We start from the raw sequence: 144179 nt of genomic DNA on the forward strand, positions 1-144179 counted from the left end.
AGGGAGAGGAAGAGCTACTGCTGTGTTTATACTCTATGCCACTCTCTTCCCTTGGTACTCTGAGTCTCACCATACTGTATATCAGGGGAGGAGATTATATAGGGCTTACCATGGTGACTCGGGTTCTCTATCTATCTATCTTCTCCCTCAACCATGAGAAATGAAAGAATAAAGAGTGGACTTGCCTAATAAGAAATTACTTGTTTTTGTTTTCCAATGCAAAACGTTTAGCAACTGTTTGCCCTAATGAACACGAATGAGCCTGCTGATCCCCTGAGCAGCCTGTGTGTAGGAGGGAATGGATATCTGATTGAAGTCGATTTGTTTCCCCCTTTTATTTGCTCTTTTTCCCCATTAGTCTCTTATTGTATTTGAGTTGAAAGGTCAACAAAATAATGTTTGTTTGTTTGTTTTTCCATTCCAAAAATAACACTATACCAGAATTGAAGAAATTCAATGGTATTCTCGTTTGATTTCCCCTTGATACAAAATCAATAAATGGCTGTTTTGTATTATTGATGATTGTCATTCAGTTATTACTCTGTTATTATTCAATCAATGTCTGCCCCTAATCAATGTGCTATGTTAACCTATGTGTTTTGCTGCTGTTTCATTGCAATGGACATTTTAGTCAAATAATAAGTTAGTGAAGTTATTGGTAATGTCATGTACATAATAATGGGTAGCATTATTAGTTAATTTTGATCATTTAGCAGATGCTCTGATCCAGAGCGATTTGGGGTTAAGTACCTTGCTCAAGGGCACAGATTTTTCACCTAGTCGACTCGGGGATTCGAACCAGCAACCTTTCAGTTACTGGCCCAATGCTCTTAACCGCTGGGCTACCTGCCACCAGTTGCTACTATACCCCCTGTCAACTAAACATGAATAATAACTGTAGTAACAACGCTGTAGTCACATAGGAATTGCTACGTAATGGTTTTAGAATGGGAGTTAGCCTCGTTGCACCATCCTGATCCAGCCAGCTAACATAACATAAGGCGCAGTGGTCTAATGCACTGCATCTGCTAGAGGCATCACTACAGACCCTGGTTCGATTCCAGGCTGTATCACAACTGGTCGTGATTGGGAGTCCCATAGGGACGCCGTACAGTTGGCCCAGCATCGTCGGGGTAGGCTGTCATTGTAAATAAGAATTTGTTCTTTACTGACTTGACTAGTTAAATAAAGGTTACAATTTTTTAAAATCAGTTTTGCTATATGGATTAAGTGAAACTAAACCAGAGCACAGCAGTAAGCATGGTGGATTAGGATGCGGCTAGCAGGGTTGGGATCAATTCATTTAAATTCCAGTCAATTCAGAAAGTACACTGAAAAGTCCAATTCCAATTCTCTTCAATGCTTGTCAATGAGTGACATTTGTAATTGTAATTAAGATTTGCTTTTTGAATTGAAATTAATTGAGCCCAACTCTGGAGGCTAGATGGGAGTAAGTCTGAAGGGAAAGTGTAGACCTAGGTAGGGTTTTTATTTCTCAACACACCACACAGAAAGGAATAGCTAGTACCACTGGAGGGCAATGTAAGACCTCACATACTTTCACTCTTCTGCCTTATTCACCAGACAACTTGTCTTTTGACGACAGACCAATAAGCAATTAGTTGAACAATTTAATTTACTGCAATAGATGTAATTCCTATGCCGTATCATTCAATCTCAACTCTGGACCTCGAAGCCGGTTCCACTGCATTTTTCCCATTGTTCCCCTTTAATCAGGGACTGACTTAGACCTGGGACATCAGGTGTGTGCAATTTATTATCAGCAGGCCCCAGACCTCATAGGGTAAGAATTAAATACACCTGCCCTATATAGTGCACAAATGTTGACCAGGTTCCTATGGGGACACACCATGGTTTTGGTAGACTATCGTGTTGGTGGAATGTTAGATTTCCACAAGCAATGTCAATCAACTCTCTGCGATCAAGATTTAGACCTTGTGCATTAAGCTGAGAGATGGAGGCAAGCGAGTGGCTTCTCAATGTCTGAAATTAAATCCCAAATTGCATCCCATTACCTATACAGTGCAGTACTTTGGACCAGAGCCCTATTGGCCTTGGTGAAAATTAGTGCAATAGGGAATAGGGTGCCATTTGGGACAAAACCGAATAAATCAGTCTACAGTTTCAAGACGGCAGTAGTGGAGATAGTATTTAATAGCTTTGACATGAATAATGTAACTATGTTGAAGTAATGGCTGTGTTAACTTCGACCACAGCATTCTATGCTGAGCATTAATTAAACAATGTGTCACGCCCTGACCATAGAGAGCCCTCGGTTTTCTATGGTGTTTAGATCAGAGCGTGACTGTGGGGGTTATCTAGTTTATAGATTTCTAGGTTGGTGGTTTGTGTGGTTCCCAATTAGAGGCAGCTGGTAATCGTTGCCTCTAATTGGGGATCATATTTAGGTAGGCTTTTTCCCCACCAGCATTTGTGGGATATTGTTTGAGCACTACGTCGTCAAGGTCTTTGTCAAGTTTTGTAATTAAAGATGTGGAACTCAATTCACGCTGCGCCTTGGTCCGATCATTTTCAAGAACGTGACACAATGTGAATTATTTTCCAGCTGTCAAATGGCTAATCTAATCGTTTTGAAAATCAGAGTGATTTTGATGGAGAATAAATTAATCTAGGCTTCAGATGTTTTAAAGTTGTATTCCTGGTTGCAAAGTAACAGTAGACAAAGTCCGCTCTGTGTCAGTGACGTGGATTTAAGTTTTCTTTAGGACCATGCAGCCCGCAGTTAATCATTTCAACGAATGGCACCTGTTCGGTTCAAAGGGGAAATCGGGAGGCCACTGTGTTGGTGCTAGTGTATCCTTTTCGCGCTGAGTAAAACAAACTTTTAAAATGAATACCTACGTATATCTTATTTGCAATACTAAATAAAGAGCGTCGCAAAGCCGTCTCTTCAAATTTGTGAACAGGTCCCAAGGTAAGAAAGAAAGCTCTCCGGGAGACAACGCATCATTGCATCTGTCTTGTATCGTACTATGAACGGTTTTTCCCTTATGCACCAGAACGGCTACATTTGTATTGCAATAGTTATGTCACTGTATGTAATTTCCTGTGAGACACTTATACAACAAGAAACGATAGGGATAGTGGCAGCTTATGTTATTTTATCCTATGTCATACATTTAGTTATTTTGTTGTTTGTGTAAATCACAAAGGGAAAGCTTACTTTTTAAAACTAACTCAAGTCATATTTTATACGCTATAGTCAAATACTTCCTGATCATTTTGTCACAACCAATTTCCTGCTTCTAGCATCTTACAAAGAGGAGCTGGAAAAGATCTTAGATGAGGCAACGTGTTTAAAAACCACTCAAATTTACTTGAATTTGGGAATTAAATCACGTGGTGTCTATAGTATCTAGCAGTAGTATGGATGGTTCATCATTTAGGTGTCTATAGTATCACAGTGCCTTCAATAATTCTATGGTTATTTACTTTCAAAAGCCTATTTAGTATAGTAGTGTAACAATGTTGCAGTTTCATGTTCACGTGGTGTCTATAGTATCTAGCAGTAGTATGGATGGTATACATCATGTTCACGTGGTGTCTATAGTATCTAGCAGTAGTATGGATGGTTTACATCACTCCTCACCGCTGTTGCCAACTGTACTGTTTCCGGTATGTAAATGACTGGTTAACCAGATTTATGGGTGGTCTTCCTATTCTCACTGCATAGTGCTATTTGGATAATACACAATTTATATAGTGCTTTACAATAGAAACTAAATGTATACAAAGTGAGATTAAAATGGTTTACATCACTCCTCACCGCTGTTGACTAATGTCAGAAAGAAACAGAGAAGGGGTATGGCTAATGGAAGACATGAGTGAACGAGTAGGTGTTGTGTATCAGAGGAGTGTGTGTGTGTGGGGGGGGGTTAAGCTTAGGCCCTGGTGAACAGGTGAGGCTTTAAGAGGGACTGAAAGATGGTGCTGGTCTCAGTCATGGTTGGAGAAACCCTGGAAAAGGCCCTGTCACCAGAACACTGGAGCTTGGACCTGGGAAGCAGCAAGCCTGCTGTGGTGGAACAGAACTAGTTGGAGCTTATGGAGGGAGCTTGAGTTGCATTTGTCGAGATGGGAGATGAACGCGTGGATCAGGTTTTCAGCAGCAGGACAGGAAAGGGAGGACCTGACTGGCATTAATGCTGAGGTGGAAGAATGAGGTTTTGACAGTCTGTTGGGATATTGGGATATTGTAGATGAGGAAGAGTAAACGGCCCAGCACAGAGCCCTGTTACGGCCCTTCCAAACAGTGCAGTTTATATCAAAATGATAGATAACACTGAGAATAAATACACAATGAGTAACAATAACTTGGCTAAATACACAAAGTACCAGTACATAGTCGATGTGCAGTGGTATGAGTGCCCCCAACACCCAGGCCCTTCACCAGGTAGTTGAGGTAGATAAACTCAGCAAAAAAAGAAACGTCCCTTTTTCAGGACCCTGTCTTTCAAAGTTAATTAGTAAAAATCCAAATGACTTCACAGATCTTCATTGTGAAGGGTTTAAACATTGTTCCCCATGCTTGTTCAATGAACCATAAACAATTAATGAAAATGCACCTGTGGAACGGTCGTAAGACATTAACAGCTTACAATTAGGACATTGAAGATACCTTTCTACTGACTCTGAAAAACACAAAAAGAAAGATGCCCAGGGTCCCTGCTCATCTGCGTGAACTTGCCTCAGGCATGCTGCAAGGAGGCATGAGGACTGCAGATGTGGCCAGGGCAATGTTCGCACTGTGAGGCGCCCAAGACTGCGCTACAGGGAGACAGGACGGACAGCTGACCGTCCTCGCAGTGGCAGACCACGTGTAACAACATCTGCACAGGATTGGTACATCCGAATATCACACCTGCGGGACAGGACCAGGATGGCAACAACAACTGCCCGAGTTACACCAGGAATGCACAATCCCTCCATCGGTGCTCAGACTGTCCGCAATAGGCTGAGAGAGACTGGACTGAGGGCTTGTAGGCCTGCTGTAATGCACGTGCTCACCAGACATCACCGGCAGCAACGTCTATGGGCACAAACTCACCTGTCGCTGGACCAGACAGGACTGGCAAAAAGTGCTCTTCACTGACGAGTCGCGGTTTTGTCTCACCAGCGGTGATGGTCGGATTCGCGTTTATCGTTGAAGGAATGAGCGTAACACCGAGGCCTGTACTCTGGAGCGGGATCGATTTTGGAGGTGGAGGGTCCGTCATGGTCTTGGGCGGAGTGTCACAGCATCTTCGGACTGAGCTTGTTGTCATTGCAGGCAATCTCAACGCTGTACTCTGGCCTTCTTTAAGATGGGGGGTGTTTTGTAGTCTGATGCCACAGCTCCATGAGCGAGGGAGAGGTTGATGTACAGTAGGTAAGATCTGGACAGAGAGCAGGCAGGGAGGCTTCAATGAGAACTGTGGGTAGAGGATCCAGGGAGCAGGTTGTAATCTTCGATGGCATGACGAGTTTTGAGATCTAGGGAGAATCAATGGGGGGAGAATGTGGAGAGTCGGTTTCAGAGGTGACTGTTGGGAGGTTGACGGGGAGGGGCAGCAGAGGCAGATTGATCGGTCAGTGATGTTTATTTTGGTGATCTTGACAAACTAAAGGAAGGAGTTGCAGAGTTCAGTGGAGGAGAAGTGTCATCACGGGCTGAAGTAGTTTGCTTACTTATATTTGGCCTAGCATTCACTGATAGTCATACAATGATGGCTTTGCAGTACAGTATTGTTACAGTACAAATTCAGTCTATTATTTGTTAATAAAAAAGTTGTCCAAGAACTTTAACAAAATATTAACATTTTGACATCTGGATGGTTATTTGTTACGGTTTAAACATTAATGACATTTTATTGGAAGGGCAAACTTTATATTAGAAGTTGTTCTGAACACATTTTCCATACTACATGGTAGAACTAGAAAGAGTCCTCTTTCTTCACATGGCATGTAACTGACGTCCAGCATAAAAACAAGCCAAACAGACTGTTAACATTCCACATTCGAGTCAGTAGTGCTCTGTGTGGCCAATGTTGGGCACTTGAACCACGAGAGTGTATTGAATCAATGATGGAAGTAGGCTTTCCTTGAGAGGACTGGCTTAAATGAATGAGAGTTTTTAAGAGGTCCTAAGCCGTGTTCACCGAAGCCTGTCATTATTGTGATTGATACCCCCTCATAAAGCAGGATATGTTGAATAGCCTGAGTCCAATATCTGTTTGTGTGGTCTTGCCAGCTCCATTGAATGACTAATGGATTTGTCACGACAGCACAAACCAAGCCATATTCACTAGGAACGATTCAAAATCAAATGTTTTTTGTCACATGCGCTGAATACAACCGTTGTAGACCTTTAACATTTCACTGTTACTTACAAGCCGTTAAACAACAATGCAATTTTAAGAAAAATAATTGTTAAAAGTATGTACTGAAATTAACTGAAGTAAAAAAATTAAAATAAAATAGAAAAATAACAAATAATTAATGGCTAGTTGTGGAGCTGAATTTATCCAGGTGTGTTTGTCATTAGTCGTGTGTGTATGTGTTATGCGAGGCGTCATTCATTAATGTGTGTGGGAGCTGCTCAGTCAGCCGACAGGTGAAGGCCCACAAGGTGGCACGCACATCCGGGAGGGGGAAGGGAGGGTATGACCGGTGTTTACTTGGACAGGTGTGTTCTTGGCTGGAGCAGGTGAGTGCAGGCAGGTATGATTTGCGTTTAAAGTGGACACATTTGAAATACATAGTTGCAACAATAAAATGGTAAAAATGATTGAGGACAACAGACGTATTGTGGTTCTCAGGTGTTAATAAGTCCAGGGGTGTTCTCTGGCTGGAGCAGGTGTTAATAGGTCACTCTTCTTCTCACGCCGCGTGTGTGTTGTGTGTGTGGCTATTCTTCTGGGACGCCTCCTCCACCCAGGAAAGAGAAAGCGAGAGAGAGAGTAGCTATGACAGTGGATGAGTGCTATGAGAGTTGCTAGGTACACGCATAGTACAGGCTGGTTAAGAAGAGCTGACTGGTCCACATCTTTTGACATTTGGCAGGTAGTTATTATAGACATCTGTTTTTGGGGTAGAACTACATTTTAAAACGGCAATAGATTCAGCTTGTAATGAAAATATTTTTTGTTTGAGTCTATTTAAGAAAATTGCAGATATTCTTGAACATCTCTTTGCTGCCATTACTAAATAATACCTCCAGTTTTAAATGAACTATCTATTTTCTCCCCCTCTTTCCAGCGGTGGCCATTTTGCATTGACCCACCACCATGCGTCTGTTCCTGCGTCGGCGCTTGTCCCTCCTGAAGCTGGCCCTGGCTGGGGGGACTCTGTTTATGGTTGTCCTTGTCATCCTCCAGAAAGACGTGGGTATCAGCTCCAACTCTGTCCAGGACCCCTGGTTCCAAGACCTGGTGGAACGCAAGGAGAGAGTGCTGGTGATGGTCCGAGGAGCAGTCAACAACCTGGGCTTCCAGGTACCTTTATGAGTCCTTTTGGTGGGGGGGGGGCTAGAGTAGTACAGTGGGTGGGCTTTTGTTTTATTTTTCTTGCATTATATAATAAAATGAAGACAACGAATAATAACCTGGGCTTCCAGATTGGAGCTCCCCGGCCTCCACCGGTAGAGGAGCAGCAGGCCACCTCAGACCGCAACTGTCCTCCAGGTCACTACACCCAGGCAGAGTTGAAGCCAGTCCTGGAGAGGCCCCAACAGGACCCCCAGGGGCCCGGGGCAGATGGGACAGGCTATGAGAAAGACAAGATGACACCAGAGGAGGAGAAAGAGAAGGAAGATGGGATGACTGTTAACTGTTTCAACCAGTTCTCCTCCGACAGGATCTCCCTCAGCCGTAGCCTAGGAGACGACACCCGGCCACCAGAGTAAGACTCTGTCCCAATTATCTCTCCTTCTTGTTCACTTCCCTTCACTGATTTGAAAGGAAATGGCTTGTGTAAGAAATGTAGTGGAAGCTCCCATTAGCCCATGTCTCCACCAATCCAATGCTTTTAGACTGATTGTTTTTTCCTAAAAGCTTTCAAGTTATATTTCATTCACTTTGGTTTACACTACCAGTCAAAGGTTTTAGGACACCTACTCATTCAAGGGTTTGCCTTTTATTTTTTACTCTTTTCAACATTGTAGAATAATGGTAAAGACATCAAAACTATGAAATAACACACATGGAATCATGTAGTAACCCAAAAAGTGTTTAAAAAATCAACATATATTTTATATTTGAGATTCTTCAAATTGCCACCCTTTGCCTTGATGACAGCTTTGCACACTCTTGGCATTCTCTCAACCAGCTTCATGAGGTAGTCTTTTTTTTAAGTTAATTTGTGGAATTTCTTTCCTTCTTAATGCATTTGAGCCAATCAGTGGTGTTGTGACAAGTCTGAAACCAACAGGACCCTAAACAGCTTCTACCCCCAAGCCATAAGACTGCAAAGTAGTTTGTTAAATAGTTAGTCTGGGTAGCTATTGACAATCTACAATGACCCATTTTTGACAATAACTCTTTTGACTCATCCCATACGCTGCTGATACTGTTTTGTCTATCCTGTTGCCTAGTCACTTTACATAAATCTATATATCTACCTCGTACCCCTCCACATCAACTCGGCACTGGTACTCTGTATATATAGCCAAGTTATCGTTACTGATTGTGGATTTATTCCTTGTGTTATTATTTAAAACATGTTCTCTAAATTGTAAGGAAGGGCCAATAATTAAGTAGTTCACTGTTAGTCTAAATCTGTTGTTTGCGACGCATGTGACAAATGCAATTTGGTTTGATTTGACACAGTCTTGCCCTTTCTTTTCTTCCCAGGTGTGTGGAGCGTAAGTTCCGCCGCTGTCCTCCTCTCCCCACCACCAGTGTAATCATAGTGTTCCACAACGAGGCCTGGTCCACCCTGCTGCGTACCGTCTACAGTGTCCTCCACACCTCCCCTGCTGCCTTGCTCACTGAGATCATCATGGTGGACGACGCCAGCACTGCAGGTTGGAATCTTTCAGGGCTTTACTGTTGCCTAGCTACAGTCCTGTTAATGACATGGGGCAAAACTTAGGGCAGTGATAATTGATCAATTCGTATAATTTATTAGTGGACAATGCCAGCACCACAGGTGGGCATGAGGGCTCAAGAACTGGAGCCTGACACCATGGGTGGACTAAGAGTAGGAGATAGATAGGCCTTGGTTTAGAGCTTGACGCCACTTGGCCTTGGTTTAGAGCTTGACGCCACTTGGCCTTGGTTTAGAGCTTGACCCCACTAGGCCTTGGTTTAGAGCTATACGCCACTAGGCCTTGGTTTAGAGCTTGATGCCACTAGGCCTTGGTTTAGAGCTTGACGCCACTAGGCATTGGTTTAGAGCTTGATGCCACTAGGCCTTGGTTTAGAGCTTGACGCCACTAGGCCTTGGTTTAGAGCTTGACGCCACTAGGCCTTGGTTTAGAGCTTGACGCCACTAGGCCTTGCTTGACACCACTAGGCCTTGGTTTAGAGCTTGACGCCACTAGGCCTTGCTTGACACCACTAGGCCTTGGTTTAGAGCTTGACGCCACTAGGCCTGACGCCACTAGGCCTTGGTTTAGAGCGCCACTAGGCCTTGGTTTAGAGCTTGACGCCACTAGGCATTGGTTTGACACCACTAGGCCTTGGTTTAGAGCTTGACGCACACTGACACCACTAGGCCTTGGTTTAGAGCTTGACTAGGCCTTGCCACTAGGCCTTGGTTTAGAGCTTGACGCCACTAGGCCTTGCTTGACACCACAGGCCTTGGTTTAGGCCTTGGTTTAGAGCTTGACGCCACTAGGCCTTGCTTGACACCACTAGGCCTTGGTTTAGAGCTTGACGCCACTAGGCCTTGCTTGACACCACTAGGCCTTGGTTTAGAGCTTGACGCCACTAGGCCTTGCTTGACACCACTAGGCCTTGGTTTAGAGCTTGACGCCACTAGGCCTTGCTTGACACCACTAGGCCTTGGTTTAGAGCTTGAGGCCTTGGTTTAGAGCACCACTAGGCCTTGGTTTAGAGCTTGACGCCACTAGGCCTTGCTTGACACCACTAGGCCTTGGTTTGAGTTGACGCCACTAGGCCTTGCTTGACACCACTAGGCCTTGGTTTAGAGCTTGACGCCACTAGGCCTTGCTTGACACCACTAGGCCTTGGTTTAGAGCTTGACGCCACTAGGCCTTGCTTGACACCACTAGGCCTTGGTTTAGAGCTTGACGCCACTAGGCCTTGCTTGACACCACTAGGCCTTGGTTTAGAGCTTGACGCCACTAGGCCTTGCTTGACACCACTAGGCCTTGGTTTAGAGCTTGACACCACTAGGCCTTGGTTTAGAGCTTGACGCCACTAGGCCTTGGTTTAGAGCTTGACCACCACTAGGCTTGACACCACTAGGCCTTGGTTTAGAGCTTGACGCCACTAGGCCCTTGACGCCACTAGGCCTTGGTTTAGAGCTTGACGCCACTAGGCCTTGGTTTAGCCACTAGGCCTTGGTTTAGAGCACACCACTAGGCACTAGGCCTTGGTTTAGGCCTTGGTTTAGAGCTTGACACCACTAGGCCTTGGTTTAGAGCTTGACACCACTAGGCCTTGGTTTAGAGCTTGACGCCACTAGGCCTTGCTTGACACCACTGGCTCTTAGAGTAAAACATACTGCGGGTCCTGGGTCATTCATTAGGACACATCTTAGCCAAGCATTTTGCCATAGATAATTAAATTCATTCCTTGTTTCTGAGCGGTCTTTTAGTGGTCTTTTGACCAATTGGATCTGAAAAATATCTGTTGTGAAAAAATCTGATGTGATTGGTCAAAAGACCAATAAGTGGGGAAAATATTGCTGCCTGTGTAAACGCAGCCAACTATTATTATTAGACTGTTGACGTGTCAATGACTGTGATCATTTAATTCTGAAACTGAGTGTTCCCTTATGAACAGGAAGTGACATTGGCATAGCGTCAGTAACAAAGACTAAAAGAGGAGGGTTGGTTAACTACAGTATAACTGCTCCTGGACCTTGGAACCGCTTCTATCTCCTCCCGTCTGTATCAGTTCAGTTTAATCTCCCTGTTTTAACGACCGTCTTTTCTAAATATGACGATGTGGTCGCATGTGGTAACAGTCCTATGCCATCACATTTAGACAGCATGTGGTTACAGTCCTGTGCCATCACATTTAGACAGCGTGTGGTTACAGTCCTGTGCCATCACATTTAGACAGCGTGTGGTTACAGTCCTGTGCCATCACATTTAGACAGCGTGTGGTTACAGTCCTATGCCATCACATTTAGACAGCGTGTGGTTACAGTCCTATGCCATCACATTTAGACAGTGTGGTTACAGGTGCCATCACATTTAGACAGCGTGTGGTTACAGTCCTATGCCATCACATTTAGACAGCGTGTGGTTACAGTCCTATGCCATCACATTTAGACAGCGTGTGGTTACAGTCCGTGTGGTTACATGCCATCACATTTTACAGTCCTGTGCCATCACAGACGTGTGGTTACAGTCCTATGCCATCACATTTAGACAGGGTGTGGTTACAGTCCTGTGCCATCACATTTAGACAGGGTGTGGTTACAGTCCTGTGCCATCACATTTAGACAGGTGTGGTTACAGTCCATGCATTTAGACAGGGTGTGGTTACAGTCCTATGCCATCACATTTAGACAGGGTGTGGTTACAGTCCTATGCCATCACATTTAGACAGGGTGTGGTTACAGTCCTATGCCATCACATTTAGACAGCGTGTGGTTACAGTCCTATGCCATCACATTTAGACAGGGTGTGGTTACACATGCCATCACATTTAGACAGCGTGTGGTTACAGTCCTATGCCATCACATTTAGACAGGGTGTGGTTACAGTCCTATGCCATCACATTTAGACAGCGTGTGGTTACAGTCCTATGCCATCACATTTAGACAGCGTGTGGTTACAGTCCTGTGCCATCACATTTAGACAGCGTGTGGTTACAGTCCTATGCCATCACATTTAGACAGCGTGTGGTTACAGTCCTATGCCATCACATTTAGACAGCGTGTGGTTACAGTCCTATGCCATCACATTTAGACAGCGTGTGGTTACAGTCCTATGCCATCACATTTAGACAGCGTGTGGTTACAGTCCTATGCCATCACATTTAGACAGCGTGTGGTTACAGTCCTATGCCATCACATTTAGTTACAGTCCTATGCCATCACATTTAGACAGCGTGTGGTTACAGTCCTATGCCATCACATTTAGACAGCGTGTGGTTACAGTCCTATGCCATCACATATAGACAGCGTGAGGTTACAGTCCATCACATTTAGACAGCGTCCTATGCCATCACATTTGTGGTTACAGTCCTGTGCCATCACATTTAGACAGCGTGTGGTTACAGTCCTATGCCATCACATTTAGACAGCGTGTGGTTACAGTCCTATCAACACACCCCTGCTCTCTGTCAGTTCCCTAGAGATGTTGTTCTAATGCTGTGTTCATAACATCTTGTAAATACAAGTATACGACCGGGAACAATTCACTTGAATGCCCCTCTAACCCGTGGAAAATACGTCTATCATGGCTGAGCTCAGATTTCTCCCACATGCTGAACTCAGACGTCACATACAGTACTAAGGAAATTACCGGCAATAAACAACAACAAAACAGTTTAACATTATCTATTAATATGGTTTTTCAACACTATAATTTGTTTACAAGCATGATAGCTGTACTTTTAGTTTATGGTTGATGCAGCTTGCTTGCCATTTCGCCAATAGGCGATTTCAAGGAGTTCAAAGCATGTGAATGCACACAACTCGTTCCCATTTTACAAGTAGTATTTTGTGAGTTTCCCATTTTGTTATGAACACAGCATTAACCTTCTGTCCTTAACCCCCATGCTCCAGACCACCTGAAGAAAATAATTTAATATCAGGTATGTGTTTCCTTCTTCCTAACAGACCACCTAGGGACTCGGCTGGATGAGTATGTGAAACAGCTGAATATAGTGAAGGTGGTGAGACAGCGGGAGAGGAAGGGCCTGATCACAGCCAGGCTCCTGGGGGCCAGTGGGGCACTGGGACAGACACTCACATTCCTGGACGCACACTGTGAGTAGTGATGGTTGGATGAATGAATGAATGCTGGGTGGCCCATTGAGAGAGTCTCACCTTCCTGGACGCACACTGTGAGTAGTGATGGGTGGATGAATGAATTAATGAATACTGGCCCAGGGAATGGGAGGCCCAGGGACAGACACTCTCCTTTCTGGATGCACACTGTGACTAGCTACTGTATATGCAAGAGTTGGTATGGTTTCAAATCAAGCCACGACCTCCTCATCCTACCTAGGTAGAGGGGTCAAATGGAAGGATAGGTGGAGGGGGTCAACTGGAAGGATAGGTGGAGGGGGTCAAATGGAAGGACAGGTGGAGGGGGTCAAATGGAAGGATAGGTGGAGGGGGTCAAATGGAAGGACAGGTGGAGGGGGTCAAATGGAAGGACAGGTGGAGGGGGTCAAATGGAAGGACAGGTGTGGAGGGGGTCAAATGGAAGGACAGGTGTGGAGGGGGTCAAATGGAAGGACAGGTGTGGAGGGGGTCAAATGGAAGGATAGGTGTGGAGGGGGTCAAATGGAAGGATAGGTGTGGAGGGGGTCAAATGGAAGGATAGGTGTGGAGGGGGTCAAATGGAAGGATAGGTGGAGGGGGTCAAATGGAAGGATAGGTGGAGGGGGTCAAATCTGGTCCTTCTGCCCCTGAACATGCAGTTAACCCATTGTTCCTAGGCCGTCATTGAAAATAAGAATTTGTTCTTAACTGACTTGCCTAGTTAAATAAAGGTTAAAAAAAATGGAAGGATAGGTGGAGGGGGTCAAATGGTTCCAATGAGATCAATCCATTTAAAACCATGGTGCTACATCTATGTATTTTTTTAATATTTCGTACAGATGAACTACCTATAATCTAATAACTGAGTTTATAAACTACTTTTAAACCCTTTATAAATCACGTTATGTATATATTATTGTAAAGTGTTAAAGGTATGTGGTAGATTTTCTAATGTGTTAATGTTTGTACCAACAATTTTCCCCGCTGTCTGCCTGTGATATTTATATTGTGTTCTTTAAAGCAGTGTGTCTTGGTCCTGGTCCTCGGGACTCAAAGGGGTGGACATTAGAGTTGTTGCCCTCGCACCTCATACACCTGATTGAGATCATCAAATTGATGACTTGATTAGTGTAATGAAGTGTGTTAGTACTAGAACAAAAGCAGAAATGTTGGAGTCCCAAATACTAATATTGGGAAGAAGACCCAATGCAACAGTTTTTATATCAAATAATTTAGGTAACAATGAATTACCTTACTGTAAAAGATTTCAATTAAAATGGTCAAAAATAGCTTTTTAGCAAAAAAGTTGTCTGAGTGGAAGGGGGAAAACTAGCTGTTAATGGCAGAGGTTTGGAACTCTTTTTGTTATTGGTCTATTAACCAATTTACTGCAAAGTGATGTCACTATGGAAAGTTGAGACTCCCGTCCACACAAACCTTCTGATGTAAAAGGTCCTGTGTAGATGTGTGTTTTCAACCAGAAACTATCAGGAAAGAACACTGATAAAGAAGATAGTGGTTAGTGGCCTTAGGTCAGGACTTGTCGGTTTGTCTGAGTTAGATGTCCGTTGTAGATTGGGCTTCTCTTAGTAGTCAACAGTTGAAACCTGTTCTTCAGGTTACCCTGCTAGAACCTAGATGGGCAACACCATTCCACTCACGTATGCTTAGAGAGATGTCAAGTGGACTATAAATCCAGATACAAGGTGATAAAGGCATTGCATGGATATATACATATATCTCACACACACACACACACACACACACACACACACACACACACACACACACACACACACACACACACACACACACTGTGGCCAGTTTATTAGGTACACCCATCTAGTACCAGGTCAGACCCCCTAGCCTGAATACTTCGGTGCATGAAACATTGCTCAGTTGGTATCAAGGGACCTAACGTGTGCCAGGACAACATCCCCCACAGCATTCAACTACCGCCAGCAGCCTGTACCGTTGACACCGGGCAGGATGGGGTCATGAACTCATGCTGATTACACCACATCCTGACTCTGCCATCAGCGTGACGCAACAGGAACTGGGATTCTTTGGACCAGGCTATGTTTTTCCACTCCTCAGTTGTCTAGTGTTGGTGATGGCGTGCCCACTGGAGCTGCTGCTTCTTGTACTTGATAGGAGTGGAACCCAGTGTGGTCGTCTGCTGCAATAGCCCATTCATGACAAGGAACAACAAGTTGTGCATTCCGGGATGCCGTTCTGCATACCACTGTTTGTGGTCCGCTTGTTAGCTTGACCGATTCTTGCTTTTCTCCTTTGATTCAGATTCCCTCCCTCTTGCAAAGATTGCAATATTTAATGAATGAAATGTTTTTTGTTGTGTTAAAACATTTTAAAATATCACAATACACATTTAGTAATGACCGGATGTATTTTAACGCAATGTAACGCCCCTCCTCTCCCCTTCCCTCCTCTCCTCTTCCCTCCTCTTCTCTTCCCTCCTCTTCTCTTCCCTCCTCTTCTCTCCCCTCCTCTCCTCTCCTCTCTCTCCCTCCTCTTCTCTTCCCTCCTCTTCTCTCCCCTCCCCCCTCCCCCTCCTCTCCCTCCTCTCCGCTCCTCTACCCCCCTCCCTCCCCTCCTCTCCCCCTCCTCTCCCCTCCTCTCCCCTCCTCTCCCTTCCTCTCCTCTCCCTTCCTCTCCTCTCCTCTCCTCTCCTCTCCCCCTCCTCTCCCTCTCCCCCTCCTCTCCTCTCCACTCCTCTCCTCTCCCCTCCTCTCCCCTCCTCTCCTCTCCCCTCCTCTCCTCTCCCCTCCTCTCCTCTCCCCTCCTCTCCTCTCCCCTCCTCTCACCTCCCAGGTGAGTGTTTCCATGGCTGGCTGGAGCCCCTGCTTGCTCGTATCGTAGAGGAGCCCACGGCTGTGGTCAGCCCAGAAATCACCACCATCAACCTGAAAAACTTTGCCTTCAACAAGCCTGTAGCCACCTCTAAGGCCCAGAACAGAGGAAACTTTGACTGGAGCCTCACCTTCGGCTGGGAGGGCATCCCCGAGCAGGAGAGGAACAGACGCAAAGACGAGACCTACCCCGTCAAGTAAGGGCTAGGGACCCACCAAACATCATTTACATAATTTATTTAATTTACCCTTTATTTAACCCCCTGCATAGTGATGTTAATGAAAAGCTCACAATTCAGCATGTATAGTAACGTCAATATTACAGTAATAATATTGTGTAAAGTATCTCATGCTTTAAACAGCGTTAATAAAGTGGAATATATCAAATACCTAGTCTAAAACAGCCATATACATGGAGTGTACAAAACATTATGAACACCTGCTCTTTCTATGACATAGAATGACCAGGTGAAAGCTATGGTCACTTGTTAAATCCACTTCAATCGGTGTAGGTGAAAGGGACAAGACGGGTTAAATCAATATTTTTAAGCCTAGAGACAATCGAGACATGGATTGTGTATGTGTGCCATTCAGAGGGTGAATGGGCAAGACAAAAGATTTAAGTACCTTTTGAACGGGGTATTGTAGTTGGTTGTAGTTGGTGCCAGGCGCACCGGTGTGTGTCAAACACTGCAATGCTGCTGAGTTTTTCACGCTCCACAGTTTCCCCGTGCGTATCAAGAATGGCCCAGCACCCAAAAGACATCCAGCTAACTTGACACAACTGTGGGAAGAATTGGAGTCAACATGGGCCAGCATCCCTGTGGAACGCTTTCGATGCCCCCAACGAGTTGAGGCTGTTCTGAGGGCAAAAGAGGGGGAGGGTGCAACACAATATTAGGAAGGCGTTCTTAATGTTTTGTACACTCGGTGTAATAAAATATCATCTCATGTTTTGCATTGCATCGACACCATGTGTCACCTCTACGGGTCTGTTCCTTCAGAACTCCAACGTTTGCCGGTGGTCTCTTCTCCATCTCCAAGAAGTACTTTGAACACATTGGGACGTACGACGATAAGATGGAGATCTGGGGGGGTGAGAATGTGGAGATGTCCTTTAGGGTTAGTTTCCCCTCTTCTCTTTCCTCTAACAGCGTTAATGAAGTGGAATTTATCAAGAACTTTAGCAAGTCTAAAACACTGCGTTATATGTCGAGAGTTGAGTCATTATGCTTTCTCAACGACATTCTGTTTCTGTTGATTATTACCTACAGTTAATTAGTTGAATGGTGTCATGTGACCTCAACGTTGTATATGGCTCTGGTCTTAAATAATCTCCCTTGTTTCTACAAATCTCCCACCTTAATTGCACATGTTGGAGTGATTTGAAATGACATGTGCTGTAACATGTAAATGGTGTGAGCATGTATATCTGCAATGGGAATTTCCAGGTGAAGGACAAAGGAGGGCAGTCATAGGTAGTCAATCAGTCTGGTTTATTACAAGTTGCAATCAGGAGACACCACCCAGCACAGAAGCAGGAAATGGCCAAAACTGGCCTCTTGGAGACAGGCCCTTAATATCCTAATCAGACATACAGCCCCAAATGTTCTGTAAACACCAGCCCCAGATGCTTCTGGGAAGTCAAAACAGAAAGACAGTGGCTGCATTCCAAACACTTAACAGACATACCTTCTCCCCTCATCCCTCAAATTAATTAAGTGGACACTTCTGATGATGTATCATGACGTCTGATGAGTATATACTTGCATGGCGAGGGAGGAAGGAAGACATTTTAAATGGACCGCCCTTGCCCAGAAATTTGTCACTCGTTCATCCTGCGACGATTGTGTTTTCAGCTTGTAGGTGTTTTATATGTGCTACAGTCAATTCTGATTGCATGTCTACTTATATGAACTATATAATTATTAATATATACCTACTGTATGATAGCTAGCAAATGAATTAGCGTTTAGCCTGACTAGCTACTTCTAAAGAAGAAACATGTTTTATTTCTACAAGTTCCAAAAGCTAACCAAGCAAAAACATTACTTTTACGAGATGTGTTTGTGCATTAGTAGCACAATTTCTAACTTATTTACATTTGTTTTTACTTACACTTGTATGTTGACTTCATATTGACATTGAAGTTTTAAGTTTTGGCTGACTTTTCTTAGCAGATGTACAGTTATGAGGTGTTTCAGGCCCTGAAGTGAACATAATTGTACACTCGCAAACTCCATTAAAAACAAGGGCTGAGGGGCTTACTTTGTTCCCTTGCTTGACTAATCATTTGGACCGACAACAAATATGGCCACGGGGATTCCCCCAAGGGCATAAGGCGAGGGTAAGTGGACGAGGGTGTGTCTTTTATGAGTTTGAAACGCAGCCAGTGACTTTGTCAGCTGCTACAGGATCAGTGTTGTCATCAGAATGTCATCAATACAATTAGCAAATAATCGGTGTGTCCTTGGTCATTGTACCTCCAGTGACAAGGCAGGTCACTAAGTTATTCAGCTAACTGTTATCAACTTTCTGACATCACCCCCCTCCCCCAGGTGTGGCAGTGTGGGGGCCAGCTGGAGATCATTCCGTGTTCTGTGGTTGGTCACGTGTTCCGTACCAAATCCCCCCACACCTTCCCTAAAGGCACTGAGGTCATCACACGGAACCAGGTACGATTAGCCGAGGTCTGGATGGACGACTACAAACGCATCTACTACCGACGCAACAGTAACGCTGCAAAGATGGCCAAGGAGGTATGTGCTCAGTCAACTCCAAGTGTCCTACTGCTAGATATAGTTAAACACATGGCATGTTTTCAATTACTCCCAAGTTTCATAATACTATTAGATAATCTTGTTTTTCCAGATGTGGTAATGTCCCATTCGCTCGACACAAAAGGAAGATCTTAATCAAGGCTCACTGTAAGCCAACACACTACTGTGCATAATGCATGTCTGTACATACATCTGGAGCAGAGCGAAATACACTGAGTGGCTATATATGATATATGGGGTTAAAGTTACTCTCACTCATTTCAACTCCTCTGTCTGTTACAGAAAGGGTTTGGTGACATCTCAGAGCGTGTGAATCTGTGTTTTGCAGAAAGGGTTTGGTGACATCTCAGAGCGTGTGAATCTGTGTTTTGCAGAAAGGGTTTGGTGACATCTCAGAGCGTGTGAATCTGTGTTTTGCAGAAAGGGTTTGGTGACATCTCAGAGCGTGTGAATCTGTGTTTTGCAGAAAGGGTTTGGTGACACACGTGTGAATCTGTGTTTTGCAGAAAGGGTTTGTGACATCAGAGCGTGTGAATCTGTGTTTTGCAGAAAGGGTTTGGTGACACCTCAGAGCGTGTGAATCTGTGTTTTGCAGAAAGGGTTTGGTGACATCTCAGAGCGTGTGAATCTGTGTTTTGCAGAAAGGGTTTGGTGACATCTCCGAACGTGTGAATCTGAGGGAGAGCCTACATTGTAAGAACTTCACTTGGTATTTGAATAATATCTACCCCGAGATGTTCATACCAGACCTCACCCCGACCAAGTTTGGAGCGGTAAGTCTCGTTCCCAAATCCCTTCAGGTGTACACAAACACAGTCACTCACTGTAGTCGTTTTCCGTTGTGCCTTATGGACAGCAGTGCATGTTTATTCGCTGTGTTGATATTGTGTTTGTGCAGATTAAGAACTCTGGCACTCAGAGCTGTCTGGATGTAGGAGAAAACAACCAAGGAGGAAAGCCACTGATCATGTACACCTGCCACAACATGGGGGGCAATCAGGTACTGTACTGCCTCTGTGGTAGATGGTGACTCAGTATCGACTCTCATTGAATTGGATGATGTCTCTTTTGGAACAAGTAGGCTTAATGTATTCAAGGCTTAATGTACCCTTCTCATAAAGACTTTATACATTCTCTGTAAGCCTTCAGAAGGTTTTAAAAGGGACCCAGTTTTATAAGGGAAGTTCCTCAGTCTTTGTATCTCTTCTCTGTCACCCCAGTACTTTGAGTATACATCCCATAAGGAGCTGCGTCACAACATAGGGAAGCAGCTGTGTCTGCAGGCCAACCCCCAGCCAGACCAGGTTAAGATAGAGCTCTGTACACTGAAGGGCCAAGGGACCAGCGTGGCCCCACAACAGGAGTGGCTCTTTACAGAGGTAAGGAAAATGACCTGGACAATCATGCATACATGCACACTCATACACAGTGCCTTCAAAGTATTATACTAAAAGGGCACTATCATCATTTTCACAAATTCACAGTATTATTCCAATCTCATAGTGTGGAAATATATACACAGTGTCTTCAGAAAGTGTTCACACCCCTTGACTTTTCTTCTTTTTTTTTCTCCTAACGACCATTCCACAGGTGCATGTTCATTAATTGTTTATGGTTCATTGAACATGCATGGGAAACAGTGTTTAAACCATTTACAATGAATATCTGTTATTTGGATTTTTACGAAATGTCTTTGAAAGACAGGGTTCTGAAAAAGGGACGTTTCTTTTTTTGCTGAGTTTAGTAACCCAAAAAGTGTTAAGCAAATAAAAATGTTTTATATTTGAGATTCTTCAAAGTACCCACTCTTTGCCTTGGTGACAGCTTTACACACTCTTGCCATTCTCTCAACCAGCTTCACCTGGAATGCTTTTCCAACAGTCTTGAAGGAGTTCCCACATATGCTGAGCACTTGTTGGCTGCTTTTCCTTCACTATGCGGTCCAACTCATCCCAAACCATATCAATTGGGTTGAGGTCGGGTGTTTGTGGAGGCCAGGTCATCTGATGCAGCACTCCATCACTCTCCTTGGTCAAATAGCCCTCACACTGCCTGGAGGTGTGTTGGGTCATTGTCTTGTTGAAAACAAATGGTAGTCCCACTAAGCGGGATGGGATGGCGTATCGCTGCAGAATGCTGTGGTAGCCATAAAGGTTAGGTTTACCTTGAATTCTAAATAAATAACCGACATTGTCACCAGCAAAGCACCCCCACACCATCACACCACCTCCTGCTTCACGTTGGGAACCACACCTGTGGAGATCATCCGTTCACCTACTCTGCGTCTCACAAAGACATGGCGGTTGGAACCAAAAATCTCAAATTTGGTCTAATGTCCATTGCACGTGTTTCTTGGCCCAAGCAAGTCTCGTCTTGTTATTGATGTCCTTTTAGTTGTGACTTCTTTGCAGCACTTCGACCATGAAGGCCTGATTGACACAGTTTCCTCTGAACAGTTGATGTTGAGATGTGTCTGTTACTTGAACTCTGTGAAGAATTTATTTTGGCTGCAATTTCTGAGGCTGGTAACTAATGAACTTATCCTCTGCACAGAGGTAACTCTGGGTCTTCCTTTCCTGTGGCGGTCCTCATTAGAGCCAGTTTCATCATAGCGCTTATTGGTTTTTGTGACCGCACTTGAAGAAACTTTCAAAGTTCTTGAAATATTCCATAGTGACTGACCTTCATGTCTTAAAGTAATGTTGGACTGTCGTTTCTCTTTGCTTATTTGAACTGTTCTTGCCATAATATGGACTTGGTCTTTTACCAAGTAGGCCTATCTTCTGTATACCACCCCTACCTTGTCACAACACAACTGATTGGCTCAAACGCATTAAGAAGGATCTCCTGTTAATTAATGAAATGCATTCCAGGTAACAAACTCAAGAAGCTGGTTGAGAGAATGCCAAGAGTGTGCAAAGCTGTCATCACGGCAAAGGGTGGCAAGTAGCCACCCTATTTGATATTTGTTTATCACTTTTTTGGGGTTACTACATGATTCCATATGTTATTTAATAGTTTTGATGTTTTCACTATTATTCTACAATGTAGAAAATAGTCAAAGTAAAGAAGAACCCTAGAATGAGTAGGTGTGTCCAAACTTTTGACTGGTTCTGTATCTGTCCATAGCTGCAGTACATGGTCTGACTCTGTAGTGTTAACCCTCTGTCCTCTCCAGGAGAATCTCCTCCAGAACCCAGCCAGTGGAAAGTGCTTACTCCTGATAGGGAGCCAGATAGTGATGTACTACTGCAACACAGCTGATCTCAACCAGCACTGGACATTCAGTTGACCTCTCTGAACTTTAACCCCTGACCTTAACCATAACTAAAGCTTGTACTGGACCTTGACCCCTCTACCAGCCCATCCACCCATAGACTCAGGGTCAAGAAGGAAAGGCCAGTACCAGCTGAGGACAACAGGACAGGACCATATGCCGCTGAGAACACAAAATTGCTGACTTGAGAGGAATGAACTGGTAGAACATGGAGTACTGCATACCTATGTGAATGAGCTCAGGATTTAACCTCTGACTGTTTGAACTATATTTATGATGGAGATTCAGGAATGAAGGTGGTCTGGTTCCTTCTTGTGGTAGGGAGGGAACTGAACACTGCAGCCTGGGTTGTGTTCATTAGGGGAAGATATTTCGAAGCAGAGTGAAACTGTGATCTCCACTCCTACCTGAACTTGTCCAATGAGAACACAGATTTAAATTTGTTGCAAAACATTTTGCTACGGTATACCCTACTAAACATGACCCTGAACTGGCAGGCAGCGATATGCTCTACCCAGCTAATATGGTAGGATCACTGACCACTAAAATCTTAAAACCTGTCAGTTCCGCCAGCGGAACCCCTCGCCAACAGCCAATGAAATTGCAGGGCCCCAAATACGAAACAACATAAATCTCATAAATCAAATTTCTCAAACATACAAGTATTACATTTTAAAATATTACATTTTAAAGATAAAATTCTCGTTAATCCAGCCACAGTGTCTGATTTCAAAAATGCTTTACAGCGAATGCTCCACAAACGATTATGTTAGATCACCACCAAGCCACAGAATAAACACAGCCATTTTTCCAGCCAAAGAGAGGAGTCACAAAAAGCACAAATAGAGATAAAATGAATCACTAACCTTTGATGATCTTCATCAGATGACACTCATAGGACTTCATGTTACACAATACATGTATGTTTTGTTCGGTAAAGTGCATATTTATATTTAAAAAATAAATTTTACTTTGGCGCATTACGTTCTGTAGTTCTAAACATGCAATGATTTAGCTTAGAGACCCATCAAATTACACACATACTCATAATAAACATTGATAAAGGTACGACTATTATACATGGAATTAGAGAAATACTTCTCCTTAATGCAACCGCTGTGTCAGATTTTTTTTTAAACTCTACAGAAAAAGCAAACCATGCAATAATCTGAGAACAGCGTTCACACTACAAAGAAGTCAAAGCGATATCCACCATATTGGGTCATCAACATTAGTCATAAATAGCATTAGAAATATTCACTTACCTTTGATGATCTTCATCAGAATGCACTCCCAGGAATCCCAGGTCTACAATAAATGCTTGATTTGTTCGATAAAGTATATCCTTGGTAAGCAAATCCAAACGCGCGTGCAGTTCCAGCACAACGTCGGACGAAAAGTTCAAAAAGTGATATAACAGTCCGTAGAAACCTGTCAAACTAATTATGGGATGTTTTTAACATAAATGTTCAGTAATGTTCCAACCGAAGAATTGCTTTGTTTGTAGAAAAGCAATGTAACGAGAGCTAACTCTCTCGAGACCGCGCATCATGAGAACCAAGGCACTCTGCCAGACCACTGACTCAAACAGGTCTCATGAGCCCCTCCTTTATAGTAGAATCCTCAAACAAGTTCCTTAAGACGGTTGACATCTAGTGGAAACCTTAGGAAGTGAGAAATGACCCCATAGACACTGTGTATTCGATAGGCCAAGCTTTGAAAACCTACAAGCCTCAGATTTCCCACTTCCTGGATGGATTTTTCTCAGGTTTTCGCCTGCCATATGAGTTCTGTTATACTCACAGACATCATTCAAACAGTTGTAGAAACTTCAGAGTGTTTTCTATCCAATACTACTAATAATATGCATATATTAGCATCTGGGACAGAGTATCAGGCAGTTTACTCTGGGCACCTTATTCATCCAAGCTACTCAATACTGCCCCCCTGTCACCAAGAAGTTATTAACTTGTCATCAAGAAGTTAACAGAAGATCCTTTTCTTTATACTCCAGATTTTAAATAATTGTTTTGTTTGTCTAATTTACACTATGTGTGTCAGGAAATTAATGTAGACATTGTGAATAATGTTGCTATGACAATGCAAATATCTGCCAAAGGGAGCGGTGTAAAAAAATTTTTAAACTTATTTGTCATAGTAAACTGACATACTGTATGTTCCTTACAGGATATACCAGAGGTAAAGGGATATTCAAAATCATGACAAATATTCCTATAAACATATGAAGGATTGGAATGGAAATTGAATGAGCACTTTTGGGGGATTTTAATTTAGTTTAATTATTGATTTATTAACATGCATTCAATACGACTTGTGATATCAATTTTACCATCTTTTGGCCACATTAAATGAATAAAAACAAGGAGATTGTGTATTACAGCCAGCATTTGATACCATGTCTTTCCAGCAGCGTCTACCAATGTAATACTTAGTTGGTTTCTAGCTCTTTGTTTTTTTTGTTCCTGGTTATGTACTACTTTACATATGGCACGAACTGAAAGTACTGTGTGTTCAAAATACAATGCTATTATGCAAATTGTCTGGCAAGGTATCTAAGGGATGCTGGATATCATGCTCTTGTGTGTGTCTGTTCCTATGTGACTTTCATACTTTCTGATTCCAGACCAACTTTTTCACGCTGGAGATATGAGCCCTGTTCTTATCAGAACCCACAAGCTGATAAAAAGAGACTATTCTTTTTGTCCCAAATGGTACACCGCTCCCTATAGTGCACTACTTTTGATGAGGGCCCGTAGGGATCTGGTCAAAAGTTGTGCACTATGTAGGTAATAGTGTGGTATTTGGGACTTATGAATTCCTACAATAATAAACCTTGTTCCGGGTGAGCTGTTGAATAGGCTAGTTAATGATAAATATATCTTTCTCTCACAATTTGCTTTGCACAATATTGTTTATGCAAGGAGTGGTTTCGGACTCTTAAGGTCATAGCTTATTAAATGAATTATAACTTGGGCAAGTTCTAAGGTAATGGCGACTATGAACGTGTGTTTGACGGACTAATCTTAAGAAAGACATGCAATTTATTTCTATTTGGAAATGAAAATTGAGGGTTGTCTAGCCTCGGCTTCAGGCTTGGCAAACAAGGTGAAAGACTGGCTGAGGCTTGTCAAACCAGGGCCCGGTTTACCGATAGTTTACGAGTGTTATTTTAACGATGCATCTTTCCTACAACAGCCAAAGATGTGACATGTGTTTCCCAAAACACCACGCAGAGAGAACGGTCACTAAGTGCGTTGTTGCCGCTGGTGTCGATACTGATAGGATCGAAGGCAGTGCTGCTCTCGGGTCAGCTTTCGCCATCCAATTCATACCATTGAATGATATTGAAGTAAATTTTCATGTTCATTTAATTGTTTTATTTTGCAATTTGTCTACAACCAAATGTTTTGCCACAATATACACAGTTTACAAAACATTAAAAACACCTAATTGAGTTGGCTCCCGTTTACCCTCTGAACTGCCTCAATTCATCGGGGCATGGACTCTACAAGGTGTAGAAAGCGTTCCACAGGGATGCTGGCCCATGTTCACTCCCATGCTTCCCACAGTTGTGTTGAGTTGGCTGGATGTCCTTTGGGTGGTGAATCATTCCTAATACACATGGGAAACTGTTGAACCTGGAAAACCCAGCAGCTTTGCAGTTCTTGACACAAACCGGTGCGCCTGGCAACTACTACCATACCCGTTCAAAGGCACTTAAAATCTTTTGTCTTGCCCCTTCACCCTTACAATGGCACATACTCAATCCATGTCTCAATGCTTAAACATCCTCCTTTAATCGGTCTTCTCCCTTTCATCTCTACACTGATTTGAAGTGGATTGAACAAGTGACATCATTAAGGGATCATAGCTTTCACCTGATCAGTCTGTCATGGAAAGAGCAGGTGTCAATGTTGTGTATACTCAGTATTTCATGTGTATCCTAACGTGCGCAATGTTTCGCCAAATCTTGATTTAGTGCATTATTATTATAGGGTGAGCAATATAATAAAACACCTCTATTTGCAGCCTTGGGTGATATCTTTCTAGGAGCTGATCCGTCGTCAGTATTGTGGCATAATTCTAATGATAAGGTCAGATTTGAATGGAGAAAGCTGATCCGAGAGCAGTGCTGCCTTTGGATCCTATCAGTATTGACATCTGCCTTGACAACAATGCACTTAGCGAATGTGCGGGAAATCAGGCCTGGTTTGGTCTTTCATGCCTTGCATCTACCCATTTATTTTTGCACTGACTATACACAATCATCAGGTACACATTGACATCATCAGGGCTCTTGACAACAATGCACTCACAGGGCTCTACACATCACAGGACTTACACACTCACAGGACTCTCACAGGCGTACACACTCATCAGGGCTCTACACACTCATCAGGGCTCTACACACTCATCAGGGCTTTTGGGAAACGCATTTTACATCTTCGGGCCTTTGTAAGAAAGGTGTAACGTTAAAACAGGACTCTAAGGGCCTAAATCCAGGGCTCTCGCTACACACTCAGGACTCTACACACTCACAGGACTCTACACATCATCAGGGCTCTACACCTCATCAGGTCTGTTGGAATGTGGAGAGGCAGCTAATGTGGAGCGTTGTCTTTCATGCCTTGCATCTACCCATTTATTTTTGCACTGACTATACACAATCATCAGGACTACACACTCACAGGACTCTACACACTCATCAGGGCTCTACACACTCACAGGACTCTACACACTCACAGGACTCTACACACTCACAGGACTCTACACACTCATCAGGGCTCTACACACTCACAGGACTCTACACACTCACAGGACTCTACACACTCACAGGACTCTACACACTCACAGGACTCTACACACTCATCAGGGCTCTACACACTCACAGGACTCTACACACTCACAGGACTCTACACACTCACAGGGCTCTACACACTCACAGGACTCTACACACTCACAGGACTCTACACACTCACAGGACTCTACACACTCATCAGGGCTCTACACACTCACAGGACTCTACACACTCACAGGACTCTACACACTCATCAGGGCTCTACACACTCACAGGGCTCTACACACTCACAGGACTCTACACACTCACAGGACTCTACACACTCAACAGGGCTCTACACACTCACAGGACTCTACACACTCACAGGACTCTACACACTCATCAGGGCTCTACACACTCACTCACATTGACACTCCAACTCACACTCACTTTATTTGTTCACACTCGTATACAATCATCATACTCTGTTTATCCTGATCCTGATCACCCGTATACACACTATCCACTATCCACTATCCACTATCCACTATCCACTATCCACTATCCACTATCCACTATCCACTATCCACTATCCACTATCCACTATCCACTATCCACTATCCACTATCCACTATCCACTATCCACTATCCACTATCCACTATCCACTATCCACTATCCACTATCCACCACACTATCCACTATCCACTACACACTATCCACTATCCACTATCCACTATCCACTATATCCACTATCCACTATCCACTATCCACTATCCATATCACATTGAGACATTCTTCCTTTGCAACAATAGGTGGCAGCAATGCCTTGGTGAATATTTCTGCTGTGCAACGATGACAGTTACAATTTGAACCTACCTCACACACACACACACTCCACTGTTATGTTACTGACTGAGCCAGGAGAGAGCTGGACCTGGACCCTTTGTGAGTGAATGAGACAACACGACACGGAGAGTAAGATCACACACAAAGACTGAGTCCAACATCTTCCTGTTGGTATTGTTGTATGTCACTTGCTGTCTTTCAGCAGCAGAGGGAACCAAGCTTGACATACAGTACAGAGACAACACACCAGATGGAGAAGAGTGGTGTTCCTGAGTGTCTCACCCACTCTGAGGTATTGGGTCAGCTGAGAAGAGAGCTGTCCCATTCATCTGACTTCCACATCTTCATCATACTGGGAGCCTCAGTGAGTACTCTAGTAGTTACCCTGTTTGTGCTCTTCCTTTCATGTTTGGCATGACATTGAGTGACAAGGAGTTGGTATGATAGCACAAACAGACTGGCACTCGGGCTAAGTAGTAGTTGTCCCTCTATGCATGTGTTTATTTGATGGTAACAGTGAACCTTTTCCCTGTGGTATTTTCTGTTCAGTTATGTTCTGTTCTACAAGGGCAGAGACATGGGCTACATAGAGCACAGTCCAATGTTCATACTAGAACACCACGTGTCAGACTGTATGCCACCAGAATACTGCTTCAGTGCTGGAAGTGTTCTAGTGTGATTGTTGGAACACAGCCAATAGCCATAGTTCCACAGTATTTAAAAGGAAGTTACTGACTTGTTGCACTGCTTCCACTGTGGGATAAGAGTGGGTTCCTTATGAGATTTGCATTAAGATCAACCACATGACCTAACGACTCAGTAGTTACGCTACCGACTAGGCTGCTGCGTGAGTTGTTACAGAAACGTAGAGTCTTGCTTGTTCTAATTACCAGCTAGTATATGACTCTATATCTAGAGTTCCATCTGGTTTGAAGTCCAAACATGGGGTCAACTAAGTAAGTGTGTGTGTGACTGACTGACTGACTGATAAGAGGTGTGGTGTGTGTGTGAGAGAGACAAGGGGAAGAGAGGAGAGGGCTCACACACTGACTGATGAGAGGTGTGGTGTGCGTGTGGTGTGCGTGTGGTGTGCATGTGGTGTGTGTGTGGTGTGCGTGTGAGAGACTGGGGGAAGAGAGGAGAGGGCTCACACACTGACTGACTGACTGATGAGAGGTGTGGTGTGTGTGTGTGTGTGTGGTGTGCGTGTGAGAGAGACTGGGGGAAGAGAGGTGAGGGCTCACACACTGACTGACTGACTGATGAGAGGTGTGGTGTGTGTGTGTGGTGTGCGTGTGAGAGAGACTGGGGGAAGAGAGGAGAGGGCTCACACACTGACTGAAATGTGCTGCATCTGGCTTTTCTTTATCTAGCTCTGAAAGAGAGAGATGAGTTTAGGACTTAAAATGTTTGTCCACTTCCGTGAGTTAACTATCTGTCTATCACAAATCACTATCCCCCTTCGCTACATTTGAGTGTGTTAAAAAGTTACTTTTCAGAATGGCTGTGCTGCAGTGTTTGTCTTCCCTTTTTTCAATGTTGGTTTAAACATTCATAACAGATTTCACAACACGTGTGTGTGCCCTCAGGCCCCTACTCCACTACCACATATCTACAACACAAAATCCATGCCTGTGTGTGTATAGTGCGTATGTTATCGTGTGTGTGCGTAGTGAGTATGTTATCGTGTGTGTGCGTAGTGAGTATGTTATCGTGTGTGTGCGTAGTGAGTATGTTATCGTGTGTGTGCGTAGTGCGTATGTTATCGTGTGTGTGCGTAGTGCGTATGTTATCGTGTGTGTGCGTAGTGCGTATGTTATCGTGTGTGTGCGTAGTGCGTATGTTATCGTGTGTGTGCGTAGTGCGTATGTTATCGTGTGTGTGCGTAGTGCGTATGTTATCGTGTGTGTATGCATGTGTCTGAGCCTATGTTTGTGTTGCTTAACAGTCCCTGCTGATCCATAAGGTGTGTTTAAAAAAAAGTTTTTAAAAATCTGATTCTACTGCTTGCATCAGTTACCTGATGTGGAATAGAGTTCCATGTAGTCATGGCTCTATGTGGTACTGTGCGCCTCCCATAGTCTGTTCTGGACTTGGGGACAGTAGATTGTTACTGTGTAGGTTGGAAGTTGAACTGCCCTGTACTGTACCATGTGTTCATAGAAACAGGAAACAAATAAAAACAAGAGTAATCAACCATAAGATTTTAGGCACATTTTAGTCTCGCAAATACTTTAACTTTTTATCTATCCATTCAGGGAGATCTTGCCAATAAGAAGATTTATCCTACTCTATGGTGAGTGAGTTTCCTGTTTTCTGTTGCCAGATTCTGTGCCTGTCTATCTCGACAGTCCCTGAATCATCAGAATGACTGTCCGTAAACGCTGTTCAAGGTTCAGGTTTGTCATCTCAAGTTTCTACCAATTATGCTAGGAGTTTAGGGGGGGGGGGGGGTCAGCTCCTTGACCAGTGTTCTAGGTCATCATGTCTCCAGGGAGCTGACTGAGTGTCCTGTCTTTGTCTACCTCCCTTTATACTGCATCTCATTGCTCAGTCCGCCTCTTGTAGGTGGCTGTTCAGAGATGAGCTTCTCCCAGAAGAGACCCACTTTGTGGGCTTTGCTCGCTCCAAGCTGACCATGGATGACATCAGGACAGCATGTCTGCCACATATGAAGGTAAGGAGTCTTAGTGTAGGCTGAGTGCAGGCAACTCGGTTCTGCTAAGTTTTTTTGATCAAAGCCGTTTAGCTTTTGGTAGCTTCACCATTGAAAGTCCATGTGAAACTGCCTTGACTGGATTCCCACTTTTATGACACTGGTTTGTCAGTGAGGTTTTGCGGGATGTACGTAGGGTGACCACATTTAAAATCTCAGTTGACAAACATTGGCAGTAGACTGGCCCTACTGAAGAGTTCAGTGACATTCAACAGGGCACCTTTCCAACAAGTCAGTTCATCAAATGTCAGACTTGCTAGAGCTACCCCGGGCAACTGTATGTGCTGTTATTGTGAAGTGGAAACATCTAGGAGCAACAGCGGCTCAGCTGTGAAGTGGTAGGCCACACAAGCTGATAAACATGGACTTCCAAGTGCTGAAGCGCGTAGGGCGTAAAAAATAATTTTCCCTTGGTTGCTACACTCACTACCGAATTCCAAACTGCCTCTGGAAGCAACATCAGCACGATAACTGTTTGTGGGAGCTTAATGAAATGGGTTTCCAAGCAGCCGCACACAAGCCTAAGATTACCATGCACAGTGTCAAGTGTCGGCTGGAGTGGTGTAAAGCTTGCCGCCATTGAACTCTGGAGCAGTGGAAACATGTTCTCTGGAGTGATGAATCACACTTCACCATCTGGCAGAACGACAGACTAATCTGGGTTTGGCAGATTTCAGGAGAACGATACCTGCCCGGATGCATAGTGCCAACTGTAAAGTTTGGTGAAATCAAATTTTATTTGTCACATACACATGGTTAGCAGATGTTAATGCGAGTCTAGCGAAATGCTTGTGCTTCTAGTTCCGACCGTGCAGTAATATCTAACAAGTAATATAACCTAACAATTTCACGACAACTACCTTATACACACAAGTGTAAAGGAATGAATAAGAATATGTACATAAAAATATATGAATGAGTAATGGCCGAATGGCATAGGCAAGATGCAGTAGATGGTATAGAGTACACTATATGTAGGAGGAATAATGGTCTGGGGCTGTTTTTCATGGTTCGGGCCCCTTAGTTCCAGTGAAGGGAAATCTTAACGCTACAGCATACAATGACATTCTATACAATACTGTGCTTTCAACATTGTGGCAACAGTTTGGGGAAGGCCTTTTCTTGTTTCAGCATGACAATGCCCCCTGTGCACAAAGCGAGGTCCATACAGAAACGGTTTGTTGAGATTGGTAGACTTGACTGGCCTACACAGAGCCCTGACCTCAACCCCATCGAACACCTTTGTGATGAATTGAAACACCGACTGCGAGCCAGGCCTAATCGTCCAACATCAGTGCCCGACCTTGCTGAATGGAAGCAAGTCCCTGCAGCAATGTTCCAACATCTAGTGGAAATCCTTCCCAGAAGAGTGGAGACTGTGTTATAGCAGCAAAGGGGAGACCAACTCCATATTAATGCCCATCATTTTGGAATGAGATGTTTGACGAGCAGGTGTCTACATACTTTTGGTCATGTGTATACATGTATACATGCATTCTGGAGAGAGACGCACCATATATTTTCCACACACAATGATGGGTAGGTCGTCATTGTATATAAGAATTTGTTCTTAACTGACTTGCCTAGTTAAAAAAAAACAATACTCAAGACACTATCTTAACCCATTTAGATGCTTTTCACTGACGGCTGCAACTCCATCAACTAGACCTATTACCAGGTGCACTACCCAAATGGGCTTAGGCCTACACACTTCTGATTGAAAACAATAAGCTTTAAAAAAAATAAGCTAATGTTCCTCTGTGGCTATGTAATGCTCCCTGGTGAACTATTTATAATTATTATTAGACATTTATTTAGGAAGGAGTAATTATATAATTTTGGCAAAACATCAATTTAGGGCAATACAGCATCCTAACAGTGAACTGCGCACCCCACAACTTTCCTTCCTAATTCGCGAGGAAACCAGAGATTTGTACATAATGATGAGACGCATGACTCCGTCCTAACAATGGGAGTCTTTGTCCCAAAGGCAGGAAGGCAGGCAACAACTTAGGTCTACATATTACATAGAATCGTACTGGGCTTAGACAGATTTTGGCGAGGGGCGCTGTTCCACTTCTCTCTGATGAAACTATATCACTGGAGAAACATGGTCTACACCTACTATATGTAACAGTTTCTGATGCTGTCTGGACAGAAATATTATGACATTACATAGTCTTTTGGTCCAGACAGCATCAGATACATGGTCTACACCTACTGAGACAGAGGGGGCGCTGTTCCACTGTCCAGACTGCATCAGATACATGGTCAACACCTACTGAGACAGAGGGGGCTGTTCCACTGTCACTGTCATCAGATACATGGTCTACACCTACTGAGACAGAGGGGGCGCTGTTCCACTGTCCAGACTGCATCAGATACATGGTCTACACCTACTGAGACAGAGGGGGCGCTGTTCCACTGTCCAGACTGCATCAGATACATGGTCAACACCTACTGAGACAGAGGGGGGCTGTTCCACTGTCCAGACTGCATCAGATACATGGTCAACACCTACTGAGACAGAGGGGGGCTGTTCCACTGTCCAGACTGCATCAGATACATGGTCTACACCTACTGAGACAGAGGGGGCGCTGTTCCACTGTCCAGACTGCATCAGATACATGGTCTACACCTACTGAGACAGAGGGGGCGCTGTTCCACTGTCCAGATACATGGTCTACACCTACTGAGACAGAGGGGGCGCTGTTTCACTGTCCAGACTGCATCAGATACATGGTCTACACCTACTGAGACAGAGGGGCGCTGTTCCACTGTCCAGACTGCATCAGATACATGGTCTACACCTACTGAGACAGAGGGGGCTGTTCCACTGTCCAGACTGCATCAGATACATGGTCTACACCTACTGAGACAGAGGGGGGCTGTTCCACTGTCCAGACTGCATCAGATACATGGTCTACACCTACTGAGACAGAGTGGGGCTGTTCCACTGTCCAGACTGCATCAGATACATGGTCTACACCTACTGAGACAGAGGGGGCTGTTCCACTGTCCAGACTGCATCAGATACATGGTCTATACATACTGAGACAGAGGGGGGCTGTTCCACTGTCCAGACTGCATCAGATACATGGTCTACACCTACTGAGACAGAGGGGGGCTGTTCCACTGTCCAGACTGCATCAGATACATGGTCTACACCTACTGAGACAGAGGGGGCTGTTCCACTGTCCAGACTGCATCAGATACATGGTCTACACCTACTGAGACAGAGGGGGCTGTTCCACTGTCCAGACTGCATCAGATACATGGTCTACACCTACTGAGACAGAGGGGGCTGTTCCACTGTCCAGACTGCATCAGATACATGGTCTACACCTACTGAGACAGAGGGGGGCTGTTTCACTGTCCAGACAGCATCAGATACATGGTCTACACCTACTGAGACAGAGGGGGGCTGTTCCACTGTCCAGACTGCATCAGATACATGGTCTACACCTACTGAGACAGAGGGGGGCTGTTCCACTGTCCAGATACATGGTCTATACATACTGAGACAGAGGGGGGCTGTTCCACTGTCCAGACTGCATCAGATACATGGTCTACACCTACTGAGACAGAGGGGGCACTGTTCCACTGTCCAGACTGCATCAGATACATGGTCTACACCTACTGAGACAGAGGGGGCGCTGTTCCACTGTCCAGACTGCATCAGATACATAGTCTATACATACTGAGACAGAGGGGGCGCTGTTCCACTGTCCAGACTGCATCAGATACATGGTCTATACATACTGAGACAGAGGGGGGCTGTTCCACTGTCCAGACTGCATCAGATACATGGTCTACACCTACTGAGACAGAGGGGGCGCTGTTCCACTGTCAAGACAGTATCAGATACATGGTCTACACCTACTGAGACAGAGGGGGCTGTTTCACTGTCCAGACAGCATCAGATACATGGTCTACACCTACTGAGACAGAGGGGGGCTGTTCCACTGTCCAGACTGCATCAGATACATGGTCTACACCTACTGAGACAGCATCAGATACATGGTCTACACCTACTGAGACAGGGGGGGGGCTGTTCCACTGTCCAGACTGCATCAGATACATGGTCTACACCTACTGAGACAGAGTGGGGCTGTTCCACTGTCCAGACTGCATCAGATACATGGTCTACACCTACTGAGACAGAGGGGGGCTGTTCCACTGTCCAGACTGCATCAGATACATGGTCTACACCTACTGAGACAGAGGGGGCTGTTCCACTGTCCAGACTGCATCAGATACATGGTCTACACCTACTGAGACAGAGGGGGGCTGTTCCACTGTCCAGACTGCATCAGATACATGGTCTACACCTACTGAGACAGAGGGGGCTGTTCCACTGTCCAGACTGCATCAGATACATGGTCTACACCTACTGAGACAGAGGGGGGCTGTTCCACTGTCCAGAGGGGGCTGTTCCTCTGTCCAGAGCATCAGATACATGGTCTACACCTACTGAGACAGAGGGGGGCTGTTCCACTGTCCAGACTGCATCAGATACATGGTCTACACCTACTGAGACAGAGGGGGGCTGTTCCACTGTCCAGACTGCCTCAGATACATGGTCTACACCTACTGAGACAGGGGGGCTGTTTCACTGTCCAGACAGCATCAGATACATGGTCTACACCTACTGAGACAGAGGGGGGCTGTTCCACTATCCAGACTGCATCAGATACATGGTCTACACCTACTGAGACAGAGGGGGGCTGTTCCACTGTCCAGACAGCATCAGATACATGGTCTATACATACTGAGACAGAGGGGTGCTGTTTCACTGTCCAGATACATGGTCTATACATACTGAGGGGCACTGTTTTGCTGCAAGAGACAGGTTGGAATGTCTGACTGAAATCAACATTTTTTTCCTAAATTAGTGGTGCTGATCAAATGTTGATAAAATGCAGGACATGATTGTTTCTTTGTGGGAAGGGTGACGCAGGGGCAAAATGCACGACTGTCCCGCGCAATCCAGGACATGTGGTTGACCTAGATGTACATGTTCATACTCATTACAATGAAAAGACTGTGGATAGGTATTATGTTGTAATCATTCATGTGTGTACGTGTGTTTTCTCAGGTTGGTGATGGTGAGAGTGAGCGCCTCGCTGCGTTCTTCAGTAGGAACTCTTACCTGAGCGGCAGGTATGATGAGGAGGACTCCTTCTCTGAGCTGAATGCCCACCTGAGCTCCCTGACCACCAGCAGGGGGGCTGACCATGCTAACTGTGTCTTCTACCTGGCACTGCCCCCCAGCGTCTACCATCATGTTAGCAAGAACATCAGAGCCCACTGCATGTGCCGCAAGTCAGTATCTCAAACACACTTGTCAGATCACTCAAGCATATGCATGAACCCACACAGATTTGTTTTTCTATCATTTTACTATTTTCCCGAACCCTTAACCGAACCCCCTTAACCGAACCCCAATTCAATAACCCTAACACCTAACTGTAACCCCTAAGCCTAAAATCAGAGGTGCCACTTTGGTTTTAGAAGTGGTGGGGACATAACCTGGCGAGGGGTCTGGTTTAGCCATCGAATGCGAATTTCCTGCATTTTTACAAAATCCAATATGCCATCTCTATTTAGAACAAAAATGTAAGCAAAAATACCCACAGTCATCAAGCTAGGTAAGAGATCATTATTAAATATGTTTACGTGTTTAATAAGACTGAACTAGATCAAAGGTCATTCAATAATAAATATTGTGTTGCTCTTTTAACCAATAGCGTAACAATTGAACAACTCTTGAAAAAATACAGACTTGATTGTTTTTAATAAGACATCCTCTATATAACATTTCAGCCAGACCGAGCAGCCAGCCCGAGCCGCCTGCAAGCCCGAACCCCACCAGTCTAGTGAATAACTCTCTCCCAACACTAGTTAATTCCCAGCTCCCTCTTTTAAAACAATGTTGTTCCCAAGGCAAGGTTTGGGAACAAAAAAACACATACACCCCAAATGTACATGAACACAAACAGCAAGTCCTCCATGACAAAGGATTACCTTGGTGTACATTCATACATTATCCAATAATGACTATTATTCTCATATCCCAGACTGGAGCTTTACGCTTAAACTGCTGTCCTGTAGCTACTCTAGGTCTACCCATCAATTCAAGATGTAACTTTGTATCATTCACTGATATTGTTAATATACTAAAAAATTCACCTGAGCTCCGTAGACTGGTCTTCACTGGCTGTCTGACCCTGCTGGGACCCCTGTCACCATCTGACCCTACTGGGACCCCTGTCACCATCTGACCCTACTGGGACCCCTGTCACCATCTGACCCTACTGGGGGCTGGAGCAGGCGGTCAGACGACTCTTGGATGAAAATATAGTATTTTTGATGTCCCACAGATGATTTGGAAACGGTCCTCTTTCTGCTTTGTATGTGTTAGCCTACCTATTGTACGCACATATTTTTTTCGCATTATTCATATACTGCTTCAACTTCAGTAGCCTCCCTCTCCTAGTTGGGCGTGAGAGTTCAACTGTGCCTAGTATGTGTGGTCTCATTGAAATAGAGAAGGCTGCCTACATGGGTGGAGAATCACGTGGCAGTTAACTTAAATACGATTAGACTGTAGTTGACTACAGTCTGTAAATAAATATTCATAGAAAAAAGAAAGTGGAGGTTGCTCAACCAACGAGTCGAAGTGCTATCAAAAAATGTAGTCATCACTGAAAAGGCACAATGTGCACATAGGCTAGGCTGCTATGGAGAGCGAGCATTATGCCTTTTTCATTTTCAATAATTGATTACCCATTTATTTGTCTCTGCCTGCAAAATGTCTTCCTAAAAGGTCCTATAGGCTTAGGCAAAACGTTATGTGTCGCTGTCATCATTCTTGCTGCTTCAAATTCAGTAGCCATACTTGTGCGATTAGGCGCATGTGTGGTCTCAAAGAGTAGAGCAGGCTCCAGCCTATGCATGGGTGCAGAAGCACAGGGCAGTTCTTAACAAGGAAATATACTTCCTAAATAGGCCTTTGATTAAGCTATAGTTTACTACATTGCCTACAAAGGCCTAAATATTGATCACCCATATTTCTCTGTCTGAAAACCCTTCCACTCCCAAACGTAGGCTATAAAAATGGCGCAAGAGAAAGTAAAAGTCTCTCCAACTCTGCTCTCTTCAATCTACATCTAGCATATTGGCTGATATAGCCCAGTAATACATATCGTCTAATATAAGGGCCATGTCAGAATCTCTGGTAATTGAACCTATTTCTAAAATTCTTTTTGCACATTTGATATTGCCTATAGTGCTCAACATTTCTGGGACCATGGCTGGCAAGTGAGCTGCGTCACATACGCCTAAAAGCAAAGTTTGCGGAACTGTGGTTGGGTTTTGGGATCAGTTCTTGTGGGAGTCAGACAGAAAGCCAGCAGGTGCGGTATGTAAAGCTGCAGGTGCTGGCAGGAGTGGGATGAAGAAATCGGTCCTGTGCAGACCTCTACTGTGCACAATGACAGTGAAGCCTGTAATGTTAGAGCCTTTTAATACTGTATCAGTGTGAAAAGTAGGGAATTAGCAAGGGAAACAAATCAATAACGTTACATTGCCATACTGGCTAATAAAAACTCACATTGTACTGAAAAAAACATCACAATATCAATCTTCAATTGTTTGGTCGATGGTTTCATCATTTGATTCAGGTCTAGTGTGATTGAGGCAAAAAAGAATAGCTATCACTGGCCAACTTTTGGCCAGCTGTCTTGCCAACTGTACATCAACTGACGAAAGCTACCCAAGTTCATTTACCTCTGTTGAAATGGGACAAAACAATGGCTACAAAAGGTGTCCATACAAACAACTGCTGTCAGATAGTGTTATGAGGTGGCTATTAGTACTATCTGACAGATAACTAGATACTACAGCTGAACTGACTGTGGTAGCAGCTCACTAGTGTAGCTTATTCAATTCACCTCGGTCGAGAGGGGATAAGACATTAGCTAAAGTTAACAATTCAGTCACAATACTAGCTCAGCACTGCGAATAAATATTGGTCCCCCCCACTATTAAGTTAAACAGCAGTTACCTTGCCAACTACATCAGTCTACTAAAGAGTAGCCCGTTTCTGTTCTGCTTTCTTTTACAACTCGGTTAAAGAGCACAACATGTACACACTGAACTATGCTCAACTCTCCCGTGCTGTTCCAGCCAGCCTTCCAGAACCTTTGCCTTCACACAGCCTGTCAGCCCCATCTGTGGCGTCAGTGTGGTCCTAGCTCCAGCCGACTGTTCACTCACAACAGCCTACCCTACCGCTCTGAGGCATCCGCATTGTACTAACACACCATTTTTCTTATTTTTGTATCACATTTTAATGATAAAACTGGGGGGGAATACAATTTCAGAATGCCCCCCAGTCCCCAGTGAAAGTTGCACCCCTGCCTAAAATAGCCTTCTTCCTTGTGGGGAATGGCGTAATGTTCCCACTAGTCTGAATTTCTGGTACCCGCAAGGATAGAAAACCCATAAACACACATGCACAAACACACTCACACATCCCTGTACCACACTGTAAAGTGGTCTCTGTCTCTGTGTGTTAGAGGTTGGAGCAGGGTGATAGTGGAGAAGCCATTTGGTCGTGACTTGCAGAGTTCTCAGGAGCTGTCGTCCCACTTCTCCTCCCTGTTCAGAGAAGACCAGATCTACCGCATAGACCACTACCTGGGCAAGGAGATGGTGCAGAACCTCATGGTCCTCAGGTACAGAGATGGTGTTAGAACCTCATGGTCCTCAGGTACAGAGATGGTGTTAGAACCTCATGGTCCTCAGGTACAGAGATGGTGTTAGAACCTCATGGTCCTCAGGTACAGAGATGGTGTTAGAACCTCATGGTCCTCAGGTACAGAGATGGTGTTAGAACCTCATGGTCCTCAGGTACAGAGATGGTGTTAGAACCTCATGGTCCTCAGGTACAGAGATGGTGTTAGAACCTCATGGTCCTCAGGTACAGAGATGGTGTTAGAACCTCATGGTCCTCAGGTACAGAGATGGTGTTAGAACCTCATGGTCCTCAGGTACAGAGATGGTGTTAGAACCTCATGGTCCTCAGGTACAGAGATGGTGTTAGAACCTCATGGTCCTCAGGTACAGAGATGGTGTTAGAACCTCATGGTCCTCAGGTACAGAGATGGTGTTAGAACCTCATGGTCCTCAGGTACAGAGATGGTGTTAGAACCTCATGGTCCTCAGGTACAGAGATGGTGTTAGAACCTCATGGTCCTCAGGTACAGAGATGGTGTTAGAACCTCATGGTCCTCAGGTACAGAGATGGTGTTAGAACCTCATGGTCCTCAGGTACAGAGATGGTGTTAGAACCTCATCGTCCTCAGGGTAGAACCTCATGGTCCTCAGGTACAGAGATGGTGTTAGAACCTCATGGTCCTCAGGTACAGAGATGGTGTTAGAACCTCATGGTCCTCAGGTACAGAGATGGTGTTAGAACCTCATGGTCCTCAGGTACAGAGATGGTGTTAGAACCTCATGGTCCTCAGGTACAGAGATGGTGTTAGAACCTCATGGTGTTAGAACCTCATGGTCCTCAGGTACAGAGATGGTGTTAGAACCTCATGGTCCTCAGGTACAGATGGTGTTAGAACCTCATGGTCCTCAGGTACAGAGATGGTGTTAGAACCTCATGGTCCTCAGGTACAGAGATGGTGTTAGAACCTCATGGTCCTCAGGTACAGGTAGAATAGATGGTCCTCAGGTACAGAGATGGTGTTAGAACCTCATGGTCCTCAGGTACAGAGATGGTGTTAGAACCTCATGGTCCTCAGGTACAGAGATGGTGTTAGAACCTTCATGGTCCTCAGGTACAGAGATGGTGTTAGAACCTCATGGTCCTCAGGTACAGAGATGGTGTTAGAACCTCATCGTCCTCAGGTACAGAGATGGTGTTAGAACCTCATGGTCCTCAGGTACAGAGATGTGTTAGAACCTCATGGTCCTCAGGTACAGAGATGGTGTTCAGGTACAGAGATGGTGTTAGAACCTCATCGTCCTCAGGTACAGAGATGGTGTTAGAACCTCATGGTCCTCAGGTACAGAGATGGTGTTAGAAATGGTCCCTCAGAGATGGTGTTAGAACCTCATCGTCCTCAGGTACAGAGATGGTGTTAGAACCTCATGGTCCTCAGGTACAGAGATGGTGTTAGAACCTCATGGTCCTCAGGTACAGAGATGGTGAGATCAGGTACAGAGATGGTGTTAGAACCTCATCGTCCTCAGGTACAGAGATGGTGTTAGAACCTCATGGTCCTCAGGTACAGAGATGGTGTTAGAACCTCATGGTCCTCAGGTACAGAGATGGTGTTAGAACCTCATGGTCCTCAGGTACAGAGATGGTGTTAGAACCTCATGGTCCTCAGGTACAGAGATGGTGTTAGAACCTCATGGTCCTCAGGTACAGAGATGGTGTTAGAACCTCATCGTCCTCAGGTACAGAGATGGTGTTAGAACCTCATGGTCCTCAGGTACAGAGATGGTGTTAGAACCTCATGGTCCTCAGGTACAGAGATGGTGTTAGAACCTCATGGTCCTCAGGTACAGAGATGGTGTTAGAACCTCATGGTCCTCAGGTACAGAGATGGTGTTAGAACCTCATGGTCCTCAGGTACAGAGATGGTGTTAGAACCTCATGGTCCTCAGGTACAGAGATGGTGTTAGAACCTCATGGTCCTCAGGTACAGAGATGGTGTTAGAACCTCATGGTCCTCAGGTACAGAGATGGTGTTAGTCCTCAGGTACAGAGATGGTGTTAGAACCTCATGGTCCTCAGGTACAGAGATGGTGTTAGTCCTCAGGTACAGAGATGGTGTTAGAACCTCATGGTCCTCAGGTACAGAGATGGTGTTAGAACCTCATGGTCCTCAGGTACAGAGATGGTGTTAGAACCTCATGGTCCTCAGGTACAGAGATGGTGTTAGAACCTCATGGTCCTCAGGTACAGAGATGGTGTTAGAACCTCATGGTCCTCAGGTACAGAGATGGTGTTAGAACCTCATCGTCCTCAGGTACAGAGATGGTGTTAGAACCTCATGGTCCTCAGGTACAGAGATGGTGTTAGAACCTCATGGTCCTCAGGTACAGAGATGGTGTTAGAACCTCATGGTCCTCAGGTACAGAGATGGTGTTAGAACCTCATCGTCCTCAGGTACAGAGATGGTGTTAGAACCTCATGGTCCTCAGGTACAGCTTGAGTCCTGATCCCAGGAGACAGTACATTTACAGATTTGAAATCTTCCTTGTTCATGAAGTACTATACAGTATCAATCAAAATGAAGCTGATGCTTTTGTCCAAAGCGATTTACAATGAAGTGTGTTCATACAGGTTAGGTATGAGTGTGTGATCCCTGTGGGAACTGAAAGAACCTTGGCTTGCTATGTTCTTACCAACACAGAAACTATTTACCATTGTGTTTTGATCCTGTCCTCTGTCTGTCCATCAGGTTTGGGAACCGTATCTTTGGTCCTATCTGGAACAGGAACAGCGTGGCCTGTGTGGTTCTAACCTTTAAAGAACCATTCGGCACACAGGGACGCGGAGGATACTTTGATGACTTTGGCATCATCCGGTGAGGAAGAGCGGCATTTGCAACAGGCTGTCATGTCATGCCAAAGTATAAATCACTGGACAACTTTGATCAACTGTTTTCAGATGTTCATGTGGTTCTCGTAGTCTATGGCAATGTAGTGGAATATAGCTTTTTCTATTATTTATCTTTCTTGTTGCATTGTGGGAAGGGCCCATAAGTAAGAATTGTATTCTAAGTCTACACCTGTAATTTGCAAAGCATGTGACAAATAATTGAATTGTTCAGTTCCATGGGTTTGTGATATTTCCTGCTTTAGTGATGTCATGCAGAACCACCTCCTCCAGATGCTCTCTCTGGTTGCCATGGAGAAGCCTGCCTCCACCAGCCCTGATGACGTGAGAGATGAGAAGGTAGCATCACCAACCAGTGTTCCACTTTGATCAGTGTTCCACTTAGGGTCAGGAGGTTTCCCATGGACATGTTGACCAGGATTAACTCTGGGCACACTTTTTACACTTGTGACATAAAACTATATGACCATTCCCTCTGTCATCTAAATGTGTGTGTGTGAACCCTAGGTGAAGGTGTTGAAATGCATCGCCCCAGTGCCTCGGTCTGATGTGGTGCTGGGTCAGTACATAGGGGACCCTGAGGGGGAGGGCCATGCCAGACTGGGTTACCTAGATGACCCCACCGTGCCCAACGGCTCCCAGACGCCTACCTTCGCCACCTCTGTGCTCTACGTACAGAATGAAAGATGGGATGGTGAGGACCGACGGCCATCTTGGATTCTGGCAAACTCTGTTTCTCCTATGTCCCTTATCTAGACATGTTGACAGATTTCGACATACAGTGCCTTGCGAAAGTATTCGGCCCCCTTGAACTTTGCGACCTTTTGCCACATTTCAGGCTTCAAACATAAAGATATAAAACTGTATTTTTTTGTGAAGAATCAACAACAAGTGGGACACAATCATGAAGTGGAACGACATTTATTGGATATTTCAAACTTTTTTTAACAAATCAAAAACTGAAAAATTGGGTGTGCAAAATTATTCAGCCCCCTTAAGTTAATACTTTGTAGCGCCACCTTTTGCTGCGATTACAGCTGTAAGTCGCTTGGGGTATGTCTCTATCAGTTTTGCACATCGAGAGACTGACATTTTTTCCCATTCCTCCTTGCAAAACAGCTCGAGCTCAGTGAGGTTGGATGGAGAGCATTTGTGAACAGCAGTTTTCAGTTCTTTCCACAGATTCTCGATTGGATTCAGGTCTGGACTTTGACTTGGCCATTCTAACACCTGGATATGTTTATTTTTGAACCATTCCATTGTAGATTTTGCTTCATGTTTTGGATCATTGTCTTGTTGGAAGACAAATCTCCGTCCCAGTCTCAGGTCTTTTGCAGACTCCATCAGGTTTTCTTCCAGAATGGTCTTGTATTTGGCTCCATCCATCTTCCCATCAATTTTAATCATCTTCCCTGTCCCTGCTGAAGAAAAGCAGGCCCAAACCATGATGCTGCCACCACCATGTTTGACAGTGGGGATGGTGTGTTCATTGTGATGAGCTGTGTTGCTTTTATGCCAAACATAACGTTTTGCATTGTTGCCAAAAAGTTCAATTTTGGTTTCATCTGACCAGAGCACCTTCTTCCACGTTTGGTGTGTCTCCCAGGTGGCTTGTGGCAAACTTTAAAACAACACTTTTTATGGATATCTTTAAGAAATGGCTTTCTTCTTGCCACTCTTCCATAAAGGCCAGATTTGTGCAATATACGACTGATTGTTGTCCTATGGACAGAGTCTCCCACCTCAGCTGTAGATCTCTGCAGTTCATCCAGAGTGATCATGGGCCTCTTGGCTGCATCTCTGATCAGTCTTCTCCTTGTATGAGCTGAAAGTTTAGAGCGACGGCCAGGTCTTGGTAGATTTGCAGTGGTCTGATACTCCTTCCATTTCAATATTATCGCTTGCACAGTGTTCCTTGGGATGTTTAAAGCTTGGGAAATCTTTTTGTATCCAAATCCGGCTTTAAACTTCTTCACAACAGTATCTCAGACCTGCCTGGTGTGTTCCTTGTTCTTCATGATGCTCTCTGCGCTTTTAACGGACCTCTGAGACTATCACAGTGCAGGTGCATTTATACGGAGACTTGATTACACACAGGTGGATTGTATTTATCATCATTAGTCATTTAGGTCAACATTGGATCATTCAGAGATCCTCACTGAACTTCTGGCGAGAGTTTGCTGCACTGAAAGTAAAGGGGCTGAATAATTTTGCACGCCCAATTTTTCAGTTTTTGATTTGTTAAAAAAGTTTGAAATATCCAATAAATGTCGATCCACTTCATGATTGTGTCCCACTTGTTGTTGATTCTTCACAAAAAAATACAGTTGTATATCGTTATGTTTGAAGCCTGAAATGTGGCAAAAGGTCGCAAAGTTCAAGGGGGCCGAATACTTTCGCAAGGCACTGTATCTTCCAGACTCATCCGCTCATATTGTCAGCCTGATACTCTGCATTCCTCACAATCCTGAACTCTCCCTCTCTTATCTAGTTTTCTGTTACTTCCCAACTCCTCTTGTTTGACTCCAGCTGCACAGGAACGTCGATCATTACTCTCATACACACTCTCTCTCTCCTCCCTTCTCATCTACCCTCTCTCTCTCCTCCCTTCTCATCTACCCTCTCTCTCTCCTCCCTTCTCATCTACCCTCTCTATCTCCTCCCTTCTCATCTACCCTCTCTCTCTCCTCCCTTCTCATCTACCCGCCTCTCTCCTCCCTTCTCATCTACCCCTCTCTCTCCTCCCTTCTCATCTACCCTTCTCTCTCCTCCCTTCTCATCTACCCGCTCTCTCCTCCCTTCTCATCTACCCTCTCTCTCTCCTCCCTTCTCATCTACTCTCTCTCTCTCCTCCCTTCTCATCTACCCGCTCTCTCCTCCCTTCTCATCTACCCGCTCTCTCCTCCCTTCTCATCTACCCTCTCTCTCTCCTCCCTTCTCATCTACCTCTCTCTCCTCCCTTCTCATCTACCCTCTCTCTCTCCTCCCTTCTCATCTACTCTCTCTCTCCTCCCTTCTCATCTACCCTCTCTCTCCTCCCTTCTCATCTACCCTCTCTCTCCTCCCTTCTCATCTACCCGCTCTCTCCTCCCTTCTCATCTACCCTCTCTCTCTCCTCCCTTCTCATCTACCCTCTCTCTCTCCTCCCTTCTCATCTACCCTCTTTCTCCTCCCTTCTCATATACCCTTTCTCTCTCCTCCCTTCTCATCTACCCTCTTTCTCTCCTCCCTTCTCATCTACCCTCTCTATCTTCCCTTCTCATCTACCCGCTCTCTCCTCCCTTCTCATCTACCCGCTCTCTCCTCCCTTCTCATCTACCCTCTCTCTCTCTCCTCCCTTCTCATCTACCCTCTCTCTCTCCTCCCTTCTCATCTACCCTCTCTCTCTCCTCCCTTCTCATCTACCCTCTCTCTCTCCTCCCTTCTCATCTACCCTCTCTCTCTCCTCCCTTCTCATCTACCCTCTCTCTCTCCTCCCTTCTCATCTACCCTCTCTCTCCTCCCTTCTCATCTACCCCTCTCTCCTCCCTTCTCATCTACCCTCTCTCTCCTCCCTTCTCATCTACCCGCTCTCTCCTCCCTTCTCATCTACCCTCTCTCTCTCCTCCCTTCTCATCTACCCTCTCTCTCTCCTCCCTTCTCATCTACCCTCTCTCTCTCCTCCCTTCTCATCTACCCTCTTTCTCCTCCCTTCTCATATACCCTTTCTCTCTCCTCCCTTCTCATCTACCCTCTTTCTCTCCTCCCTTCTCATCTACCCTCTTTCTCTCCTCCCTTCTCATCTACCCTCTCTATCTTCCCTTCTCATCTACCCGCTCTCTCCTCCCTTCTCATCTACCCTCTCTCTCTCTCCTCCCTTCTCATCTACCCGCTCTCTCCTCCCCTCTCATCTACCCTCTCTCTATTCTTTGACGCTCTCCCATCCACCCACCCATCCCTCTCTCCCCTCATCCATCCACCCACCCATCCCTCTCTCCCCTCATCCATCCCTCACCCTGTAGGTGTTCCGTTCGTCCTGCGTTGCGGTAAGGCACTCAACGAGCGTAAGGCGGAAGTGCGTCTCCAGTTCACGGATGTTCCAGGGGACATCTTTAATGAGCAGTGCCAGAGGAATGAGCTGGTGGTGAGGGTACAGCCTGATGAGGCCATCTACCTCAAAATGATGACCAAGAAGCCTGGAGCCTACTTCAGCCCTGAGGAGACTGAACTGGACCTTACCTACAGGAGCAGATACAAGGTAAGATACACACACACACACACACACACACACACACACGTGTATATGTATGTAAGTATGTATATAATGTGTGTATATATGTGTGTACACTACCATTCAAAAGTTTGGGGTCACTTAGAAATGTCTTGTTTCTGAAAGAAAGGCCCTTTTTTGTTCTGATTAAAGATGCAATAAAACTGGCCTTTACACTAGTTGAATATCTGGAGCATCAGCATTTGTGGATGTGATTACAGGCTCAAAATGGCAAGAAACAAAGACCTTTCCTGTGAGAAATAGACTTTCTCTTCACCACTTTCTTGTGAGAACCAGATGCCTCACAAGTCCTCAACTGGCAGCTTCATTAAATAGTACCTGGAAAACACCAGTCTCAACGTCAACAGTGAAGAGGCGACTCTAGGATGAAAAGAAAAAGCCACATCTCAGACTGGCCAATAAAAATGAAAGATTAAGATGGGCAAAAGAGCACAGACACTGGACAGAGGAACTCTGCTTAGAAGGCCAGCATCCCGGAGTCGCCTCTTCACTGTTGACGTTGAGACTGGTGTTTTGCAGGTACTATTTAATGAAGCTGCCAGTTGAGGACTTGTGAGGTGTCTGTTTCTCAAACTTGACACTCTAATGTACTTGTCCTCTTGCTCAGTTGTGCACCGGGGCCTCCCTCTCCTCTTTCTATTCAGGTTAGAGACAGTTTGCTAGGTTCTGTGAAGGGAGTAACACACAATGTTGTACGAGATCTTCAGTTTCTTGGTAATTTCTCGCATGGAATAGCCTTCATTCCTCAGAACAAGAATAGACTGACGAGTTTCAGAAGAAAGGTCTTTGTTTCTGGCCATTTTGAGCCTGTAATCGAACCCACAAATGCTCAATGGTCTAAAGAAGGCCAGTTTAATTGCTTCCTTAATCAGAACAACAGTTTTTAGCTGTACTAACATAATTGCAAAAGGGTTTTCTAATGATCAATTAGCCTTTTAAAATGATAAACTTCGATTAGCTAACACAACGTGCCATTGGAACACAGGAGTGGTGGTTGCTGATAATGGGCCCCTGTACGCCTATGTAGATAGTTCATTAAAATTCAGCAGTTTCCAGCTACAATAGTCATTTATAACATTAACAATGTTTACACTGCATTTCTGATCAATTTGATGTTATTTTAATGGAAAACAAATGTGCTTTTCTTTCAAAAACAAGGACATTTCTAAGTGACCCCAAACTTTTAGGTGTGTGTGTGTGTGTGTGTGTGTGTGTGTGTGTGTGTGTGTGTGTGTGTGTGTGTGTGTGTGGAATAAATAACAACTCGTCTTGTGTTCTCGCTACAGGACGTGAAGCTCCCTGATGCATATGAGCGTCTGATTCTGGATGTGTTCTGTGGGAATCCGATGCACTTTGTCCGCAGGTCTGTCTTTGACTGCCACTATCCCATCCGCTTAAATTTAACATTTCAAATGTCATTTTCATATCAGCAGTTGTCACAAAGTGCTTTTATGCAGGAACCCAGCCTAAAACCCCAGTGCAGATGTAGAAGCATGTTTGCTAGGAAAAACTCCCTAGAAAGGCAGGAACCTAGGAAGAAAACTAGAGAGGAACCAGGCTCTGAGGGGTGGCGATGTGCCCACTGACATGTCTGCCTCTGTCTCTTACCCTGTCTGTCACCACACTATTTCTGACCCATATCTATGGGCTGAGAAACCCTATGTAATCTACGCAGATAATCTCTCATGTATGGAAGGAACATTTCTATCAGACCTGTATGTGACAATATATATAAGGGATACATGCCCAGTTCATTTTTCCAAGGTTAAATGTACACAACGGAGGCGTTTATACCACAGTTGCCAAAGAAAACAATAGTAAAGCACACATTTTAATGTCCATTCTAGAACGCCCTTCCAGCCAATCAGAAACAAATATTCACCAACGCTGTGGTATACATCATAACATTGCTCCTGTTTCCTGGTCCTTTTCCTCTCCCAGTGATGAGCTGCGAGAAGCCTGGAGGATCTTCACTCCCCTCCTCCATCACATAGAGGGAGAGAAAACACCTCCTATCCCTTACACCTATGGAAGGTAAGTAATACTACTACTCCTACCTTACTTTCATCACATCGCATGTCCACCTAACCCTCCTCCACCCTCTATCTGTCCCTGTTCCTCCACCCTCTATCTGTCCCTGTTGCTCCTCCTCCACCCTCTACCTGTCCCTGCTCCTCCTCCACCACCCTCTAACTGTCCCTGCTCCTCCTCCACCCTCTCTGTCCCTGTTGCTCCTCCTCCACCCTCTACCTGTCCCTGTTGCTCCTCCTCCACCCTCTCTGTCCCTGTTGCTCCTCCTCCACCCTCTCTGTCCCTGTTGCTCCTCCTCCACTCTTTCTGTCCCTGTTGCTCCTCCTCCACCCTCTCTGTCCCTGTTGCTCCTCCTCCACCCTCTCTGTCCCTGTTGCTCCTCCTCCACCCTCTCTGTCCCTGTTGCTCCTCCTCCACCCTCTCTGTCCCTGTTGCTCCTCCTCCACCACCCTCTACCTGTCCCTGCTCCTCCTGCTCTACCTGTCCCTGTTGCTCCTCCTCCACCACCCTCTACCTGTCCCTGTTGCTCCTCCTCCACCACCCTCTACCTGTCCCTGTTGCTCCTCCTCCACCACCCTCTACCTGTCCCTGTTGCTCCTCCTCCACCACCCTCTACCTGTCCCTGTTGCTCCTCCTCCACCACCCTCTACCTGTCCCTGTTGCTCCTCCTCCACCCTCTCTGTCCCTGTTGCTCCTCCTCCACCCTCTATCTGTCCCTGTTGCTCCTCCTCCACCCTCTACCTGTCCCTGCTCCTCCTCCACCACCCTCTAACTGTCCCTGCTCCTCCTCCACCCTCTCTGTCCCTGTTGCTCCTCCTCCACCCTCTCTGTCCCTGTTGCTCCTCCTCCACCCTCTCTGTCCCTGTTGCTCCTCCTCCACCCTTTCTGTCCCTGTTGCTCCTCCTCCACCCTCTCTGTCCCTGTTGCTCCTCCTCCACCCTCTCTGTCCCTGTTGCTCCTCCTCCACCCTCTCTGTCCCTGTTGCTCCTCCTCCACCCTCTCTGTCCCTGTTGCTCCTCCTCCACCACCCTCTACCTGTCCCTGTTGCTCCTCCTCCACCACCCTCTACCTGTCCCTGTTGCTCCTCCTCCACCACCCTCTACCTGTCCCTGTTGCTCCTCCTCCACCACCCTCTACCTGTCCCTGTTGCTCCTCCTCCACCCTCTCTGTCCCTGTTGCTCCTCCTCCACCCTCTCTGTCCCTGTTGCTCCTCCTCCACCCTCTCTGTCCCGGTTGCTCCTCCTCCACCCTCTCTGTCCCGGTTGCTCCTCCTCCACCCTCTCTGTCCCGGTTGCTCCTCCTCCACCCTCTCTGTCCCGGTTGCTCCTTCTCCACCCTCTCTGTCCCGGTTGCTCCTCCTCCACCCTCTCTGTCCCTGTTGCTCCTCCTCCACCCTCTCTGTCCCTATTCCTCCTCCACCCTCTATCTGTCCCTGTTCCTCCTCCACCCTCTCTGTCCCTATTCCTCCTCCACCCTCTATCTGTTCCTCCTCCACCGTCTATCTGTTCCTCCTCCACCCTCTATTTGTCCCTGTTCCTCCTCCACCCTCTATCTGTCTCTGTTGCTCCTCCTCCACCCTCTATCTGTCCCTGTTGCTCCTCCTCTACCCTCTCTGTCCCTGTTCCTCCTCTACCCTCTCTGTCCCTATTCCTCCTCCACCCTCTATCTGTCCCTGTTGCTCCTCCACCCTCTCTGTCCCTGTTGCACCTCCACCGTCTATCTGTTCCTCCTCCACCACCCTCTATCTGTCCCTGTTCCTCCTCCACTCTCTCTGTCCCTGTTGCTCCTCATCCACCCTCGATCTGTCCCTGTTCCTCCTCCTCCACCCTCTATCTGTCCCTCCTCCTCCACCCTCTCTGTCCCTGTTGCACCTCCTCCACCCTCTCTGTCCCTGTTGCTCCTCCTCCACCCTCTCTGTCCCTGTCCCTCCTCCACCCTCTATCTGTCCTTGTTCCTCCTCCACCTGTCCCTGTTGCTCCTCCACCTGTCCCTGTTGCTCCTCCTCCACCCTCTACCTGTCCCTGTTCCTCGTCCACGCTCTCTGTCCCTGTCCCTCCTCCTAACCTCTCTGTCCCTGTTGCTCCTCCTCCACCATCTATCTGTCCCTGTTGCTCCTCCTCCACCCTCTATCTGTCCCTGTTGCTCCTCCTCCACCCTCTATCTGTCCTTGTCCCTCCTCCACCCTCTATCTGTCCCTGTTCCTCAGTCGTGGACCAAATGAAGCGGATGAGCTCGTGAGGAGGGTGGGATTCCGCTATGAGGGAACATACAAGTGGGTCAACCCCCACACTGCATGACACTAGAAACACACACCAATTACACTGTGTGAAAGTTCCCTTGTGTTTGCTACTCTCGACTCTTTCGAGATGCTTATTTAAGTCATACTGCATGAAAGAAAACGTTATATTCTGCATTTCTCACAATCCTGATATTCCCTCGTCTCCTATTTGAGTTGGCATGGTATCATACTGTACTGTATGTGCCGTAGCCAACTTGTCATTTGGGCACGTGTTCGGCATGACAACGACCACAGTGGAGTTGGTTAAAACACAAACCGTTCTGAACCACCAGGCGACAAATCAGTATCATGAACAACACTTCTGAACTTGATTAATGCACTGTTTGATTACAGCATCACTATCCACATTGATTGTGACAAAATAAATCATGATCATTTATTGACTTCACTGTTTGATTACAGCATCACTATCCACATTGATTGTGACAAAATAAATCATGATCATTTATTGACTTCACTGTTTGATTACAGCATCACTATCCACATTGATTGTGACAAAATAAATCATGATCATTTATTGACTTCACTGTTTGATTACAGCATCACTATCCACATTGATTGTGACAAAATAAATCATGATCATTTATTGACTTCACTGTTTGATTACAGCATCACTATCCACATTGATTGTGACAAAATAAATCATGATCATTTATTGACTTCACTGTTTGATTACAGCATCACTATCCACATTGATTGTGACAAAATAAATCATGATCATTTATTGACTTCACTGTTTGACATCACTATCCACATTGATTGTGACAAAATAAATCATGATCATTTATTGACTTCACTGTTTGATTACAGCATCACTATCCACATTGATTGTGACAAAATAAATCATGATCATTTATTGACTTCACTGTTTGATTACAGCATCACTATCCACATTGATTGTGACAAAATAAATCATGATCATTTATTGGACTTCACTGTTTGATTGATTGATTGACGATGTAAATTCCTGTGGGACTGTCGTCTATAAGGCATTGAGCACCCTGAAGGGACGAGGTAAGGTAAGAAGCTCTTTAATATCTTCTTAAATCTAAGCTCGTGAAAATCACTGACTTACAAAAGAAATGATCCTACTGGGATAATCAACTAAAAACCTCCAAAATATTATAAACTTTCTCAACCTGACTAATTATATTTCCATCTACATCAGCACATTCCTGTGTATCACTCAGTCCTAGCCTGGTCTGATCTGGGCCTAATTTAAGTTGCTCCGCTAGACTGGCTGTTGACTGATGTTTCCTGTTTGTCTCCCTCCAGGTATATGTCCCAGTTCTGAGCATGCTGTCACTCCATAGCCCACAGACTGTTACTGCTGGGAGGAAGCAGAATGAATGAAAGATCAAAAATGTGTCACTGTATACATTGGGTGCGCTCGTTTTACATCGCCTGGTTCCCCGGGTGGGTGAAAATGTCACCAGGACAAATGGAATCGTCTAAAATGTACAACAGGTGACGCAAAACAAATGTCCCCAATGACAATAGCTGATTCAAAAAATTGCACTGTATGCAATGTATGCTTGGATCAACTGTCACTGTGGTTTTGAGAAGAGTTTGAGAATGGTCTCAATGTTCAAGACCAACAGGTTTGTCCTACTCTCTTCTATACTCACGAGATAAAAGTGTGTCTCTTGCCCTCTGGGAGGAAACATCAATTCTGTCATGAATAATAAATGATGTATAAGCTCAAAATTCTGCATAATAATAAGGTGTCTGTTTATTATGTGCAACATTTTCATAAATGCAAATCAGTAGCTGAAATAAACATACACATTTACAGGTGAAAATACCATAAGCTACTGACAACAAGTCATATCAAGCTGTACCATTGTTTGTAGAAAAATATGATATATTGGGTGTAAAAAAACATTAAGAACACCTACCTAATATTGAGTTGCGCACCCCCCCCCTTTCCCTCAGAACAGCCTCAATTGGTCGGGGCATGGACTCTACAAGGTGTCTAAAGCGTTCCACAGGGATGCTGGCCCATGTTGACTCCAGTGCTTCCCACAGTGTCAAGTTGGCTGGATGACCTTTGGGTGGTGGACCATTCTTTATACACTCGGGAAACTGAGTGAAAAACCCAGCAGCGTTGCCGTTCTTGACACAAACCGGTGCGCCTAGGGCCTACCACCATACCCCGTTCAAAGGCACTTACATCTTTTGTCCTGCCCATTCACCCTCTGAATGGCACATACACAATACATGTCTCATTTGTCTCAAGGCTTAAAAATCCTTCTTTAACCTGACTCTTCATCTACACTGATTTTAAGTGACATCAATAAGGGGATCATAGCTTTCACCTGGATTCACCTGTCATGAAAAGTTCTTAATGTTTTGAACACTCTGTACATTCCTTGAATTACCTCAAGCCTCCATCTAAAAACTTGTCAAAATATTCAGGAATGATTTGGTTAAGAGAGAAAGCAGATGAAGTGGAATGGAAGGCTCTTTTGGGCGGTGTGTTACGTTCAGTCACACCTACTTCCAAAGTCATTCATGACCGTTGTCCCATTAACTTGTATGTTGACCCTACTGTTAGTTACAGTAACCATTTCATCAGGTATGTAAAATGTAAGGCTCTGGTTATTCTGTTGATAGTCACAGGTCAGAATAAGTCTTTACACAGACATCCCACAAACTGATACGTTGTCATTGAGCCTACATGAGGTTCGTACAGTAATACAGCCTTCTTCAGTTGTGATACATCTCAGTATCACAGTAAGGCTCCGTTCACTCTATTTAAAAAACTACGACACAGAGAGAGAGGCATTTCATTGGTCCTCACTGGCAGAATTATTGATTAGAATCATGTTTTCTTTTCTGGCATTATTTTTCAGTCAGTAGTGTGAACGGACCCTACCTCCGCCTCCCTCAGTCAATAGTGTGAACGGACCCTACCTCCACCTCCCTCAGTCAATAGTGTGAACGGACCCTACCTCCGCCTCCCTCAGTCAGTAGTGTGAACGGACCCTACCACCGCCTCCCTCAGTCAGTAGTGTGAACGGACCCTACCTCCGCCTCCCTCAGTCAGTAGTGTGAACGGACCCTACCTCCGCCTCCCTCAGTCAGTAGTGTGAACGGACCCTACCACCCTGCCCGCCTCCTCAGTCAGTAGTGTGAACGGACCCTACCTCCGCTTCCCTCAGTCAGTAGTGTGAACGGACCCTACCTCCGCCTCCCTCAGTCAGTAGTGTGAACGGACCCTACCACCACCTCCCTCAGTCAGTAGTGTGAACGGACCCTACCACCGCCTCCCTCAGTCAGTAGTGTGACCTACCACCGCCTCCCTCACGGACCCGCCTCCCCTCAGTCAGTAGTGTGAACGGACCCTACCTCCGCCTCCCTCAGTCAGTAGTGTGAACGGACCCTACCTCCGCCTCCCTCAGTCAGTAATGTGAACGGACCCTACCTCCGCCTCCCTCAGTCAGTAGTGTGAACGGACCCTGCCACCGCCTCCCTCAGTCAGTAGTGTGAACGGACCCTACCTCCGCCTCCCTCAGTCAGTAGTGTGAACGGACCCTACCTCCGCCTCCCTCAGTCAGTAGTGTGAACGGACCCTACCTCCGCCTCCCTCAGTCAGTAGTGTGAACGGACCCTACCTCCGCCTCCCTCAGTCAGTAGTGTGAACGGACCCTACCTCCGCCTCCCTCAGTCACGGACCCTACCACGGCCTCCCTCAGTCAGTAGTGTGAACGGACCCTACCACGGCCTCCCTCAGTCAGTAGTGTGAACGGACCCTACCACGGCCTCCCTCAGTCAGTAGTGTGAACGGACCCTAACACAGTTCACTTCCTGGTGGGCGTGGCTGATCCGTCCTCCATGCCCCGGGCATACAAACGCACCAGCTGACCATGAACCCTGGGAGGAAGGGAAGAATGGAGGGAGGGACAGGACAACAAGGCAGATGAGGACAGGGTAGGAAAATGCAGCATTGACACGCCATACTATCATGCTAAGTCTAACTCCTGTGCTGGCTCAAATATTTTATTTCTCCTTTCCAGCACAATTTCAGCAATGATGGTGAATGCATAACCAGGCTAGAGCAGTACAGCTTGGCTCAGCTCAATAGTATGAAAATATTATTAGAGGCTTCAGGTTGGGCCTGAAGCAGAGCACCAGATGTACACTGAAACTCTGTCAGGTAAGTATTGATTTCCATCATGTGATAAGATGTCTCTTACCTGCAGAGGATCTCAGTGTGAGGAAGTATTTCTCCGTCACAGTTCCACACAGACACTGAAGGAGGCTTACTGCAGCACAGGCCACACAAGTCTTTCTTCCTCCTGTCATTCTCCATCCCTCGCTCCTCTCCTCTGTCAACCAGGTGATGTTGGGAACCGCTCCGGCTTGTTCTCTCTCCCTCTTCCGCCATCCCTCCACTCTCCCTCTCTTCATCTTCAGCCTCCTTTTCTCCGGGTGGGAGAGAGAAGCGTACTGCCTTCACGCGGTGGACATCCACGAAGGGCAGGTCAAACTAAGAAGGGACGATGCATTAAGTGACTATCGAAAAACTATCAATAAAATACAGTAGCAACTTTTTCCTTTCATCACAAGATGTTTCTTTTAGGCCTTTTAGTGCTGCAGCTAGATGTTACTCCATCAGCAAGTGTTCCGGTCTTTCTCAGACCACAGATATTTCCATACTGTTATGTCCACATGGTACAATAGCGATCTAACAAGCAATATGGCGTCAGAATTTGGCCTATTATCCAGGCTACAGTACTTGTGGAGGTTGTACCTACATAGTCCTAGGTTCAGGTTGGTTAGAATTAAAATGACCTGGCACTGGCTTAGTTACCTGGCACCGGGTTAGGGTTACCTGGCACTGGGTTAGGGTTACCTGGCACTGGGTTAGGGTTACCTGGCACTGGGTTAGGGTTACCTGGCACTGGGTTAGGGTTACCTGGCACTGGGTTAGGGTTACCTGGCACTGGGTTAGGGTTACCCGGCACCGGGTTAGAGTTACCTGGCACTGGGTTAGGGTTTACTGGCACCCGGGTTAGAGTTACCTGGCACTGGGTTAGGGTTACCTGGCACTGGGTTAGAGTTACCTGGCACTGGGTTTTGGCACTGGGTTAGGGTTACCTGGCACTGGGTTAGGGTTACCTGGCACTGGGTTAGGGTTACCTGGCACCGGGTTAGGGTTACCTGGGTTAGGGTTACCTGGCACTGGGTTAGGGTTACCTGGCACTGGGTTAGGGTTACCTGGCACTGGGTTAGGGTTACCTGGCACCGGGTTGGCACCGGGTTAGGGTTACCTGGCACCCGGGTTAGGGTTACCTGGCACCGGGTTAGGGTTTGGCACTGGGTTAGGGTTACCTGGCACCTGGCACCGGGTTAGGGTTACCTGGCACCGGGTTAGGGTTACCTGGCACCCGGGTTAGGGTTACCTGGCACCCGGGTTAGGGTTACCTGGCACCGGGTTAGGGTTACCTGGCACCGGGTTAGGGTTACCTGGCACCGGGTTAGAGTTACCTGGCACCGGGTTAGGGTTACCTGGCACCCGGGTTAGGGTTACCTGGGTTAGGGTTACCTGGGTTAGGGTTACCTGGCACCGGGTTAGAGTTACCTGGCACCGGGTTAGAATTACCTGGTCCTGTGTGCTGGTGTGTCTGTGTAGGAAGGTGAGGAACCCTAGGGGGTGTGTGTCCCGTACAATGATGAGGTCACCTGTCCCATCGGCCAGATGTGCTGAGGGGGACAGGCCCAGGGGACTGCGAGGACAGGAGCTGGACATACAGGTGAGGGACACAGCCTTGAACCGGCCCTCCACACTCACCCAATCACCTGCAGCACGAGGCAGAGAGAGCAGAGGAAGTTCTGTGACCGACCAGGGTTTGAACCCTGTTCTCCTGCATGCCACAATAGTTAGCCCACTGAGCTAAAGCCCAGTCATTAACTCTAGGAGCTAACATAAGTCTTCCAATCTCAGGCAAAGTTACTCTTCACCCAAGCACGGTTCATGGAATTGCGTTACATAGGATGTGTATAGACTTTTGCATAGACTGTGTGTTTTAATAGACTTACCCTCTGAGTCGCTGCTGAACTGACTGAAGTGGGAGATGTAGTTGGAACTAGCATCTGGAGAGTGGGGGAACAGTCTCTCTGTGCTCTTAGAACACACACTGCACCTGGAACACCGCACACACACACACACATTACCAATGATTGCTCTTTTTTTACAAGTGACATAGGTATAGCATACTGATACATTCCAGTGGTGTAACAACAGCACCTGTTCCTGATGCACATATGAATGGAATGCATGGCTATCGTCATCTTACTCTCCCTCACAGACCCTTGGGCTGGCTATCGGTCACAGACTAAAGACGGGTACAGTCTTTCAAAGATACCGGTGTCCTTTTATATGTAGCATCTCCCAGTTCCTTACCCTCCTTTACAGACCGGGGGCAGTTCTTAGTCATTTCAGACTAAATAGTTTGGGTACAGTCTTTCACCCAGGTAGGCTACAGTCTGCTTTCACAGACCAGGAGGTGCTGTCTCTCCTTTCGTCCAGATCAGGTTGCCCTAGGTTGGCATGGAATCCGCCCTCCTTAAGGTACAGGACTACACCCGACACCTGGGTCTCTGTTGCAGGAGGAAGTGACGGAGGCTGAGGTTCTTCCCCAGGAGAAATTGAGGTCATGTCACTATAGCCTTCTGATGATGTGAAGTAGCCAGAACACTTTCTCGCAATGGAACGGTTGAGGTGATGATATCTAGGGCAACTGTTCCTATCAGGTCCTTATATTTGAGACAGGTAATGGTATCAGAAGTCCCTCTGTTAGCTTCAGTGAGTTGTTAATGCTGAGCTTATCATTTTGTGGTTAAGAACACACTCTGTCAATCACAACATTTAGAGGAGCATGTGCTAGTACGTATGTATTAGTTCCTCTCTGTAACAAGGAAAGAGGAGGACCATCCTTCTTTTCTTCCCTGGGTAAGCCTTGTTTTGGAACAGTGTACCAGGCAGTGAGTGAGCGTTTTTATTCTCTGAGAAATATATATAGTTAGTTGCTACCCAGAGAGGCAGCGTGTGTTGTCCCTGGGGTTGGAGAGCTGGGGGTCTGCTGGTAGGTACTGAACTAGACCTGCATAGCTCCTGTTACTCAGGTACACCATAGCACCTGGGGGAAGAAAGGGTGGGAGAGTGTTAGCAACCATCCTACAGATGTATGATCATACTTTGAGCCAATTTGCTTCACCAGGAAAATAATCCTGCAGCAACAGGAAATGTTAATTATTATGTGGATTATAATTAATGTACATTTTTGTAGGGGTTGATACATTTTTTTTAGAAGGGAAAATAAAATCATGAAATGTCAAAGTGGAAATTACAAACTTCAGAAGCTACAAGTTTAAAGTTCTCCTGCAACAGGGTGTACAAATTAAGATCCTACATCTGTATGGCTCTGATTCATACTGTAAACACAGAGAAACTCTATCCTCACTACCTCTCACTAACTGGTATGCAACACTATATATGAATGTTCTGTCATTAGGCACGTTGTCATTATAGACATGATTTACTTTTTAGAGCTTGTGATATGTAGTGAGTGACACAACGGTGTGTCACCAAGGTCCAAGTCATCCGGGTTCTGAGGCAGCAAAGCCTCCCCACACCATCATACCACCATGCTGACCATTGGTGTGAGGTTCTTACTGTGGAATGCAGTGTTTGGTTTTCGCCAGACATAATGGGACCCAGTTCGTCCAGGAAGTTTGCCAAAAAGCACCTGGATGATCATCAAGACTCCTGGAAGAATGTTCTATGGACAGATGAGTCAAAAGTATAACTTTTTGGACAACATGGATCCCATTATGCCTGGCGAAAACCAAACACTGCATTCCACAGTAAGACCCTTATACCAACAGTCAAGCATGGTAGTGGTGGTAGTGTGATGGGGATGCTTTTCAGCCTCAGTCAGGACCTGGATGACTGAGAGGGGCAAATACCTTTTCACAGATCTCTAGATATATATGTAGCTACAGTGGGGGAAAAAAGTATTTAGTCAGCCACCAATTGTGCAAGTTCTCCCACTTAAAAAGATGAGAGAGGCCTGTAATTGTCATCATAGGTACACTTCAACTATGACAGACAAAATAAGGGAAGAAAATTCCAGAAAATCACATTGTAGGATTTTTTATGAATTTATTTGCAAATTATGGTGGAAAATAAGTATTTGGTCAATAACAAAAGTTTCTCTCAATGCTTTGTTATATACCCTTTGTTGTCAATGACTGAGGTCAAACGTTTTCTGTAAGTCTTCACTAAGTTTTCACACACTGTTGCTGGTATTTTGGTCCATTCCTCCATGCAGATCTCCTCTAGAGCAGTGATGCTTTGGGGCTGTTGCTGGGCAACACGGACTTTCAACTCCCTCCAAAGATTTTCTATGGGGTTGAGATCTGGAGACTGGCAAGGCCACTCCAGGACCTTAATGCTTCTTATGAAGCCACTCCTTCGTTGCCCGGGCGGTGTGTTTGGGATCATTGTCATGCTGAAAGACCAAGCCACGTTTCATCTTCAATGCCCTTGCTGATGGAAGGAGATTTTCACTCAAAATCTCACGATACATGGCCCCATTCAATCTTTCCTTTACACGGATCAGTCGTCCTGGTCCCTTTGCAGAAAAACAGGTAATAAATAATATCCCATTTAGCAGACGCTTTTGTCCAAAGCGACTTACAAGTCGGCTGGGGCCACTACTTTTACATATGGGTGGCCCCAGCGGGAATCGAACCCACGACGCTTGGCGTTGCAAGCGCCATGCTCTACCGACTGAGCCACACAGGACCACAGCCCTAAAGCATGATGTTTCCACCCCCATGCTTCACAGTAGGTATGGTGTTCTTTGGATGCAACTCAGCATTCTTTGTCCTCCAAACACGACGAGTTGAGTTTTTACCCAAAAGCTCTATTTTGGTTTCATCTGACCATATGACATTCTCCCAATCTTCTTCTGGATCATCCAAATGCTCTCTAGCAAACTTCAGACGGGCCTGGACATGTACTGGCTTAAGCAGGGGGACACGTCTGGCACTGCAAGATTTGAGTCCCTGGCGGCGTAGTGTGTTACTGATGGTAGGCTTTGTTACTTTGGTCCCAGCGCTCTGCAGGTCATTCACAAGGTCCCTCCGTGTGGTTCTGGGATTTTTGCTCACTGTTCCTGTGATCATTTTGACCCCACGGGGTGAGATCTTGCGTGGAGCCCCAGATCGAGGGAGATTATCAGTGGTCTTGTATGTCTTCCATTTCCTAATAATTGCTCCCACGGTTGATTTATTCAAACCAAGCTGCTTACCTATTGCAGATTCAGTCTTCCCTGCCTGGTGCAGGTCTACAATTTTGTTTTTGGTGTCCTTTGACAGCTCTTTGGTCTTGGCCATAGTGGAGTTTGGAGTGTGACTATTTGAGGTTGTGGACAGATGTTTTTATACTGATAACAAGTTCAAACAGGTGCCATTAATACAGGTAACAAGTGGAGGACAGAGGAGCCTCTTAATGAAGAAGTTACAGGTCTGTGAGAGCCAGAAATCTTGCTTGTTTGTAGGTGACCAAATACTTATTTTCCACCATATTTTGTAAATAATTTCATTAAAAATCCTACAATGTGATTTTCTGGATGTTTTTTTTTCTAATTTTGCCTGTCATAGTTGAAGTGACCTGTGATAAATTACAGGCCTCATCTTTTTAAGTGGGAGAACTTGTACAATTGGTGGCTGACTAAATACTTTTTGCCCCACTGTATATACAGTACCAGTCAAACGTTTGGACACACCTACTCATTCAAGGGTTTTCTTTATTTTTACTATTTTTAGAGGAGCATGTGCTGGTACGTATGTATTAGTTCCTCTCTGTAACAAGTAAAGACAAGGATTTTCTACATTGTAGAATAATAATGAAGACATCAAAACTATGAAAGAACACAGAATCATGTAGTAACCAAAAAAGTTAAATAAATCAAAATAGATTTTAGATTCTTCAAAGTAGCCAACCTATGCCTTGATGACAGCTTTGCACACTCTTGGCAGTCTCTCAACCAGCTTCAACACTGGAGACCCCAAGGGGTGCATGCTCAGTCCCCTCCTGTTCTCCCTGTTCACCCACGACTGCAAGGCCAGGCACAACTTCAACACCATCATTACGTTTGCAGACGACACAACAGTGGTAGGCCTGATCACTGACAACGACGAGACAGCCTATAGGGAGGAGGTCAGAGACCTGGCCGGGTGGTGCCAGAATAACAACCTATCCCTCAATGTAACTAGGACTAAGAAGATGATTGTGGACTGCAGGAAAAGGAGGACACGCACCCATTCTCATCGACGGGGCTGTAGTGGAGCAGGTTGAGAGCTTCAAGTTCCTTGGTATCCAGATCACCAACAAACTAGAATGATCCAAACACACCAAGACAGTCGTGAAGAGGGCATGACAAAGCCTCTTACCCCCCAATAAACTAAAAGGATTTGGCATGGGTCTGGAGATCCTCAAAAGGTTCTATAGCTGCAACATCGAGAGCATTGTGACTGGTTCCATCACTGCCTGGTACAGCAATTGCTCGGCCTCCGACCGCAAGGCACTACAGAGGGTAGTGTGTACGGCCCATTACATCACTGGGGCTAAGCTGCCTGCCATCCAGGACCTCTACACCAGGCAGTGTCAGAGGAAGGCCCTAAAATTTGTCAAAGACCCCAGTCATAGACTGTTCTCTCTCTTACCACATGGCAAGCGGTACTGGAGTGCCAAGTCTAGGACAAAAAGGCTTCTCAACAGTTTTTACCCTCAAGCCATAAGACTCCTGAACAGGTAATCAAATGGCTACCCGGACTATTTGCATTGTGTGCCACCCCCCCAGCCCCTCTTTTATGCTGCTCTCTGTTTATCGTTTATGCATAGTCACTTTAACTATACATTCATGTACATATGTACATGGCTACTTTGAAGAATCTCAAATATATTTTTATTTGTTTAACACATTTTTGGTTACCTCATGAGTCCATGTGTTATTTCATAGTTTTGATGTCTTCACTATTATTCTACAATATAGTAAATGTAGTAATAAAAATAATAATAATAAGAAAAACCCTTGAATGAGTAGCTGTGTCCAAATATTTGACTGGTATTGCAATATTAGACCATGTGAAGCTGATGGTACTCAGCATCGCCTCATACATAGTGACTGCATCACATTATGCCAATAATCACAATAATGCACACCTTCTCATCTATGATTGCTTGAATTTTTCGTTCCATACCTGAATAGTCATATCGGAGAGGCCCCATCCAGCGGTGTCTCTCACTTTCAGCCAGCACGTCTCCATAGAACCCGTATCCTACCAGAGACACAGAGTAGCGCACCAGAGACGAGCGGTGGTGGACAGAACACACGTCCAGAGGCTGAGAGTCTCCTGCAATGGGTTGTCGGAATGTGGAGGACAAGGTAGATCATGATTTTGAATATTGACATTAACGTCACAATTCTGCCCTTGTTAAATAATGTTGCTGCTTATGACTAAAGTTGCTGCTTGTGGCTTCTCTAAAGTGATGCTTTTCACATCTTATGCAGTGCGACTAACAGGAGCAATTAAGGTTAAGTACCTTGCTTATGGGCACATCGATATATTTTTCAACTAGTCTGCTCAGGGACTCGAACCTGCAGCCTCCCAGTTACTTAAAATTTTTTAGTTCACCTTTATTTAACCAGGTAAGCTAGTTGAGAACAAGTTCTCATTTACAACTGGGACCTGGCCAAGATAAAGCAGTGTGACAAGTAGTGCGACAGAAACAACAACACAGAGTTACATATGGAATAAACAAGTGTACAGTCAATAACACAATAGAAAAAAAGAGTCTATATACAGTCTGTGCAAATGGCATGAGGTGGTAAGGCAATAAATAGGCCATAGTAGCAAAGTAATTACAATTTAGCAGATTAACACTGGAGTGATAGATGAGCAGATGATGATCAGATGATGGTGTGCAAAAGAGCAGCAAAGTAAATAAAAACAATATGAGGATAAGGTAGGTAGATTGGGTGGGCTATTTACAGATGGACTATGTACAGCTGCAGCGATCGGTTAGCTGCTCAGATAGCTGATGTTTAAAGTTAGTGAGGGAAATGTAAGTCTCCAGCTTCTGCAAAAAAAAAAATTCAATTCGTTCCAGTCACTGGCAGCAGAGAACTGGAAGGAAAGTCGGCCAAAGGAGGTGTTGGCTTTGGGGATGACCAATGAAATATACCTGCTGGAGCGCATGCTACGGGTGGGTGTTGTTATTGTGACCAGTGAGCTGAGATAAGGCAGAGCTTTACCTAGCATAGACTTATAGATGACCTGTAGCCAGTGGGTCTGGCGACGAATATGTAGCAAGGGCCAGCCGACTTGAACATACAGGTCGCAGTGGTGGGTGGTATACTGGCTCAATGATTAAACGCTAGGCTACCTGCTTCCTCAGTGGCTAAAGATATTGGCTAAATATAGGTTTAAGCTACACAAGATAACAAAGTCAAGTATAATGTAATCTAAAATGTGTTATTTGTTATTAAATGTGTTTTTAATTTATATTCATGTCTCACCAATGATAATGTGCAGTGCAGAGGTCACTGGGTCATTGACTCCCACAGTGGCAAAACACACGCAGTCTGTGGAGCCTGAGGAGAGAACACACAGACTGATATCAGTCTCATATCGAATGCAACTATATAGTCAGGGTGAATCTTTAAGTCTTTTCTCGATTCCTTGTCTCCTCCCTCCTCAAAATTTCAGAAGGGTGCGAAGAGCACATCAGGGTACGTTCACTTTCTTTGCGGAAGGACTTCTGAGATCAACCAAATGCATTTAATTCTTTATCAATGATGTCTCTCACCTGCAGGAATGATGCCAATGTGAAGGTCACATGACTGTAGGGAAGGGTCATGCTCCGATAGCCCCGCCTCCTGCTGTGTTCGGCCAATCACACCGTGCAGCAGCTCACTGAACATTCCATCCCCGCCCACACATACCACACTGAGGTAGGGACAAACATAAACAAACAGTGATGTGGTGAAACCCAATCCCAGGCTAAACCTGAAATGTAATGCACTACTCAATACTCCCTATATAGTGCACTTCTTTTGAACAGAGTCCTAAGGGCCTTACTACTTTTGACCAGAGCCCTCATCAAAAGGGGTGAATAGGATAGCATTTCGTGATTGGTTGCCATAGTGTTGCTGTTAACATGACAACATTGAAATGTCTGACATACCCATCGAAACCAGTCAGGTCTTTCTTCAGTATGTGGTCTCTCGCCTGGTTGGCCCGCTCTGTCACTGAATGACAAACACAAAGCAGAATTTGTTTTACTATTAGAAATACAGCAATATACCATGTTATAATATAGCAATAGACCGTGTCATAATACAGCAATAGACCATGTTATTATATAGCAATAGACCATGTAATTATGAGCATAATCACCACACGATGATAATTAGCCTGCTACTGACAAACCCCGAAACAAACTTAACTACCAGTTCTATCGGTTTGTCAATAAGTCACAGGATTTTCTGCATCACTATTGTTTTACACGGGTCTCACCTACAACATGAGAGCTGACCCCTGCCAGCTCAAATAGTGGGGCCACTAGAGAGTGATAGATCTCCCTCCCTTGCTTCTTTCCTCCGAACGGGTTGATGAACACCAGCAACCTGTGAGGACGAGAGGGGCCTGAGAGAGGAGAGGAGGATAGACCGATCAAAAGACGAGTGGAGACAGTGGATCCATGGAAAACAACAGATGGGGGGGGGGTAGAATTGCACAAACAGGATAAATACATTTAATCTTATCATAAATCTTATCTCAGGACAAGTGAAGTTATCCTTACTGTATGTTTTGAGGGCAATCCTCAGCTGGGTCATCCACTGGTCTCTGAGGTCCCTGCTGGGACAGCTGAACTGGGTCCTGCCCAGGCGCCATAGCAACCCATAGGAACTACCGTTGCTGCTACGCTTCACATAGAACACTGCAAAACAGGACGGAGGGAGGGAGGGAGGGAGGGAGGAGAAAGAGGGAGGGACACCAGGAAATTGCTTTTGTTTAATTTTGTGTTGTCTAATCTCGGCTCCCAGAACTAAATCTCTTGCTGTGTCTGTTACCAGAGACTGTGTGCCTGACCTTGGGGCAGTAACATAACTCACCTGTGAAGTCTCTGTCTGTGTCTTCAGAAACTGACCTCTGGGGCAGAACCTCCACATGCCCCTCCTCCACAGCAACAATCTCCGACACTGGTACTGAAACTAGGATCCCACAGGCACAGTATGACATTGAAACTTGTATTACATAAGCCCTGCTTATACAAGGTGATAACATGCGTCCGTTGTCTTGGTCTTGTCCACATTCTGAATGTGCTCACATTTTTAGACAGACGTAAATGATTAATAGACACGTTGTGATCTGATTGTGATCAGATCTTCCTTACCACCTCCAGAGGTAGTCAGGCACACATTTTGTCTGGATATCAATCAACAGATTGCATACAGGGAGGAACCATCTAATATGGTCACAATGCAGACACAGTGGACATGTAAGAGACACATTTTAATACAATGTGTAGATGCGACAAACCTTAGTCAGATAGTGATTGGGTCATATTGATCAGCTCACCAAACTCACATGTTATAGCAAGGTGTTAATGAGGCTACACGCACGCACACACACAAACTGGTAAATATTTTTCTTATATTGAGCTCATGTGGCTATTAATTAAAGGACACATTGGATAGGGTGTGTGTGTGTGTGTGTGTGTTCTAGTGTTTCATGTTAGTGCTGTATAACTTGTTGTTCACCTTTACTGGAAAAGGGACATTCTTCATGAGTGAAATACAGAGTACCTATAATATTAGTTTTTTTTATACCAATTTCTCTGAAACACACACTAATTACTAGCCTACTAATTTTATAGAATGGATAGAATTTCATTTCATTTTACCATTAGCATGTAGCCTATTTACATCAGTTTCCACTTACATGCCGTCTCCAAGACAGGTTTGGTGACTTTCTATTAGTGGTACATAGCACACATTCACTCTACTCAAAACAACATGCATGCTGTGTGATGCCAGTGTGATTGAAGGATTACCATATGAGGCTAGTCAAGTCTTATTTTTATTTACTCTATTCTAAGAGTGAATGAGATTGTTATGCAGTTATTACTAGGCAACCTAAGATAAAATCCTATCTAAATCCTATATGAGCCTACATCAAAGTGTATTTAAAAGTAATGTATATAATGAAATGTTTACAATTAGAATGAGATGCCATGCACGGCGAAAGTGATGGATAAAAGTATACAAAGGACTCACCGGTCTTATCACGCTTCTTCTTATCGAGCTCAGTCCAGTTGAGGTGCCATTCGGTAAGGGCTGCCCGGTAACGTTTCTTACCAACCCATAGACTGGACTCCAACTGTACTAGATCTACATCCATACTATATGTATCTCTACAAACGTCTATAGTATAGATAGACAGGATTGTAGTTCTCTATCTCACTATCACAGAAGAATGTAGGCAACCGAAGAACAATTTATTTTAGAAATGATTCAAATAATTCAATATTACCGCATATTAAAATTATACATCCTCCAGATACAAGCTCCACTCTGAAAACAATATCTCAAAGTGTTGTTTAAATACCATAAAGGTCTGATAAGATTAATGAGAAACTTTTTTTGTATCTGTAAAGTCCCTGTCTTTAGGTTAACGCGCTTGTCAGTGACAGATAGGCTTCATCTCTAAAAATATTTTGGTTTCCTTATATCCCTCTCCCACCTGTCGTTAACATTTGCATGCTACTCTCTGATTGGCTGCTACTACTCAGGTTGCAGGTAATTAGCATAAGATCCTGTCATGCCAAAATATTGGATTCCTTTGACTCTTTGAACTGCTCTGTATGAAATATCATACATTTCAAAAGCCTGTTTCATTTTTTTTGTTGCCAACTCTACTCTTTATAGACTAAACTGAATGAACTTGAATTGAACTGAGAAGTTGCCTAATCATGTCGACTTAAATTACCATTAAAAAAATATCAACGTAATACTGTGTGGACTATAGGTGCACTTGATTTATGGTAGCTCATCCCGCGTGTGCCAGGTAACACAGTTGTCCCGGCGCACCGAGCAAACTAATCAAGTGTGCCTTCTCTGATTTGTCCGTCAAAATGCTTTCTTGTCCACATTGGGTGTTGGAGGTTCTATTTCATTATTTCTGCCGTAACCAGTCCAATCCCACGCAACTCGATGCGGGACTCACCTCTGAACCCCTTCCGGTTTATCGCATGCTTCCCCTACAATTTAGCTAGCTAACATATCTGAAACATAATATATAGACAACGTTAGGAGTTCATAAAACACTTTGGTTCCATAATTTATACATTTCATCATCTGAAATTGTGACGGTCGGAGAAAACATGAATATTCGCAACGCGAGGGTAAGTGAGCCGCCGAGTCGACCATGCAACACTGTGTTAGCTTGCTAACAAACGTTACCTAGCCACCCATCCCTAATAATAACAATGCAAGGCTTTGTGATAGCTCCACGTTTGCTTGTCAAGTCAAACTGCTGCTAGCTTATTTAGCTATTACGTAAATGGATTGCTACTATGGTAGTTAGCTGGATACACAGTGAACAAGAGTAGCTAGTTCAACTTTCAAGTGTAGTTCCGTTCAAATCAAAAATCAAATCAAATGTATTTGTCACATGCACATGGTTAGCAGATGTTAATTCGAGTGTAGCGAAATGCTTGTGCTTCTAGTTCCGACAATGCAGCAATAACCAACGAGTAATCTAACCTAACAATTCCAAAACTACTACCTTATACACACGAGTGTAAAGGGATAAAGAATATGTACATAAAGATATATGAATGAGTGATGGTACAGGACGGCATAGGCAAGATGCAATAGATGGTATCGAGTACAGTATATACATATGAGATGAGTAATGTAGGGTATGTAAACATTATATTAAGTAGCATTGTTTAAAATGGCTAGTGATATATTTTTACATCAATTTCCATTTATTAAAGTGTCTGGAGTTGAGTCAGTGTGTTGGCAGCAGCCACTCAATGTTAGTGGTGGCTGTTTAACAGTCTGATGGCCTTGAGATAGAAGCTGTTTTTCAGTCTCTCAGTCCCTGCTTTGATGCACCTGTACTGACCTCGCCTTCTGGATGATAGCGGGGTGAACAGGCAGTGGCTCAGGTGGTTGTTGTCCTTGATGATCTTTATGTCCTTCCTGTGACATCGGGTGGTGGAGGTGTCCTGGCGGGCAGGTGGTTTGCCCCCGGTGATGCGTTGTGCAAACCTCCCTACCCTCTGGAGAGCCTTACAGTTGTGGGCGGAGCAGTTGCCGTACCAGGCGGTGATACAGCCCGACAGGATGCTCTCGATTGTGCATCTGTAGAAGTTTGTGAGTGCTTTTGGTGACAAGCCTAATTTTTTCAGCCTTCTGAGGTTGAAGAGGCGCTGCTGCGCCTTCTTCACGACGCTGTCTGTGTGGATGGTCCAATTCAGTTTGTCTGTGATGTGTACCCCGAGGAACTTAACTTACTATCCTCTCCACTACTGTCCCGTCGATGTGGATAGGGGGGTGCTCCCTCTGCTGTTTCCTGACCAATCTTCTCCTTTGTTTTGTTGACGTTGAGTGTGAGGTTATTTTCCTGACACCACACTCCGAGGGCCCTCACCTCCTCCCTGTAGGCCGTCTCGTCGTTGTTGGTAATCAAGCCTACCACTGTAGTGTCGTCCGCAAACTTGATAATTGAGTTGGAAGCGTGCATGGCCACACAGTCGTGGGTGAACAGGGAGTACAGGAGAGGGCTCAGAACGCACCCGTGTGGGGCCCCAGTGTTGAGGATCAGCGGGGTGGCGATGTTGTTACCTACCCTCATGGGGGCGGCCCGTTAGGAAGTCCAGTACCCAGTTGCACAGGGCGGGGTTGAGAAAGCAACGGGAACTGTGGAGTCACATTCCCTACTGATACATCCAAATGATGGTCTCTGCTGCAGAATTCAAATGTATCCAGAGGTTGTTTATTTAATTTATTTTTCCCTTATTTAACCAGGGATTGTTTGCAGTGCTACAATCGCAATCAATGTCCATGTATAATGTGTTAATCCTATTCCCCACTCGTTAGCTAGCTAGTAAAGTTAGTGACATTTGGATTGAATCCCTGTCCAGACATGACATCTCTTCTAGTTGTACCTTTTCTCACGTGTAGTAGTGCCATTGTTTCAATCAGTGTCCAAACCATGTGACATCTTGTTCTGTTTTCTCAGCCGGAGGACCTTATGAACATGCAGCACTGCAACCTGCTGTGTCTCCCAGAGAACTACCAGATGAAATATTACTTCTACCATGGACTGTCCTGGCCACAGGTTAATATGGGTTCCTCTTCATCATCAGACATCTCCATCGCCACTTCATTCATTTCACTTGAGTCAAGTCATTGTTCTTGCATTCAATCAGTGAAAAATGTAATCTAACTCATCAAGAGGAATGAGAAACATTTGATTTAGGTCTAGCTAGTTGTTTCTAGATGTCTGTGCATCTAACATCACCTTTTTGTTCGTCTTTCAGCTCTCCTACATTGCTGAGGATGAGAATGGCAAAATAGTGGGATATGTTTTGGCCAAGATGTGAGTATACATGAACTACAGAGCTTATCTCATGCCATTGTTTGTCAGTGTCTATCAAGCTCTCACTTTTTGTGTGGCATGCAGGGAGGAGGATCCAGATGATGTCCCCCATGGTCACATCACATCCCTGGTGAGTCTTGGTTCTGTACTGTTCATTGTAGCGCTTTGTCGCTTCAACATGGGATAGGCAGTAGGCCATGGAGGAGCTTGGAGAAGGATGAGGGGACCTCTCATCTGCAGCACTTGTCAGGTTGTTTAGTTGTAGTTGTTGAGTGACAGGAAGGATTGTTAACAAATGTTTGGATTGTGTCTGTCTGTCTCTCAGGCTGTCAAGCGCTCTCACAGACGTCTGGGTCTGGCTCAGAAGCTGATGGACCAAGCCAGCCGAGCTATGATTGAAAACTTCAACGCCAAATATGTCTCACTTCATGTCCGGAAAAGGTAGTGCAGTGTGCTGGATGTCTGTGTTGGAGTTCAATAAGATGGTTCCATTTGTAGTCATTTGTATATTGCTCTTCGATAAGAATTTCCAGATTAGTTGTTGTAATGGAATGCTAAATACGCATCACTCTCCTGTTGTCTAGAGAAGTATAGACGAAAGAATTTGAATACAGTGAGACAGTGTTTTTCAGACCATTCTTAATGTGACTTGTATGGTTTTATCCTGTTGATCTGTATTTTTTTGGTTCACAAAGCACTTGAATTGCATCCATTTCATGTTCTCCTACTGCAGTAATCGAGCAGCCTTGCACCTGTACTCCAACACACTGAAATTCCAGTAAGTAACATGGAGCTCCTCCTAACTTGTTTAAACGAACCCTCCTAAAGCAAGTGCTTATGTAAAGGTAGACGTTGCTTGTCAGCCTCGTAGTCAAAGTGAGGTTGTCTCGGGAACTGTGGAGTCACATTCCCTACTGATACATCCAAATGATTGTCTCTGCTGCAGAATTCAAATGTATCCAGAGGTGGTTTATTTAATTTATTTTTCCCTTATTTAACCAGGGATTGTTTACAGTGCCACAATCACAATCAATGTCCATGTATAATGTGTTGATCCTATTCCCCACTCACATTCTAATCATTTTCATTAATCTCCATAGGATTAGTGAAATAGAGCCCAAGTACTATGCAGATGGGGAGGATGCCTATGCCATGAAGAGAGACCTAGCTCACATGGCTGATGAGGTGAGTTTTAACTCCTATCCTTCTTTCCAGCAGCATGGCTTGATAGTGTTTTGTATACATTGGATCCTCTCTGCCGTAAGGGTATGGTCAACCTTACACCAAACCATTAAGAGAGACACCCCCACACACTGCAGTCTTTTCTGTCTTTAGGTCCCACAGTTGAGGAAGCCAGGAGTGAAGGCACTGGGTCAGGAGACCCTTACTGCTATGACCACACCCGGTGACCAGGAGAAAGAGGGAGAGAGGGACAGTGGCGGAGAGAGCAAAGAACTCAGTGAAGTTAGCGAAGCAACAGAGAGCACAGACGTCAAAGATTCATCCTCTGATTCACAATGACTCTGACCTCTTTAGTAGCCATTTTTAAATTTCACCGTTACTTATTACACTTTTTATCTCTTTCCAAATAGGAAAAAACAGATTTGACTTCAGTCTTCCCCAGTGTTCATCTTCAACTATTCACCTCAGTTACTTTGTATATCTTACCTTTACAACATACTGTACAGTAATATATATTTTACCTTCACACCGTACAGGAACATATTTTACCTTCACACCGTACAGGAACGTATTTTACCTTCACACCGTACAGGAACGTATGTTACCTTCACACCGTACAGGAACACATGTTACCTTCACACCGTACAGGAACGTATGTTACCTTCACACCGTACAGGAACATATGTTACCTTCACACCGTACAGGAACATATGTTACCTTCACACCACCGTACAGGAACATATGTTACCTTCACACCGGAACATATGTTACCTTCACACCGTACAGGAACATATGTTACCTTCAACAGGAACATATGTTACCTTCACACCGTACAGGAAGGAACGTATGTTACCTTCACACCGTCACATAGGAACGTATTTTACCTTCACACCGTACAGGAACGTATGTTACCTTCACACCGTACAGGAACGTATGTTACCTTCACACCGTACAGGAACGTATGTTACCTTCACACCGTACAGGAACGTATGTTACCTTCACACCGTACAGGAACGTATGTTACCCTTCGTATGTTACCTTCACACCGTACAGGAACGTATGTTACCTTCACACAGGAACGTATGTTACAGGAACGTATGTTACCTTCACACCGTACAGGAACGTATTTTACCTTCACACCGTACAGGAACGTATGTTACCTTCACACCGTACAGGAACGTATGTTACCTTCACACCGTACAGGAACGTATTTTACCTTCACACCGTACAGGAACGTATTTTACCTTCAGTGTACACAGTAGAGTAATATATTATACCTTTACAGCGTACACCATACAGTAATATATTTGACCTTTACAGTGTACACTCTACAGTAATGTATTATCTTTACAGTGTACACTGCACCGTAATATATATTACTTTACACTGTACAGTAATATATTTGACCTTTAGAGCATACACCGTACAGTAATATTTTTTCCCCCATAACTTTCTGTTGTCATTAGTGACAAACAAAGCAAATTGAGAATTGGTTGAAAGGAATGTTTTTGGAACTGGAATGAAAATGGATTTTGAGCTAAAATTCACAACTGGTTCCATAAGTTTAATATATATATATATTTGATGTTGTCACTAGTACTTCATCGTCGGCCACCCCACCCATGAAATCATAACCAGTGTTTTTGGATGTGTCTAAATCAGGTCTGTTAAGTATTCTTCAAAATAAAAGTTTCAAGTAATACATTTTGTAGTGTATTTCTTTGCTTACGAGATGCCCAGTAAAATGTAACAAAATATTTTGAGAAATTCTTAGTGACCAATAGATAATAGCGTTTTTGCAACCAGCACTCATAAACGAGTCTTACATTTTGATTGCTGCCATTAGAAATGTAATGAATAGAGCTGACAAAGTCCATATTTTACTTGACTGAGAAGCATGTGTTGCACAGAACAAACTAAGCATTCAGGTCTGTTCCTTTCTTCAATAGAACTGACCAAACAGACAGAGATATGATAGGAACAAACCCAGAGCATCTATCACCTTCACACACGTGTATTTAGCCTGCCTTGTGGCGCTATCTTTCTCACACACATTTTAAACTCTCGAGGCTAGATGGGACGCTACCGTCACACCTGACCAACATCTGGTGAAATGGCAGAGTGCCAAATTCAAATTGAATTACTATAAATATTAAACTTTCATGAAATCACACATGCAATACACCAAATTAAAGCTACACTTGTTAATCCAGCCAACGTGTCAGATTTCAAAAAAGGCTTTACAGCGAAAGCAAACCATGCTATTATCTGAGGATAACACCCCATCAAACACAGACAATCATATTTCAACCCTTCAGGTGCGACACGAAACTCATAAATAAAGATATAATTCATACCTTTGACGAGCTTTTTCTGTTGGCACTCCAATATGTCCCATAGACATCCCAAGTGGTCCTTTGGTTCAATTAATTCCATCGTTATATATCCAAAATATCCATTTATTTGGCACGTTTGATCCAGAAAAAACACTCGTTCCAACTCGTGCAACATGACTACAAAATATTTCATAAGTTACCTGTAATCTTTGTCCAAAAATTTCAAACAACTTTTCTAACACAACTTTCGGTATTTTTTTTACGTAAATAATCAATCAAATTTAAGACGGGATAAACTGTGTTCAATACCAGAGGAAAACAAAGTGGAGAGTGCTGTCAGGTCATGCGCCTCCAACAAACAGCACACTTCACTTGACCCTCGTTCCGAACAGGGCTACGTCTTCATTTCTCAAAGGAAAAACATCAACCAATTTCTAAAGACTGTTGATATCTAGTGGAAGCGATAGGAACTGCAAGCAAGTGCCTTAGAATTCTAGATTCCCATTGAAAATGCATTGAAAAGAGAGAGGCCTCAAAAAAAAATCCTGGATGGTTTGTCCTCGGGGTTTCGCCTGCCAAATAAGTTATGTTATACTCCTCACAGACATTATTCAAACGGTTTTAGAAACTTCAGAGTGTTTTCTATCCAAATGCTATCCTACTAATAATATGCATATCCTAGCTTCTGGGCCTGAGTAGCAGGCAGTTTACTTTGGGCACATCCGGATGTGAAAATACTGCCCCCTATCCCAAAGAAGTTTTAAGAGGTGCTGAAGTACATATAATGCTGTCTTTAGCAGGGCGTCCAGATTTAAAACTGAACATTTTATTTTCTCTTAAATGATCAAAGTATAAGAATGAGACCTCCCCTCTCAAATAAAATGCATTTACTGATTGTTAGCACACTAAGTAAAATGTGGTTTCATTTTGCAGAGTTTACGGTGTCAGAATTAAACACAAAAGGAAGCACTTCTCCAGAATGTTGAAGAAACAAACTACGACATTTATCTAAACCATCAGTTAAAAAGTCAAAAGCTAAGGACCTTACAGAATACAAGACAAGCCTTTATCAAGTAACATTCATGAAATTAGTTTGCAATTAGTTTGCAGTTTATTTACAGTGTCAATAGGGCTCCCATGTATGCTTTCAACACCAGTTGAGTAAATCACTCAGTCACTGTCTATTATGATACAGATCAGTTAAGCCACTTAACTTTAGGTTTAGAGTCAGTTATTTAAGGTCCTTCAGATGGAGAGGAAGGAAACACAGAGGAAGTTAGAAGTGAGACGAGTTTTTGAGAGTTAGCTGGTATTGCAAAGAGGAATGGAAATACATTTTTAGAAAGTGGAAATCTCTTTTAGCCAGAAGCAGTGCTGTTTACACTACTTCTCTGGCTTCTTTACACCTTGCAAGGGCATGATAACACTAACTTCACTCACATTATTCTACACCAATGTTTCTGGTTAACAACATTCGCTACAACAGCAAACAAACTACTGCTCTCTAGTCATGCATAGTAACAGGATTATATTATGTTATATTATATATTTTGTCATGACTTGTTCTGATGTCATGACTTGTTCTGATTTTTGTAACTTTTTATTTTGTTTTATTTTTGGGGGGTGGATCAGCTTAATATTGCGAAAAGATTGTTGCTTCCATCAATGTAATTGTCTGCATCATTACCAATCTCCCATATATTTGGGGGTAAATATATATATCCATACACATACACGTACATACCCATACATATGCATACATAAACATTCATACATATACACATATATACATACAGTTGAATTCGGAAGTTTACATACACTTAGGTTGGAATCATTAATTAAAACTAGTTTTTCAACCATTCCACAAATTTCTTGTTAACAAACTATAGTTTTGGCAAGTCGCTTAGGATATCTACTTTGTGCATGACACAAGTCATTTTTCCAAAAATTGTTTACAGATAGATTATTTTAATTATAATTGACTGTATCACAATTTCAGTGAGTCAGAAGTTTACATACACTAAGTTGACTGTGCCTTTAAACAGCTTGGAAAATTCCAGAAAATGTCATGTCTTTAGAAGCTTCTGATAGGCTAATTGACATCATTTGAGTCAATTGGAGGTGTACCTGTGGATGTATTTCAAGGCATACCTTCAAACTCAGTGCCTCTTTGCTTGACATCATGGGACAATCAAAAGAAATCAGCCAATTGTAGACCTCCACAAGCCTTGTCCAATCCTGGGAGCAATTTCAGCCATCATACCGCTCAGGAAGGAGACGCGTTCTGTCTCCTACAGATGAACGTACTTTGGTGCGAAAAGTGTAAATCAATCCCAGAACAACAGCAAAGGACTTTGTGAACATGCTGGAGGAAACGGGTACAAAGAATCTATACCAACATCTATACCAACAGTAAAACCAGTCCCAACTAAGAATGGCCAACAGCTCCCCCCCCCGCCTCTCCAGGTTCTCCTTTATCCAAATCCAGATAGCAGATGTTCTGAAAGAGCTGCAGAACCTGGACCCGTACAAATCAGCTGGTCTTGACAATCTGGACCCTCCATTTCTGAAACTATCTGCCGCCATTGTCGCAACCCCTATTACCAGCCTGTTCAACCTCTTTCATATCGTCTGAGATCCCCAAGGATTGGAAAGCTGCCGCAGTCATCCCCCTCTTCAAAGGGGGAGACACCCTGGACCCAAACTGTTACAGACCTATATCCATCCTGCCCTGCCTATCTAAGGTCTTCGAAAGCCAAGTCAGCAAACAGGTCACTGACCATCTCGAATCCCACCGTACCTTCTCCGCTGTGCAATCTGGTTTCCGAGCCGGTCACGGGTGCACCTCAGCCACGCTCAATGTACTAAACGATATCATAACCGCCATCGATAAAAGACAGTACTGTGCAGCCGTCTTCATCGACCTTGCCAAGGCTTTCGACTCTGTCAATCACCATATTCTTATCGGCAGACTCAGTAGCCTCGGTTTTTCTGATGACTGCCTTGCCTGGTTCACCAACTACTTTGCAGACAGAGTTCAGTGTGTCAAATTGGAGGGCATGCTGTCCGGTCCTCTGGCAGTCTCTATAGGGGTGCCACAGGGTTCAATTCTCGGGCCGACTCTTTTCTCTGTATATATCAATGATGTTGCTCTTGCTGCGGGCGATTCCCTGATCCACCTCTACGCAGACGACACCATTCTGTATACTTCCGTCCTTGGACACTGTGCTATCTAACCTCCAAACGAGCTTCAATGCCATACAACACTCCATCCGTGGCCTCCAACTGCTCTTAAACGCTAGTAAAACGCATGCTTTTCCACCGTTCGCTGCCTGCACCCACACGCCCGACTAGCATCACCACCCTGGATGGTTCCGACCTAGAATATGTGGACATCTATAAGTATCTAGGTGTCTGGCTAGACTGTAAACTCTCCTTCCAGACTCATATCAAACATCTCCAATCTAAAATCAAATCTCGAGTCGGCTTTCTATTCCGCAACAAAGCCTCCATCACTCACGCCGCCAAACTTACCCTAGTAAAACTGACTATCCTACCGATCCTCGACTTCGACGATGTCATCTACAAAATAGCTTCCAACACAGTGCACAGTGCCATCCGTTTTGTTACTAAAGCACCTTATAACACCCACCACTGCGACCTGTATGCTCTAGTTGGCTGGCCCTCGCTACATATTCGTCGCCAGACCCACTGGCTCCAGGTCATCTACAAGTCAATGCTAGGTAAAGCTCCGCCTTATCTCAGTTCACTGGTCAAGATGGCAACACCCACCCATAGCACGCGCTCCAGCAGGTGTATCTCACTGATCATCCCTAAAGCCAATACCTCATTTGGCCGCCTTTTGTTCCAGTTCTCTGCTGCCTGTGACTGGAACGAATTGCAAAAATCGCTGAAGTTGGAGACTTTTATATCCCTCACTAACTTCAAACATCTGCTATCTGAGCAGCTAACCGATCGCTGCAGCTGTACATAGTCTATCGGTAAATAGCCCACCCAATTTTACCTACCTCTTCCCCATACTGTTTATATTTATTTACTTTTCTGCTCTTTTGCACACCAATATCTCTACCTGTACATGACCATCTGATCATTTATCACTCCAGTGTTAATCTGCAAAATTGTAATTATTTGCCTACCTCCTCATGCCTTTTGCACACAATGTATATAGACTCTCTTTTTTTTCTACTGTGTTATTGACTTGTTAATTGTTTACTCAATGTGTAACTCTGTGTTGTCTGTTCACACTGCTATGCTTTATCTTGGCCAGGTCGCAGTTGTAAATGAGAACTTGTTCTCAACTAGCCTACCTGGTTAAATAAAGGTGAAATAAAATGTTTAAAAAATAAACATAACCTGAAAGGCCGCTCAGCAAGGAAGAAGTCACTGCTCCAAAACAGCCATATAAAAGCCAGACTACGGTTTGCAACTGCACATGGGGACAAAGATCGTACTTTTTGGAGAAATGTCTTCTGGTCTGACAAAACAAAAATATAACTGTTTGGCAATAATGATCATCGTTATATTTGGTGGAAAAAGGGGGAGGCTTGCAAGCCGAAGAACACGATCCCAACCGTGAAGCACAGGGTGGCAGCATCATGTTGTGGGGGTGCTTTGCTCCATTAGGAACTGGTGCACTTCACAACATAGGTGGCATCATGAGGGGTACAATTATGTGGATATATTGAAACAACATCTCAAGACATCAGTCAGGAAGTTTGGTCACAAATGGACAATGACCCCAAGCATACTTCCAAAGTTGTGGCAAAATGGCTTAAGGACAAGAAAGTCAAGGTATTGGAGTGGCCATCACAAAGCCCTAACCTCAATCCTATAGAAAATGTGTGGGCAGAACTTAAAAAGCGTGTGTGAGCAAGGAGGCCTACAAATCTGACTCGGTTACACCAGCTCTGTCAGGAGGAATGGGCCATAATTTACCCAATTTATTGTGGGAAGCTTGTGCAAGGCTACCTGAAACATTTGACCCATGTTAAACAACTTAAAGGCAATGCTACCAAATACTAATTGAGTGTATGTAAACTTCTGACCCCTCTGGGAATGTGATGAAATAATTCAAAGCTGTAATAAATAATTCTTAAATGTTTTTCTGAGGTCTTGGCTGATTTCTTTTGATTTTCCCATGATGTCAAGCAAAGAGGCACTGAGTTTGAAGGTAGGCCTTGAAATACATCCACAGGTACACCTCCAATTGACTCAAATGATGTCAATTAGCCTATCAGAAGCTTCTAAAGACATGACATCATTTTCTGGAATCTTCCAAGCTGTTTAAAGGCAATCAACATAGTGTGTCAACTTCTGACCCACTGAAATTGTGATGCAGTGAATTAATTATAAGTGAAATAATCTGTTTGTAAACAATTATTGGAAAAATTACTTGTGTGAAGCACAAAGTAGATGTCCTAACCGACTTGCCAAAACTATAGTTTGTTAACAAGAAATTTGTCGAGATGTTGAAAAACAAGTCTTAATGACTCCAACCTAAGTGTAAGTGTATACTTCCGACTTCAACTGTACATACAGTTACATACACATACCTACATAGATATACATACTTTAAAAAATAATATACCTTTATTATTCCCCCCAAACCCTACCAGTAAACTAATAAACAATAACACTTAGGCTTCTACCTTCAGTTTATACATCTTATACACATTTTACAGACACAATCTATTTTACAATAGTTATGTTTTGTTTGTTTTTAGTCCTTCCTCTATTTCTGATGTCCATCCAGTTTGATTTCTATTTGTAACTATGCAATTTCACAACATTTCTGAATCTATATACATTGTACAGACCCTGTATGTTTTACATTGGTTATCTTGTTATTAGTCCCACCCTTCAGCTCCATTCAACCCCTCCCATCTATCTCTTAGCATCATCCATTTTGGATTTCTATTTGCCATTTATTTTTCAACTGTGCTGTGATACTTCACAAAAGTACTGAACCTTTCTATTCTCATAGCTTCTACAGAATGACTTGTTCTGATTAATGTCATGACTTGTTCTGATTAATGTCATGACTTTTGGGTGTGTTACACAAGTGCAATGCTCCCATAATATATATTCTTTACTCAATAAGTTTATTATAGATGCAGACAGCCCTTACTCAGCTTAAGTGTTACTACACACATGAAGTCATAGGGGAGAGAGCGATGAGGGAGGAGGAGGGGGTGTGTCTTGAATTAGAAGAATGACTCTCCACCACTCTTGCACAACCCGGCACTGGGTGTTTTAGAAAGTGTGTCAGGGAGCGACAGAACCGAGAGGGAGAAAGGAGGGTCGTGACATTCACCCAGATTTATGTGTTTAATGTAAAAAGGAGGAAGGGAGAAGTCATCTTTGGGAGATAAACGTTACTCAGTGTGGAAAGAAGACGGTCAAAAACAATCTCAGTCAGGTATGAATCTCATTTTCATAACAGAATAACTAGGACATTCATTTCACAATATTTAAGAATGTTGTGTGGCATGTCATGTCTTGTTTGAATTAGACCATGTCTGTTGTGTGTTGCTATACACGTTTAGGAGTACTGTAATTACCTGAATGTTAGACAGGGGTTCTGCTTTCTCTACTTGCTCTGAATGTGGTTTATCTGCTGTTTGACAGCAATAACTACAGTATATCTTGATGTGTATCTCAGACTCACCCCACTGTGAAGTATGTGGTTGTGGCTGGACGATACACCGAAATACACCACATTAGTACAGCTGTATAGGAAAGACATGTACAGTACCTTATAACAGTTCAAACTGACCAGCGGATATCAGTTGAGATATACTGGTAGTGCCCTGTATCCTGATGATGATGGCAAGAATCTCCAATTCCTGTTGCATGATTCAATGATGATCACGCAGTGAAGGAATGGAGAAGGGGAGATGGAAAGGATGACTAATCGTGTAAAAAGAAGATGCTGTGCAACAGCTACGTTCTTCAAGGCATATTATAAAGTTACATGAGATTTGTTACACATTTCAAAGGGAAATGCAATGGATCTAAACGTAAACTATAGGCAGATATACAGATTTACCTATACCTATCTATAGATGGATAGACGAAATCACAGGGAACGTTTATCTTTTGAAAAATAAATGAAAGGAACTGAAATTGGGAACAGTTTAAAACAGCTGTGTGAAATAGAGTTTTGATGAGTGAAATTTGGTTTTTGAAAAGAAAAGAGGAAGTTAGTTGGCAGTGAAGAGTGAGAGAGCGATGGAGAAAGAGGGGGGAGCGAAGGAAGGAAAGTGAGTTCGTGACTCATGGTTAGTGATTCCTGCTTTGCTCTTCAGTGCGTGTGTATGTGTGTGCGTGCTTAAGTGTTTGGGCGTGTGTGCGTGAATCATGAGTGTGTGTTTGTGATGCGCGAGTTGACTCATCATAACCCGCCGAACCGCGGGGCAGGCGGGGTTAGGGTCATTAAATTTTGGGCGGGCGGGTTGAATAAAGATAAAACAATACCTTATACGGGTTTATACTTTGTCTATCGACATGTCTGTAGACAATTAGAATGCGACAAGTGTAGCTGGTCAAAACGACATTTTAATTTATATTCGGGTGGAATGTCTGTAGACCTTCGCTGCAACTGTCTGTTTCATTGTCTACAACAGATGAAAAAAGTTCAACTTTGACCCTGTCGCTGCGCCCGTTGTCATGGTTACCCGACGAGCTTGCGACGAAAGTTCTCAAATTCTCTGGTATAATGCACTGTTTTATTTCGTCACACTCACAACCGTAAGCTATTTTCTGTCATTAGCTCACCATTAACTTGTAAATAATGATATTGTTGTGAGTTTATTTTCCTGTAATAATGAATAAAAAAGTATCTAAAGTTAAGACAGTGTCATCTATGATATGGTCATTATTTGAACTGGCTAGCCAGCTAACGTTACAAGGTGTATAGAAGGGGGGTTGCGGATGGGTTACGAGCAATTGCAGCTAGCTAACATAGCATCCCTCTGTTTAAGGCGGGGCGGCAGGGAGACTAGCGGTTAGAGCGTTGGACTAGTAACTGAAAGGTTGCAAGATTGAATCCCTGAGCTGACAAGGTAAAACATCTGTCGTTCAGCCCCTTGACAAGGCAGTTAACTCGCTGTTCCTATGCTGTCATTGAAAATAAGAATTTGTTCATAACTGACTTGCCTAGTTAAATAAAGGTAAAATAACATAATTGAGCTGGTGTTTGAGTAGGCTAAACTAGCTAGTTAGCTGCATTTGCTAGCTAGTAAGTGAAAATGAAGCTAAATGTATCTCTTGCTTTTTATTTTGTAATAAATATATTTGTTCAAAACTGTTCAACTATTGTCATTCTATCTCTTTGAGTCTACTCACCACATGTTATGTACTGCGGTGCTAGCTAACTGTAGCTTATGCTTTCAGGAGTAAATTCATTATCTGATCCTCTGGGTGATTGGGTGGACAACATATCAGCTGCAAGAGCTCTGATAGGTTGGAGGACGTCCTCCTGAAGTTGTCATAACTACTGTGTAAGTCTATGGAAGGAGGTGAGAACCATGAGCCTCCTAGGTTTTGTATTGAAGTCAATGTACCCAGAGGATGACAGAAGCTTGCTGTCCTCCAGCTACATCATGGTGCTACCCTTACAGAGTGCTGTTGAGGCTGCTGTAGACCTTCAATATTAGGAAGGGGTTACTAAGCTTTGGTATACCCAGTATATAGTTGCTGATGGGTTACTAGCAATTGCAGGCGGGTACGGTTGAACAAACAGCTGACCTGCGCACCACTAGTGTGTGCCCTCGCCCCCGACACAGGAAGCACCCCACCTGTCTTCCTCTTTTTAAAGATCACGAGAGGTCTCTGGGAGGATTAGTGACAGCATAGAAAGAGAGAGAAGCCAATAATATGAACTATTCATTTCATGAAAGGCAATTTGAATGCAGTTCAGAACCAACATCTCAGGCACTTATCCTATAGTGACTGCTTGAGCTCTCAGTTAATAAATAAGGGTATGAATAAAGCTTTGCCATATTGTATTGTTAAATGCCAACAGAGAAGGAGGAAAGACAGCAATTCTAACTGCACAAGCATAAAGGAGTTAAACTGCATTTAAATGGTCAAGGGGGTTATCAACCCCTCAGGCCTTTAGCAGTCAGTATCTAAGGAACATTATAAACTGGCTAGTTCGAGCCCTGAATGCTGATTGGCTGACAGCCGTGGTATATCAGACTGTATACCACAGGTATGACAAAACATTTATTTTTAGTGCTCTATTTACGTTGGTAACCAGTTTATAATAGCAATAAGGCACCTCAGGGGTTATGGTACATGGCCAATATACCACAGCCAAGGGCTGTATCCAGGCACTGCATTGCGTTGTGTGTAAGAACAGCCCTAAGCCATGGTATATTGGCCACATACCACACCCCCTCGTGCCTTATTGCTTAAACAGACAACAGCAATGCAGCAAATCCATAAAGAAATATTTTCTCTCCTTTATTTGGCATGTTAACCACTCCAGATCCAACCTAGAGAGAGGAAGAAAGAGACATGATGTCCCATCACCATATTGTGCTCAACTAAACCAGGCCAAGGCTATTGAAACAAAAATAAATACTGACTGGCTTGCTCAGTCATAACCAATACATTCAAACTTCTGATTTAAGTTGAGCTTAGTTTCTATAATTCAATATATTCTACAAAACATGTAAACTACAATTGAAGGATTGTGTGAGCTGTCAGTACTGTTGATTCTCCCCCAACACATACATAAGTTACATATTGTCACGCAAAGTTACTCTATTAGTGAGCGTGTTATACAAACATTCGCTCTGTGGCAGTGTTGTGTGCCTTGTGGCGGTGGTATAGTACTATTTATAAGGCATCTGAAATGTTGCTGCTGCTCTTTCTGCATGCTACAGGTGTGCAGCAGCATGAGCAGAGTGGTGCGTTACATACCAGCTGGCTTTCTCAGAGGCAACAGAGGCAGGCTGGGTTCAACTAGGAAATGTGTTACAGACAATACTGTTTTCAGTCTATCAATAAAATGTATTTATAAGGCATTTTCACATCATCCGATGTCACACAGTGCTGTACAGAAACACAGCCTAAAATCTCAAACAGCAAGCAATGCAGATGTAGAAGCACAGTGGCTAGGAAAAACTCCCTAGAAAGGCCAGAACCTAGGAAGAAACCTAGAGAGGAGCCAGGCTCTGGGGGGTGGCCAGTCCTCTTCTGGCTGTGCCGGGTGGAGATTATAACAGAACATGGCCAAGATGTTCAAACGTTCATAGAAGACCAGCAGGGTCAGATAATAATAATAACAGTGGTTGAAGAGGGTGCAACAGGTCAGCACCTCAGGGGTAAATGTCAGTTGGCTTTTCATAGCTGATCATTCAGAGTTAGAGACAGCAGGTGTGGATCACAGACTGTATCTGATACTATGGATAGGAGTGTAGTAGTGAATACAGGGAGAGTGTCACAGAGCGAGGGAAGTAATGAGTGTCATAGAACGTTGTTGACAAAGTCATTGGAGGGACCTGCAAGTGTAGCATACAGTACATGACAGATTGGTTTTCAAGTGTTAGAAATCAATTGAACTTGGGCCTCGATGTAGGGTCATTAACTTCACACACTTAGACTATACTCCAATAAGCATGGGTACAGTGAGTAAGGATTCACTTAGACCAGGGGTCTCCAACCTTTTCTAGCACGAGAGCTACTTTAAAAAATAGTAACATGTCGCAAGCTACTATTTTTCTTCCAGTTATCAAATAGCACATTATTCTCTTCTCCTCTACCCTGCAACTCTTTCCCGGGTCCTTAGTGTACAAGAGAAAGTAGTGCACTATGTGTTCTGTGAATCTCACTGGTAAAATAATGGTTCATAAACTAAGAGGGGCCCTATAACATCTGTGATTTCCCCCCAAATTCTGTTTGATAATTTGAGAAAATATGTTCTCACTTATTTTTCACTCTTAAAATTAAAATTGTTAATAGAAAAACAAGGAAATTGCATGTTCTGAGTCGATGTCAATGCTTAAATCACATCAAAATACATATTTTTTTCAGGTCTGGAAAAATTGTGATTTTCTTTGTGTATTCCACTTTTTGTGTATCTGGCCCTTTAATTGTGCATCTAGTGAGTGAGGAATCTACCATCTAATGTGAAGGTTTAGCGATGGTTCTGTACTGCTGCTGCTCATTTCATGGCAAAGTGTGCAAATAATAGATACAAATTATATACTTACTCATAATATACTTCTGCCAGGTAAGACTGCTTTACAGTTAACATTTAATTGAGAAGGTTTTGCGGAAAGTACTTCTGTCAAACCACAAGTTGATTATCACATCAACTGGCTACACACGGAGTGATAAACAGACGCGCGCATCACAAAGACAGACGGGTATAATATTGCTGGAAATTAATTTGCAGATATTGTGGGATAATGTCAATGTTGTTGTGTTGATTAGATAGTAGCTGGGAGTTTACGGTGTCTCATAGTTGTGAGATTTGTGTATGACAGTTTACGATGGAACAAGTGAAAATGGTACTTTCAGAATCGTTTGGCGAGCTACTCATAGGTGGGCTGCGAGCTCGCTATCAACATGTTGGGAGACTATAACGTTACACTGTAAAACAAAACAAAAATATTGTTTGATTCAATTTACAAAAGTGTATTACCAAGATTCCTTAACATTTTTATGTCAAATCCAATCTCGATTTCGTGTGGTTAATTTAATCTCAAATTACTTCAACCTAGCAAAGTAAATGGAACCCAAATTAAATCAAATTGTATTTGTCACATACACGTGTTTAGCAGATGTTATTGCGGGTGTAGCGAAATGCTTGTGCTTTTAGTTCTGATTTCGCAAATACCTAATACACACATCTAAGTAAAGGAATGGAATTAAGAATATATAAATATATGGATGAGCAATTTCAGAGCAGCATAGACTGAGATACAGTAGATAGTATAGAATACAGTATATACATAGGAGATGAGTAATGCAAAATGTGTAAATATTATTAAAGTGACATTATTAAAGTCACGAGTGTTCCGTTTATTAAATTGGCCAATTATTTCAAGTCTCTCTATGTAGGCAACATAGACAGACTGTGCTAGTGATGGCTGTTTTAACAGTCTGATGGTCTTGAGATAGAAGCTGTTTTTCAGTCTCTCGGTACCAGCTTTGATGCAACCTCACCTTCTGGATGATAGTGGGGTGAACAGACAGTGGCTTGGGTGGTTGTCCTGATGATCTTTTTGGCCTTTCCTGTGACATCGGGTGCCATTGGTGTCCTGGGAGGCAGGTAGTTTGCCCCCGATGATGTGTTGTGCAGACCTCACCACCCTCTGGAGAGACCTGCGGTTGTGGGCGGTGCAGTTGCCGTACCAGGCGGTGATACAGCCCGACAGGATGCTCTCAATTGTGCATCAGTAAAAGTTTGTGAGGGTTTTTGGTGACGAGCGAATTTTCTTCTGCCTCTTGAGGTTGAAGAGGTGCTGTTGTACCTTCTTCACCGCTCTGTCTGTGTGGTTGGGTGGACCATTTCAGTTTGTTTGTGATGTGTACACCGAGGAACTTTCCACCTCCTCCACTGGTGTCCCGTCGATGTGGATCAGGGGGGTGCTCCCTCTGCTGTTTCCTGAAGTCCACGATCATGTCCTTTGTTTTGTTGACATTGGGTGAGAGGTTATTTTCCTGGCACCACACTCCCAGAGCCCTCACCTCCCCCTGGAGGCTGACTCATCGTTGTTGGTAATCAAACTTTATGATTGAGTTGGAGGCGTGCATGGCCAAGCAATCATGGGTGAACAGGGAGTACAGGAGGGGACTGAGCACGCACCCTTTTGGGGCCCCAGTTTTGAGGATCAGCGAAGTGGAGGTGTTGATTCCTACATTCACCACCTGGGGGCGGCCGTCAGGAAGTCCAGGACCCAGTTGTACAGGGCAGGATTTAGACCCAGGTCCTCAAGCTTAATGATGAGCTTGGAGGGTACTATGGTGTTGAATATTGCTATAGTCAATGAACAGCATTCTAACATAGGTATTTGTCTTATCCAGATGGGATAGGGCAGTGTACAGTGTGGGTGCGATTGCATCATCTGTGGACATATTGGGGCGGAAAGCAAATTGGAGTAGGTCTAGGGTGTCAGGTAGGGTGGAGGTGATATGATCCTTGACTAGTCTCTCAAAAGTACTTCATGATGACATAAGTGATTGCTACGGGGCGATAGTCATTTAGGGCTGCAGTTAACCCACTGTTCCTAGGCCGTTATTGAAAATAAGAATTTGTTCTTAACTGACTTGCCTAGTTAAATAAAGGTAAAATAAAATAAAAAATATAGTTCAGTTACCTTTGTCCCTATTCCCAAGAATGCAATGGTGGCCATCTTGAAGCATGTGGGGACAGCAGACTGGGATAGGGAGAAATTGAATATGTCCATAAATACATCAGCCAGCTGGTCTGTGCGTGCTCCAAGGACGCAGCTAGGGATGCCGTCTGAGCCAGCAGCCTAGCGAGTGTCGGTGGCACTGTGTTATCATCAAAGTGGGCAAAGAACATGTTTAGCTTGTCTGGGAGCAAGGCGTCATGGCTGGTTTTCCGTTTGTAATTGTCTGTAGACCCTGCCACATACACTCAGCAAAAAAAGAAACATCCTCTCACCGTCAACTTTTATATAATATTTTATAAATATTTGTATGAAGATAACAAGATTGACAAATGAGACATAAACTGAACAAATTCCACAGACATGTGACTAACAGAAATGGAATACTGTGTCCCTGAACAAAGTGGGGTCAAAATCAAAAGTAACATTCAGTATCTGGTGTGGCCACCAACTGCATTAAGCACTGCAGTGCATCTCCTCCTCATGGACTGCACCAGATTTGCCAGTTCTTGCTGTGAGATGTTACCCCACTCTTCCACCAAGGCACCTTCAAGTTCCCGGATATTTCTGGGGGGGAGGGCCCTAGCCCTCACCCTCCGATCCAACAAGTCCCAGGTGTGCTCAATGGGATTGAAACCCGGTCTCTTCGCTGGCCATGGCAGAACACTGACATTCCTGTCTTGCAGGAAATCATGCACAGAACGAGCAGTACGGCTAGTGGCATTGTCATGCTGGAGGGTCATGTCAGGATGAGCCTGCAGGAAGGGTACCGCATGAGGGAGGAGGATGTCTTCCCTGTAACGCACAGCGTTGAGATTGCCTGCAATGACAACGAGCTCCGTCCAATGATGCTGTGACACTCTTCCCCAGACCATGACGGACCCTCCACCTCCAAATCAATCCCGCTCCAGAGTACAGGCCTCGGTGTAATGCTCATTCCTTCGACGATAAATGCAAATCCGACCATCACCCCTGGTGAGACGAAACTGCGACTCGTCAGTGAAAAGCACTTTTTGCCAGTCCTGTCTGGTCCAGTGACGGTGGGTTTGTGCCCATAGTCGACATTGTTGCCGGTGATGTCTGGTGAGGACCTGCCGTACAACAGGCCTACAAGCCCACAGTCCAGCCTCTCTCAGCCTATTGCGAACAGTCTGAGCACTGAGCAGGAATTATGTGTTCCTGGTGTAACTCGGGCAGTTGTTGTTGCCATCCTGTACCTGTCCCGCAGGTGTGATGTTCGGATGTACCGATCCTGTGCAGGTGTTGTTACACAGTCTGCCACTGCAGAGACGATCAGCTGTCCAACCTGTCTCCCTGTAGTGCTGTCTTAGGCGTCTCACAGTACGGACATTGCAATTTATTTCCCTGGCCACATCTGCAGTCCTCATGCCTCCTTGCAACATGCCTAAGGCACATTCACGCAGATGAGCAGGGACCCTGGGCATCTTTTTTTGTTTATGGTTCATTGAACAAACATGGGAAACAGTGTTTAAACCCTTTACAATGAAGATCTGTGAAGTTATTTGGATTTTTACGAATTATCTTCCAAAGACAGGGTCCTGAAAAAGGAACGTTTCTTTTTTTGCTGAGTTTACGTCTTGTGGCTGAGCTGTTTTGCGACTCCACTTTGTCTCTATACTGATGTTTCATCTGTTTGATTGTCTTACAGAGAGAATGTTTATATTCTGCCATATTCCCACCATTTCTTTCAGTTTAATGTGAATGCTGCCATCTATCTGCGGTTTCTGGTTAGGTTAGGTTTTAATAGTCACAGTGGGTACAGCATCTCCTATGCCTATAAGAAGGGAGGAGCAAAATGGAGTCATGGTCAGATTTGCTGAAAGGAGGGCGGGAGAGGGCCTTACATGCATCTAGGAAATTTCAGTTACAATGTTAAAATGTTTTTCCAGCGCGAGTGCTACAGTCAATATGCTGATAGAATTTAGCTAGCATTTTCCTCAAATTTGCTTTGTTAAAATTGAAATCAATGTGCTTAAACTGATTGTTTTAGTTATGCTAACAAGCTACTCAATTTGTTTTGACAGGTTTTTGAGTCGAGAGGACACATATTTGCTAGTCAGAAAAACAAAACTATTTGTTGTTTGAATTGAACAACGTTATACAGTTCAAACAACTACTTTGAAAATTACACATTTCAGAACTGACAAAGTTTTTGAAATTATATAATAGAGATTTAAGTAGGGAACATTATGCTCCCATCAGTCTCTTGCTCTTGTGTGAGCTTTTTCACCAGTTTCAAAACCGGCAGCGCAATCTGTAATTTCAACCCATTTAACGGACCACTTTAGCTACAATGACATTCTCAGTCATGGTTACATAAGCTTTTTACTTGTTACTTTTTACATGTAGTTGTTTATCGTCCTTCTTTAAATGCACTAGCTAAAGTCGCTCTGGATAAAAGTGTCTGACCAAAATGTAAATGTAAAAATTAACTGTTGCAAATACTGAGTATTATTCTAATGAGCTCCACCCCCCCCCCCCAAAAAAATGAGTTGAAGTCATCTTGATATTTTCAGTTAACACTACTGTTATGTTGCTTCAGTTGATTTGACTTGAGTAAACAAGTCGTTCTTAGCTGATTTAATTTCATAAGTTAAGACAAGATAATTACAACGTATCAAATTAACTTTATATTTTTGTCAACGCAACTGTTATGTTGGTTCAATTGATTTGACTTCATGGTTGTGAATTTCTAAGTTGAGTAAGCGCATTGTTTTTGCTAACTTAATTTGAATTAATATCTTTTGAATTTTTCAGTGAGTTGAAATCACACATAAAGGGAAGGACACTCAACAAGCACAGTATTTACACAAATGACTGATGATTGGCTGAGAGAAGTTGATGATAAAATGATTGTGGGAGCTGTCTTGTTAGACTTCAGTGCTGCTTTTGACATTATCGATCATTGTCTGCTGCTGGAAAAAATGTATGTGTTATGGCTTTACACTAGAGGTCGACCGATTAATCGGAATGGCCGATTAATTAGGGCTGATTTCAAGTTTTCATAACAATCGGAAATCTGTATTTTTGGGTGCCGATTTACCCATTTTTTAAATATGTTTTTACACATTTATTTAATATTTATTTTACTAGGCAAGTCAGTTAAGAACGCATTCTTATTTGCAATGACGGCCTAGGAACGGTGGGTTAACTGCCTCGTTCAGGGGCAGAAAGACAGATTTTCACCTTGTCAGCTCGGGGGATCCAATCTTGCAACCTTACAGTTAACTAGTCCAACACAATAACGACCTGCATCTCTCTCGTGGCACTCCACAAGGAGACTGCCTGTTACGCAAATGCAGTAAGCCACGGTAAGTTGCTACCTAACATTAAACTTATCTTATAAAAACAATCAATCATAACCACTAGTTAAATACACATGGTTGATGATATTACTAGATATTATCTAGCATGTCCTGTGTTGCATATAATCTGACTGAGCATACAAGTATTTTAAGTATCTGACTGAGCGGTGGTAGGCAGGCGCGTAAACATTCATTCAAACAGCACTTTTGTGCGTTTTGCCAGCAGCTCTTCGTTGTGCGTCAAGCATTGCGCTGTTTATGACTTCAAACCTATCAACTCCCGAGATGAGGCTGGTGTGACCGAAGTGAAATGGCTAGCTAGTTAGCGCGCGCTAATAGCGTTTCAAACTTCACTCGCTCTGGGCCTTGGGGTGGTTGTTTCCCTTGCTCTGCATGGGTAACGCTGCTTCGATGCGGTGGCTTTTGTCGTTGTGTTGCTGGTTCGAGCCCAGGGAGGAGCGAGGAGAGGGACGGAAGCTATACTGCTACACTGGCAATACTAAAGTGCCTATAAGAACATCCAATAGTCAAAGGTTAATGAAATACAAATGGTATAGAAGGAAATAGTTATATAATAACTACAACCTAAAACGTCTTACCTGGGAATATTGAAGACTCATGTTAAAAGGAACCAACAGCTTTCATATGTTCTCATGTTCTGAACTGACAGGCCCTGGTTTTGTTGCACCTAGACTACTGTTCAGTTGTGTGGTCAGGTGCCACAAAGAGGGACTTGGGAAAATTGCAGTTGTCTCAGAACAGGGCAGCACGGCTGGCCCTTAAAAGTACACGGAGAGCTAACATTATTGACATGCATGTCAATCTCTCCCGGCTCAAAGTGGAAGAGAGATTGACTTCATCATTACTTGTTTTTGTAAGAGGTGTTGACAAGCTGAATGTACCGTTTAAAATACTAGCGCACAGCTAGACATGCCACCAGAGGTCTCTTCACAGTCCCCAAGTCCAGAACAGACTATGGGAGGCGCACAGTACTACATTGACCCATGACTACATGGAACTCTATTCCACATCAGGTAACTAATGCAAGCAGTAAAAAGCAGGTAGAAATGCACCTTATGGATCAACGGGGACTGTGAAGAGACACACACAAAGGAACCGACACAAGCATACGCACACATTGGGATATTGTTGTATGGTGGGATTTAACATTTTGTGTTGTGGATATGTGGTGGTGTAGGGATGTTATATGATGTACTGTTTTATCTTTAGCTCATTCAGTACAAACATAGTTCACGGTTTTATGTTGTTTTATATGTAATGTGGGTCCTTTGGTGTGTTTGGACCCCAGGAAGAGTAGCTGCCTTGGCAGCAGCTAATGGGGATCCCTAATAAATACAAAACGTAACATTTATTTAGTACATTTAGTTGACTTGACTAGATAAAACGAGTCATTTTGACTGGATCTATATATATATATATATATTATTTTTTATTTTTTACAATGTACACCAATAAGCATGGGTACAGAGAATAAGGCTTTTGTCAGGAACTAGGTGATAAGCTGCAGTAACGTTTCAGGTCAAACTATTGTAGAAAACCTTTTGGAATTATTGATATCTCTTCTTTGCAACAGAGTTTCACCCTGTCAGAGCAACAATGACATCACATGTGAAGCTCAGAAAAGAGAGAGTTGGAGCTGTGGACTATGACACACAAATCAAAGGTAGGGGAAGTCCTTGATGTTTTTATCCTCTTACATTACTTTACTGCACAGCCAGCGATGATTTTAGCATGTAAATCTTGGTGGGGCAAACTCACCAATTTTTTTTAATGCATGCCAGCAATGCCACTACACAATAGAACACTAAACAATACATTAATTGTACTGAAACAAATGTGGTTTCTACTGACAATTGAGGGAACGATGAGCGGATAAGAGGCATTCCGTCATTTCGATGAAGACATTAATGAGCGAGCTAAGACAGACGTAGTCAATATAACTGTGTTCAGCAGTTTTGAAATGTACAGCAACAGAATGCAGAACACGCTGCTCTTGCAGTATTTTCCCTGTACACCAAGTCAGAACTGTAGGATAAATAAAGGGGGCTTATAAGCAGACAATGAAACCTCTTACAATTTTAGATGATGACATTTCTCAAAAACAGGTTATAGGCTACATGATTCCAAGATGGCGTAGCAGTCAGACGTCTTTGTCTTGTCTCGTCCCATGTATATGCTCTGGATAAGAGCGTCTGCTAAATGACTTAAATGTAAATGTATATATGTTTTATATATTTTTCTTCGCATTCTTTTTAATATTTTTCCTAAACCTCTGCCATGCTGCCAAACACACCCTCGTAAAACTGACCATCCTACTGATCCTTGACTTCGGCGATGTCATTTACAAAATAGCCTCCAACACTCTACTCAACAAATTGGATGCAGTCTATCACAGCAGCACATGTACATAGCTTGTCTGTAAATAGCCCATCCAATCTATACTGTATAGGTGCCAGGCGCACTGGTTTGAGTGTGTCAAGAACTGCAACGTTGCTGGGTTTTTCACGCTCAACAGTTTCTTGTGTTTATCAAGAATGGCCCACCACCCAAAGGACATCCAGCCAACTTGACACAACTGTGGGAAGCATTGGAATCAACATGGGCCAACATCCCTGTGGAACGCTTTCAACACCTTGTAGAGTCCATGCCATGTTTGCCTTCAGGCGTTTTTGAGGGCAAAATGGGTGCAACTCAATATTAGTAAGGTGTTCCTCATGTTTTTTACGCTTGGTGTAGATCCAAGAAGAAACGTTGGAGTGGCAAGCGAAGAGTCAAGATCTGAACCACATCCAAAACCTATGGCAAGATCTGAAAACAAGAAGGCCCGCCCACTGTTAAAGCTCCCAATCCACCGCTTTATTGACAACGTTTCCATCCCAAACGGATCTTCGTCAGGTCGAACTGAAAAAGATCTGAAAACAGTAGTTGGTGGAGGGCACCTCTCAAACATTGAATAATTAGAGTGGTTTGCTGCTGAAGAGCGGCAGGGTAGCCTAGTGGTTAGAGCGTTGGACTAGTCACCGAAAGGTTGCAAGTTCAAACCCCCGAGCTGACAAGGTACAAATCTGTCGTTCTGCCCCTGAACAGGCAGTTAACCCACTGTTCCTAGGTCGTCATTGAAAATAAGAATTTGTTCTTAACTGACTTGCCTGGTTAAATAAAGGTAAAATAAAAAAATTAAAAAAAGAGGGGCCAAATTGCCAGTAGAAAGGTGCAGTAAGCACATTGATGGCTACAAGAAGAGTTTATCTGCAGATATCTTGGCCAAAGGCCATGCAACCAAGTATTAGCTCTGGGGTTGCAATAATTTTGTCCATTTTGTCTTTATTTTCTAAATTACTTATAAAATTAGTTCTGCGACGTTGAAAATCCAATAACAAGGTTATTTTAACCTATTTGAGAAGAAATAGTGAATAATTCACGAAAAGTGCCAATATATTTGGCTGCAACTGTATACATCTATCTCCTTACCAATTTTTCTTTCCCTTTCTCTCCATCTCTTTCCCTTTCTCTCTCTCTCTCTCTCTCATCTTTCCCTTTCTCTCCATCTCTTTCCCTTTCTCTCTCTCTCTCTCTCTCTCTCATCTTTCCCTTTCTCTCTCTCTCTCTCTCTCTCTCTCATCTTTCCTTTCTCTCTCTCTCTCTCTCTCTCTCTCATCTTTCCCTTTCTCTCCTTCTCTCTCTCATCTTTCCCTTTCTCTCCTTCTCTCTCTCATCTTTCCCTTTCTCTCCTTCTCTCTCTCATCTTTCCCTTTCTCTCCTTCTCTCTCTCATCTTTCCCTTTCTCTCCTTCTCTCTCTCATCTTTCCCTTTCTCTCCTTCTCTCCCTCTCTTTCCCTTTCTCTCTCTCTCTCTACATCTTTCCCTTTCTCTCCCCCTCTTTCCCTTTCTCTCTCTCTCTCTCTCTCATCTTTCCCTTTCTCTCCTTCTCTCCCTCTCCCTCTCTTTCCCTTTCTCTCTCTCCCTCTCTTTCCCTTTCTCTCTCTCTCCATCTTTCCCTTTCTCTCTCCCTCTCTTTCCCTTTCTCTCTCTCTCTCTCTCCATCTTTCCCTTTCTCTCCCTCTCTTTCCCTTTCTCTCTCTCCCATCTCTCCCCCTTTCTCTCCCATCTCTCCCCCTTTCTCTCCCATCTCCCCCTTTCTCTCTCTCCCATCTCTCCCCTTTCTCTCTCTCCCATCTCTCGCTCTTTCTCTCTCTCCCATCTCTCCCCCTTTCTCTCTCTCCCATCTCTCCCCCTTTCTCTCTCTCCCATCTCTCCCCCTTTCTCTCTCTCCCATCTCTCCCCCTTTCTCTCTCCCATCTCTCCCTCTTTCTCTCTCTCCCATCTCTCTCTTTCTCTCTCTCCCATCTCTCCCTCTTTCTCTCTCTCCCATCTCTCCCTCTTTCTCTCTCTCCCATCTCTCCCTCTTTCTCTCTCTCCCATCTCTCGCTCTTTCTCTCTCTCCAATCTCTCCCTCTTTCTCTCTCTCCCATCTCTTTCTCTCTCTCCCATCTCTTTCTCTCTCTCCCATCTCTTTCTCTCTCTCCCATCTCTTTCTCTCTCTCCCATCTCTTTCTCTCTCTCCCATCTCTTTCTCTCTCTCCCATCTCTTTCTCTCTCTCCCATCTCTTTCTCTCTCCCATCTCTTTCTCTCTCCCATCTCTTTCTCTCTCTCCCATCTCTTTCTCTCTCTCCCATCTCTTTCTCTATCTCCCATCTCTTTCTCTCTCTCCCATCTCTTTCTCTCTCTCCCATCTCTTTCTCTCTCTCCCATCTCTCATTCTCTTTCCCTCTCTCCCATCTCTCCCTCTCTTTCCCTTTCTCTCTCTCTCTCTCTCTCTCCATCTTTCCCTTTCTCTCCCTCTCTTTCCCTTTCTCTCTCTCCCATCTCTCCCCCTTTCTCTCCCATCTCTCCCCCTTTCTCTCCCATCTCTCCCCCTTTCTCTCTCTCCCATCTCTCCCCCTTTCTCTCTCTCCCATTTTCTCTCTCTCCCCCTTTCTCTCTCTCCCCTTTCTCTCTCTCCCATCACTCCCCCTTTCTCTCTCTCCCATCTCTCCCCCTTTCTCTCTCTCCCATCTCTCCCTCTTTCTCTCTCTCCCATCTCTCCCTCTTTCTCTCTCTCCCATCTCTCCCTCTTTCTCTCTCTCCCATATCTCCCTCTTTCTCTCTCTCCCATCTCTCCCTCTTTCTCTCTCTCCCATCTCTCCCTCTCTTTCCCTCTCTCCCATCTCTCCCTCTCTTTCCCTCTCTTTCCCTTTCTCTCTCTATCTCTCTCTCCATCTTTCCCTTTCTCTCCCTCTCTTTCCCTTTCTCTCTCTCCCATCTCTCCCCCTTTCTCTCCCATCTCTCCCCCTTTCTCTCCCATCTCTCCCTCTTTCTCTCTCTCCCATCTCTCCCTCTTTCTCTCTCTCCCATCTCTCCCTCTTTCTCTCTCTCCCATCTCTCCCTCTTTCTCTCTCTCCCATCTCTCGCTCTTTCTCTCTCTCCCATCTCTCTCTCCCATCTCTCCCTCTTTCTCTCTCTCCCATCTCTTTCTCTCTCTCCCATCTCTTTCTCTCTCTCCCATCTCTTTCTCTCTCTCCCATCTCTTTCTCTCTCTCCCATCTCTTTTTCTCTCTCCCATCTTTCCCTCTTTCTCTCTCTCCCATCTCTCCCTCTCTTTCCCTCTCTCCCATCTCTCCCTCTCTTTCCCTTTCTCTCTCTCTCATCTTTCCCTTTCTCTCCCTCTCCATCTCTTTCCCCTTCTCTCCCTCTCCATCTCTTTCCCCTTCTCTCCCTCTCCATCTCTTTCCCCTTCTCTCTCTCCCATCTCTCCCTCTCTTTCCCTTTCTCTCTTCCTCCCCCCTCTTTCCTTTCTCTCTCTTGGTCTGTATCTCTCTCTCCGCTCCCACCCCCAGAGGTGCGTTGTCAGTTGGTGGACCAGTTGAAGGTTTTGGATCTGCAGTTGGAGCAGAAATCTCAGCAGCTTCAGGATCTGACAGACTACCTGCGTAGACGCAGTGAGATAGAAGGAGAGTACGCACGCTCGCTGGACAAATTGGCCGAGAGGTTTACCTCCAAAATCAAAAGGTAAGTTGCTCACAGATATGTTTGTGCTATTTCTGTTAGTGTTATTCCAACTCATTGAGTTGGCAGCACAGCACAAACAGATATGGGACCAGGCTAGAGTTGATATGGCTTTGTGTCTCTGAAACTACTCTCATGCATGCTAGCAATTACCTAGTGCTGGTTTCCCAGACACAGATTAAGCCTATTCCTGAACTAAAAAAAGTGTTTTTACATTTCCCATTCTAGTATTTTCCATTCTAGTAACTAGAGTGGTTAATTTCTATGGTTAAAACATGTCCCTTCCCTGTGCCTCTATCTTTCAGGAAGGAGCCTGGCAGTGGTCAGTCTGTGGCCCAGTGTTGGCTGGTCCTGCTGGCTCAGACCAGACAGGAGAGCAAAGACCACAGTGGTGTGAGTGACAGCTGTAGCACCACCCTCACCCAGCCCCTCACACACTCTCTGGAGACCACACAGCGCCTGGCCAAGAGGGTACTGCTCTATCTTCATTTGATTCATTTAGCCAGGATAGTCCACTCAGTTACACTTGCAACTGTTTTCCAATGAGTCCTGGGGAATCCTATCTATCTCTATTCTGTCTCTCTCTATTCTCTCTATGTCTCTTCTATCTCTCTATTGTCTCTTTCTATTCTGTCTCTTCTAGAATAGAATATGTCTATTCTATCTGTCTTTATTATCTCTACCTCTATTCTCTCTGTCTCTTCTATCTCTCTATTGTCTCTTTCTATTCTGTCTCTTCTAGAATAGAATATGTCTATTCTATCTCTGTCTCTATTCTATCTGTCTTTATTATCTCTATCTCTATTCTATCTATTTCTCTAGTCTATCTCTCTCTTCTATCTACAGTTGAAGTCGAAAGTTTACATACACCTTAACCAAATACATTTAAACTCAGTTTTTCACAATTCCTGACATTTAATCCTCGTAAAAAAAAAATGTTTTAGGACAGTTAGGATCACCACTTTATTTTAAGAATGTGAAATGTCAGAATAATAGTAGAGAGAATGATTTATTTCAGCTTATATTTCTTTCATCACATTCCCAGTGGGTCAGAAGTTTACACACACTCAATTAGTATTTGGTAGCACTGTCTTTAATTTGTTTAACTTGGGTCAAACGTTTCAGGTAGCCTTCCACAAGCTTCCCACAATAAGTTGGGTGAATTTTGGCCTATTCCTCCTGACAGAGCTGGTGTAACTGAGTTAACTGCTCGCACACGCTTTTTTAGTTTTGCCCACAAATTTTCTATAGGATTGAGGTCAGGGCTTTGTGATGGCCACTCCAATACCTTGACTTTGTTGTCCTTAAGCCATTTTGCCACAACTTTGGAAGTATGCTTGGGGACATTGTCCATTTGGAAGACCCATTTGTGACCAAGCTTTAACTTCCCGACTGATGTCTTGAGATGTTGCTTCAATTTATCCACATAATTGTCTATCCACATAATTGTCCTACCTCATGATGCCATCTATTTTGTGAAGTGCACCAGTCCCACCTGTAGCAAATTACCCCCACAGCATGAAGCTTCATGGTTGGGATGGTGTTCTTCGGCTTGCAAGCCTCCCCCTTTTTCCTCCATACATAACGATGTTCATTATGGCCAAACAGTTCTATTTTTGTTTCATCAGACCAGAGGACATTTCCCCAAAAAGTAAGATCTTTGTCCCCGTGTGCAGTTGCAAACCGTAGTCTGGCTTTTATATGGTGGTTTTGGAGCAGTGGCTTCTTCCTTGCTGAGCAGCCTTTCAGGTTATGTCGATATAGGTCTCGTTTTACTGTGGATATAGATACGTTTGTACCTGTTTCCTCCAGCATCTTCACAAGATCCTTTGCTGCTGTTCTGGGATTGATTTGCACTTTTCGCACAAAAGTACTTTCATCTCTAGGAGACAGAACGCATTTCTTTCCTGAGCGGTATGACGGCTGTGTGGTCCCATGGTGTTTATACTTGCGTACTATTGTTTGTACAGATGAACGTGGTACCTTCAGGCATTTGGAAATTGCTCCCAAGAATGAACCAGACTTGTGGAGGTCTACAATTGTTTTTCTGAGGTATTGGCTGATTTCTTTTGATTTTCCCATGATGTAAGGCAAAGAGGCACTGAGTTTGAAGGTAGGCCTTGAATTACACCGCAAATTGACACAAATGATGTCAATTAGCCCATCAGAAGCTTCTAAAGCCATTACATCATTTTCTGGAATTTTCCAAGCTGTTTAAAGGCATAGTCAACTTAGTGTATGTAAACCTCTGACCCACTGGAATTGTGATACAGTGAATTATAAGTGAAATAATCTGTCTAAACAATTGTTGGAAAAATGACTTGTCATTCAAAAAGTAGATGTCCTAACTGACTTGCCAAAACTATTGTTTGTTAACAAGAAATTTGTGGAGAGGTTGAAAACGAGTTTTAATGACTCCAACCTAAGTGTATGTAAACTTCCAACTTCAACTGTATGTCTCTATTTTATCTCTGTCTCTGTCTCTATTCTATCTCTATTCTGCCTGTCTCTTCTATCTATGTCTCTTATCTCTGCCTCTATTATATCTATGCCTGTTCTCTCTGTCTCTATTCTCTATTATATATCTGTCTATGCCTCTGTCTATTCACTCTGTCTCTATTTTGTCTCTATTCACTCTTTCTCTATTTTGTCTCTATTCACTCTTTCTCTATTTTGTCTCTATTCACTCTTTCTCTATTTTGTCTATTCACTCTTTCTCTATTTTGTCTCTATTCTGTCTCTATTATATTGCTGTTGCCTCTATTCTGTCTATTGCTGTTCTATCTCTTTCTCAATTATGTCTCTGTTATATCTCTGTCTGTCTCTATTGTCACTATTCTATATGTCTCTATTCTATATCCTCTCAATTATGTCTTTATTCTGTCTCTATTGTCTATTATATCACTGTCTATAGTATATATTTGTCTCTATTGACTCTATTCTATCTCTGTCTCTATTCTGTCTGTTCTATATCTATTGTCTAGATTCTGTCTATTCTCTCTATTATATCCCTGTCTCTATTGTCTCTTCCGTATTTGTCTCTATTCTAAATCTGTATCTGTTCTATCTCTGTCTCTATTATATATTTATCTCTTGTCTTTGTTCTATTTATGTCTCTTTTCTGTCTCTATTACCTCTCTATCTGTCTCTATTCTATCTGTCTCTATTCTATATGTTTTATCTCAATTCTGTCTCTATTTCTATTGTCTCTTATATATATACCTCTATTCTATCCCGGTCTCTATTTTCTCTATTCTGTCTCTATTCTGTCTATTCTGTCCCTCTATTCTATATATGTCTATATATCTCTGTCTCTTATCTCTACTATATATCTCTTTCTCTATTATATATATATATATACCTCTATTCTATCCCGGTCTCTATTCTATCTGTCTCTGTCTTTATTTTGTCTCTTCAGTCTCTCTATTTTGTCTCTAATCTGTCTCGGTCTCTATTCTATCTCTCTCTGTTCTATATTTATGGTCTCGATTCGCTGTCTTTATTCTGTCTGTTTTGTCTATTATATCCCTGTCTCTATTGTCTATTCTGTATCTGTCTCTATTCTATATTTGTCTCTATTGTCTTTATTCTATATCTATATTCTCTCTGTCTCTATTATATTTCTGTCTCTATTCTATATGTATTGTCTCTATTCTGTCTCTATTCTATGTCTTGTCTCTTTATATGTATGTCTCTATTATCTTGGTCTCTATACTGTCTCTATTCTATATATGTCTCTATTCTATATGTCTCTATTCTATATCTGTCTCTATTCTGTCTCTATTCTCTCTTTCTCTATTCTATAGCTATTGTCTCTATTCTATTGTCTCTATTCTGTCTCTCTTTGTCTCCATTCTGTCTCTCTATTGTCTCTATTCTCTCTATTCTCTCTCTATTCTATTCTCTCTATTGTCTCCATTCTATCGCTGTCTATATTAGAGGTTGATGATTTTTCAACACCAATACCGATTATTGGAGGACCAAAAAAGCCGATACTGATTAATCAGACTATTTTATTTGTAATAATGACAATTACAACAATACTGAATGAACACTTATTTTAAGTTCATACAATACATCAATTAAATCAATTTAGCCTCAAGTAGATAGTGAAACATGTTCTATTTGGTTTAAAAAATGCAAAAACAGTGTTGGAGAAGAACGTAAAAGTGCAATATGTGCTATGTAAGAAAGCTAACGTTTCGGTTCCTTTTAACAGGAGTCTTCAATATTCCCAGGTAAGAAGTTTTAGGTTGGAGTTAATTATAGGAATTATAGGACTATTTCCCTCTATACCATTTGTATTGCATATACCTTTGACTATTGGATGTTCTTATAGGCACTTTAGTATTGCCAGTGTAACAGTATAGCTTCCGTCTCTCTCCTCGCTCCTCCCTGGGCTCGAACCAGCAACACAACGACAATTAGCGCGCGCTAACTAGCTAGCCATTTCACTTCGGTTACACTAGCCTCATCTTGGGAGTTGATAAGCTTGAAGTCATAAACAGCGCAATGCTTGACGCACAACGAAGACTTGCTGTCAAAACGCACGAAAGTGCTGTTTGAATGAATGTTTACGCGCCTGCTTCTGCCAAGCACCGCTCAGTCAGATACTTAGATACTTGTATGCTTGTATGCTCAGTGAGATTATATGCAACGCAGGACACGCTAGATAATATCTAGTAATATCATCAACCACGTGTAGTTAACTAGTGATTATGATTGGTTGTTTTTTATAAGATAAGTTTAATGCTAGCTAGCAACTTACCTTGGCTTACTGCATTCGCGTAACAGGCAGTCTCCTTGTTGAGTGCAACGAGAGAGAGGCAGGTCGTTATTGTGTTGGCCTCTATAATTGTAAGGTTGCAAGATTGCATCCCCGAGCTGACAAGGTGAAAATCTGTCATTCTGCCCCTGAACAAGGCAGTTAACCCACCGTTCCTAGGCCGTTGAAATCGACCCTAATTAATCGGCCATTCCGATTAATCGGTCGACCTCTAGTCTATATTCTATAACTGTCTCTACTGTCTCTATTCTATATCTATTGCCTCTATTCTGTCTCTTATGTCTCTGTTTGATCTCTGTTCTATCACTTTCTCAATTCTGTCTCTATTCTATATCTAACTGTCTGTCTCTTCTATATGTCTCCATTCTATGTCTCTATTCTCTCTTTCTCTATTCTATATCTATTGTCTCTCTTATATCTGTCTCTAATGTCTATTCTATATCTGTCTGTAGTCTGTCTCTTATAGAGATATATATATATATATATAGAGAGATATATATCTCTCTCTATTCGGTCTCTATTCTATCTCTGTCTCTGTTCTATATATATGGTCTCAATTTGCTGTCTTTATTCTGTCTGTTTTGTCTAGATTATATCCCTGTCTCTATTGTCTATTCTGTATCTGTCTCTATTCTATATCTGTCTCTTTTATATATTTGTCTCTTGTCTTTATTCTATTTATCTCTATCTCTATTCTATATGTATTTCCTCTATTCTATCTCTGTCTCTATTATATATTTGTCTCTATTCTGCCCCTGTCTCTATTCTACATCTGACGTCGCTGTTCTATCTCTGTCTCTATTATATCTATCTAACTTATTGGTTGGTTTCTATATTTCCAGACTAAAGATGTCTGTAGCCAGTTACAGGATGGGCTGTTGAAGGTCACCACAGAGCTACAGACAGTAAGTCCGACATGTTTGAGAAGTTCAGGAAACAGACACCATGCTAGAAAACTAAATATGGCATATTTAAAAATAAAAATACACTGCTCAAAAAAATAAAGGGAACACTTAAACAACACAATGTAACTCCAAGTCAATCACACTTCTGTGAAATCAAACTGTCCACTTAGGAAACAACACTGATTGACAATACATTTCACATTCTGTTGTGCAAATGGAATAGACAACGGGTGGAAATTCTGCAGGTGGTGACCACAGACCACTTATCAGTTCCTATGCTTCCTGGCTGATGTTTTGGTCACTTTTGAATGCTGGCGGTGCTTTCACTCTAGTGGTAGCATGAGACAGAGTCTACAACCCACACAAGTGGCTCAGGTAGTGCAGCTCATCCAGGATGGCACATCAATGCGAGCTGTGGCAAGAAGGTTTGCTGTGTCTGTCAGCGTAGTGTCCAGAGCATGGAGGCGCTACCAGGAGACAGGCCAGTACATCAGGAGACGTGGAGGAAGCCGTAGGAGGGCAATAACCCAGCAGCAGGACCACTACCTCCGCCTTTGTGCAAGGAGGAGCAGGAGGAGCACTGCCAGAGCCCTGCAAAATGACCTCCAGCAGGCCACAAATGTGCATGTGTTTGCTCAAACGGTCAGAAACAGACTCCATGAGGGTGGCGTGAGGGCCCGACGTCCATAGGTGGGGGTTGTGCTTACAGCCCAACACTGTGCAGGACGTTTGGCATTTGCCAGAGAACACCAAGATTGGCAAATTCGCCCCTGGAGCACTGTGCTCTTCACAGATGAAAGCAGGTTCACACTGAGCACATGTGACAGAGTCTGGAGATGCCATGGAGAACGTTCTGCTGCCTGCAACATCCTCCAGCATGACCGGTTTGGCGGTGGGTCAGTTATGGTGTGGGGTGGCATTTCTTTGGGGGGCCGCCACAGCCCTCCATGTGCTCGCCAGAGGTAGCATGACTGCCATTAGGTACCGAGATGAGATCCTCAGACCATATGCTGGTGCGGTTGGCCCTGGGTTCCGCCTAATGCAAGACAATGCTTGACCTCATGTGGCTGGAGTGTGTCAGCAGTTCCTGCAAGAGGAAGGCATTGATGCTATGGACTGGCCCGCCCGTTCCCCAGACCTGAATCCAATTGAGCACATCTGGGACATCATGTCTCGCTCCATCCACCAACAGACTGTCCAGGACAGATTTGGCGGATGCGTTAGTCCAGATCTGGGACGAGATCCCTCCGCCACCTCATCAGGAGCATGCCCAGGCGTTGTAGGGAGGTCATACAGGCACGTGGAGGCCACACACACTACTGAGCCTCATTTTGACTTGTTTTAAGGACATTACATCAAAGTTGGATCAGCCTGTAGTGTGGTTTTCCACTTTACTTTTGAGTGTGACTCCAAATCCAGACCTCCATGGGTTGATAAATGTGATTTCCATTGATCATTTTTACGTGATTTTTGTTGTCAGCACATTCAACTATGTAAAGAAAAAAGTATTTAATAAGAATATTTCATTCATTCAGATCTAGGATGTGTTATTTTAGCGTTCCCTTTATTATTTTGAGCAGTGTAAAAGGATATGGTGGTATGTAAAATAGTCGTCTTGGTATTTGCGTGATGTGGCGTGTTGATGGATGTTCTCTCTCTTTGTGTGTGTCTAAAGGCGTGGCGGACCTACTCTCAGTACCACTCCGAGTATGAGTCTGCAGAGGGAAAGCTGAAGGAAGCAGAGAAACAGAAGCAAGGAGCTTCTAAAAAGATTGAGAAAGTAAACTCTTCTTCTCTGAAAAACACTCCTCGCATCCCTTTTTCTAGTCTAAATGAGTTCAAGTATGGAGATGTGTACATGTGTTTACTGTATGTGTCCTACCTCATTCCTATGTGTTTACAGAGACAGTGTAAAGTGCAGGAGATTCAGCTGAAGTGTACTAAGGCTCGTAATGACTACCTTCTCAATCTGGCTGCAGCCAACGCTTCTATGAACAAGTATTATCTCCAAGACCTCTCCTCACTCATGGACGTAAGTGCTGCTTCACTATCCATTGACTGTGTGTCAACTGTGTCTCTGTCTCTGGAAGTGTCTCACACAGTCACCATTGTCTTACAGTGCCTTGCGAAAGTATTCGGCCCCCTTGAACTTTGCGACCTTTTGCCACATTTCAGGCTTCAAACATAAAGATATAAAACTGTATTTTTTTGTGAAGAATCAACAACAAGTGGGACACAGTCATGAAGTGGAACGACATTTATTGGATATTTCAAACTTTTTTAACAAATCAAAAACTGAAAAATTGGGCGTGCAAAATTATTCAGCCCCTTTACTTTCAGTGCAGCAAACTCTCTCCAGAAGTTCAGTGAGGATCTCTGAATGATCCAATGTTGATCTAAATGACTAATGATGATAAATACAATCCAACTGTGTGTAATCAAGTCTCCGTATAAATACACCTGCACTGTGATAGTCTCAGAGGTCCGTTAAAAGCGCAGAGAGCATCATGAAGAACAAGGAACACACCAGGCAGGTCCGAGATACTGTTGTGAAGAAGTTTAAAGCCGGATTTGGATACAAAAAGATTTTCCAAGCTTTAAACATCCCAAGGAGCACTGTGCAAGCGATAATATTGAAATGGAATGAGTATCAGACCACTGTAAATCTACCAAGACCTGGCCGTCCCTCTAAACTTTCAGCTCATACAAGGAGAAGACTGATCAGAGATGCAGCCAAGAGGCCCATGATCACTCTGGATGAACTGCAGAGATCTACAGCTGAGGTGGGAGACTCTGTCCATAGGACAACAATCAGTCGTATGTTGCACAAATCTGGCCTTTATGGAAGAGTGGCAAGAAGAAAGCCATTTCTTAAAGATATCCATAAAAAGTGTTGTTTAAAGTTTGCCACAAGCCACCTGGGAGACACACCAAACATGTGGAAGAAGGTGCTCTGGTCCGATGAAACCAAAATTGAACTTTTTGGCAACAATACAAAACGTTATGTTTGGCGTAAAAGCAACACAGCTCATCACTCTGAACACAACATCCCCACTGTCAAACATCGTGGTGGCAGCATCATGGTTTGGGCCTGCTTTTCTTCAGCAGGGACAGGGAAGATGGTTAAAATTGATGGGAAGATGTATGGAGCCAAATACAGGACCATTCTGGAAGAAACACCTGATGGAGTCTGCAAAAGACCTGAGACTGGGACGGAGATTTGTCTTCCAACAAGATCCTAAACATAAAGCAAAATCTACAATGGAATGGTTCAAAAATAAGCATATCCAGGTGTTAGAATGGCCAAGTCAAAGTCCAGACCTGAATCCAATCGAGAATCTGTGGAAAGAACTGAAAACTGCTGTTGACAAATGCTCTCCATCCAACCTCACTGAGCTCGAGCTGTTTTGCAAGGAGGAATGTGAAAAAAAATTCAGTCTCTCGATGTGCAAAACTGATAGAGACATACCCCAAGCGACTTACAGCTGTAATCGCAGCAAAAGGTGGCGCTACAAAGTATTAACTTAAGGGGGCTGAATAATTTTGCACGCCCAATTTTTCAGTTTTTGATTTGTTAAAAAAGTTTGAAATATCCAATAAATGTCGTTCCACTTCATGATTGTGTCCCACTTGTTGTTGATTCTTCACAAAAAAATACAGTTTTATATCTTTATGTTTGAAGCCTGAAATGTGGCAAAAGGTCACAAAGTTCAAGGGGGCCGAATACTTTCGCAAGGCACTGTAATAACCTTTCACTGCAGTGGGCTAAATCACGGTCACATAGTGTTTGTTAAACAAAAGTATACACCTCACACACATTGTTATGGGCTTAAGAAATGAACACACCTGTACCATCTCAGATATAGAGTTTGCATATAGATAAGTTTGCATCCCATTATTACACTTTATATACACAGTAAATGTGGAAAGTATTCAGACCATTTGACCTTTTTCAACATTTTGTTATGTTAGCCTTTTTCAAAAATCATCAATCTACATACAATACATGATAACAAAGCAAAAACATGTTTTTAGAAATTTTACAAAAATGAATTAAAAAACTTAAATGTCACATTTACATAAGTATTCAGACCCTTTAATCAGTACTTTGTTGAAGAACGTTTGGCAGCAATTGCAGCCTTGTCTTCTTGGGTATGGCACTACAAGCTTGGCACACCTGTATTTGGGGAGTTTCTCCCATTCTTCTCTGCAGATCCTCTCAAGCTCTGTTAGGTTGGATGGGGAGTGTCGCTGCACAGCTATTTTCAGGTCTCTCCAGAGATGTTCGATCAGGTTCAAGTCCGGGTTCTGGCTGGGCCACTCAAGGGCATTTAGAGACTTGTCCTGAACTGTCTTTGCGGTGTGCTTATGGTCGTTGTCCTGTTGGAAGGTGAAACTTCACCCCAGTCTGAGGTCCTGAGCGCTCTGGAGCAGAGATCAAGGAACTCTCTGTACTTTGCGCCGTTCATCTTTCCATCGATCCTGACTAGTCTCCTAGTCCCTGCCACCGAAAAAGATTCCCACTGCATGATGCGGCCACCACCATGCTTCACCGTAGGGATGGTGCCCGGTTTCTTCAAGATGGGACGCTTGGCATTCAGGTCAAAGAGTTCAAACTTGGTTTCATCAGACCAGAGAATCTTGTTTCTCATGGTCAAGTCTTTAGGTACCTTTTGTCAAACTCCAACAGGCTGTCATGTGCCTTTTACTGAGGAGTGACTTCCATCTGGCCCATTTACCATAAAGGCCTGATTGGTGGAGTGCTGCAGAGATGGTTGTCCTTCTGGAAGGTTCTCCCATCTCACAGAGGAACTTTGGAGCTCTGTTAGAGTGACCATTGGATTCTTGGTCACGTCCCTGACGAGTACTACCCTGTGTAAATTGTCTATTGTCTTAACCTGTGTAACCAAACTTAACATTGGTAGAATAAGGAAGACACTTAAAACTAAAGCCAAACATTTAACTACATGAAACTCACAACTATACACGGTAACGGAAACTGTCAATTATACAGTAATTTGGAGTATTATCAATAGTAAAATACAGTCACATTTTACTGCAGCATACTGTACATTTTGGTGCATTGTGGGAAAAAGTTGTGGTCGGAAAGAATTTCTGTATTTGGAATGGTACTGTAATTCCACCCCACAGAATGCAGTCCCGTACTTACTGTATCTTTGTAGTGCCCATTCTGACTCCCTGAGTCAGCTGTCCCCATTTAAGTCCTATGTGGTTATAGAGCCTTGTCAATTTAAAATGTATAGGGGGCAGATTGGAATGGCAACAAGTCTTAAATCTTAATGGTTGAGCATTTTACCATGTTCTTCTGGTCTGTTTTGCCCTGTTGTCGCTGCCTGTGCTGAAGCCTTTGTTAAAGACCTCTAGAAGTGAAAGTGATATAAAACACCACATATTCATTAATATGCTGTAATGTGTTAACATGTCACCTAGCAGCCAACCTGCTTGCACCAATCCCTTTTAATTACAGTAAAATACTCTGAAATACAACCCCCTCCCCCCAAATAATGTTATTCATTCATCCTAATCAAATCAAATTGTATTGGTCACATACGTGTGATTAGCAGATGTTATTGCAGGTGTAGCGATATGCTTGTGCTTCTAGCTCCGACAGTGCAGTAATAAGTCATATATTAACAATTACACAACATATACCCAATAAACACACATCTAAGTAGGTATGAATTAATACTATATACATATATGAAAGGGCAATGTCAGAGCAGAACGGACTAAGATACAGTAGTATAGAACACAGTCTATACATATGAGATGACTCATGCCAGATATGTAAACATTATTAAAGTGACTAGTGTTCCATTTCTTAAAGTGGCCAGTGATATCTAGGCTATGCCTATAGGCAGCAGCCTCTAATGCGCTAGTGATGGCTGTTTAACAGTCTGATGGCCTTGAGATAGAAGCTGTTTTTCAGTCTCTCAGCTGGGACCGATTCATTCCGATTATGGTAGCATATACTTTTTTTCAGTATAATACAGTACATTTTACAGTATTGTACTGTATGATTATTAGACAGTACTTGCTTTGATACTGTATTTATATTACAGTAGGTCTACCGTGTTATGAAATACAGCCTTTTACTTGCCACGGCTGCCTGTAAATTACTGTCAAATTCATGGCAACATTACATTTGACGTTATCATTTAGCAGACGGTCTGATCCAGAGCGACTTACAGGAGTAATTAGGGTTAAGTGCCTTTCTCATGGGCACATTGACAAATGTTTTTTTCTAGACTGCTCGGGGATTCAAACCAGCAACCTTTCGGTTACTGGCCCAACGCTCTTAACCGCCAGGCTACCTGTCGCCGGCAACCCCTTTACAGTGTTCACATAACATGGTTGGAACAGAATCAATACGGTACAACCCCTTTAGTGTTCACATAACATGGTTGGAACCGAATCAATACAGTACAACCCCTTTAGTGTTCACATAACATGGTTGGAACCGAATCAATACAGTACAACCCCTTTAGTGTTCACATAACATGGTTGGAACAGAATCAATACAGTACAACGCCTTTACAGTGTTCACATAACATGGTTGGAACAGAATCAATACGGTACAACCCCTTTAGTGTTCACATAACATTGTTGGAACAGAATCAATACGGTACAACCCCTTTAGTGTTCACATAACATTGTTGGAACAGAATCAATACGGTACAACCCCTTTAGTGTTCACATAACATGGTTGGAACAGAATCAATACAGTACAACCCCTTTAGTGTTCACATAACATGGTTGGAACAGAATCAATACAGTACAACCCCTTTAGTGTTCACATAACATGGTTGGAACAGAATCAATACAGTACAACCCCTTTAGTGTTCACATAACATGGTTGGAACCGAATCAATGCAGTACAACCCCTTTAGTGTTCACATAACATGGTTGGAACAGAATCAATACAGTACAACCCCTTTAGTGTTCACATAACATGGTTGGAACAGAATCAATACGGTACAACACCTGCAACAGTTCCATCTCTCCCTCAGTGTTCAGACATTGGCTACCACCTTTCTCTGTCCCGTGTGCTACGCTCCTACCTGTCCAGCCGCTCCCGGGCCCAGCAGAACCTGAGTGGAGGGCTGCAGCAGCTCCACACTGCTGTGTCTGGACTGGACCAGATTCAGGACAGAGACAACCTGCTACAGACTCACACCAACACCTTCTGTCTACCCCTCCGCTTCCACTACCTGCCACATGAGGGAGACCAGGTAGACTGCGTGGGGTGGAGTGCTGTCATGTGGGGTGGGGAGTGTCTGTGTGCTTTTATTTTCTGTAACTATGTTTAAGAATGTGTGGGTTGTGTACCTGGATGTCATGTGTCTTTGCTTCCACCTGTCCGATATCACCTGATTCTCATCTGTCCCTGTGCCTCTTTCCCTCTGTCTGTGCCTCTGTCCCTCTGTCTGTGCCTCTGTCCCTCTGTCTGTGCCTCTGTCCCTCTGTCTGTGCCTCTGTCCCTCTGTCTGTGCCTCTGTCCCTCTGTCTGTGCCTCTGTCCCTCTGTCTGTGCCTCTGTCCCTCTGTCTGTGCCTCTGTCTGTGCCTCTGTCTGTGCCTCTGTCCCTCTGTCTGTGCCTCTGTCCCTCTGTCTGTGCCTCTGTCTGTGCCTCTGTCTGTGCCTCTGTCCCTCTGTCTGTGCCTCTGTCCCTGTGCCTGTCCCTCTGTCTGTCCCTGTGCGTGTCCCTGTGTCTGTCCCTCTGTCTGTCCCTGTCCCTCTGTCTGTCCCTGTGCCTGTACCTCTGTCTGTCCCTGTTCCTGTTAGGTGTGTGAGGTGAGTGCAGAACAGGAGATTAGGTGTGAGATGGAGACCAGGTTCCAACAGCTGCAGTCAAAGCTCACCGGGTTCACTCAAGAATCAGAGGAGGTACAGTCCAGTCCAATCAATCACATTTATAAAGCCTTTTTTCATCAACAGTCATATTGGAACAAAAGTATTGGACTAAGTTGACACTCCATCCTCCCAGGCAGGTAAGAAGCTCCAGATGGCCCGCTCTGCCCTGCTAGAAGGTATCAGTGATGATGACCTGGATCCTCCACCCTCCAGCAACCAGACCCAGGGCTCCCAGGTCCATCTCCAGTTCCCGTCTCAGAGCCAAGGTCAGGGGGGAAGCAGTGAGAGCCTGGCCAGCAGCAGTAGCAGACCCAGTCTGGCCAGACGGAGAGCCAACCTGCAGGAGACTGAGACACTCTACTGTGCTGTGAGTCATTATTACACTGACCTACACATAAGGGTCAGTCCAACAGTAGTTCACTATAATAGTGGTGATGATGGTATTAATAATGAGAATGAAATACAAGTGGATGATGATGAACATTTTCCTCATCATGAAGAGTTGTGTTTTATATCTTTCCTCAGAATGTGAAGGAGTATCTCTGTAAAAGCTCTCTGGTATCTAAACTACAGGCGAAACATGATCTGCTTAAAGTGGCGGTTGAGAAAGGTACAGCACTAACTACTTCTGTAATAAACACAACTGTTCAACATGACTTCTAGCCCCATCAGGGCAGTACCCAGGCTTGGAGTTTTAGTAAGATCTGGAAGGGGGTAGCTGTGCAGTCATTCTCCGAGTCGTTTCTTTGTTTGTTTGGGGGATGTCTGTAGACACAGCAGGCGTTGTGGGATGTTTTAAAAATTGCCTTTTGCAAACACACTGTCATCAGCGTGTCTAGTAGACTAGTTGAGTCCGGAGCCGACTCAGAGCTGGGCTAGTTCGTGTCACGTCTCAGGCCCTCATCCTAAACGAACAAACCACTGAGATACCACTCGTTCACAAAGAGGGGGGAACATAACGAACAAACCACTGTGAGGCGAACATAACGAACAAACCACTGTTCGCTAAAAAGGCACCGAGAGGGCGAGAGGGGGTGAATGTGCTGCTAAAAAGGCAAATCCAGGGGAGGCAGGCGAACATAACGAAGAAACCACTGTTCATGATTCCACTCGTTCACAAAGAGGCAGGGGAACATAACGAACAAACCACTGTTCATGATTCCACTCGTTCACAAAGAGGCAGGCGAACATAACGAACAAACCACTGTTCATGATTCCACTCGTTCACAAAGAGGCAGGTGAACATAACGAACAAACCACTGTTCATGATTCCACTCGTTCACAAAGAGGCAGGCGAACATAACGAACAAACCACTGTTCATGATACCACTCGTTCACAAAGAGGCAGGCGAACATAACGAACAAACCACTGTTCATGATACCACTCGTTCACAAAGAGGCAGGTGAACATAACGAACAAACCACTGTTCATGATTCCACTCGTTCACAAAGAGGCAGGTGAACATAACGAACAAACCACTGTTCATGATTCCACTCGTTCACAAAGAGGCAGGCTCGATTACAATCCAAGTGTCTTTGTGGCCATTTATTTTCTAAAATATAGCTGTTATTGTCTTAATCATTGCTTCCTCTTCCCTTCCTAGCTGAACCAACCAATGGTCATCAGACCAGGTAGAGTTACATTCTTCTGTAAGGCCTTTATAACTGCCTCATAAGGGTGACATAACAGTTTAGTGCACTGTGCTACACTCATCTGACTGGAGGTGTCTCCACCCCCTCCAGGAAGTTATTGCGTGTGAGGAGTAAGAGTCAACCCAGTGTCCAGTACACCCACAAACTCTTCACCGGAGACATGCTCTCCTTCATACAGGCATCAGGACAGGAGATACCTGTAGTGGTGGAAAGCTGCATTCGCTTCATCAACCTTAACGGTGAGGCATTGAAACAGCCCAGCAGAACATACCGTATCATCTTAGCTTGATACACATCCATCCTGATACTGTGTGGAACATGTTCCGGCCAGAACTCTGTAGTGTACATTACAAACAACAAATGTACTGTGTATTTGTCAATGTCTTCATGTCAATCCATCCCATACTGTAGGTCTCCACCATGAGGGTATCTTCAGAGTACCAGGGTCTCAGGGGAAGGTCAACAGTCTGAGAGATGCCTTTGAGCGGGGTAGGCCTGTCTCCTGTCTGCTGTCCCTGTCTGCTCTCCCTGTTTCCAGTCTGCTGTCCCTGTCTGCTGTCCCTGTCACCTCTTTTTATCTCCGGTCTCCTGTCTCCTGCCTGTTGTCCCTGTCTCCTGTCTGCTCTCCCTGTCTCCTGTCTGCTGTCTCCTGTCTGCTGTCTCCTGTCTGCTGTCCCTGTCTGCTGTCCCTGTCTGCTGTCCCTGTCTGCTCTCCCTGTCTGCTCTCCCTGTCTGCTCTCCCTGTCTGCTCTCCCTGCCTGCTCTCCCTGTCTCCTGCCTGTTGTCCCTGTCTCCTGCCTGTTGTCCCTGTCTCCTACCTGTTGTCCCTGTCACTTGTTTTTGTCTTCTGTCACTGTCTCCGGTCTGCTGTCCTGGTCTGCTATCCCTGTCTTCTGCCTGCTGTCCCTGTCTGCTGTCCAGACTGCTGTTCTGGTCTGCTGTCCTTGTCTCCTGCCTGCTGTCCTTGTCTCCTGCCTGCTGTCCTTGTCTCCTGTCTGCGGTCTCCTGTCCTGGCCTGCTGTCCCTGTCTGCTGTCTGCGGTCTCCTGTCCTGGCCTGCTGTCCCTGTCTGCTGTCCCTGTCTGCGGTCTGCTGTCTGCGGTCTCCTGTCTGCTGCTCTAGCTTCATCTAGTGCAGACCTGGGTTCAACAAGTTGCTCTTCTCTTTCAAATACTTTATTATATTGTATTGTGTACATATTCTACCACAACCAGTTATTACTATGCACTTTTTTCTTTAACTTACTTATATTTTTGATTTGACGTTTGATTATTATTGATATTAATACTGAACTGTTGAGGAGGACTTGCAAGTAAGCGTTCCTCTGCACCGTTCATACCTGCTGTATCCTATGTATGGGATGAATAAACTTTGTTTTGATTTAGCCGGCCTGGCACAATGGAACCAATGTCATAGCCCCAAAAATGCAAACCCAGGCAGGCTCAATTGAACACACAAAGTATTTGAAAGAAAACAAATCAAGTACTATTTGAACCCAGGTCTGGTATCTATCTAGGTGAAGCCATAGTCCTGTGTTGTAGTGTTGATCATTAATAATGGTGGGCAGTGTGCCCTGGGCGTTCCCTGCAGGAGAGGACCCTGTGGCAGACAGCAGGTGTGACTTGGACTCGGTAGCAGGAGTATTGAAACTCTACTTTAGAACCCTGGAAAACCCTCTCTTTCCCCGGGACAGCACCGCTCAGCTCCTGGAGTACGCACGTAAGTCTGTGCATGTGTATGTGTCTATTGTGTAGGTTTTCATATGCTTTTCCTGTTCATCTCTTTCTTTGTTGTACCCTTCCAGAGATTGACAACGAGACGGAGAGAGCAGCTAAACTCAAATCAGTCATCTCCTCCTATCCACCACCTGTCTGCACCATCATGAGATACCTCTTTGCATTCCTCCATCAGTGAGTATCTCTGCTCAAACACTTTGGTTTGATGCACATATACTGCACTGTATGTCCAAGTCAAGTGCTTTGTCCATGTCATTGTCAAGGGGAACTAACCATAAACTTACCAGAAAGCTGTCTGTTCAGAGAAGAGGAAGTCAAGGAACCTCAGAAAGAAACAGATGTTTTCTTTCCTAAAACAAAGTTAGGTTGCATCCCAAATAGCACCCTGTTCCCGATATAGTGCACTACTTTTGACCAGGCCGTGTCTGAGTCCAGCAGTAAACTGTCAAATTTCAGCTCTGATTATTTTGTTTTTATCCCCCCCCAGTGTGTCTCAGTACAGCGATGAGAACATGATGCAGCCCTATAACCTGGCTGTGTGCTTCGGCCCCAGTCTGCTACGAGGGGCGCAGGATGATGATGTCGTGACCTTGCAGCCTCAGATCAACTCCCTAGTGAAGAGCATCATCTTGCAGCACGAGAGCATCTTCCCAAGCCTGGCCGAGCTACAGGGACCAATGTATGAGAAATGCATGACGCTGCAGCAAGACGACTGGTGAGAGACAACACGCGGATAGATGGACAGCGATTTAGACACACACACATGATGGTGATGGTCTGTGTTTATTTTGCAGTGAGGAGGGAGAAGGGGATTCAGAACACCACAGTAAAGAAGGTAAAAGGGGACCCTGTTATCTTCATCGTTGTGTGTTTTGAGAATCAATCATTTTGACTCTGAGATTTTGTTTGTCCCATCTATGCTTTGAGAAACATTTTTCAACTATGGATGGAAACTATCCAGCTGGCTAAATCTGACACATTTACAGAAATGTTGATTGATGTGCATTGTTTCAGTCAAATAAATGTAACAACTCTTGATCCAGAGTCCGAGTCAAAGGGGGAGCGATCTCGAGCCAACAGCAGCTGCAGTTCAAGACAGTCCCCAGTAGGGGGCACTGTGACCCCTGGAGGAAAGTTCACCTTACAGTCCCCCATAACCCAACAGGGATGGCCCCTCTCCCCCGGATACATAAGCAAAGAGTAAGTAGCATCAAAGATACTTCATTTTAAATGGTCCTTATTAAATAAGTAATTACACTGTAACAAGTATTGTAATTTATCGTAATAATTCATAGTACCCTGTACTAACAACATGCAACTGGTGGTAATTGTAACAACGAATTCTTGTTACCATGCTTGTTTCCGATAGCATCCCAACGCACCATTTTTCAGCCTGTGCTAACCATGTTAGAAGTGGTAGCCAATTGAAAACAAACCACTTTGCTGTAAAGGGCTCTGGAGTCTGATGCCCAGGTCCAGCTTTTGTTTGAAATGCATGGAAGCTTATCAGTGTAATGGCAAAAATAAGGGGTTTACATCCAAAATGTGTTTAAATTGTTATAACATTTAACGGTGCATTTGACCTGGATAGCAACAGTAGCTAAGGACAAATAGAAACCTAGTTCACACCCCCGATTTTGAAGTCAACACAGTCGCTACAGTCCCATTAGTTTTCTTTGTAGCCTCGTTTGAATGTTGCGGTTGCGCACATTCGTACAGAATGGGGTGAGTTTACGTTAGCTAGCTAGCTTATTAGTGTTAGCATTCACCATTATTAGTAGCTTCTTTTCAATGTAAATGCTAGCTAGCTTATTAGTGTTAGCAAACACCATTATTAGTATAATGCTAGCTGGATAACACAACAACTGGATAACACAACATGCCTACCTATAGCCTAAACCCTAATTGATAGAAACATGTTACTGATGACAGCAGAGATATTGGAGGAAGGTCTGTGATGATAGCTAGCTAGCAGGCTAATTGTACAGTGTCTTTGCTAAATTGTCATACATTCTTCCTCTCTACTAGCAACAGATTGTAGGCCAGCTAATGTGATGTACAGTGCATTCGGAAAGTATTCAGACCCGTTGACTTTTTCCAAATGTTGTTACTTTACAGCTTTATTTTAAATGGATTAAATAATTATTTTCCCCCATCAATCTACACACAATACCCCATAATGACAAAGCAAAAACAGGTTTTTAGAAATGTTTGTTAATTTATTAAAAATGGATACCTTATTTACATAAGTATTCAGACCCTTTTTTTATGAGACTTGAAATTGAGCTCCGGTGCATCCTGTTTCCATCGATCCATCGTTGAGATGTTTCTTCAACTTGATTGGAGTCCACCTGTGGTAAATTCAATTGATTTGACATGATTTGGAAAAGCACACACCTGTCTATATCAGGTCCCACAGTTGACAGTGCATGTCAGAGCTAAAACCAAGCCATGAGGTGGAAGGAATTGTCCATAGAGCTCTGAGACCGGATTGTGTCCAGGCACAGATCTGGGGAAGGGAACCCAAACATTTGTATTGATCAGGTCAGGGAGTTCACTAAGAACCTGATGGTCACTCTGACAGAGCTCCAGAGTTCCTCTGTTGAGATTGGAGAACATTCCAGAAGGACAACCATCTCTGCAGCACTCCACCAATCAGGCCTTTATGGTAGAATGGCCAGATGGAAGCCACTCCTCAGTAAAAGACACACTGCAGCCCGCTTGGAGTTTGCCAAAAGGCACCTAAAGGACTCTGACCATGAAAAACAAGATTCTCCGGTCTGATGAAACCAGGGTTGAACTCTTTGGCTTGAATGCCAAGTGTCACGTCTGGAGGAAACCTGGCACCATCCCTACGGTGAAGCATTGTGGTGGCAGCATCATACTGTGGGGATGTTTTTCAGCGGCAGGGACTGGGAGACTAGTCAGGACCGAGGGAAAGATAAACGGAGCAAAGTACAGAGAGATCCTTGATGAAAACCTGCTCCAAGCGTTCAAGACCCTCAGACTGGGGCGAAGGTTCACCTTCCAACAGGACAACGACCTTAAGCACACATCCAAGACAATGCAGGAGTGGCTCCGGATCTCTCTGTACTTTGCTCCGTTTATCTTTCCCTCAGTCTCTGAATGTCCTTGAGTGGTCCAGCCAGAGCCAGGACTCGAACCCCGTTGAACATCTCTGGAGACACATGAAAATAGCTTTGTAGCAATGCTCCTCATCCAACTTGCAAAGACCTTGAGAGGATCTGCAGAGAATAATGGGAGAATCTCCCCAAATACAGGTGTGCCAAGCTTGTAGCGTCCTACCCAAGAAGACCCGAGGCTGAAATCGCTGCAAAAGTTGTCATTTTTGCTCTGTCATTATAGGATATTGTTTGTAGAATGATGAGGGGGGACGATTTAATCAATTTCTGAATAAGGCTGTATTCTAACAAATTGTGGAAAAAGTCAAGATGTCTAAATACTTCCCGAATGCTCTGTAACCCAAATATGTTGGTGTCCATTACTGGGCCTTACAGGGAAACCCCATACAAACCACCACCATTTGTTTTTTTTCAACGAACCTGTTCTTGGTGATACTGTCTTCATTCTTGATTCTGTGTACTAATTTTTATTAGAAATAAATATCTTTTTCCAGTTGCAGGTGGTTCTACAAAAAAAATATAAATTCAGAAAGGTAAATCCATGTTTTGTATCGAGTGAGAGGATTTTTGAATGCGTTTTTAGCTCTTTGGTTCGGTTGCACCGTGTGACTTCTACATGTGGCCGTGTTGCATAGAAATGACTAGTTCCTACAAAGACGCTGGGAAATCCTTGATGTGCGGCAGCTAAGATGGCGAGGAACCTCCTCGTGTGGTACAAAACATGGATTTAATATGTTTCTGAGTTTTCGCTGTTTTTGTAGAACCAGCTGCAACTGGAATGAACAAACCTTTTTCTATTCATACACTGTCCATAATGTCTATACACACCATCATATGCAGTACATATATATTTATATTCCTGACTCTTTGTAATATTTCTATATTTCTTCATATCTTTAACATTTTTGGATTTGCATGTGTTATGTGTTACTGCACTGTTGGAGCAAGGAGCATTTCACTACACCCAAAATAACATCTGCAAAGTATGTGTACGCAACCAATACAATTAGATTTAATTTATTGAGTAGGCCCATGTCTTTATTTACTCTAATCAAATTTATTAAACCCAACAATAAAAGTCCTTATTTTGTAAGAAATGTAAGGCATAAAGTTAACTAAAGTAGAAGCCCATCTTTTGTTGTCAGTTGGTAATGAGTAGAAAGTAAGTATATGGTAACGTACGATGTAGGTACACATTCATTACAAGTACCCCTCACTGTACACTTCATTTGAGTACCCTTCACTGTACACTTCATTTGAGTACCCCTCACTGTACACTTCATTTGAGTACCCCTCACTGTACACTTCATTTGAGTACCCTTCACTGTACACTTCATTTGAGTACCCCGCACTGTACACTTCATTCATTTTAACACCTAGTAATTTAAGTGTTCTAGTGGGTTTATCCTCCCACTTGGATGGTAAGGAGGTTCAGGTTGTCATAATAGGCAACATACACAGTCATTTTAAAGTGTGTGCATTCACAGGTAGGTAGTTAGAGCCTATTGAGCCTCCAACATTTCTAATCTCGGACACCCAGATTAGATCTATCCAGGAGAGATTACAACCTCGTGACAGTTGTTACTGGATCGGATGAGAAGAAACAAAACACTAAATTGGTGCATTTAGTGGAGAAATTGCCCATTTCTAACAAGCATGGTTACGAGCATTTGTTTCACCTCTGTAATTACAGACTGAAATGACCACCAGTTGCGTGTTATTACAGTTTAACCATGAGTTATTACAGTAAACTACAATACATGTTAGTGTAATTACACTGTAATTAGGACACATTTCACCTATTACTGAAATACCGTGTACCACCAAGTCTTTAACCCATACTGGAACTGTGACTTAGATAGTAACATCTACTCTGCTATTCACAGGGTATATTGACTTGTTATGCTAGTAGTTTTTTAGCTTTCATTGTCATAAATTGTAGTGATCTAAATAAACCAAAGCGTTTGACCTGAAATCTCTTTTTCACAGAGCCCAGGACCTGTCGTCCAGTGAAGATATTACAGTTCAGGTTGACGAGGTCTGACATGGTTTTCATTAAACTCATATTTAAACAAGTTCTCTAATTTACCAGCAGCAGATGTAGCAATTACTGTTCTCACTATTGAACTCACTAAGCGTACACTAATAAGATGTAAGCTGCCACTCTAGAGGGAGTCCACGCAAGAAAAACGTCTCTGTCCTCTTCTCTTCATCATTGTCCCCTTCTCCCTCTTCTCTTCCCTTCATCATTGTCCCCTCTTCCCTCATTCCCTCTACTCTTCCATTCATCTATGTCCCCTCATTCCCTCTACTCTTCTATTCATCTATGTCCCCTCATTCCCTCTACTCTTCCATTCATCTATGTCCCCTCATTCCCTCTACTCTTCTATTCATCTATGTCCCCTCTTCCCTCATTCCCTCTACTCTTCCATTCATCTATGTCCCCTCATTCCCTCTACTCTTCTATTCATCTATGTCCCCTCATTCCCTCTACTCTTCCATTCATCTATGTCCCCTCATTCCCTCTACTCTTCTATTCATCTATGTCCCCTTCATTCCCTCTACTCTTCCATTCATCTATGTCCCCTCATTCCCTCTACTCTTCCATTCATCTATGTCCCCTCATTCCCTCTACTCTTCTATTCATCTATGTCCCCGCATTCCCTCTACTCTTCCATTCATCTATGTCCCCTCATTCCCTCTACTCTTCTATTCATCTATGTCCCCTCATTCCCTCTACTCTTCTATTCATCTATGTCCCCTCATTCCCTCTACTCTTCTATTCATCTATGTCCCCGCATTCCCTCTACTCTTCCATTCATCTATGTCCCCTCATTCCCTCTACTCTTCTATTCATCTATGTCCCCGCATTCCCTCTACTCTTCCATTCATCTATGTCCCCTCATTCCCTCTACTCTTCTATTCATCTATGTCCCCGCATTCCCTCTACTCTTCTATTCATCTATGTCCCCGCATTCCCTCTACTCTTCCATTCATCTATGTCCCCTCATTCCCTCTACTCTTCTATTCATCTTTGTCCCCGCATTCCCTCTACTCTTCTATTCATCTATGTCCCCGCATTCCCTCTACTCTTCCATTCATCTATGTCCCCTCATTCCCTCTTCCCTTCATCATTGTCCCCTCTTCCCTCATTCCCTCTACTCTTCCATTCATCTTTGTCCCCTCATTCCCTCTTCTCTTCTATTCATCTTTGTCCCCCTCCTGCCTCTATTCATTTCATAGGAGGTCTGCCGCCAGATGAACTCTGTCTTCAAGGAGCTTCTCTCTCGAAAATCCCTCCCTCCCTACTCCTCCACCTCCTCGGTCACCTCTTCCAACCCTCCACCACAGCAGAAGAAAGGAGGGATTGGGTGGAGAAGGGAAAAGCCTGTGTAGATCAGGCCAATTGGACTGACAGAAAGTGAGAGGAGACCAGAATAGATGGATGGAAGAATTAATATATTAATGAGGAAATGAACAGGGGAGAGACGAGAGTTGGACGAGAAGACACACAGAGGGGGGGCGAAGAAGGGTGACTTGGGCTGATTGAATAATTGTAGGTGTGTGATGACAGGTTGTGACAGCAGCCACAGTGTGATTACAGATGGCTGGTTTAAATGAACCAAAGTCAGTTCACTGTACTGTACGTGTCTGCTGTGCTGCTCAGACAGCAGCCTCCATTGTGGAGCCTGTGAACAGACAGACAGACAAGGTTTGAATCGTACTGTGAAGCCTTTTGTTAGTGTGTTTTGATACAACACAACCCGAACCCCCATTGAGTTTTCCACTCAACGGCTGTGCCTCCATTCTCCACATGCCCACCCATGAAATTAAAAGCCTTGGATTGTTGGAAGCATTAGCTGGTGTGTCTACAAGGGCACACTTTAGGGAAACTGTTGAGAATATGGACCCGGGACATTGTTAAATCTACTCATTCTGTTGATTAGTTATCATAAGTTATTTTACCCACAATAGCTTGGAATGTGCACTGCTGTATTCTCATGCATGTGGATGGATAAACAATACTACTGTTATTTTTATAGAATCTGTGATGTCATCATATACTTGTCAAAAATGTGTGCAAGGATAAACTATATGCTCCAAGAAAAGTGCTTGCCATAAATGTTGAAATCTCAAAAACCATGCGTCTGTCTATATTTATGGTCACATCCAATCGCAAATTCTTTATTAACAGATGAAAAGCCCATTCTACCTGTGCCAGTGACATGTCCTGTCTGTGATTGAGTCTCTAAGAAACTGATAACAATCAACTGTGAATTCTAACTCTGATTAGTTTCAGTCTCTCAGGGATAAACCGTTTCCAGAGTTCTATTACTTTTATATTTTATATAGTTTTAAGGATCTGACCATTGTTTAATTAAACTTTTATTTAGAATTTGTTCAAAATGTCATATGTTACTGTAGGAATGTGTTTTACCTCCTGTGTGGCTCAGTCGGTAGAGCATGGCGCTTGCAACGCCAAGCGTCGTGGGTTCGATTCCCGCTGGGGCCACCCATATGTAAAAGTAGTGGCCCCAGCCGACTTGTAAGTCGCTTTGGACAAAAGCGTCTGCTAAATGGGATATATATATATATACATGTTACAGGATAAGGAGAAGCCTGTTGCAGTTAGACATTGTCTCACTAGATGGCAGCATCAACACAGGATGTTGTACGCGTGTCATATTCTTGGATAATGTATGTTCTAATGAGATAAACAAAGGGTCTTGGCTGATGTGCAAACTGATATTTTAATTTCTGAGTTGGTTAAAATGAGGTTATGGAAAGGGTTTTGGTTAATGTTAGGGAAGATTGGGTTTTTAGATTTGGGCTGGTCAGGCTGGCAATGGGATTTCTGTTCAGAAAAGTTGATTTAGTCTCCCGTTCTTGAAATGTCTTTTAGTACACTGCTCCTTCAACATGCATCCCATTATTAACTCTTTGTCCAGGAAAATGACAGTGTAATCACTGACTGTTACACTGTAATGAGGTGTTTGGGCTTAGAAAACAACGGGCTTGAAACACTTCGAGGTGCAGAAGAGGAAGCCTTCGTCAAGACAAGGCATGGGGTGAACCACATTTTTAGAACATTATGTTCGCTAATTGTTCAGGATACACACACAAAGACAAGCACGCACATGCACACAAAAATACATACACGTGCATACACACACACACAAAGAAGAAGAAGAAGACGAGGCATTGATAAATGTTGCTCTGTCTCAAATCAACCACAATCCCCTTCGCCCTATGCCCTTGTGGAGATCTGAGAGGATATGATAGGTATCAACATGACAATATGGATTTGTCTAAATTTGTCATGTTCTCTCAGATCAAATTGTGTTCGTCACATTCTTCGTTAACAACGGGTGTAGACTAACAGTGAAATGTTTGCTTACGGATCCTTCCCAACACTGCTGAGAGAAAAATATAAATAATAGAACAATGCATAGGACTTACGGTAGGGTCTAGGGGTCAACCCAAGGGATAGGACATACTGTAGGGTCTAGGGGTCAACCCAAGGGATAGGACATACTGTAGGGTCTAGGGGTCAACCCAAGGGATAGGACGTACTGTAGGGTCTAGGGGTCAACCCAAGGGATAGGACATACTGTAGGGTCTAGGGGTCAACCCAAGGGATAGGACATACTGTAGGGTCTAGGGGTCAACCCAAGGGATAGGACGTACTGTAGGGTCTAGGGGTCAACCCAAGGGATAGGACATACTGTAGGGTCTAGGGGTCAACCCAAGGGATAGGACTTACTGTAGGATCTAGGGGTCAACCCAAGGGATAGGACGTACAGTAGGGTCTAGGGGTCAACCCAAGGGATAGGACTTACTGTAGGGTCTAGGGGTCAAAAGGGATTGTTACGTACTGTAGGGTCTAGGGGTTACAAGGATAGGACGTACTGTAGGGTCTAGGGGTCAACCTAAGGGATAGGACGTACTGTAGGGTCTAGGGGTCAACCCAAGGGATAGGACTTGAGTTGGTTAAAATGAGCATGGAAAACTGTAGGGTCTAGGGGTCAACCCAAGGGATAGGACGTACTGTAGGGTCTAGGGGTCAACCCAAGGGATAGGACGTACTGTAGGGTCTAGGGGTCAACCCAAGGGATAGGACGTACTGTAGGGTCTAGGGGTCAACCCAAGGGATAGGACGTACTGTAGGGTCTAGGGGTCAACCCGAGGGATAGGACGTACTGTAAGGTCTAGGGGTCAACCCGAGGGATAGGACTTACTGTAGGGTCTGGGGGTCAACCCAAGGGATTGAAACGTACTGTAGGGTCTAGGGGTCAACCCGAGGGATAGGACATACTGTAGGGTCTGGGGTCAACCCGAGGGATAGGACACTGTAGGGTCTAGGGGTCAACCCGAGGGATAGGACGTACTGTAGGGTCTAGGGGTCAACCCGAGGGATAGGACGTACTGTAGGGTCAGGGGTCATCCCGAGGATAGGACGTACTGTAGGGTCTAGGGGTCAACCCGAGGGATAGGACGTACTGTAGGGTCTAGGGGTCAACCCGAGGGATAGGACGTACTGTAGGGTCTAGGGGTCAACCCGAGGGATAGGACGTACTGTAGGGTCTAGGGGTCAACCCGAGGGATAGGACGTACTGTAGGGTCTAGGGGTCAACCCGAGGGATCAGGAACTGTAGGGTCTAGGGGTCAACCCGAGGGATAGGACGTACTGTAGGGTCTAGGGGTCAACCCGAGGGATAGGACGTACTGTAGGGTCTAGGGGTCAACCCGAGGGAAAACTGTAGGGTCTAGGGGTCAACCCGAGGGATAGGACGTACTGTAGGGTCTAGGGGTCAACCCGAGGGATAGGACGTACTGTAGGGTCTAGGGGTCAACCCGAGGGATAGGACGTACTGTAGGGTCCAGGGGTCAACCCGAGGGATAGGACGTACTGTAGGGTCTAGGGGTCAACCCGAGGGATAGGACGTACTGTAGGGTCTAGGGGTCAACCCGAGGGATAGGACGTACTGTAGGGTCTAGGGGTCAACCCGAGGGATAGGACGTACTGTAGGGTCTAGGGGTCAACCCGAGGGATAGGACGTACTGTAGGGTCTAGGGGTCAACCCGAGGGATAGGACGTACTGTAGGGTCTAGGGGTCAACCCGAGGGATAGGACGTACTGTAGGGTCCAGGGGTCAACCCGAGGGATAGGACGTACTGTAGGGTCCAGGGGTCAACCCGAGGGATAGGACGTACTGTAGGGTCTAGGGGTCAACCCGAGGGATAGGACGTACTGTAGGGTCTAGGGGTCAACCCGAGGGATAGGACGTACTGTAGGGTCTAGGGGTCAACCCGAGGGATAGGACGTACTGTAGGGTCTAGGGGTCAACCCGAGGGATAGGACGTACTGTAGGGTCTAGGGGTCAACCCGAGGGATAGGACGTACTGTAGGGTCTAGGGGTCAACCCAAGGGATAGGACGTACTGTAGGGTCTAGGGGTCAACCCAAGGGATAGGACGTACTGTAGAGTCTAGGGGTCAACCCAAGGGATAGGACGTACTGTAGGGTCTAGGGGTCAACCCAAGGGATAGGACGTACTGTAGGGTCTAGGGGTCAACCCAAGGGATAGGACGTACTGTAGGGTCTAGGGGTCAACCCAAGGGATAGGACGTATTGTAGGGTCTAGGGGTCAACCCAAGGGATAGGACGTACTGTAGGGTCAACGGTAGGATAAGGGATAGAGTCTAGGGGTCGAATTGGGAAACAAGTAATAGACTTCACACCGCATCAAGGATTACAGATGACAGATTTCAGGCTGCTACATCTTGCTCATTAACAGAAATATTGATCAATGTGCATTTCAATGAAATGCTCAGGGACTGTCTAAACCATCACTGTCACTCTGCCCCTCTGGTTCCTTCATCTCCTCAGTCCGAGAGGACTGATACCCCTAGCCAATATAACAGATTGTACAACTGATGTACAACAAATTTGACAATGGTTGCGATTCAACTAAGAATTTTTCTGCACAAAAATGATTACAGATTTTTTTGCGCAGGCAAACTCTTCGTTGTATCACAAAAACATCAGCTGTATCACAACGGTTATGTGAAATGTGCTGTAGGCTACATCAGTTGTACAACCTGAGTGTGTACTGGGCCAGAGATACTGATCAAACCCTTTGGTCTTTCTATTCCCCAACGGTCAGAACGGACAGAAACCCACTGACCTCTGCTGTCCATTTAATCATCACAATGTCACTGTTGGTTAATTCCCCAACTGTTTAGATTCGGTGGGAAAGTGATGAGTTGTTCCCTGTGATTAATCATTTATATACTGAATATCAAACAGTGTGTTTATAAAGAGATTTCATGTAAGAATTGAATGTACGTAGGGAGTGGAGCGAGAAAGGAACTTGATGAGTGATGTATGGTGTGTGAAGAGTGCTGGGAATTACCCTCCAGTGTATTTTGGCTGCGGACTATTTAGTCTTTCTGTCTCTTTGACTCCCTCTGTCTCCATCAGTTGTTTGGTCCGCAGAGACCCTGAAGTTGGCGTGTACATCTCTTTCTCTCTTTTGTTTGTGTATTGTTTAAAATCCATGTTTCTGAGTACACCCTCTCCAGGCCAATTTGCTCAAACACTCTTTTACCACACTCACTTTGCTTATGTATGAGTGTGCGTATGTGTGCTCAATTCCCTCTCTCTCTCTCCCCCTCTGACTGTTCACACCAACATGTTCCTCATGTTCTCCATCAAGCTCTTAATAAATGCCTTGTGCTTCCCCAGCTCTTTCCCCTGTCCCCTCTCTCCTTCATCTCACCTCTATCTTTCTCTCCTCCATACCTCTCTCATCATCTCCCCTAATGCTGGTCCGTGCTCCCTGCTCTAAGCTCTTTCCCCCGTCCCCTCTCTCCTTCATCTCTCCTCTATCTTTCTCTCCTCCATACCTCTCTCATCATCTCCCCTAATGCTGGTCCGTGCTCCCTGCTCTAAGCTCTTTCCCCTGTCCCCTCTCTCCTTCATCTCACCTCTATCTTTCTCTCCTCCATACCTCTCTCATCATCTCCCCTAATGCTGGTCCGTGCTCCCTGCTCTAAGCTCTTTCCCCTGTCCCCTCTCTCCTTCATCTCACCTCTATCTTTCTCTCCTCCATACCTCTCTCATCATCTCCCCTAATGCTGGTCCGTGCTCCCTGCTCTAAGCTCTTTCCCCCGGCCCCCTCTTTCTCCCTTCCATACTTCCACCACATCTCCCTCCATCTCCCCCATACCTCGCTGATCTCTTTCCCCCGGTCCCCCATACCTCCTACTCCTCTCCATCATACCTCCTCCACCTCCTCCCCCTTTCTCCCATACCCCCTTCACCTCCCCCCACCTCTCTCCATACCTCCTCCACGTCCTTCACCTCTCCTCCATACCTCACTTGTTCTCTTCCCTAATGCTGTTCCGTGCTCCCCGCGCTGAGCTCTTTTCCCCGGTCCCCACTCTCCCCCATACCTCTCTCCCTCTAACCCTCTGGGCCCCATATCTCTCTCCCCCTAACCCTCTCTCCCAATATCTCTCTCCCCCTAACCCTCTCTCCCTATACCTCTCTCCTTCTAACCCTCTGAGCCCCATATCGCTCTCCCCCTAACCCTCTCTCCCCCCCTAACCCTCTCTCCCCATGCCTCTCTCCCCCTAACCCTCTCTCCCCCTAACCCTCTGTCCCCCATATCTCTCTCCCCCTAACCCTCTCTCCCCTTAACCCTCTGTCCCCCATATCTCTCTCCCCCTAACCCTCTCTCCCCATACCTCTCTCCCCCTAACCCTCTCTCCCTAACCCTCTGTCCCCCTAACTCTCTCTCCCAACCCTCTCTCCCCTTAACCTCTGTCCCCCATACCTCTCTCCCCCTAACCCTCTCTCCCAATATCTCTCTCCCCCTAACCCTCTCTCCCCATATCTCTCTGAGCCCTCTAAATCTCTCTCCCTCTAACCCTCTGAGCCCCATACCTCTCTCCCCCTAACCCTCTCTCCCCATACCTTTCTCCCCCTAACCCTCTCTCCCCATACCTCTCTCCCCATCCCTCTCTCCCCATATCTCTCTCCCCCTAACCCTCTCTCCCCCATATCGCTCTCCCCCTAACCCTCTCTCCCCCATATCTCTCTCCCTCTAAACCTCTCTCCCCCTAACCCTCTCTCCCCATATCTCTCTCCCCTAACCCTCTCTCCCCATATCTCTCTCCCTCTAAACCTCTCTCCCCCTAACCCTCTCTCCCCCATATCCCTCTCTCCCCATAACCCTCTCTCCCCCATATCTCTCTCCCTCTAAACCTCTCTCCCCCTAACCCTCTCTCCCCATATCTCTCTCCCCCTAACCCTCTCTCCCCCATATCTCTCTCCCTCTAAACCTCTCTCCCCCATATCTCTCTCCCCCTAACCCTCTCTCCCCCATATCTTTCTCCCCCTAACCCTCTCTCCCCATATCTCTCTCCCCCATATCCCTCTCTCCAAATATCTCTCTCCCCCTAACCCTCTGTCCCCCATATCTCTCTCCCCCAACCCTCTCTCCCCATAACCCTCTCTCCCCCATATCTCTCTCCCCATATCTCTCTCCCCCTAACCCTCTCTCCCCATACCTCTCTCCCCTAACCCTCTCTCCCCATATCTCTCTCCCCCAACCCTCTCTCCCCCTAACCCTCTCTCCCCCATATCGCTCTCCCCCTAACCCTCTCTCCCCCATATCTCTCTCCCCTAACCCTCTCTCCCCATACCTCTCTCCCCTAACCCTCTCTCCCCATACCTCTCTCCCCCTAACCCTCTCTCCCCATATCTCTCTCCCCCTAACCCTCTCTCCCCCCTCTCCCCTAACCCTCCCCCATACCTCTCTCCCCCTAACCCTCTCTCCCCCATATCGCTCTCCCCCTAACCCTCTCTCCCCCATATCTCTCTCCCTCTAACCCTCTCTCCCCCATATCTCTCTCCCTCTAACCCTCTCTCCCCCATATCTCTCTCCCTCTAAACCTCTCTCCCCCTAACCCTCTCTCCCCATATCTCTCTCCCCTTCTCTCCCTCTCTCCCCATATCTCTCTCTCTCCCCATAACCCTCTCTCCCCCATATCTCTCTCCCCATATCTCTCTCCCCCCCTGGGAACTCGATCACATACCGGCTGATCTAGGGAGAGAAAGAGCCTCGATTACATAATATACTGGATGATCTATAAACTTGATCACATAACATACTGGATTATCTAGGAAGAAAAAGAGCTATGATCGCATAACATACTGGATTATCTAGGAAGAGAAAGAGCTTTGATCGCATAACATACTGGATTATCTAGGAAGAAAAGAGCTTTGATCACATAACATACTGGATTATCTAGGAAGAGAAAGAGCTTTGATCACATAACATATTGGATTATCTAGGAAGAGAAAGAGCTTTGATCGCATAACATACTGGATTATCTAGGAAGAGAAAGAGCTATGATCACATAACATACTGGATTATCTAGGAAGAGAAAGAGCTATGATCACATAACATACTGGATTATCTAGGAAGAAAAATAGCTTTGATCACATAACATATTGGATTATCTAGGAAGAGAAAGAGCTTTGATCGAATAACATACTGGATTATCTAGGAAGAAAAAGAGCTATGATCACATAACATATTGGATTATCTAGGAAGAGAAAAAGCTATGATCACATAACATACTGGATTATCTAGGAAGAGAAAGAGCTTTGATCGCATAACATACTGGATTATCTAGGAAGAGAAAGAGCCTTGATCACATAACATACTGGATTATCTAGGAAGAGAAAGAGCTATGATCACATAACATACTGGATTATCTAGGAAGAGAAAGAGCTATGATCACATAACATATTGGATTATCTAGGAAGAGAAAGAGCTATGATCACATAACATACTGGATTATCTAGGAAGAGAAAGAGTTTTGATCACATAACATATTGGATTATCTAGGAAGAGAAAGAGCTTTGATCGCATAACATACTGGATTATCTAGGAAGAAAAAGAGCTATGATCACATAACATACTGGATTATCTAGGAAGAAAAGAGGCTTGGTCACATAACATACTGTAAGATCTAGGAAGAGAAAGAGCCTCGATCATATAATTATCGAGGAACAGAAAGAGCGTTGATCACATAACATACTGGATGGTCTGTGGAGAGAAAGAGCCTCGATCATATAATTATCGAGGAACAGAAAGAGCCTTGGTCACATAACATACTGGATGATCTGTGGAGAGAAAGAGCTTTAAAAGAGAACATACACCTGATGAAAAGGTTGCGACCTCTCCATATTATTATGTGATCATCCAATAGGCCATCAGTGATTGGACCCATAACCCCTGCAGCATCGCCACTGGAGTTGCCTGGAAACCAAATCAAACAGGTTAGTGTGGATTTCATTTCAGCCATTTTATTAAACACAAACAGATGCCCTTACTCTTTCCCTCCTCTTCATCACTCTCTTTATCTCTCTCTGCCATCCATCTCTCTCTCTCTCTCTTTCTCTCTCATACTCTTACTCTCTTATCTGTCGCTCTCTCACATTACTCATCTCCTTGGTCTGACCAGATGCCAGGATGTCCTTCGTTGTCCTCTCCCACCCCTGTGGCAACTTTATATCCTCTATCTCTCTCTCCGCAGGATGTTGGTGGCACCTTAGTTGGGGAGGACAGGCTTGTGGTAATGTCTGGAGCGGAATAGGTGGAACGGTATCATATACATCAAACGCATGGTTTCCACAACACAACACAATAGTTTTCCATGTGTTTGATGCCATTCCAGTCGCTCCGTTCCAGCCATTATTAGGAGCCGTCCTCCCTTCAGCAGCCTCCACTGATCTCTATCTCTCTCCATCTCCCTCAGTCCTCTCCTCCTCATATCTCTCAATCCCGTCTTTTCCGTCCTCCTGTGTATGAAAACGGACTCCGTTCTACTATGAAAAATGGTCGGTTTTAGAGGTTTTATCCTAACAGTGAGATATGGAAATGAACATGATAATGTGAGTTGCCATAACTCTTGCTTTCTTGTGGATGCCTCTGGCTCAATTTCCTCATTTCTCTCTCTCCCACTATTTATTTCTCTCTCCAAGTTCTTATAAGTCATGTCCCTTTTATTCAGGCCATAAGTTAATGTGTGTGTGTGTCTTTGTGTGTGTGTGTGCACGTGGCTTCTTGTGTGCACGTGGCTGCTTGTGTGCACGTGGTTGCTTGTGTGCACGTGGCTGCTTGTGTGCACGTGGCTGCTTGTGTGCACGTGGCTGCTTGTGTGCACGTGGCTGCTTGTGTGCACGTGGCTGCTTGTGTGCACGTGGCTGCTTGTGTGCACGTGGCTGCTTGTGTGCACGTGGCTGCTTGTGTGCACGTGGTTGCTTGTGTGCACGTGGCTGCTTGTGTGCACGTGGCTTCTTGTGTGCACGTGGCTTCTTGTGTGCACGTGGCTGCTTGTGTGCACGTGGCTGCTTGTGTGCATGCATGTGCATGTGTTCCTTCCCTTCCTGTGTGTATCTCCAGGTGATAGTAATCAATCAGACTGTCTGAACAGGCCTCTGCCCACCACAGCTGGCTCCAATCACTCTGTTAGTAGGCCATTTCAGAGCCACATGGCTAAGCTACATTACAATATGTCAGGGTATAGCTATTGCCTCCATCAATTAACACAAAGTCTCTTCTCTCAGTGCTACGAGATAGTTTTCGGTTTTCATTATATCCACTTCTACTCAACGGTAACTGAGAGAGAGTGAATATCCAAGGCCTGAAGCCTTCGGCCTAAAGAGAAGGAACCTGGATTTCAAAAAAATCAGAAATACTGACGTTGTCATCCTACAAGAAACATGGTATAGAGGAGATGGACCCACTGGTTGCCCTCTAGGTTACTGAGAGCTAGAAGTCCCATCCACCAAACTACCAAGTGTGAAACAGGGAAGAGAGTCAGGGGATATGCTAATTTGGTAAAGAGCAGATATAACTCACTCTATTAAATAAATGTGTGCGCACAGTGTGTGCACATACACACAGAAATTCTAAAGGAAATGATCTCAACAGAGAAAAATGTCCTCCTGTGTGCTACCTATATCCCCCCACCAGAATCCCCATACTTTAATGAAGACAGCTTCTCCATCCTGGAGGGGGAAATTAATCATTTCCATGCCAAGGGACATGTACTAGTCTGTGGCGACCCACATGCCAGAACTGGACAAGAACCTGACACCCTCAGCACACAGGGGGACAAACACCTGCCTGGAGGTGACAAAATTCCCTCCCCCATATGCCCACCTAGGCACAACTACGACAACATAAACAAAACCGGGTCACAACTCCTGCAGCTCTGTCGCATGCTGGGTATGTACATAGTCTATGGTAGGCCACGAGGGGACTCCTACGGGAGCTAGAAATGCTGTAGATAGAAGGAAAGTAGGATGGAAACCTACCAAAAAAACTACTAGGCAGCAGCAAATGCAATCCCTTTTAGGCAACTTCCTGGAACAAATGTTCACTGTAATAGTGAAGGTGTAAACTTGGTAGCAGAAAACCTAAACAGTGGCTTGCAAAAGTATTCACCCCTTTGGCACTTTTCCTATTTTGTTGCCTTACAACCTGGAATTAAAATAGATTTTGGGGGGGGTGGTTTATCATTTGATTTACACAACATGCCTACCACTTTGAAGATGCAAAATATTTTTCTAGTGAAACAAACAAGAAATAAGACAAAAAAACTGAAAACTTGAGTGTGCATAACTATTCACCCCCCAAAGCCAATACTTTGTAGAGCCACCGTTGCAGCAATTACAGCCGCAAGTCTCTTGGGATATGTCTCTATAAGCTTGGCACATCTTGCCACTGGGATTTTTGCCCATTCTTCAAGGCAAAACTGCTCCAGCTCCTTCAAGTGTAATGGGTTCTGCTGGTGTACAGCAATCTTTAAGTCATACCACATATTCTCAATTGGATTGAAGTCTGGGCTTTGACTAGGCCATTCCAAGACATTTAAATGTTTCCCCTTAAACCACTCAAGTGTTGCTTTAGCAGTATGCTTAGGGTCATTGTCCTGCTGGAAGGTGAACCTCCATCCCAGTCTCAAATCTCTGGAAGACTGAAACAGGTTTCCCTCAATAATTTCCCTGTATTTAGATCCATCCATCATTCCTTAAATTCTGACCAGTTTTCCAGTCCCTGCCAATGAAAAACATTCCCATGTGGTGTTCTCGGGGTGATGAGAGGTGTTAGGTTTGTGCCAGACAGTGTTTTCCTTGATGGCCAAAAATATCAATTTTAGTCTCATCTGACCAGAGTACCTTCTTCCATATGTTTGGGGAGTCTCCCACATGCCTTTTGGTGAACACCAAACATGTTGCTTATTTCTTTCTTTAAGCAATGGCTTTTTTCTGGCCACTCTTCCGTAAAGCCCAGCTCTGTGGAGTGAACGGCTTAAAGTGGTCCTATGGACAGATACTCCAATCTCCACTGTGGAGCAGCTCCTTCAGGGTTATCTTTGGTCTCTTTGTTGCCTTTCTGATTAATACCCTCCTTGCCTAGTCTGTGAGTTTTGGTGGGTGGCCCAATCATGGCAGGTTAGTTGTGGTGCCATATCCTTTCAATTTTTTAATAATGGATTTAATGGCGCTCCGTGGGTGTTCAAAGTTTTGGATATTTTTGTATAACCCAACCCTGATGTGTACTTCTCCACAGCTTTATCCCTGACCTGTTTGGAGAGCTCCTTGGTCTTCATAGTGCCACTTAGTGGTGTTGCAGGTGTGTATATACTGAGATCATGTGATGGATCACATGACACTTAGATTGCACACAGGTTGACTTTATTTAATTCATTATGTGACTTCTGAAGGTAATTTGTTGCAACAGATCTTATTTAGGTGCTTCACAACAAAGGGGGTGAATACATATGGATGGCCCCTTATTTAGGAACTTCATAACAAAGGGGGTGAATTCATATGGATGGCCCCTTATTTAGGTGCTTCATAACAAAGGGGGTGAATACATATGGATGGCCCCTTATTTAGGGGCTTCATAACAAAGGGGGTGAATACATATGGATGGCCCCTTATTTAGGTGCTTCATAACAAAGGGGGTGAATACATATGGATGGCCCCTTATTTAGGTGCTTCATAACAAAGGGGGTGAATACATATGCACTCACCACTTTCCCGTTTTTCATTATTTTTTTATATATTTTTTCATTTCACTTCACCACTTTGGACTATTTTGTGTATGTCCATTACATGAAATCCGTATAAGAATCCATTTAAAATAGTTATCTTTAGAAGAGTTATCTATCCAAAATGGAGATGTATTGATAAACCACTTCTCCAATCATTTTGGCCCTGTAACAAAGAACAAACAGCAAAAACATATACATAATCAACTATTACAGACTACCAGATCCCATTGGATTCTCCAGTTTATTGGATGAACTACAGGACAAAATAAAAAAAAAAGGACTGTGGTATTGATGTTATCTTATAATAAATAATACAATATATAGACCACAATTTAAATTGGCTATACTCTTTAAAATCATCCTCAGCTCTGGCATCTTCCCCAATGATTGGAACCAAGGACTGATCACCCCAATCCACAAAAGTGGAGACAAATTTGACCCCAATAACTACCGTGGGATATGCGTCAACAGCAACGTTGGGAAAATCCTCTGCATTATCATTAACAGCAGACTCATACATTTCCTCATTGAAAACAATGTACTGAGCAAATGTCAAATTGGCTTTTTTCCAAGTTACCGTATAACAGACCACGTATTCACTCTGCATAATTGACAAACAAACCAACCAAAAGCAAAAGCAAAGTCTTCTCATGCATTGTTGATTTCAAAAAAGCTTTTGACTCAATTTGTCATGAGGGTTTGCTATACAAATTGATGGAAAGTTGTGTTGGGGGAAAAACATACGACATTCTAAAATCCGTGTACACAAACAACAAGTGTGCAGTTAAAATTGGCAAAAAAACACACACATTTCTTCCCACAGAGCTGTCGGGTGAGACAGGGATGCAGCTTAAGCCCCACCCTCTTCAACATACATATCAACGAATTGGCGAGGACACTAGAACAGTCTGCAGCACCCAGTCTCATCCTACTAGAATCTGAAGTCAAATGTCTACTGTCTGCTGATGTTCGGGTGCTTCTGTCCCCAACCAATGAGGGCCTACAGCAGCACCTAGATCTTCTGCACAGACTCTGTCAGACCGGGGCCCTGACTGTAAATCTCATTAAGACTCAAATGGTGTTACAAAAAAGGTCCAGTTGCCAGGACAAGAAATACAAATTCCATCTAGACACCGTTGCCCTAGAGTACACAAAAAACTATACATACCTCGGCCTAAACATCAGCGCCACAGGTAACTTCCACAAGGATGTGAACAATCTGAGAGACAAGGTAAGGGCCTTTTATGCTATCAAAAGGAACATAAAATTCGACATACCAATTAGGATCTGGCAAAAAATACTTGAATCAGTTATAGAACCCAGTGCCCTTTATTGTTGTGAGGTCTGGGGTACACTAACTAACCAAGAACTCACAAAATGGGACAAACACCAAATTGAGACTGCATGCAGAATTCTCCAAAAATATCCTCTGTGTACAACGTAAAACACCAAATAATGCATGCAGAGCAGAATTAGGCCGATCCCCACTAATTATCAAAAGTATTAAAAAGCCGTTACCTACAGAGAGATGAACCTGGAGAAGAGTTCCCTAAGCAAGCTGGTCCTGGGGCTCTGTTCACAAACACAAACAGACCCCACAGACCAGGACAGCAACACAATTAGACCCAACCAAATCATGAGGGAAAAAAAGATAATTACTTGACACACTGGAAAGAATTAACAAAATAACAGAGCAAACTAGAATGCTATTTGGCCCTAAACAGAGAGTACACAGTGGCAGATTACCTGACCACTGTGACTGACCCAAACTGAAAGAAAGAATTGACTATGTACAGATTCAGTGAGCATAGCCTTGCTATTGAGAGAGGCTGCCGTAGGTTGACCTGGCTCTGAAGAAAAGACAGGTTATGTGCAACACTGCCCACAATATGAGGTAGAAACAGAGCTGCACTTCCTAACCTCCTGCTAAATGTATGACCATATTAGAGAGACTTATTTCCCTTAGATTATACACACCCACAAAGAATTCGAAAGTCCCATATCTATTGGGTGGAATATCACAGTGTGCCATCACAGCAGCAAGATTCGTGACCTGTTGCCACAACAAAAGGATAACGAGTGAAGAACAAAAACCATTGTAAATACAACCCATATTTCTGTTTATTTATTTTCCCTTTTGTACTTTAACTATTTGCACATCAATACAATGCTGTATATTGACATAATATAACATTTTAAATGTCTTCAATATTTTTGGAACTTTTGTGTGTGTAATGTTTACTGTTCTTTTTTATTGTTTATTATCTATTTCGCTTGCTTTGGCAATGTAAACATATGATTCCCATGTTAATACAGCCCCTTCATTTGAGAGAGAGAGAGAGAGAGAGAGAGAGAGAGAGAGAGAGAGAGAGAGAGAGAGAGAGAGAGAGAGAGAGAGAGAGAGAGAGAGAGAGAGAGAGAGAGAGAGAGAGAGAGAGAGAAGCAGAGAGAGAAGCAGAGAGAGAGGCTGGTGATTTAACTGGTCAGTTCCCCCATACATATCTATAGCTCATGTTCCATTTAATCCTGTGTGAGTGTTCCCCCACACAACCTCACCCATATCACACACTATCAAAATACGCTCATTATCTACATACATTACCTTACATGCCTATTGCATGTGTCTACAGATTTGGGATCTTAATTTGAGCCAGTATGCTACAGCAGAAAATAATCCTGCAGCAACCAGAAGTTTAAATTATTCATGGACATTTTTCGGGTGGGGTTGATACATATTTCGTTAGGGTAAATCATTTTAAAGTGGAAATGACAAACTTTAGAATTGTATTTTAAACATCGAAATCACTACAAGTTTGCATTTCCTGCCGTGCAGGACAATTCTCAGGAACAAAATAGCGATCAAATGAAGATCCTACATCTGTACATGTCCCCACATACTGTAATTTAAGCCCATCATGTCAGTGTCGTGATGACACACACACACACACACACACACACACACACACACACACACACACACACACACACACACACACACACACACACACACACACACACACACACACACACACACACACACACACACACACACACACACACACACACACACTGCATGATCACTTGGCTTTCAAGTGCATATTCAGCTTCCATCTGATCCTCTGGGATGTGGAGATTAGTCCCTAGGATTTAAGTGTCGCCTGTCCTCAACCCCCTCAGCTCTCAGCCTGCAGCGGACACACACACACACACACACACTGTACAAACACACACACGTAAATGGATCCCACGTGTGTATATCTTACACCAAGCACTGCTATCTGACCTCTCTGACCCCGGCACTGGTATTCAGAGCTGTCAGAGAGCTTCTGAAATCATTTATAGTGTTGGGGGGCAGCTGGGGGGCATTATTGCATCACGTCCACAGAGAGTGCCATCCCCCCCAATTTGACGCTCTCACTTTGGGCTTTTAAGGCTGGCTGAAAGCCTCCTGGCGGGGCCCGGTTGGGAGCCGGTGGGAGAGCTGCACTAGACGAACTACGTGCTATTTCTGTTTGGTTTTATGTCAAATTGATGGAGTTGTTTTCCTTAAGAAGGGAAGGACCACTGAGGACCATGGAACTATGCAGCTGCAGGGGTCAAACTGAAACTGCTGTAATCATTGGCAGGATGTAGAGACAGAGTAAAGAGAGAGAGACGGGGGGAGGGAGATGGAAGGGGCAGACGGAGAGAGTGAGAGGAGGATGGGAGGGGCAGTGGGAGAGAGTGTGAGGAGGGAGGAGAGATGGAGGGGGAGAGAGAGAGAGAGAGGAGAGATGAAAGGAAGCATAGGTGATTGATTGAATATTGATGGGATGTTTTTTCTATTTAGACCCACTGTGCCATCTTTCCTAGTTTTCCCTCTCTATCTCTCTCCCTCTTCTTCTCCCTCTCTTTTCCTCCACCCACCACTCTATCCCCCCCCCCTTCTCGCTCTAACCCTAACCCCACTCTGAAGTGTTCTATCCCCTGAGTTCTTGGCTGTGTCCAGGGGGAAGTGCCAAAGCTGCATTATGACTAGAAATGCACACAGAGATCATGACAACCTGCATAACAGAAGTGTTATGTCGTGGTGGCTTCCATTCCAACATAAGAACTCCAGCCTTTTTGCCATTAGTTTTACTTCCAAAACAATACGCCACATGTCAAATCAAATCAAATGTATTTATAAAGCCCTTCGTACATCAGCTGATATTTCAAAGTGCTGTACAGAAACCCAGCCTAAAACCCCAAACAGCAAGCAATGCAAGTGTAGAAGCAGTGCCTTGCGAAAGTATTTGGCCCCCTTGAACTTTGCGACCTTTTGCCACATTTCAGGCTTCAAACATAAAGATATAAAACTGTATTTTTTTGTGAATAATCAACAACAAGTGGGACACAATCATGAAGTGGAACAACATTTATTGGATATTTCAAACTTTTTTAACAAATCAAAAACTGAAAAATTGGGCGTGCAAAATTATTCAGCCCCCTTAAGTTAATACTTTGTAGCGCCACCTTTTGCTGCGATTACAGCTGTAAGTCGCTTGGGGTTTGTCTCTATCAGTTTTACACATCGAGAGACTGACATTTGTTCCCATTCCTCCTTGCAACAGATACTGTTGTGAAGAAGGTTAAAGCCGGATTTGGATATGTTATTTTATTACTCCCTATATATAGCCATGTTATTTTATTACTCCCTATATATAGCCATGTTATTTTATTACTCCCTGTATATAGCCATGTTATTTTATTACTCCCTATATATAGCCATGTTATTTTATTACTCCCTGTATATAGCCATGTTATTTTATTACTCCCTATATATAGCCATGTTATTTTATTACTCCCTGTATATAGCCATGTTATTTTATTACTCCCTATATATAGCCATGTTATTTTATTACTCCCTGTATATAGCCATGTTATTTTATTACTCCCTGTATATAGCCATGTTATTTTATTACTCCCTGTATATAGCCATGTTATTTTATTACTCCCTGTATATAGCCATGTTATTTTATTACTCCCTGTATATAGCCATGTATATAGCCATGTTATTTTATTACTCCCTGTATATAGCCATGTTATTTTATTACTCCCTATATATAGCCATGTTATTTTATTACTCCCTGTATATAGCCATGTTATTTTATTACTCCCTGTATATAGCCATGTTATTTTATTACTCCCTGTATATAGCCATGTTATTTTATTACTCCCTGTATATAGCCATGTTATTTTATTACTCCCTGTATATAGCCATGTTATTTTATTACTCCCTGTATATAGCCATGTTATTTTATTTTTATTATGTTATTTTATTACTCCCTGTATATAGCCATGTTATTTTATTACTCCCTGTATATAGCCATGTTATTTTATTACTCCCTATATATGCCATGTTATTTTATTACTCCCCATGTTATTTTATTACTCCCTATATATAGCCATGTTATTTTATTACTCCCTGTATATAGCCATGTTATTTTATTACTCCCTATATATAGCCATGTTATTTTATTACTCCCTGTATATAGCCATGTTATTTTATTACTCCCTATATATAGCCATGTTATTTTATTACTCCCTATATATAGCCATGTTATTTTATTACTCCCTGTATATAGCCATGTTATTTTATTACTCCCTGTATATAGCCATGTTATTTTATTACTCCCTATATATAGCCATGTTATTTTATGTTATTTTATTACTCCCTATATATAGCCATGTTATTTTATTACTCCCTATATATAGCCATGTTATTTTATTACTCCCTATATATAGCCATGTTATTTTATTACTCCCTGTATATAGCCATGTTATTTTATTACTCCCTATATATAGCCATGTTATTTTATTACTCCCTGTATATAGCCATGTTATTTTATTACTCCTGTATATAGCCATGTTATTTTATTACTCCCTATATATAGCCATGTTATTTTATTACTCCTATATATAGCCATGTTATTTTATTACTCCCTGTATATAGCCATGTTATTTTATTACTCCCTGTATATAGCCATGTTATTTTATTACTCCCTATATATAGCCATGTTATTTTATTACTCCCTGTATATAGCCATGTTATTTTATTACTCCCTGTATATAGCCATGTTATTTTATTACTCCCTATATATAGCCATGTTATTTTATTACTCCCTGTATATAGCCATGTTATTTTATTACTCCCTGTATATAGCCATGTTATTTTATTTTATTACTCCCTGTATATAGCCATGTTATTTTATTACTCCCTGTATATAGCCATGTTATTTTATTACTCCCTGTATATAGCCATGTTATTTTATTACTCCCTGTATATAGCCATGTTATTTTATTACTCCCTGTATATAGCCATGTTATTTTATTACTCCCTTATTTTATTACTCCCTATATATAGCCATGTTATTTTATTACTCCCTGTATATAGCCATGTTATTTTATTACTCCTGTATATAGCCATGTTATTTTATTACTCCCTGTTATATAGCCATGTTATTTTATTACTCCCTGTATATAGCCATGTTATTTTATTACTCCCTGTATATAGCCATGTTATTTTATTTTTATATAGCCATGTTATTTTATTCCCTGTATATAGCCATGTTATTTTATTACTCCCTATATATAGCCATGTTATTTTATTACCCTGTATATAGCCATGTTATTTTATTACTCCCTATATATAGCCATGTTATTTTATTACTCCTGTATATAGCCATGTTATTTTATTAGCCATGTATATAGCCATTTATTTTATTACTCCTATATATAGCCATGTTATTTTATTACTCCCTGTATATAGCCATGTTATTTTATTACTCCTGTATATAGCCATGTTATTTTATTACTCCCTGTATATAGCCATGTTATTTTATTACTCCCTGCCATGTTATATAGCCATGTTATTTTATTACTCCCTGTATATAGCCATGTTATTTTATTACTCCCTGTATATAGCCATGTTATTTTATTACTCCCTGTATATAGCCATGTTATTTTATTACTCCCTGTATATAGCCATGTTATTTTATTACTCCCTATATATAGCCATGTTATTTTATTACTCCCTGTATATAGCCATGTTATTTTATATAGCCATGTTATTTTATTACTCCCTATATATAGCCATGTTATTTTATTACTCCCTGTATATAGCCATGTTATTTTATTACTCCCTGTATATAGCCATGTTATTTTATTACTCCCTGTATATAGCCATGTTATTTTATTACTCCCTGTATATAGCCATGTTATTTTATTACTCCCTATATATAGCCATGTTATTTTATTACTCCCTGTATATAGCCATGTTATTTTATTACTCCCTGTATATAGCCATGTTATTTTATTACTCCCTGTATATAGCCATGTTATTTTATTTTATATACATGTTATTTTATTACCCTGTATATAGCCATGTTATTTTATTACTCCCTGTATATAGCCATGTTATTTTATTACTCCCTGTATATAGCCATGTTATTTTATTACTCCCTGTATATAGCCATGTTATTTTATTACTCCCTGTATATAGCCATGTTATTTTATTACTCCCTGTATATAGCCATGTTATTTTATTACTCCCTGTATATAGCCATGTTATTTTATTACTCCTATATATAGCCATGTTATTTTATTACTCCCTATATATAGCCATGTTATTTTATTACTCCCTATATATAGCCATGTTATTTTATTACTCCCTATATATAGCCATGTTATTTTATTACTCCCTATATATAGCCATGTTATTTTATTACTCCCTATATATAGCCATGTTATTTTATTACTCCCTATATATAGCCATGTTATTTTATTACTCCCTATATATAGCCATGTTATTTTATTACTCCCTATATATAGCCATGTTATATTTCTACTCCCTATATATAGCCATGTTATTTTCTACTCCCTATATATAATAGCCATGTTATTTTCTACTCCCTATACAGTGGGGCAGATGAAACCAAAATATAACTTTTTGGTAAAAACTCAACTCGACGTGTTTGGAGGATAAAGAATGCTGAGTTGCATCCAAAAAACACCATACCTACTGTGAAGCATGGGGGTGGAAACATCATGCTTTGGGGATATTTTTCTGCAACGGGACCAGGACGACTGATCCGTGTAAAGGAAATAATGAATGAGGCCATGTATCGTGAAATTTTGAGTGAAACCCTCCTTCCATCAGCAAGGGCATTGACGATGAACGGTGGCTGGTCTTTCAGCATGACAATGATCCCAAACACACCATGCTCCCGGGCATTACTGTATATAGCCATGGAGTGGCTCTGTATATAGCCATGTATAGAAGCATTTCAAGGTCCTGGAGTGGCCTAAGCCAGTCTCCAGGTCTCAACCCCATAGAAAATCTTTGGAGGGAGTTGAAAGTCCGTGTATAGCCATGCCCAGCATTACTCCCTGTATATAGCCCCAAAGCATCACTGCTCTATAGGAGATCTGCATGGAGGAATGGGCCAAAATAGCCATGTTATTTTATTAAAAGCCACGTTATTTGACCTCTGTCATTGCCAACAAAGGGTATATAACAAAGTATTGAGATAAACTTTTATTATTGACCAAATACTTATTTTCCACCATAATTTGCAAATAAATTCATTAAAAATCCTACAATGTGATTTTCTGGATTTTTTTTCTCATTTTGTCTGTCATAGTTGAAGTGTACCTATGATGAAAATGACAGGCCTCTCTCATATTTTTAAGTGGGAGAACTTGCACAATTGGTGGCTGACTAAATACTTTTTTGCCCCAATGTATATGTATATAACCATGTTATTTTCTACTCCCTGTATATGTATATAGCCATGTTATTTTATTACTCCCTGTATATAGCCATGTTATTTTCTACTCCCTGTATATGTATATAGCCATGTTATTTTCTACTCCCTATGTCTGTATATAGCCATGTTGTTTTCTACTCCCTATGTCTGTATATAGCCATGTTGTTTTCTACTCCCTATGTCTGTATATAGCCATGTTGTTTTCTACTCCCTATGTCTGTATATAGCCATGTTGTTTTCTACTCCCTAGCCATGTCTGTATATAACCATGTTGTTTTCTACTCCCTATGTCTGTATATAGCCATGTTATTTTCTACTCCCTATGTCTGTATATAGCCATGTTGTTTTCTACTCCCTATGTCTGTATATAGCCATGTTGTTTTCTACTCCCTATGTCTGTATATAGCCATGTTGTTTTCTACTCCCTATGTCTGTATATAGCCATGTTGTTTTCTACTCCCTATGTCTGTATATAACCATGTTGTTTTCTACTCCCTATGTCTGTATATAGCCATGTTATTTTCTACTCCCTATGTCTGTATATAGCCATGTTGTTTTCTACTCCCTATGTCTGTATATAGCCATGTTATTTTCTACTCCCTGTATATGTATATAGCCATGTTATTTTCTACTCCCTATGTCTGTATATAGCCATGTTATTTTCTACTCCCTGTATATGTATATAGCCATGTTATTTTCTACTCCCTATGTCTGTATATAACCATGTTGTTTTCTACTCCCTATGTCTGTATATAGCCATGTTATTTTATTACTCCCTGTATATGTATATAGCCATGTTATTTTTATTCATTAAGTATCTTATTTTAAACCTGCACTGTTTGAAAAGGACCCTGTTTCACTGTTAGTTTACACCTCTTGTCTACAAAGCATGCATTCAAATAACATTTGATTTGATTTCAAGTCCTACACCCTATACACTTGTGGAGATCAGAGAGGATTTGACAGGTGTAAGCAATATGGTAGTAGTTCCACCTTGCCCTTTAATAGGCCAGGTGGAAGCTTGATGAAAATGACAGACTAAATACTTTTGCCTCATGTATATAATATGTTATTTTCTCCATGTTGCTTCAACCAATAAAATCCTCTCTGATCTCCCTGTATATAGCCATGTTATTTTCTACTCCCTGTATATGTATATAGCCATGTTATTTTCTACTCCCTATGTCTGTATATAGCCATGGTCCATTTGTGATTAGATGTCTTAGCCATGTCCTCCCTGTATATGTATATCCCTCCCTCCCTCCCTGTATATGTATATAGCCTCCCTCCCTTATTTTCCCTGTTTCCCTCCCTCCCATGCCCTCCCTCCCTCCCTCCCTCCCTCCCTCCCTCCCCCTCCCTCCCTCCCTCCCTCCCTCCCTCCCTCCCTCCCTCCTCCCTCCCTCCCTCCCTCCCTCCCTCCTCCCTCCCTCCCCTCCCTCCCCCGCCCTCCCCTCCCCCCTCCCTCCTGCCCTCCCTCCCTCTCTCCCTTTCTCCCTCCCTTCCTCCCTCATTCTCTTCAGGTGTACCGTTTCTAAAGTGCTTATGATAAAAACAATTTTCTCTGTAAATCCACCGGAAAACAAATCTTTGATTATTTTTCTCCTCGCTATGACTACAGGTTAAAGTTCTTTATCTCAGCTAGAGACTCTTCATAATGTCTCTCTAAAATATACAGTATAACACATTATAAACCAATATATACAGCATAACACATTATAAAGTGTTTTAGCTTCACTTTATAGGCGAGGATGGACCAAATGCCTCCAAGAAAAAACAGAAAAACTATTGTAGTCATAACTTGCACGCAACAATATGACATAGTTTCAACACATGGACTAGTGGTTCTGGAGGGGAGTTATTTGACATAGTTTCAACACATGGACTAGTGGTTCTGGAGGGGAGTTATTTGACATAGTTTCAACACATGGACTAGTGGTTCTGGAGGGGAGTTATTTGACATAGTTTCAACACATGGACTAGTGGTTCTGGAGGGGAGTTATTTGACATAGTTTCAACACATGGACTAGTTGTTCTGGAGGGGAGTTATTTGACATAGTTTCAAGACATGGACTAGTGGTTCTGGAGGGAGTTATTTGACATAGTTTCAACACATGGACTAGTGGTTCTGGAGGGAGTTATTTGACATAGTTTCAACACATGGACTAATGGTTCTGGAGGGTAGTTATTTGACATAGTTTCAACACATGGACTAGTGGTTCTGGAGGGGAGTTATTTGACATAGTTTCAACACATGGACTAGTGGTTCTGGAGGGGAGTTATTTGACATAGTTTCAACACATGGACTAGTGGTTCTGGAGGGTAGTTATTTGACATAGTTTCAACACATGGACTAGTGGTTCTGGAGGGGAGTTATTTGACATAGTTTCAACACATGGACTAGTGGTTCTGGAGGGAGTTATTTGACATAGTTTCAACACATGGACTAGTGGTTCTGGAGGGTAGTTATTTGACATAGTTTCAACACATGGACTAGTGGTTCTGGAGGGGAGTTATTTGACATAGTTTCAACACATGGACTAGTGGTTCTGGAGGGGAGTTATTTGACATAGTTTCAACACATGGACTAGTGGTTCTGGAGGGAGTTATTTGACATAGTTTCAACACATGGACTAGTGGTTCTGGAGGGAGTTATTTGACATAGTTTCAACACATGGACTAGTGGTTCTGGAGGGGAGTTATTTGACATAGTTTCAACACATGGACTAGTGGTTCTGGAGGGGAGTTATTTGACATAGTTTCAACACATGGACTAGTGGTTCTGGAGGGTAGTTATTTGACATAGTTTCAACACATGGACTAGTGGTTCTGGAGGGAGTTATTTGACATAGTTTCAACACATGGACTAGTGGTTCTGGAGGGGAGTTATTTGACATAGTTCAACACATGGACTAGTGGTTCTGGAGGGTAGTTATTTGACATAGTTTCAACACATGGACTAGTGGTTCTGGAGGGAGTTATTTGACATAGTTTCAACACATGGACTAGTGGTTCTGGAGGGAGTTATTTGACATAGTTTCAACACATGGACTAGTGGTTCTGGAGGGGAGTTATTTGACATAGTTTCAACACATGGACTAGTGGTTCTGGAGGGAGTTATTTGACATAGTTTCAACACATGGACTAGTGGTTCTGGAGGGGAGTTATTTGACATAGTTTCAACACATGGACTAGTGGTTCTGGAGGGAGTTATTTGACATAGTTTCAACACATGGACTAGTGGTTCTGGAGGGAGTTATTTGACATAGTTTCAACACATGGACTAGTGGTTCTGGATTTGGGGAGTTATTTGACATAGTTTCAACACATGGACTAGTGGTTCTGGTGGGGAGTTATTTGACATAGTTTCAACACATGGACTAGTGGTTCTGGTGGGGAGTTATTTGACATAGTTTCAACACATGGACTAGTGGTTCTGGTGGGGAGTTATTTGACATAGTTTCAAC

General features: G+C 43.7%; 5 protein-coding genes and 1 long non-coding RNA gene across 20 annotated transcripts; 4 read left to right on the plus strand and 2 right to left on the minus strand.

The window, feature by feature from the left end:
* The first annotated feature begins 2761 nt into the window (after positions 1-2761).
* LOC135503987 (polypeptide N-acetylgalactosaminyltransferase 6-like) lies at positions 2762-24479 on the plus strand. Of its 3 annotated transcripts, none has more exons than XM_064922205.1 (12): positions 2762-2956; positions 7279-7502; positions 7625-7920; positions 8871-9043; positions 13003-13152; positions 15985-16219; positions 17027-17144; positions 18581-18781; positions 19444-19575; positions 19701-19802; positions 20023-20181; positions 21981-24479. In XM_064922205.1, the coding sequence occupies exons 2-12, from the start codon at positions 7308-7310 to the stop codon at positions 22092-22094; spliced, it is 1875 nt and encodes a 624-aa protein (XP_064778277.1). In that variant the 5' UTR covers positions 2762-2956; positions 7279-7307; the 3' UTR covers positions 22095-24479. The 3 variants fall into 3 exon arrangements, with proteins under 3 accessions (XP_064778277.1, XP_064778279.1, XP_064778278.1); XM_064922207.1 differs by lacking the exon at positions 2762-2956 and adding an exon at positions 6706-6727; XM_064922206.1 differs by lacking the exon at positions 2762-2956 and adding an exon at positions 6989-7083.
* Positions 24480-27738: 3259 nt separating this feature from the next.
* On the plus strand, positions 27739-52554 carry LOC135503988 (glucose-6-phosphate 1-dehydrogenase-like). 7 transcript variants are annotated; one of them, XM_064922210.1, is made up of 13 exons: positions 27739-27823; positions 27930-28088; positions 29983-30020; positions 30293-30401; positions 35539-35765; positions 39023-39181; positions 41930-42055; positions 42333-42426; positions 42595-42781; positions 46089-46324; positions 47644-47720; positions 48299-48391; positions 50595-51426. In XM_064922210.1, the coding sequence occupies exons 2-13, from the start codon at positions 27975-27977 to the stop codon at positions 50683-50685; spliced, it is 1551 nt and encodes a 516-aa protein (XP_064778282.1). In that variant the 5' UTR covers positions 27739-27823; positions 27930-27974; the 3' UTR covers positions 50686-51426. The 7 variants fall into 7 exon arrangements, with proteins under 7 accessions (XP_064778282.1, XP_064778283.1, XP_064778280.1 ...); XM_064922211.1 differs by having other exon boundaries at positions 27750-27823; positions 27927-28088; XM_064922214.1 differs by adding an exon at positions 51963-52554 and having other exon boundaries at positions 27771-28088; positions 30279-30401; positions 50595-50660.
* Positions 52555-54365: 1811 nt separating this feature from the next.
* LOC135503990 (ceramide kinase-like) lies at positions 54366-66488 on the minus strand. Of its 2 annotated transcripts, none has more exons than XM_064922217.1 (13): positions 66047-66488; positions 64883-64981; positions 64570-64707; positions 64284-64412; positions 63952-64015; positions 63574-63713; positions 63284-63358; positions 61965-62117; positions 57727-57832; positions 56733-56836; positions 56296-56492; positions 54887-55179; positions 54366-54563 (listed from the first exon to the last, which is right to left on the minus strand). In XM_064922217.1, exons 1-13 carry the CDS (start codon positions 66168-66170, stop codon positions 54491-54493), a joined length of 1695 nt encoding a protein of 564 aa, XP_064778289.1. In that variant the 5' UTR covers positions 66171-66488; the 3' UTR covers positions 54366-54490. The 2 variants fall into 2 exon arrangements, with proteins under 2 accessions (XP_064778289.1, XP_064778288.1); XM_064922216.1 differs by having other exon boundaries at positions 56296-56525.
* A 453-nt stretch (positions 66489-66941) lies between these two features.
* LOC135503991 (N-alpha-acetyltransferase 10-like) lies at positions 66942-71295 on the plus strand. Its single transcript, XM_064922218.1, has 8 exons — positions 66942-67173; positions 69021-69119; positions 69322-69380; positions 69465-69510; positions 69706-69821; positions 70114-70158; positions 70481-70565; positions 70716-71295. Exons 1-8 carry the CDS (start codon positions 67153-67155, stop codon positions 70899-70901), a joined length of 657 nt encoding a protein of 218 aa, XP_064778290.1. The 5' UTR covers positions 66942-67152; the 3' UTR covers positions 70902-71295.
* Positions 71296-71591: 296 nt separating this feature from the next.
* On the minus strand, positions 71592-71950 carry LOC135503992 (uncharacterized). Its single transcript, XR_010450045.1, has 3 exons — positions 71875-71950; positions 71667-71839; positions 71592-71628 (listed from the first exon to the last, which is right to left on the minus strand). It is a non-coding gene; the product is annotated as an uncharacterized LOC135503992 (long non-coding RNA).
* Positions 71951-79140: 7190 nt separating this feature from the next.
* Positions 79141-119937, plus strand: LOC135503993 (rho GTPase-activating protein 4-like). 6 transcript variants are annotated; one of them, XM_064922224.1, is made up of 22 exons: positions 79141-79337; positions 81314-81438; positions 91210-91299; positions 95514-95685; positions 95988-96153; positions 101311-101373; positions 103049-103153; positions 103277-103405; positions 108405-108626; positions 109179-109280; positions 109381-109614; positions 109773-109857; positions 110852-110879; positions 110991-111139; positions 111312-111389; positions 112490-112618; positions 112704-112809; positions 113123-113350; positions 113430-113470; positions 113679-113835; positions 117768-117816; positions 119022-119937. In XM_064922224.1, exons 2-22 carry the CDS (start codon positions 81429-81431, stop codon positions 119172-119174), a joined length of 2496 nt encoding a protein of 831 aa, XP_064778296.1. In that variant the 5' UTR covers positions 79141-79337; positions 81314-81428; the 3' UTR covers positions 119175-119937. The 6 variants fall into 6 exon arrangements, with proteins under 6 accessions (XP_064778296.1, XP_064778291.1, XP_064778294.1 ...); XM_064922219.1 differs by having other exon boundaries at positions 103049-103405; XM_064922222.1 differs by having other exon boundaries at positions 81314-81420; positions 103049-103405.
* Positions 119938-144179: the final 24242 nt, after the last annotated feature.

This window comes from Oncorhynchus masou, chromosome 18 (assembly GCF_036934945.1).
Source record: "Oncorhynchus masou masou isolate Uvic2021 chromosome 18, UVic_Omas_1.1, whole genome shotgun sequence".
Lineage (NCBI taxonomy): Eukaryota > Metazoa > Chordata > Actinopteri > Salmoniformes > Salmonidae > Oncorhynchus > Oncorhynchus masou.

Excerpts from the sequence above, each read along its gene's own strand:
- LOC135503987 (XM_064922205.1), top strand. The coding sequence starts at position 7,308 with ATGCGTCTGTTCCTGCGTCGGCGCTTGTCCCTCCTGAAGCTGGCCCTG. Across the intron at positions 13,153-15,984 it reads CACATTCCTGGACGCACACT|GTGAGTGTTTCCATGGCTGG; the intron begins GTGAGTAGTGAT and ends CTCACCTCCCAG. Across the intron at positions 16,220-17,026 it reads GACGAGACCTACCCCGTCAA|AACTCCAACGTTTGCCGGTG; the intron begins GTAAGGGCTAGG and ends CTGTTCCTTCAG.
- LOC135503990 (XM_064922216.1), bottom strand. The coding sequence starts at position 66,170 with ATGGATGTAGATCTAGTACAGTTGGAGTCCAGTCTATGGGTTGGTAAG. Across the intron at positions 64,982-66,046 it reads GAAGAAGCGTGATAAGACCG|TTTCAGTACCAGTGTCGGAG; the intron begins GTGAGTCCTTTG and ends GTGGGATCCTAG. Across the intron at positions 55,180-56,295 it reads ACACCAGCACACAGGACCAG|TTTGACCTGCCCTTCGTGGA; the intron begins GTAATTCTAACC and ends GTCCCTTCTTAG.
- LOC135503991 (XM_064922218.1), top strand. The coding sequence starts at position 67,153 with ATGAATATTCGCAACGCGAGG. Across the intron at positions 69,120-69,321 it reads ATGGACTGTCCTGGCCACAG|CTCTCCTACATTGCTGAGGA; the intron begins GTTAATATGGGT and ends TTCGTCTTTCAG. Across the intron at positions 70,566-70,715 it reads TAGCTCACATGGCTGATGAG|GTCCCACAGTTGAGGAAGCC; the intron begins GTGAGTTTTAAC and ends TTCTGTCTTTAG.
- LOC135503993 (XM_064922219.1), top strand. Across the intron at positions 109,615-109,772 it reads CTGAGACACTCTACTGTGCT|AATGTGAAGGAGTATCTCTG; the intron begins GTGAGTCATTAT and ends ATCTTTCCTCAG. Across the intron at positions 110,880-110,990 it reads ACCAATGGTCATCAGACCAG|GAAGTTATTGCGTGTGAGGA; the intron begins GTAGAGTTACAT and ends CACCCCCTCCAG.
- LOC135503988 (XM_064922208.1), top strand. The coding sequence starts at position 27,906 with ATGTCACTTGCTGTCTTTCAGCAGCAGAGGGAACCAAGCTTGACATAC. Across the intron at positions 30,402-35,538 it reads CATGTCTGCCACATATGAAG|GTTGGTGATGGTGAGAGTGA; the intron begins GTAAGGAGTCTT and ends GTGTTTTCTCAG. Across the intron at positions 48,392-50,594 it reads ATCCCTTACACCTATGGAAG|TCGTGGACCAAATGAAGCGG; the intron begins GTAAGTAATACT and ends CCTGTTCCTCAG.